At 40.6% G+C, this 120329-nt stretch overlaps 1 protein-coding gene across 8 annotated transcripts; it reads left to right on the top strand.

The window, feature by feature from the left end:
- The first annotated feature begins 315 nt into the window (after window positions 1-315).
- Window positions 316-117976, top strand: dyrk1aa (dual-specificity tyrosine-(Y)-phosphorylation regulated kinase 1A, a). 8 transcript variants are annotated; one of them, XM_048540999.2, is made up of 14 exons: window positions 316-710; window positions 29664-29742; window positions 31861-31883; window positions 49882-49949; window positions 82909-83108; window positions 85155-85274; window positions 90983-91171; window positions 97134-97281; window positions 99217-99503; window positions 105942-106088; window positions 108549-108728; window positions 110955-111261; window positions 113213-113337; window positions 114184-117976. In XM_048540999.2, exons 4-14 carry the CDS (start codon window positions 49940-49942, stop codon window positions 114793-114795), a joined length of 2325 nt encoding a protein of 774 aa, XP_048396956.1. In that variant the 5' UTR covers window positions 316-710; window positions 29664-29742; window positions 31861-31883; window positions 49882-49939; the 3' UTR covers window positions 114796-117976. The 8 variants fall into 8 exon arrangements, with proteins under 8 accessions (XP_048396956.1, XP_059506137.1, XP_048396955.1 ...); XM_059650154.1 differs by lacking the exons at window positions 29664-29742; window positions 31861-31883 and adding an exon at window positions 6972-7045; XM_048540998.2 differs by lacking the exons at window positions 29664-29742; window positions 31861-31883.
- Window positions 117977-120329: the final 2353 nt, after the last annotated feature.

The following is a 120329-nucleotide window of genomic DNA, read 5'->3' on the forward strand; positions in this document are numbered from 1 at the left end:
GTAATACTTGCATATACAGCAAGCGTGTTACAAAGAAAAGTACACACACAGGGAACCCCATCAGGTTCTAGATGGCGACCACTCGCTTGGCAACAAGAGTTTCTGCGGTTCTCGGTTATTTGGGCCTCGGGTTTAGATGAAGGGAGGAGATGGGCGTGATTGACGGTTTCCCTTCGCAACAGGCTCGGCCCCATTAATCGGTGCAGCATCCGGGGGATTGCGGCTGGCAACATCCTCAACGGCGCCTGGCCCCGCCTTTCCCCTTGCTGACGTCAAGGGCTCATCCGGGGCACCCGCTGTGATTGACAGTCCCCATAGCAACGCGCTCCGTCCGCCGCCATTTTGTTGTTAAGAGGAGAGAGAAGAGAGAGAAAAAAATTTTTTCAGGGCTTTCCCGCCTCGGAAATTTTTTTTTATCCGCGGGGAGGGGGTATTTTTTTTTGTCTCTCAACTCTACCTTTCTCACCTTAGCCCCTCTTTATCCCTCACTCACCCACTCCCTCCTTACCACCACCTTCCCTAACCTCCTCCTCCTCCGTTCTGATTTTTTTTCCCTCCTCCCTCGAAGGCGAGATCGGGAGATTCGGAGAGCGGGAGGAGAAAGTTGAATGGTCGGTGCGGCCGGAGAAGTCGGTCTGGCGAGCGGCGCAAGGAGGTGTAAAGCGGGTTTGAAAAAAGGCGGCGCCGAGGAGGTGTTTGCTGTTGCGCAGGTTTGTAGTGCGCGCCATTTTGTGAAATAAAAAAAGAGAGGGGGAAAAGACCGAGTGAGAGGAGGAAAGGTGGGGAGGGGGCTGGTCACAGGCACAGTTTGATCCTGAAGAGTCACTCACATCGAGGGGACAGCAGGCAGCTCGGGGGAGGCGGGGGTTGAGGCGATTCTGAATTCTCACACTTGAGATTTATTTATTATTTTCTTTCACACCATCTCCTTCATTCCTCTCCCCTCCCTTCCCCGTAACACCGCCCCTCGCCCAGAAAGGAGGGGACAGTAAACCCAAGCGGCGGCAGCGGCTTCTCAGCAACGAGAGCGGCCTGGGTGACAGAGGGAGGGAGAGAGATAGAAGAGAAATCGGGGAGAGGTTTGTCTTGACTTTCGTTCTAATTCATCAGCCACTTAATTCTATGTTCTCACCCCCCCCCCCCCCAGCGGCCTGACACTTATTTAAGACGTTGTTATAATTTGGTTGGCGGTCTCTTCTTAAAACAGTGTTATTAACATAAGGAGCTGAGAGAGGAAGATGGACTCTTTTTGACAGTGTTACTGCGCTGAACGTGTTAAAGTATATGTTGCATATCCGAGTGTCAGCCACAGGGCACAGCAATTTAGCAGGAATTAGAAACGTTAAGCATGTCATTTTCATCTGTGTATGACAGTTGTGCTATTTCAGTGATCTGGAGAAATTTTGTTAAGGCATGTAGCGTTTGTTTAGCCAGTACATGATGCACAATTCATGTCAGCATTGATACCCAGTCTTTAGTTAGACAGTGTGGTTTCCTTTTATTTTCCTTTGCTTTTGTCACATACAAGTAAAAGAAGATTGTTCTTTTGCAACATTGTGATTCGGATGGTGCCTGCCAACAAAACATGTTGGACTGTAACACATGCAATGCAAAGCCAAACACAGCAAATATTCTGAAAAAACGTTATTTATTTAAAAATGTTCTTTCTATGCAAAGAGTGGATAGACATTAAACTTTCAGATCTGAGTAGTACCATTCTTCTTGAACTGCTTTTCTAGCCGCAAAGCGCGAGATTTTTAATTCTAAAAACTGCAGTTGTTAAATTTTGTGCCGAATAAAACAAAACTTTAACCTGAAATGTGCAGGTGTCCAGTCCAATGCCCAATGTTAAACATATCAAATTGTGGCATTGCACTAATTTGCAGTGTGTTACTAAACTGGTACATCTAACAGCAGTCCAGAACATCGGTGAACAAATTAATGACAATTATGTGAGTGGCTTGATGAATATTTTGAGAACACAATGTAGACTAAGTTGTATGTTATTTTGGTCAAGTAAAAAGAGTTTTATTTAGATTGTATTGCCAGTGTCATCCTCAATAAATGAAATGTCAGTTGCCCCTAATTACGTTTTGGGGTTAAACTTTTTATCATCCAATGCAGATTTAGGCCTGGATCTTCAACGAGTTTCTGTTGATCTCAGTAAAGGGATCCTTCCAAAAATATCTTTGACATCGCTTTGTTTTCAATACTTAGACTTCAGAAAAATATTCTGTACCAAACTGATACTTTGACTTCACCATAAAATATCAGTTGGTCTGATTGGAATTTAGTTGTTTAGTCATGTGGTATTTTAAAGCCTGTAGAGTTGAAATACTGGGGCAAAAGTTCAGTTTTTGTGACAAGATCTATATAGGAAAAAGAAGTGTATTGTTGATTGAATTCTTTGAGCTTTCCAACTAATATCCAAATAAGTCCAGTAAAAATCTGCTCCAGGCTCTGTATGCTGTTCAGGTACTTTGGTATTTTGATTTCTGACTTGTATTTTATACATGTGATTGTGCCAGATTTAGTCATTGCATAACACTCACCTAAATCATAGATGTGTGTGTTCAGCGCCATTCCAAAGACCTAAGCAGGTAATCTTGGTTGTTGGATTAGTGCTTGTGCCCTGCTCTGTTTTGGATGTGACAAGAAGTCAAGACCCTGTTTGTTCTCTCAAATGATTGTTACAGATCCCATGCTACTTCAAGGAAGACTAGGCACTTTGCCAGATCTCCTGACCATCGATTATGCATCAACCAGTATTGTAAACAATGGTATGGTGCATCATTTCATTGCTAATTAAGGGATCTAGCTGTGTAAATTAGCTGCCAAATTTTTCTGCAACACTGCTGTTTTAAAGCAGTGTGACATTGACTTTGTGGAAGTATGACGTAAGAATATGATTGCAGTATAATTTGATTTAGAGAGTTCAAAACATAGGCTGGTAAAAGTTCATTTTTTATAAATTAATCAGTTTATTCTGATTTTAAAAGCCGCAGGAGAGATATATTTACTATACAAATATGGTAGTTTGTGTTCCTGAAAGTGAAGTTCATATATGTTAACTGTGTTCCAGGTTCTGCTTTCCTGTTGGTCTTCTTACCGACCTTCATTGCTCCCTTTTCATCTATATCTGAATTTAAGGAACTTTTTTTTCTGATAAAGTCCCTCCATGAGCTTGATTCTCCTGAGCCCAACAACCAGATTGGGTACTTGTCCCTTATCCTTGCTCTAAACACCCAGTTCTAACACTGTACCCTTTCATCTCAGCACGAAATACCCATTTCTGCCGCTGCATTCTGGAAGGCTGTTGTTACACTGCCTTTCTCCCCTCTTTTTGAAAGCCATTCACAATTAGATTTTTATCACCTCTATTCCTTCAGGTCTGGTATTTGATGGGAAGCAAGTTTTTTCGTGAGTTATGTACTTTCGAGCATAATGTTATTCTGGTTGTACTAATCTGGCTACAGTATGACAGATATTTGATGGAGATGAGTGCATAATCAGTATATGTAGTTGAAAAAGTAGCTTACAGTGGTTTGAGTTCAGGAGAGTTTGTTTTTCTTTTCGAGGTGCTTCAGTGATTTGTTAATATAAAATTTTCAAATATAAAAATGTTGCCAGATTGCAGAAGTACACGTGCTTATTGTTCTTGCGAGAGAAATGTGTGTTTGGCAGATTTCTACTAAGACAACACTTTAAAAGCAAAATTGACTGTAATTCTGTATTCAGAAAAATGTCAATGTATTAATTTGTGTCTTTCATTCAAAGCATTCAGTTTTAAATCATTGCTCAGTGCAAAAAATTGCATTTGTAATAAAAATATGAAGTGTCATTCACTATAATATGCGAAAATGATGTACATGTCATCTTCCTAAAATGCCAAGACTTAAAAAAGCTGAAGCCGGCTGGATTGTCATGACCATCTTGTCATGTTTTCCTTATGTGAGTCAGCAGGAGTGATTGCGTCATGGGGCTATGACGTGAGAGTGGGATGTGAATGAGAGACACTAATTTGAATTTGACCAGATCATGGTGAATTTTGTTCCGTTTTTTTCACCTTTGAATCAGAAATCTGCAGCACAGGACAGAGGGCATTTGGCACATTGTGTCTTTGCTGGCACTTTGAAAGAGAAGTTGTGCTGAGTTCCAAACCACTGTTATTTTTCTGCAGCTGCCGCGTCAAGTACCTGCCCATCTCCCTCTTAAAGATATTTATAAATTCACCTTCCATTACCTTTGCAGGTACAGTGCCAATTCTGAAGATAGTTCTCCCAATTACCCCTCTAAGTATTTTGCTTCCTCCATTATCTTGCCTCTTTGAGGGTGATGCAACATTACCAAAAGGAGTGATAATTGTTAATTTTTATTCCATCATTAACATCATTAAAAATTAGAGGCTTCATTTATTCACTCACCGCATTGAAGATGATTTAGATTAGCTTACTTTTTTCCCGACAGTATTATTTCTTTCTTAGCTTTTCTTTCTTAAGTCTTATTATTTTATACTGTGAAATCTGCAGATGTATTGTGTTGGCCATTTGAACTTTCCCATTTTGGAAGGCGATATGTAAAAGCACAGAACAACATGCTACGCGACAGGAAAGCTTGTATTTGGAGATACCTGGATGACCTTGTGCAAAAATCATGATGTTAATGCACAGGTGTACAGCAAGCGATTAAAGAAGAAAATGGCTTGTTAGCTGCTGATGCAAAGAGATTTGCACAGGACAGTAAAGAATCCTTGTTGTGGCTGCAGGTGCTCTGACAGATCTGGCCTCCTTACTGATGGAAGGATTTAGTTGAAGTAAAACAAATTTGCAGATGTTTGAAATGTGAAACAAAAACCAGAAAGTGCTGGAGAAATTTAGCAGGTCTGGTAGCATCGATAGAGAGAGGAAAAACAGCCTTAATGGATTGAGTTGAAGCAATAACTCAATTTCTGTGCTCACCTATGAGGCCAGACCTGCTGAGTTTACCCAGCAGTCTGCTTGTGTCAAAGAATTTACGTGCTTAGGAGACACTACAAGGAACATTCATTCGGTCGATTCCTTGGATAAGAGGATTGTATAATGTTAAGAAATTTAACCAACACTGCTTATGTTCCATGGAAAGTAAAACATTAATGTAATCTAGTTTAAACGTACAATCTTATGAAGCTTTTCAGGATAGATGCTGAAAATGCTTTTTTCAGTTGGGGAATCTAGAATCCACGGACTCATTAGTCTCATTAACTAAATGTTGGCTGTCGGAATTGAGGTGAGAAATATTTTCAAAATAGTGACTGTTTGGAATTCATTACTGGAAAGATCTATCAAAACCTTATCTACAAGATCCTTAAATTTAGGAGCTATTGCCCATTGAGTTTACTCCATCATTCATTGAGATCATGGCTGCTGATGTGATAATCCTCAACTTCCCTTTCAGGCTTTTTTCCCCCCTATAACCCATGGTTCCATTATGATTAAGAATCTGTCTGACTCAGTCTTCAATGTTCTTAATTACACAGCCTCAACAGTCTTCTGTGGTGAAGAATTCCAGAGACTTTCTAACGTTTGAAGAAATTCTCTTCATCTGTGTTTTAAATATGGAACTTCTTTTTCTGTGATCATGCTGACTGGCCCTGAACTCTTTCATAAGAGAAACGATCATTTCCCATCCATCTTGTCAAGCTCTTGAATCTTGGATGTTTTAGTAAGATTACTTGATTCTTATATATTCCAGTGAGAACAGGGCCAACCTACTCAGCCTCTCCTCCTACACAGTACTTCTATAGCTGTTATCAGTGAGTGAAACTTCTCTTAACTACCTCTAATGTCAGCGTATCCATCTTCTGCGGTCTTTCTGCTGTTAAGTAATATTCAGGTTCTCTATTCCTGCCAAAATGTATAACCTCACATTTTGTGATATTAATTCTAAGTTTTTGCCCAGTTAATCTATCAGTATTTTTCTCCAGATCTTGTGTCATCCTTGTCACTTGCCTTTCTATCTGCTTTTGTCATTGGTATAGTGTATTCACTTTTCTCATCCAAGTAATTTGTATATATTGTTAATATTCACCAAAACACTGATCTCTGTGGCACTGCATGGGGTACAGGTTGCCATCCTATAAGTATGCCCTCATACCAACACTGTCTTTTATTAGTTAGCCAATTCTCTATCCGTGATAATGTGCTGCCCCAACACAGTAGGCTCATATTTTGTTAAATGGCCCTGCATATGGACCTTAAGAAAGCCTCTGAAAATTCACTTATATGCATTCACTGCTTCTTCTTTATCCAGCCTGTTTGTTACGCCTCAAAGAATTCTAGTACATTTGTTCGAAATCACTTCTCTCTCACAAACCTCTGCCAGTTCTGTTTAATCTATTTCTAAATGGTCTGCTGTTACATTCTTCATAGTCGACTAACATTTTCTCAATAACGGATGTTAAGTGACTGATAGCTGTTTGTTTGACTGCTTTCCTTTTTAAATGAAAGTTTTTAAAATCTGTGGGACTTTTCCAGAATCCATGTATAACCAGACCTACTTTCTTTAATATCCTGATACGCATTTTATAAGGTGTAGGTGGCCTTTAACTTGATTAGTTGCATAGCAGTTTTTTTCTAGTGATAGTCTTTATTTTCTTTCCTCCTTCTGCCCCCTAATCATTGAGTAACTTTGGAATGGTTGTGTTTTCTGCTGTGAAGATTGATGCAAAGTACTGATTAACTCTTCTGAGGTTTCCTGGTTCCCCGTTATTATTTCTCCAGAACTGCTCTGTAAGGGGTCTTTGTTCGCTTTGGCTCCCCTCATGCTTTTTACACATATGAAGAAGCTCTTGCTATTCTGTCTTGATATCACTAGCTAGTTTACCCTAAGTGTTTATTTTTCCTTTTTTTTTGATTTCTTGGTGGTAGTTTGTTACCCAATCCTGTAGCTTTCCACAAATCTTTGCCATATTTTAAGTTTTTTTTTTCTTTCAGTTTACTGTTATGACATGAAAAGAGAGCGAAGCAGAAGTAACCCATTCACCTCATCAAGTGTGGTCTACCGTTCGGTAAGGTTATGGCTGATTGTCTGAACTTCTGCTTTCCAGCCTTTACCCAGTAACCTGACAGTCTTACTGATTATAAATTTATCCATCTTAGCCTTGAATGAGCTTTAAATGACCCAGGCTCAACAGCGATTTCATGGTAGAGAAAGCCGTAGGTTCTCCATCATCCAAGAGAAGAAATTCCTCCTCCTCTCCGTCTTACATATGTGGTCCCTTATTCTGAGATTATGCTGTTTTTGTCCCAGATTCCCCTACCGTAGAACCAATCTTTCTGAATGTGCCCTGTCAAGTTCCCTAAGAATTTTGCATGTGTCAATATGTTTGCCCTTTATTTTTCTATATTCTTAAAAAGTACAGGCCCAATATGCAGAAGGCCTCAAGATGGTCCCTCCATGTCTGGTATCAGCGTCACAGATCATCTTTGGGCTGCCTCCAATACCAGTGCATCTTTACTTGGATTAGCTGTGACCTTGCTAAAGCCATGTACAGTTTTAGCAAAATCTCCCTATTATATCCCAGTTCCTTTGAAATAATGGCCAACATTCCATTTGCTTTTCTTACTGCTGCTGAGCTTGAATACTAGTTTTTTTGAGATTCATGGGCAAGGACTCTGAAATCACTCTATTCTGTAGCATTTTGCAATTTTTCTCTGTTTAAGTATTGTTCACGTCTTTTCCTACCAAAATGCCATAACCAGTTGTTTTCCCACAGTATAGTCCATCTGCCAAGTTTTTTCCCACTTTCTGAACTTTCCCATCTCCTTCTGCACTTTGCATCTGATGACCTCACACTAGCTTTCTGACCTGCTTTTGTTATCTGCAAACATGTCTATAAATATGTTCACTTTTCATCACTCCATGTCGCTAATGTGTATTGTAAATAATTGTGGCCCTCACATTGATCCCTGTGACATACCACAAGTTAAGGCTCCCCTTGAAAATGCCCCCTTACCTTAACTGGCTTCTATTATCCTTCACTTTCCTGGTTAACCATAGTTGTCTTAAACCCTCTTTAAAATCTCCTTCCACACTGGAAGTTATATTTGCAGTGAGCCATGGACTATATTTGTAAAATATCTGCTTTTGTCTCTCAGCTACCTTTACTGCTAAATTTGATTTTTAATGAGAGGGGATTTAATAGAGACATACAAGATGATCAGAGGATTAGATAGGGTGGACAGTGAGAGTTTTTTTCTGAGCACGATGACTTTAGCTTGTACAAGGGGGCATAATTACAAATTGAGGGGTGATAGATTTAGGGCAGATGTCAGAGGCAGGTTCTTTACTCAGAGTGTGGTAAGGGCGTGGAATGCCCTGCCTGCCAATGTAGTTAACTCAGCCACATGAGGGGCATTTAAGGAGTCCTTGGATAAGCATATGGATAATGATGGGATTGTGTAGGGGGGAGGGGCTTTGATTAATTCACAGGTCGGCGCAACATCGAGGGCCGAAGGTCCTGTTCTGCGCTGTATTGTTCTATGTTCTAAGTGGCTTAACCAAGCTGTATGTGGAACCAAAAAAAAGTCATTGTTTAAGTGGGGGAGGTCTTAAGAATTTAAACCTAATCTTGAGTGGAGCATCATTTAGAATTTTGTAGACAATTGGATGTAATCCTTAACCCTTGTGTTACATGAATAACTTGTGATTTGTTCCTTCTGTCATTTATGGTGTAATGCTATTCTTTTGAATTTCACTACACCATACTTCAATATCAACATCTCGACAAAAAGTGATATTTTGCATTGTTAACTAAATTGCCTCAATGATAAAACATGCCTATTAATGTGTATATTACATTTATTTTAATTTTGTCGTAAATATTTAATCACATCTCACTATTTGTAAGATGATCATACACATTCAATTAATTTTACATTTTATTGCTGAAGACTTGCTGATCCTATATTTATTTTTGAGAGTGAAATAAAGATTGTGGGATGGAGATGAGGCATTAACAGTTTCGTAAAACAATGAGTCTGATTTGAACTTTTGCAGTTACTGCTTCAAGTAGCTTCTTGAAGCAGTGTAAGTAATTAATGATTATGCTTTGCCTTATGATGTAAGGTTTGTTGAGAGTAGGATGTCATTTGGGTGTAATGATGGCAAAATAATAGGCAACATTTATTTGTGGACAATCTGCAAAATTGTAATTTTGGATAATCTATACATATATTTTATTAGGAGAGAACAATTTGATTTGCATAAAGCTCAGTTTAATGTTGGCTGGAAGAGTTTCAAGGTACAGCAGGAAATGAAATACATTGCATAACTACCACTAGAGGAAAAAGTGCTTTGGAAACTAATGGGGCCCAAGTCCACTAGACCTGATGGGATGCACACTAAGATATTAAAGATGTAGCTACAGAGATTGTGGATGCATGGGCAGTAATCTTAGAGGAATCCTTAAATTCTGGTAAAATTGCATTGATTTTCAAAAACTGACTATATAACATTTTTATTTAAAGAAAAGGGGACAGAAAACAGCTAACAATAGGTCACTTAGTCATTATTGAAAAAATGTTAGTTGTTTGTAAAAGATGTAAAAGCATATCATTTTGAAAAGGATGATTAAGCCGAATTTGCATGGCTTCATGAAAGGGGGCAGTGTTGAGTAACAAATGTGCTCGAATTCTTTTGAGGTAGTTACAAACAGGAGAGATAAAGGAGAAGCAGTGAATGTAATATAATTGGATTTTCAGAAGCTTTGATATGGCCTACACACAAGGCTATTTAATAAGATGTGAGCCCAAAACTTTGAGGATAATATGTTGGCATGGATAGAGAATTGGCTAACTGTTAGAAGACAATGTTGGGATAAGGGGGGTATTTATAGGATGGCAATCTGTGCCTAGCGGAGTGCCACAAAAGTCAGTGCTGTGGTTAGTGTTGACAATATATATAAAGATTCCGAGAGTCATAGAGCCACAGAGTCATAAGCACAGAAACATCCCTTCAGCCCAAATCATCCGTGCTGACCAAGTTTCCTGAACTGAACTAGTCTTATTTGCCTGTGATTAACCCATATCTCTCTCAACATTTCCTGTCCCTGCCGCTGTCCAAATGTCTTTTAAATGTTGTAATTGTACCTGCCTCTGCTTCTTTGTCTGGCAGCTCATTCTACCTTCTGTGTGGAAAAGGTTGCTTTTAATTCATTCCCCTCTGACCTTAAACCTGTGCCTTCTAGTTTTGGATTCCCTATCCTGGGAACAAGACCTTGGTCATTCCCCTTATCTGTGCCCCTCATGATTTTATGAACTCATATAGGATTCATCCCATAGCCCCATATTCTCTAGGGGAATAAAGTCCAAGCCTGTGCAGCCTCTCCATGTAATTTGGATCTTTCATTCTGAGTAGCATCTTTGTCAATCTTTATTGCACCTTTCCAGTTAATGACATGTTTCCTGTAGCAAGGCGACTTGAGTTACATGCAGTACTTCACATGTGACCTTGCCTATATCTTGTATGTTGTAACATGATGTCCCAACCTTTGCGCTGTGTGCTCTGATTGGTGAAAGCAAGCATACCAAATGCCTCCTCCACTACCGTGTCAACCTGTTCTGCCACTTTGAAGGAACTATGTACCGGCACTCTCCAGTGCCTTACCACTAACTGTGCAAGTCCTGCGCTGCAATGTCTTAACCAAAATTTTGATTTGATTTATTCGTTTCAGTACATGACAAAACGTGAAAAGTGTCATTCTAGTTGCTATCCAGACAAATTATACCTTGCTTAACTACATTGGGGTAATAGAACAGAATGCAGAGTATTGTGTTACAGGTACAGGGAAGATGCAAAGAAAAATACGAGAAGGCCATTCATCAGTCTGGTAATGGCGGAGAAGAAACTGTTCTTGAATATGGTGGTGTTTGGTTTCGAACTTTTGCATCTTCTGCCTCGTGGAAGAGAGTATAACTGGAGTGGGAGGGATATTTGATTATGTTGGCTGCTTTTCTAAGGCAGCGGGAGTTGTAAATGAGTCACTGGAAGGAATAGCGGTTTACATGGGCAGGGCTGGGTTCACAACTCTGTAATTTCTTAAAGCCTTGGGCAGAGCAGTTGCCATACCAAATTGTCATGCATCCAGATAGGGCACTTTCTACGGTGAATTTCTAAAAATCGCCAAGAGTCATTGTGGATGTACCAAATTCCTTTTAGCCTTCTGAAAAAGTAGAGGCATTAATGTGCTTTGCCGAGTTTAGTGTCAATGTGGTTAGACCAGAACAGAATGTTTGTGCCATTCACTTCTAGGAGTTTGAACCTCTTGACCACCTCCATCTCAAGCTCCCATCTGCCATTCTTTGGTCCACTTATCCAGATTCTGTTGTGCTCTTGGATAACCTTCACTGTCAGCTATGCCACCGATTTTTTTGCTTCCTATATTTTCGTCCAAATCCTTCGTAGAAATGACAAACAAAAGTGGACTCAGCACTGATCCATGCAGCACATCGCTGGCCACAAACCTGTAGACGGAACAAATACCTTCTGCCTCCTGCCGTCAAGCCAGTTTTGTATGCAGTTGTCATGCTTTCCCTGATCCCATGTGATGTAACCTTACTAATCAGTTTACCACGCAAAACTTTGTCAAAGGCTTTCCTGAGGTCTGTGTGGACAATGTCTACCGCTGTGCCTTCGTCTGTCTTCTTGGTCACTTCTTCAAAAAAAAACTCAATCAAATTTGAGACATAATTTCCCACAGACAAAACCATGATGACTATCCCTAATCAATCTTGCCTTTCACAGTAAATGTAGAACCTGTTTCTCAGAATCCCTTCCAACAACCTACCCGCCACTGATGTTAGGCTGACCAATCTTTTCCTTGCAGTCTTCCTAAAGTAAAGGCACAACATTCGCCACCCTCCAATCTTCCAGCACCTCACTCATGGTTGTCGATGATACAAACATCTCTGCTAGGGGAGCCGCAATTTCTTCCCTAGCTTCCTACAATGCCCTGGGACACTTATGATCAGGTCCCAGGGATTGATCTGCCTTTTTGCAACTGTGTAATTTAGGTTGAGATGCAAAGCTTTTATGTTGTGTAAAATTGAATCAAATGGTGGAGGGTTTGGGATGGGGTAGGAAGAAAGAACAAAAATGGTCATTAAATGACAAATGGCATGACATAGGACAAAGACAGGAAGATGATGAGACAAGCATTGAAATAAAATGTGTGTATCCAGTAACAGCATTTAGCAGCAAAACCTCTTCCCTCCTTTGTCCACACACCACATGACTTTGAACACATTTTCAAATCTCCTGTTAACGTTCTTTTTGAGGAGAGCAACTTCCACTTTTCCATTCTCTGCATAAATGATGCTCCTCATCCCTGGAACCATTCTCTCCAAAGCTACCACATTTTGCCTAAAATGTAATATGCAGAATTAAACACCTTACTCCAGCAGACACAAAACCTTTGTTTAACAAAATCAGTCATAATTCCCAGGCTGTTCTGTCTCTGTCTCTCTTTATGGTAGGTAAGAGAGAATGTCATGAAAGAATTGAAATTTGCAAAATAAGAATTTTAAGCTTGAATTGGAGAACTGAGTTGGTTGGCTTTGACAATGGCACCACAAACCCAAGGAGGGTAGAGGACCTTGAAGCCTCCTTGAAAAAGTACCCAACAATACCTGGGAAATCCTGGCTGAAGACCACCCCTAAGTAGAGGGAAAGCAACTGGGAAAGATCTGTATAGTTCGAATCTCATCACTAACAGCATCCTCTGATAAAGCATTGGAGAACCTGGGCATGGTACCCTCATTTGCTCAACCACTGTCTGTCTGATCTGTGACAGAGACTGCAGGTCATGCATGATCTTCAATTACCCAATAACTCAAATTTAGGGTTTAAACAAGTGATCCTTGATCACCAGGGACTGCCCAAGAGTGCAAGGACTATCCTGATTAACAAACAAGAACTATTGTGGATAAAGCATAGGTTCACTGAGCAGAACTTCTCAGAACATGGGCATGGGAGGGTACCTAGAACATCAATGGAACAGTTGCTTTGTAACATTAATGCAAGCTTCAGCAGCAATATGCATTGCCTACCTCTTGCCCTAGTTGAGTGTTAGAGATGAAAGGCTTTTGCATCAAGGAAGAGAAATAATTGGAAGCTCAGGATTAATAAAAAAAAAATCAGCATTTGGAATTGTGTGGTCCAGCCCAAGATGGTGAATAGGAAGAATCCGTATCGCATTCAACTTTTAATTGGGGAGACTGTGGCTGGTCCTAGACTTGATGAGCAGTCTAGCAACAGAGGTAGTGGACGTTTCAATGGAATTGGTACAGATGTAGTGACAGCTATAATTAATCGATGGATGTTATGGCATTTGACCCAGATATTTGGATGCTGTTCCCAAGGCGCAATATGTAGATGAGGAAGAGCAGCGGATCAAGGATACATCTTGAAGACTGTGAGGCAGGGATGCTCAGAAATGAACAGTTCTGGAAGAGAAGAGTAGCCTTTACTGGAAACCCCTCAGTGACATCTGGAAAATAACTGAAATTGTTTTAAGGACGATCCTGTTGAGTTGGATAAAGGGAAATAAGCTGGTGGAGGATCTCACATTGTGTGTCAAAGGTTGCATAAACTTGAGAGAGGATGTTACAAAGGCATTTTATATTTAACATAGCTTGGCAGACAAAGGTTTTGAAGGATTGTAGAAAAGAATTTAATTTAGGTTTTGTGGACAAACATGGACTGTTTTCTTAAACTGAGATTATTGCAAGCTCACTGTGGACAGTGGCAGTCTATTTTTTTGGGAGCAAAAGAAAAGCAAGATCCCTGAGAAAGAAATGATTGGTGATTGTTTCCTTTTTCATAGATCTAGCTGTTTGTGAACAGTGACTAATTTGGAGATGTACTTTTTTTTAAATCTGGCTAAGTTGGGGAAAGCCAACTAATAATCAGCTGAGTTGGAAGGAACCTAAATAAGAACAAGCCATCCAGCTGATCGGTCTTATTTTTGAACTGAGAACTTGTATCAGTTTAGGTTAAAACCTATTTGTTCTTTTAGAAGATTGACTGAAAGAACATCAGGATAGCTTATACTGGCTTTAAATCCACAGAAATGTCGTTGACTTTTAACTGCAGGATTTCAGAGACAGTCACAAGAAGAATGATTTTATCGTACATCCCAGAGTGGCTAAGGAACATCCAACACTTTATCCCTTTGCCTTCAAGCATAATCCATGGCCTTAAAGGCTTTTTTTTTCAGAAAGCTAATCCCTGCAAAGAAATCTTCTCCATTGCCCTGAAAAACAGATGTGCATGTTTTGTTTGCATGTATGTTTTGGAAATATTTAAAAGGGATAAGCCTTTGTACTTTGATATTACTGATTCTGCATGTGAACCAATTATTGCACCTTTATTCAGTGAATTTCTGGATGAGGAAAGTGAATATGATATACCAGCTTTGTGAATGACAAAAACAAGTTGAAAGGCAAGAATGAAACAAAGATCTGCAGTGAGATATTGATGGGTTAATCAAGTGAGCAAAAAAATTAACAGAAGTAATAGAAAATGTGAGGTTATGAATTTCGGTCAGAAAAATACAGGGGCTGAATATTATTTAAATAGATTGCAGAAAGAGAGGGATTAGGGAGTATTTGTCCACGAATGACCAAAAAAAACTTGCAAAGTTCAAAAGAAATAGGAAAGGCAAATGGGATTTTGGCCTTCCATTCAGAGTGAATGGAGTGTACAGGTAGGGATAAAAATGTCCAAGACGGTTGCCCCGATTATGGCTGGAGTATCGTAAATATTTTTGGCCCATTATTTAAGCCAAAACTGGAGGTAGCTCAGAGACATTTCGCTAGGTTGTCACCACCTGTAGAGGGACTGCCTTTTGAGGAGAAACTGAGATAGTTTGCTCTGTTCTCATTAGGAATCAGAAGAATCTGCTTTGACCTTATTGAAACATGCAAGATTCTTTTGAGGACTTGACAGGTGGAATGTGGAAAGCTTAGCCTCTCAACGATCACACTTAATGAAGAGATGGAAGGGAATGTTTTTCTGAGTGGTCAATTCTGTGCTGTTGAGGTTGGGTTATTGCATTCAGTACTGAGACAGATTTTCAGTCAGTAAGGGAATCAAGGCTTCTAGAGAAAATGCAGGAATGTGAATTGGAGGATTTTCAAGCGTCATGACCGCATTGAGCATAGTTGATGGGCTGAATGCCCACTTCTGCTATATCTTAAAATATCAACTATGTTGTACAAGTACAATGCCTTACGATTCTATTTGTTTACTTGCTATGACTGCTCCTCAACCAGATCATTCACTTAATTACTTTTTAAGAGGCATTTTTTGTCTTCAGGATTTCCCAGATCATTATGTAATTGATGAATTTTGCGTAGTTATACAAACAGACATAGCAACAAATTTTGATACAAGGTCATGCAAGCAGAAAACATGAGGGAAGACTGGATGTTTGTTCAGCATCATGCCTAAAAGTGCAGTGCAGCAAAATCGGTGATGCTTGAATGGTGAATCCACAACTCTGATTTGAAAAAGTCCTAACAACTGAGACATTATGGTCGTTGGTAGTATTTTTAACTTCTCGTCATAAATGAGGAAAGATATCTTTTTTTAAATCAGTTTACAGAACTGTGCCACCATCATGATAAACTTCCTGTGTATCCATTCTTGTACAAGACAGAAGATTTGTTGTCATGATCTGTCATTTGAGTGTGTAGAATTAGCTAAATGTATAAAATCTTCTGTTTATCTTTGGAAACATACAGAATTTTTGCACCTTTATAAAGAAACTTGCACCTCGAAGAGATGGGCATATTTTTATTTGAGGGTACCATGTCATTTGGCATTGGGATACAACTTTTTGTATGAACTGGAGGCAACTGGTAGAAGTGTAGAAAGCCACACTTTTGTGATCTGCCCTGCATTGTTCTATAATGCCGCTATGAAGTGACTTGGAACTTTGAGCCTACGTAATGGTAAAAATGGAACAAGTGGTGGCAAAGTGGTAATGTTGTCCAGGTTAACAGAAACTGGGCTAAGCATGAAATATAAGGTCGTTTCAGGAAGGGTAACCATGAAATTATATCGTCGTTTGTCATTGAAACCACATGGTTGGTTGATGTCTTTTTCATTAAGGATTTAAATCTGCAGTCCTTAGCTTTGGTATACGTGTGGCTCTAAATCCACAGAAATGATATTGACTTTGAATTTGAACTGCAAAGAAATGGTACTAATACATAATATTTAAGTATGAGCTTGGCATCATAATCTATTCAGGGGTTGTGAAGCTCAGTTGGCTGGATGGCTGGTTTGTGGTGCAGAATGACGCCAACAGCCTGGGTTTAGTTCCTGCACAGGCTGAGGTTACTGTGAAAATCCCAAAATCCCACCTTCTTAACCTCAACTGTCGTCTGACCCTCAGATTAAACACTCAAGTCGTGTCTCTCCAATGAGAATTCCAAACTACATCTACTTTAATACACATTACTTTGAAGTAACTTGGCAGGGGTAGAAGCAAAGATGTGCCATTAGCGGGGAGAAACATGCTGCACAATGGTATTGGGGGAGAGAAATTGCACCAAAGTAAATAATAAGTCACCATGCAGGGTCAATGTAACAGGGAATAGACTAAAGTCTAAAATAGGCTTTTAGTGCTTGTATTTGATCCACATGGAGTCGATTAAGTAAGCTTGGTGCACAGATCAAGACAATGTTATGTTCTTGCAGGAATGGAGATTTGGCTGAAAGAAAAACAATCAGTTCTGGAATCATGGGCGTTGAAGGAAAGGAAAGGGGCGGTGTGATAGTTTTGACAAAGGGAAATGTGGTGCTGAGTTGAAGGACTCTGTGTTTGGTTAGATTAAGCAATAGCAGAATATCATTTAATGACTGGGTATCCTCTGTTGTCTCCCACCTAGAGAAAATATTATGGATACGTGTCTTTGCAAGAACATTTTCAGACAGGTGCATCAACTATAAGATAGTTGTCAAGTGAGTGTTGACTACGTCGGTTTGGCTTTGATATAGAGGCCAGATGACGAGGAATTTATGAAGGCATTCAAGCTAAGTTTCTACATTTCCAGCTCCACAAGGAAGGCTGCATTGTTTGATTTGAGAAAATTAAATATGTTATGGTTGTAGTAAATAAGGACTATTGAATTCAAACTTCCACTGCCCTAATGTAATCCCTGAGATCTTCCATGAATTAAAATGGTTGTAAGAAAAATAAATATTGACGGCTAATTATCTCATCACAGGTTGGACAAGATCAAGATTATTTTGGAATAAATGAAACTATCTGCACAAAATTACTATCTTAGCTAAATACATTTAAACCAGGCAAATGAGTCAGTATCATGAAATCTGCGTTTCCTGTTTTGATCATACCTCTTTGATGTGTGCATGAATTGGACATCAAAAGGTTACCCATGTTGGTTTGGCTTTGAAAGACAATGGAGCCAGACTTGGGAATATAGAAGTGGACCATACTTCAATCACTTCTTTTTTTAAGCAGCAGAGCAGCGTAAGAATGATAAACTTGACAACTTGAAAGGCTGACTGCCTTCCCCCTCTCTTTAATTTCGAAGTTAGGTAGAAAACTGAAGTTGGGAAACCAACCCTTTGGTGAGAATTCAAACTTGTAATGTTTGCAACTGCTGATGATGCAAGTCAACAATCAAACGTCACTCTTCCTCACTTTGTCATCCGTCCCAACAGCTATGATATTAGGGCAACCTTTTTTTTTTGGGAGAAAATCATCCTAAAGTCTTTGTCAGCAATAGAAAAGAAAAGAGAAATCCAAAGTATAAATAACAAATTAGGTAGAGGACCAATTTCAGTGGGAAAATAAATGGCCCAGATAGATTGGAATCAAAAGTGGCAGACTGCTATTTGAACCAAACAGTAGCATGTCCTTAAAGAGGAGATGGTTTTTGTCCAGTTTAGAGGAAATGGGTGACCATATTGTGCTCACTGCAGTGCTAGTGTATTCTGGATGATGGAAAAAAGCTAGAGAATAAGAGGAGGCAGAAAAACAAGTGCCTGACCTATGTTGGCTTCATAATGCTAGGTAGAACCAGGCTGCCAGCGGAAATTCAGAGAAGGGTTTTTTTTAAAATAATGAAGCGTACAAAAATGGCAGCTCATGTAAAAAGTAAACAAAGTCTTTTGCTTGCGTTTATTACAGATGATGTCTTTTTATTTTTAAGCTTTTTCAAACCAGACTGAAATTAGAGTACTGTTTTGAAAACCAGAGATTTGAGGATGGATGCAGGCTTTGAATGTGAGGAATTTGATACCTACTGTGAACCACACTTGTCCCAACAACATGCAGATGAACTGGAGTCAGGGGAATAGTTTTCATGTTAGACTGGTTTGTGGAGTAGGGCTCAGTCATTAATGACAAGACCTCTGCTCGCCAACAACTGTGTGATTGTTCGTTGGGTAGTTGAACAGCCTGAGCTGTGAATAAGATAAAGCTTTGTCAGACCGGAAGAGAGACCAGCAGCTGTGCAGCAACCAACAACTCTTGCTGTCTTGTCCCTGCAGTAAGCCACTTTAAACTTGAGACAAACAGCTTAACTGTCCTTGAGATGCTATAAGTTGTAACTTCTAATTAGACAAGTCAGAGACCTTTTATAACTGAACCAGCTATCATGTGCCTCTTGCAAATTAGTGGTAGCATTTGAAAAAAGGAAGGTTGGGGGGAAAAAAGCCTTTGGATTGGCAAGAACTAACTGATCAGATCTTGTGAATGAAGATGGTGGAACTGTGTTTCCAGTTTCTCTCTGTGTTGTTTTTTCCACTGTTCATGTTTTGTATGTCAGAAATTTATAGGGAATTTAGAGTTTTTGTTGTCAAAGTAATTTAATTTTAATTGATCACCAGTCATTTCATTTAGGTGCTTTGTGTATTTCTTTTATTTTGAGCATGCTACCCCAATCAATTGTGACAGTATACATAGCAAAATGTGAATGATTAACCTAAAAAACTCCTTTTAGGATGCACAAAAAAGATTTCTGCATGTCAGCAGGGGGTCAGGCTGAGGTCCTAAATGAAATTTCTGAGGAAGAATATACTGTCCCAGGCCATAGTGGAAGGAGAAGATATTGAGAGTGAATCAAGGACAAATTAATAGAAGGAGGTGATAGAAGTGTGAGGTGTACTTGATCAGTCATTAACACCAGATGAAATGCATTATAGGGTACTCACGAAAGAAATTGCATGCTGGCAAGCATCTTGTAGTTTTCCTCCAAATCAGAGGTGATGCCTGAGGACTATAAATGTTTTGTTACTCAAAAAAAGTGTCAGTTAGTCCAGTAGCAACAGGCAAGCCAGTTGACAGAGCCAACTTTAGTTTATCAAATGCAAATCATGCTTATTAGATCAAGTGGAATTTTTTTTCAATCGATAAGGGAGAACCAGCGCATGTGTTGTATTTGTGATTTTGGTAAGATCCCTCACAAGAGGTTGAGTCAGCAAGGTTTAAAGCAGAAGGGGTAGGGGTGATATATTGAAATGGATTTAGAATTGGTTGACCCTAGCGGGGAAGACAGTGGACCAACAATGGCAGGAGTTTCTGGGTGTAATTGAGGACACAGTACAGAGGTTCATCCCAAAGAAAAGATTAGATTATCCGGGGTGGGATTACGCAGCCATGGCTGACGAAGGAAGTCAGGAAATATACCAGAGAGAAAGAGACAGCCTATAAAGTGGCCAAGAGCACTGGGAAATCAGAAGATTGAGAAGGCTACAAAAACAGGATAACAAAGAGAGCAATAAGGAAGGAGAAGATCAAATATGAAGGTAGGCTAGCTAGTAATATTAGAAATGATAGTAAAAGCTTCTTTCAATACATAAGAAACAAATGAGAGGCAAAAGTAGATATTGGGCCGCTCCAAATTGATGCTAGAAGGCTAGTGATGGGAGATAAAGAAATAGCTGAAGAACTTAATAAGTACTTTGCGCCAGTCTTCACGGTGGAAGACATGAGTAGTATGCCAACAATTAGGGAGAGCCAGGGGGCAGAGTTGAGTATGGTAGGCATTACAAAAGAGAAAGTGCTAGAAAAGCTAAAGGGTCTAAAAATCGATAAATCTCCTGGCCCTGATGGGCTACATCCTAGACTTCTGAGGGAGGTGGCTGAGGAAATAGTGGAGGCTTTGGTCATGATCTTTCAAAAGTCACTGGAGTCAGGGAAAGTCCCAGATGATTGGAAAATTGCTGTTGTAACTCACTTGTTTAAGAAAGGATCAAGGCAAAAGATGGAAAATTATAGGCTGGTTAGCCTAACCTCGGTAGTTGGTAAAATTCTAGAATCCATTGTCAAGGATGAGATTTCTAAATTCCTGGAAGTGTAGGGTCAGATTAAAACAAGTCAGCATGGCTTTAGTAAGGGGAGGTCATGCCTGACAAACCTGTTAGAATTCTTTGAAGAGGTAACAAGTATGTTAGACCAGGGAAACCCAGTAGATGTTATCTATCGACTTCCAAAAGGCCTTTGATACAGTGCCTCACAGGAGGCTGCTGAGCAAGGTGAGGGCCCATGGTGTTCGAGGTGAGCTACTGGCTTGGATTGAGGATTGGCTGTCTGCCAGAAGGCAGAGAGTTGGAATAAAAGGCTCTTTTTCGGAATGGCAACCGGTGACGAGTGGTGTCCCGCAGGGTTCAGTGTTGGGGCCACAGCTGTTCACCTTATATTATTAATGATCTGGATGAAGGGACTGGGGACATTCTGGCGAAGTTTGCCGATGATACGAAGACAGGTGGACAGGCAGGTAGTACTGAGGAGGTGGGGAAGCTGCAGAAAGATTTAGACAGTTTAGGAGAGTGGTCCAGGAAATGGCTGATGAAATTCAACGTGAGTAAATGTGAGGTTTTGCACTTTGGAAAAAAGAATACAGGCATGGACTATTTTCTAAACGGTGAGAAAATTTGCAAATCAGAAGTGCAAAGGGATATGGGAGTGTTGGTCCAGGATTCCCCTAAAGGTTAACTTGCAGGTAGAGTCCGTAATTAAGAAAGCGAATGTAATGTTGTTGTTTATCTCAAGAGGGTTGGAATATAAAAGCATCGATGTGCTTCTGAGGCTTTATAAGGCTCTAGTTAGGCCCCATTTAGAATACTGTGTCCAATTTTTTGGCCGCACACCTCAGGAAGGACATACTAGCCCTAGAGCGTGTCCAGCGGAGATTCACATGGATGATCCCTGGAATGGTAGGTTTAACGTATGATGAACGGCTAAGGATCCTGGGATTGTACTCATTAGAGTTCAGAAGGTTGAGGGGGCATTTAATAGAAATTTACAAGATAATGTATGGTTTAGAAGGGGTGGATGCTAGGGAGTTGTTTCTGTTCGGCGGGGAGACTAGGACCCGTGGGCACAGCCTTAAAATTAGAGGGAGTAAATTTAAAACTGAAATGAGACGACATTTCTTCAGCCAGAGAGTTGTGGGCCTGTGGAATTCATTGCTGTGGAGGCTGTGACGTTGGATGCCTTCAAGGCAGAGATCGACAAATCTTGATCTCAGAAGGAATCTAGGGCTACGGGGAGAGTGCAGGCAAGTAGTATTGAAATGCCCATCAGCCATGATTTAAATGGCGGAGTGGACTTGATGGGCCGAATGGCCTTACTTCCACTCCCATGTCTTATGGTCTTATGGACTCGGAAAAGATAAACATTGGTTCCTGAATAACAGGCAGTGACTAGTGGATTTTACCAGGATCAGCGCTTAGGTCCCAGCTGTCCACGATGTGCAAGCAAATAGAAGATTTTCAAATGTCCTGGTAGAACAAAAGCTGGCAGGCTGTTAAGTATAAGGTTAATGTTCAGGGGCTTTGGAATGATTTGCTTCACACACATTGCCACATGTTTTTCCAGATGCAATGCACTGCAGTTGGTTAAATGAGAACCTATATACTTCAGTGTGCAAAACAGAAAGGAGAAGCTTTATTTTACTTGTAATGGGAAATATGGATGCACAGAGGGATGTGGGGTGTAATTCATTGCATTTGTCAGTTGTCAATTGCACAAATTCTAGTTTCCTTTTTGTATTGGTCATTTTCAAGTGGTGATTGGGAAGCATTTAATAATAGAAAAGCAAAATATCCTTAAACATCAATGCCTTCTTGGCATTTGGGGTGGAAATAAATGCTGGTCTAGACCTGTCAGTGATGCCCACATCCCACGAATGATTGATTACATAAAAAGAATTAGTGTCACAAATGTAGTTGAATAAATATGAACATGTAGCCATTGTGGAAGCATGGACAAAAGGAGATCAAAGCTGACAGCTAAATATTCTGAGATGTGACTTTTCAAAAGGGCAGGCAAGAAGCAAGGGGTGGTTAGATATGATGAAGAGTCTAGGCCCGAAACGTCAGCTTTTGTGCTCTTGAGATGCTGCTTGGCCTGCTGTGTTCATCCAGCTCCACACTTTGTTACGAGGGTGGTTAGGTAGCTTTGTTTGTATAGATAGTGTGTGTTTGGACAGTTACCTAGAACAATATGCTGTGGATTTGATGTGTAATGGGGTAGCTTTAAGGAATGATATTAACAGTAGAAGATTTTGTAGAAAACCTTCCATAGCATGGTAGAATTTAGCATTTAGTTTGACAAGGGGGAGAGAGGGTTATGAACAACGGTGCTGTGTCTTCACATTACCTTTTTTTAAGGAATAGGGCAGAACTAGCTGAAGTAGAGTGGAAAAGAGTTTCGCAGCAAAGTTAGTTGAGGAACAATGCAGAAAGTATTCAATGGCTCAGAACAAAGTGTTGTAGAGCGGAGGTGCCCCCCCCCGCCCCTTCTGATAACTAAAACCGAAACACCCAGAGAGATGCGCATCACCATATAACCTGTTACAAGAGCCCCCAGTCTGTTATATATGCATGGTTAAATAACATAAACCCCTGACATTCACTGTTATAATCAGCAAGTAACAATTTATTTATCTAACAGTGAACAAATTAACTGAACTATTAAAAAACTGAATGAATCGCTTCTAACTACTAATTATTCCCAAATAAAACAACATTCTAATGGTATGCTGTTCCAATAAATATAAATCCCACTTTTATATAAGTGAAAATGAATTAGAACTTAGTTTCTTGAAATTACAGCCAGGCTACATCTTCCAGAGTATTGTCTTTTCTGCGAATTCTTTTTTCAGGAGTATCTTCTCCATCAAATTCTTTTATCATGGAATGTTAACTAAGAGAGCTGTGATACCTTTATTTAGATTTTGCTTTATCTGAGGCTGAGAGAGTTGATCTCTTCGTAGATGGCAATTTGCTTTCTGCCAATTTTGCATCTATCCCCATCTTTTATATCATTGACATATCAGTTTCTTACAACAGAATAGGTCCTATGTTGTCAATACCATAAGATGTAAATGTAATTTTTTTTAGCATCTGAGTACCTGGTTTAAATTAATTGGCTAAATTCCAACTTTGTTATCTTGATGACAAAATAAAACTGTGGTTTGGACTGCTGCCTATACAGCCTTTAATGCAAATATTAAAATCAGAAATTGTGCTGCGTGCACCTGCAAACCCACAAACCGCCCACAAACATTTTTCTCTCTGCAAGCCTAGAAAAAGCACATCATCCTGTAAAGGGACCATACACTGCTTTCCCCTCCCACCACCTATCATTTTAGAATCAGCAATATTCTAAAATCACCAAATTTTAACATCCTACTTTCCAACGAACAAGTATTCTACCCAACTTGGCAACAAAAGATAGATCCCAATGAGGAAGAAGGATACTAGGAAATGAGCCAAATATCATTAATCAGGGAAGTTAGGGGTAGCATTAAATTGAAAAAAAATTATACTACGTGGCCAACATTGGTGATAAGCCAGAGGATCAGGAAAGTTTAAAAACCAACTAAATAAAAATGAGAAATTAACTAGTCATCAAGAGCTTCTTCAAATCGAGATAGAGGCCAACGTGAATGTGTAACCCTTAAGAAAATTAATCATATTGATTCCTTGAAATCCACAGCATATAAAAAAGACCCTTTGGCTCAACATGATCACATGGTCAAAAACAGCCACTTAATATTCTAATCCCATTTTCAAACACTTACCCTATAGGTCTGTATGCCTTAGTATTTGTACGTGCACATCTCTATACTAAAGTATTACGAGAGTTTCGGTCACTCTTAAGTTGCAAAAATAGTGGTGACCCAGGAAATAGCAAAGGAGTTGAATAAATATGCAGCGCCTGTCTTCGCAGTAGAGGTCAATAATTTCATTCCAAAAATGCTATGTAATCAAGGGGTGAAAAATGGAGAGGAAATGTGTACCATAACTGTCACTAGAGAAAACTACTAGGGAATCTAATGAGGCTCAAGATTGGTAAGTGCTTTGCACCTGATGGGGTACATCTTAGGATATTAAAATTAGTAGCTACAGAGATGGCGAATGTACTTGTATTGGTCTTTGAAAAATTGTTATATTCTGGAAAAATGCTGAATGGTTTCCATGATTGGGAAAAGTGCCAGTGTAACACCCTTATTTTTTGCAAAGAGGAAAGGAGAGAAAAAAATGTATCAGCTAGTTAGCATAACACCTGTTGTTGGAAAAACGTTGTTTGTCTAAAGAGCAGAGCTTTGAGAAAAACATTAGAAAATCAGGTGGAGTTAGCATGAGTTCATGAAGTGGAGATCATGCAAGGCATATTTATTGGAGTACTTTGTGGTAACAAGCAGGATAGATCAAAGGGAAGCTATGCTTGATAAATTAGCACACATTCGGTTATTTACTAGGATAAGAGCATATTGTGTTGGAAATAGCATAGAGAATTGGCTAATTAGTAGTGGACAGCATTGGAATAAGTGGCATTTTCAGGATGACACCTTTGTAACTCGTGGAATGTCACGTGGATCAGTACTAGAACCATGATTGTTTACATTAGTCAGTCTTGTTATAACATGTATTTCGTCAGTGCGAATTAACTCAGTTGGTGAATGGTGGAATGTTATTTCCACAACCCGAATTTGCTAGCTATAACACGATTCCATCCATCTGCAGAGAAGCATGCGTTGACATCACGTGATCGTCTCATGGAGTTTGTTGCGAAAGAGCCTCTGCATCAGCAACACATGATCATTTACAGACTTTGTTGTGAAGTACTTTCTATATGATGCACAGGATAATGTCTTCCCTCATCAAGTCATATTGTCATTTTTTCCAAGATAAATTGTTAAATTTACTTCTATTTCATTATTAGATATGAATCAAATATTTATTCAAATTGTCCTGTCTTTTGTGTTAGGCTTTTGAGTGGATTTTTTTTTGGTGGTCTGCCCCTAAGCACACTTCTCCCATAGGCCCTGTTATTTCTATTGTGCAATTTTTTTTGTAATATGATGTTGCATAGGAGTAAAGCTATCATGTTATAGCAGACCCGACTAGTATGTATTAATACCCTCGGTGAGGAAACTAGGTGGGAGGGTAAGTAGTGAAGATAAGCGTCTGTAAAGAGATATAGACAGGTGAAATGAGTGGGTAAATATTTGGCTGCTGCAATATAATGTGTAAAAATTTGACTTTATGTAATTTGACCAGAATTATAGAGCAGCTGAATGTTTAAATGGAGAAATACTACAGAAGGCTGCAGCTCACAGGGATTCGGGAGTCTTCATGCATAACTAATAAAAAGCTAGCACTGTAGTGTGGAAGCAAATGGAATGTTTGCTGTTATTTCTAAGGGAATAGAGGATGGAAATAAGGTTTTGCTAAAACTGCAAGGCTCTAGGTAATTTGCACTGAGAATACTATGAACTGTTTTGGCTCCTGTGTCTAAGGAAAGATATATTGACACTTTGTGCAACCCAGAGTGGTTTGATTACGTGGAGGGATTTTCTTATGGCAGGTATTTAAATAGGTGGGTCTTGAACGTCTGAAAACGAGAGATGACCTTGTTAAAATATACAAAATTCTTGAGGGACTTCTCAATAGTTGCTGAGAGGCTGTAGGACATTGCCGGCCAGAGTAGATCTGAGTCTTAGGGTTGCCCAGTTTAGATGGATGATGAGGGCTTATCTGATAATAGCGTTCTTTACAGCAAAGGGATGTAGAGGATGGGTTGTTTTAGTGAAGGCTGAGGTGCGTAGGTTTTCTGTCAAGAGTTTGGGGGAGAATGCAGAAAAGTGGAGTTGAGGGTTATTAGATCAGCTGTGCTGTCATTGAACAGCATAGCAGTCTCGATGGGCTGAATAGTCAAGTTTTGCTCTTGTGCCTTATGGTCCTGCAGATATTTGTAGCACTCCAATTATGTAAGGAAGTATAACGCAACAAATTTCCTTTATTGCTATCTGTTGTCCTACTGGAAAAATAAGTTTGGAGGATAAATTATTTTGTTTCAGAAAGATTGGTTTTGTACCTGAGCTCAGTACATTCCAGTTGAAGTTTATTGCAAAATGTTGCTTTGTGATACGAATGGAATCATCTGTTATCAATTGCAGTTGTAACTTTACAATCATGTGACTATAATTTCGTCCATTTCAGCTGAATTTTAAATTTTGGTAACATTTATTTAGATTGCTTTTGGTAGAAAATGTCTGGACACTATTTTGTTCAAAGTTGTTTGTACTTCCCACCTATTCATTTGATCAAGATTGAACTTTAATTTTGATTTGTTTTAATCTTCCTTGGGCATAGGATGGCTGTGTAGAGCTATATTCATGTGCTGCTTCCTTTCTTAATTGGAAGAGCAGACTCCTCCGATTATCTATAAACATAATCATGTCAAAATTAAACTGTGTACCTTATCAGTAACATTTAAAATGAGCACCATCACAGATAAATGTGCTCTTCTCAATAGTCATGTAATTGTTGCTTCTTATATCTGTTTCCTTCAGTGTTTTTTGTATTGCCTTTTGAAGTGTGACTTCAATGTGGAAGTTTTCTTTATTAAGGAATTGGCTAAATTAACTTTGGCCAGAGTTGTGATGCACTTGATCCGACAATTTGGTGGCAAGCTTTCCAATTTATGCTTTTGCTAAGGTCAGGTTTATTTTCATCAGTGGAGTGAATGGTGTGCATTGTTGAAGCTTGTCACTTCACCTATTTTGGATTAAGTAGAGATTTAAGTCAATCAAGTCGCCTTCTTATCATATGATTTTTTTTTCCTCTTTAGATACGGTTCATTAATTTTAAAGAAATAAAATCATACGTATAGCAGGTTTGCAGTTGCGAATGAATGGAATGCAAGAAGCAGTCAAAAGGTTTCAGTGGAGTGGCCTGTATGAATTGGGCAAACATCTGTCTAAACACCAATAACCTATAAAAGCTTGGGGACCTATATAGACTGAAGCAGTTAACATGAACATTGACACTGATCAAGCAAGTATAAACAATGTCAGGTGCATGAAATTAATTGTTTCCCTGTGTCATTTTCATATCAGTTTCCAATTGATGTAATGTTTGTGGTGATCAGATTTTCATGTGGTGAACATGAGAAGTTCATGTGGTGAACATGAGAAGTCCATGCAGATGTTCCATGTACCCAAATACTTGTTAAAATCGCTCTTATTTTCTTCCCTTTGTGATTCTTTACTAAATTGTCTTGCAGAGGTGGACTGTATCATTACGTAGTGACAAAACCAAGTCACTTTCAAGTGTGCCATAATGTGAACCTAGCTGTTAGGGTCGTTGTTGTCGAGCCTGTTCGTGTCTTGTCGGTCACATCCACACATCAGTCCAAGGATAAAACGTGAGACTTCCTTGGTCTGATGCTTAGTGTTAGAAATCATGAGTTTTAACTGGAGATTTTACATGCATTTGATTGTCTTAGCCCTTGTGTGGCATAGCATTAGTTGTAATATGTTGTTCATCTTCTTCAAAGACGATGCCATTCAATTTCTATCCTATCTGAAATCTTGAATTTCATTTTGAAATGCCTGACGTAGTGATTTAACAAATAAATTGTTGACTGGCATGCAGATTTATTGGGGTAAAACATATGAGTCCAGTCGTACTGATATTTCCTGTCAAAGGTATCCTGGTGCTCATCACTTCCTGATTGTAAAATGAAATAATCACTGTCAAGTATGATTCTACTGGATAAGCTACTTAGTAATTTATATATTTGTTTGATTTGAGGAAGTCATTATGGGTTTAGCAGTTTTTCATGGGTTTATCTTGAAGTAATGGCTTTGAAATGAAATGACTTCTTATTCAGTATGGTGTTGTTAGTTGGGTCAGCATTTATACCCCATCCCTAGTTGCCCTTGAGAAGGTGGTATACTGCCGCCTTGATTTGCTGGAGTCCATGTTCTGTAGATAAACCCACAATGCCACTTGTTGGGTAGGTGGAATTCATGATTTTAAATTTGCTTCAACACCCTATTTTCAATCTTGTCAGGGAACACCTGTGAAACCTGAATTAGTGAACGTAATGACTCATATTACCAGACTCATTCTCCTTGATCTATATTTCAGTATTGAACACTAGCAGCAAAGCATTAGTTGCTATTTATTAATCCTAATGGCAAAGTGTTCTGGCTGAATGGTTTGTAGTAATCTGTTTATGATGGTATTAGTTGTTTTACTTTGTGGGTTGACCATCATGCTGTGCATAAGATTTAAACACTGTTAGTTTATTTTCATTGATTTTGATAATAGCTTTGAACTTCAGTAGGAGTGTTCTTGGAAATAGCAAGGACAAATTCATGTGCATTGCCTGTTGAAATGATAGCAAATACACACAAGCAGTAAAAGTCACTAATGACGAGTTTTATTAAGCCTTTCTACACTCTGGTCCCTGCCCTCCACATTCTTGTCACAGTTATCCTGCATATGAGACCTGATAATATGGTTGCCAGTTATTATGTGTATTATGTTAAACTTTAAACATAACTCTGCTTCACAATTAAATGCAAGGATCACCTGGAACATAGAATGTGTGGATTGGTTTAAAGTTTCTGTAGATGACCCCATCCAGAGTATATAATCTGTGTCATGAATACTATGTTTACTTTTGTGACTTGGTAGCTTTCCACTTCAGCTTGAATACCCTACATGAAAAAAGAAGCTCTTCATTTTCATGGAGTTCTTCATGATTTCATATTTGCATGACACCCGCATTGAAGATAAAACAAAACCTTTGACATTTGCACTGTTGTATAATTGCTGAAGAGTCCAGAATTGAAGGATTTAAAATTCGGAATTTTATTTAGTCAGGGCATTGTTTAATGAGGAGCCAATGTAGATAATTGAACACAAGCATGATAGGTGAATGGAACTTGGTTTGAGTTAGAGCACGAGTAGCTGAAATTTGGCGAGCATCATCTGGGAAGTTGTTTCAAATGCCACTATCTATATGTTGAATTCAGAGAGTTAACAAAAATTCTGTAAATCTATGTACATTTGATCTTTGCCCTAGCCAGAAGCTAACACCTTACTGGGGAAGAACCCAGATTGCTATTAAATCAACCTGTTCAGAAGTGTGAGAGGAACAAAGTAGGAGTGGGCCTTTGACCCTTCAGGTCTGCTCTGCCATTCGATATGAATGTGGCTGATCATCCAGCTCAATACTATGTTCATGCTTTCTCCCCGTATACTTATGTCTTTAGCTGTCAGAGCTATACCTAACTCCTCCTTGAAAACATTCACTGTTTTGTTCTACCTTTTTGAGACAGAAAAATCTACTGGGTCACCATACTGCATGACACACCTCCATGGCAAGTGGAACTTGAAATTGGAGCTTGTCACCCAGAGGTATGGATGTTACTATTGTACCACATAAGCCTTTCAGTTTGGTGCTTTTCTTATTTCTTTTTAAAAAAAACACACATTTCTCCAGGTACAATCTTACTAAGGCCGTGTATAACTTCAGTAAGACATCCCTACTTCTGAATTTCAGTCCTCTTATAATGAGCGACAACATGGTTCATAATTGGCAGCAAATGACACCAACCTTTCTAATTACTTGCAAAGAAATGACACGGAATGGAATACACCATGATAGATATTTTAATCATGTTGTTCTGAAATGATATATCTCTGGAACAGGTGGAACGTGACCTCCTAAGCCCAATAAGCATTATGTGCTCTCAATCACTCTGGAACTGTTCTGTTTATGCCTTAAAGCACCCTACATTTCTAATCTGACAAATTGGCCAGGTTTGTGTTTGAGTATAGAAGTCTAGGTATGATAAAGAAATGGTTGGATGTTTCAGGATAATCTAATGAGGCCAACAAAAATAAATTATCTTTGTTAACATGGCTATTGGTGAAAATCCATCTTGTACCCTGATCTGTTGCCCAGGAAGTTAAGTCTTTTGATCAACCTCATGCAGTTGTTGGTGAAAATGATGATTTATAGGCGAGGGCATGAATTTTGTAGTGGAGAAGACAAGGACAGGAGTTTGGGAACAGTGCCCAAAAGATGAGATGTTACAGCCAGCTAGTAGGCCAAGTTTAGTGGTTGACACTTGATAAGAAGATGGCTGAAGGTAAGTTTCATGACAAGCATTAATGCTGAGAGGGAATGAAGTGAGATAGAGACTTTCAAGGAAAATTAGTTTAGAGCTAGGACCAGCGATGAACCTTGTGAAGGAACTTTGACCCAGTGGGCAAAGTGTAAGGAAGGGAAGTAGCAGTGGCAGTTGATCACATTGTCTCAGCTTTAGTGATGAAAATCTAAGGTCCTTCCACCTGTACTAGAGCTACGTGTGGGCTTTTTTTTTGATGGATGATGAGCAGTGAGATCAGGGAGCAGCAAGGCCAACAAACAAGAGTCATCATGACAGCTACCTCCTTTAGGCCACCGTTAATACAGTAAAGATCATAATGGTTTATAAATTTTGTATATAATTTCATAGTTACGGATTTTGAATTTTGAAAACAAAATTTTTAATTGCATTGTGATATGAAGTGACGTTGTTCTAACATTAAGGTCAAAGCGGCAAAATTGAGATTAATTTTCAAAGCATTACAATGAGCTAAACACAGCTGGAGAGAAGGCAGATAACTTGGGAAAGCCACTTATTTCAATATTTGTTTTAGTAGACTGCTCCATAATCTTTTGTTTAACAAGGCATCCAGTCACAAGCTTGGATTCAGAACAATGCTTTGAATTGCAAATAACCGAATCATATTGAAAGTAAATACTGCAAAAGACATAGCTGCAAATGGCACAGTAACATACGACTAAGAAGCCATCATTCTTCAAAATGACTCTGCATGCTTTCTGGTCATTCAGGTTAGAGTATCATGAATACCAGGCTTTAAATCTTGTAAAATAACTGCTTTAGAATTAATTCGAAACTCCTAACACTGTGTAGCATTATTGAATTATAAACTTTTTTTACTGTTCTCTGGTCAATGTAGACTTTGGAGCCGGACTATCCCCACAGAAACTATAAACGTTGCCTGAAAAGCTATATGTTCTAAAATTGTTTTAGCAAAGACTTTTCAACTTAAATTTTTTTAAGGAATATGCTGTAATTGCTTTGAGTTGTTTGGAGATTTTTTAATCGGATGCCAGTTATACATTTGAGTCTTAATTAGAATTCTGTTTTGTGCCATGATATGTGGATATTTGTTGATTTACCTGCCTTGTTTAATGTAACCTGATTGTTTGACCCAAACACAGTCTTAGTTTGAAGTCTGTTGCCCTGCTGGACCCACTAACAGAATTTCAAGTCAAAAATATATCATTGTTTTTCAAATATGAAGCCTTTAGGCACTGAATTGATTACTGTCTCCTTTACCAATATTTTTACAATATCACCTTCAAATGTCTTAAACTTTGAACTATTTAAATGTTTCTTCTTTCTTTATGCATTTGTTTTCTACTTGAAAATTGCTGATGACCTTATTGTGGGGAGGAAGTGGCAGATACCAAGTGCATTTGGGTGAGCAACACTAACTATTCTGTGTCATAAAGCCAGAGGAGTATCTCTGCATTTTAATAGACTAATTTCTGGTCTCCAAGTCATGTCATAAGTATTTTGGCTAAACATAAATAATCAGGATAGTTCCATGAAACTCACTTTGTAAAATTTTTGTAACGAGTAAAAGTTTTGATACGGATACTAAGTTTGTAATGTACAAATCAATATGTTCTTGAACTTTAGATTGATTAGGTGTAAGATGAAGAAATTTATTTTTCTCATTTGTGCCTTTTACCCTAAATTAATGGTTTTGAATTCTTCTAGTGGTGGCTTTAAGTTCACGTTCACCTTCAGGTTGGAATTTTAGGGACATTGCTCCCCAAAAGCATTAACTTGTTTGTGTTTGTTATCTGTTTAAGGACTGGGAGCATTGTAGCTTTCTTTAACAAATCAGTAAGAACAAATTGGCCTTATGAATGGTGTAATTGCTGAAGAATTGTAGGAGTCAACAGGTCGATCTGATTTGTTAGTCAGTCAGTGTAGATCTCTGGGAGTGGCGGTAGCAGCTGTCTGAGAAACATTGAATGTCTTCAACTGAGGTTCCATGCTTCACATTGAATCCCTGAGGACTAAGTTGGAGCCAGAGGCACCTACTGTGGAAGATGTGGCTCTGAAAATAAGTTCCAGCAAACACTTTTTATTCAATGTAAGGATTGAGATCACTGAAGATGAACAAGAGAGAAAGACCAAAATGGAAATCCCATTGCAGAGAAGAGCAGAACTTTTTCCAAGATGGTCATATCTGGAAGAGAAATGGCAGTGAATGAAACTCGACTAAAAGCAAATATTGCAGGTGCTAGAAATCTGAAACAAACAGAATCCTGGAGAAATGCGGCAGGACTGTGGGAAAAAAAAATCTGTGAAAACTCACTGCGCCTATCCTTCTGGTTATGCCTGCCTTGAAGTTTTGCATTTATCTCCATTTTAATCTTTTGTGAGTTCATCTTTTTTCTTTGTCTCCTTCTTGAGTGTTGAATTAAATATTTTCCAAAACTCACTCACGACCACGTCTTCCTCTGTAATTGTCCCCAGCTTTGCCTTTGCTCGCAAGCATTTAAACTGAAGTTCCGTCCTCCTTGCTCCCATTGCAGCCAGGATTACGGAAATCTCTGAGATATACAATGCTGTTCAGACATCTGCTGTTGCATCGTAAGATCTGCACGTCCATACACTAGATTTCTCTGTCCATCGACACAACCTCATGCTGTTTCTGTCTCAGTCCCTAGTTTCATTTTTTTGCCTTGTCTCCTTCATTGCTTTAACAAACAACTCTGCTTATCCCTCCAGAGTCGTTGTTGGACCTGAGTTTCTTCAACATTCTCTATATTTGTTTCAAATAAATGTGTGGTTCATTGAAGAAATTAATGGGGTGAATGGACACATTATAGTTATTGTCTTTGACCTTCAGTTCTCCCATATGCATATAGCAGTTGATTTTCTTGCTGCGATTCAGTACTCTTAGTCTTACTAACGACCATGTAGGTAAGGCACCAAAAAACACCCTGCTGACCAGGTCATCATTCGTAAGCCTTCCTGAAGAGAAAAACTGCGTTCCTCATTTTGACGAGAATATTGAAGGCATGGTTAGTAAGTTTGCAGATGACACCAAAATTGGTGAAATTGCAGACAGTGAAGAAGGTTTTCTAAGATTACAAAGGGATCTTGACCAAACGTGTCAATGGGCTGAAAAATCGCAGATGGAGTTCAGTTTGGATAATTACAAGGTGTTGTATTTTGGTACAGCAAACAAGGGTAGGGCTTGTACAGTTAATGGTAGGGCCTTGAGTAGTCTTGTAGAACAGAGTGACCTAGGGGTGCAGGTACAGAATTCTTTGAAGTTTGCATTACATATAGACATAGTAGTGAAAAAGGCATTTGGCATGCTTGCCATCATTGCTCAGACCTTTTGAGCATGGGAGTTGGGAAGTCATATTGAGGTTGTACAAGACATTGGTGAGGCTTCTTCTGGAAGACTGTGTCCACTTCTGGTTGCCCAGTTTTAGGAAGGATATTGTCAAGCTTAGAGAGGGTTCAAAAGAGATTTACCAGGTTGTTGCTGGGTATGAAGGGTTTGAGTTATAAGGAAAGGCTGGATAGGCTGGGGCTTAGTTCACTGGAGTGCAGGAGGTTGAGAGGTGACCTGATAGAAGTTTATAAAATAATGAGAGCTGAATATAGAATTGATGGTAGTGGCCTTCTCCCTAAGTTGGGGATTTTCTAGACTAGGGGGCACATTTTTAGGGTGAGAGGGGAAAGATTTGTAAAAAGACATGAGGCACATTTTTCACTTGGGTGGTTTGCATGTGGAATGAACTTCCTGAGGAAGTGATGATGTAGGTACAATTACAAAGTTGAAAATACATTTGAATGGACGCATGAATAGAAAAGGTTTGGAGAGATATGGGCCAGGAGCAGGTATGTGGGACTAATTTAGTTTGGGATTATGTTCAGCATGTAAAGATTGGACTGAGGGGTCTGTTCCCATGCTGTATGACTCTTTGACTGTATTAAAAACTGAAGACTGAAAGCTTCTTTGATTTCACTACAGCACCTTGAGAATTGTAGTTCCGGACTGCATTAGGGGACTGAGTATGCCTTTGAGAACATTGTCCATGTGCAGAGGTTAACCAGTAGTTACCATCTTAATGACCCTCGTAGGTTCTTTGATAATGTCTGTGTGTTCCTCCCTTTCATTCTCCCCCACGTAGAGAAATACACATCCAACCAACAAAAAGTGTTGCTGTGGAGCTTATTCTGTGTGGTGCATTCTGAAAGAGATGAGCAAGATTTGCGGCAGCGTAGTGGAAGTGTTCAAGTGATGCACAATTTGTAAGGAAGGAGATTATGGTTAATTAGTGAATCTGTGGTGCTATGAACTGTGATACTGTTGATGAAATTTTGCCCGTTTTTTTTATCCCTTCTGCTTTTCGCTGTCACCTTTTTAAGTTGTTTTCTGTTGGCTAATTCCATCAGCCAGTTCATGCTCGTCATTATCTTTCAGTGTAGTATCCTTTACACTCATTTATTTCAATCATTTTTCTGCCTCTGGTCTTCTTTACATCAACCCTTCCTTCAACATTTCTCCAAGATCTTCAATTTTTTTTCACCTTTTTAAAAACTTGCTATAGAATCCTTTTCTGGCTAACTTTTCAAATCAAAAGACCATTATGATCTTATTTGAAATAATGGTCCAAGCTGCCACTTGACAGATTTTAAGGTTTTTGCTGCACATGGATTCAGCTTTTGAATCATTGCAAGTGATATTGAGTGAACATCTGTACATAATTTGTACGAGATAAGAGCATTGAAATGCAAAACTTTGCTAGATATGTCTGAAATTTTGAGTTCAAAGATGCCAGTTTACTTTCAGTATTTGTAGCATAAGTTTTTGATGCTGCTGAATCTGCACTGATTTTGTATTTGGGCGTGAAAATTTTCCAATTTAGTATTTATACCAGGAGAGGTAAGAGCAGAAGTAGGCTATTGACCAATGAAGTCGTCTCCACCAGTGAATCATTGCTGATCTGATAATCTTCAACTTCACTTTCCTTTCTTATCCCCGTATACTTTGGATTCCCTTGCTGATTTAAAAATCTGTCTCAACCTTAAATATGCTGAATGACCCAGCCTGAACTGCCCTCTGTTAAAGAGGTTCACAGATTCACCTCCTTCTGAGAGTAAACGTTTTTCCTTGTCTCTGTAATAAATGGGCAACCCCTTAGTTGGCGATTATGCCCTCTGCTCCTTAACATACTCTCACAAAGAAAAATGACTGCACATTAGAGCCTCTTTTCATTCTTTAAAATTTCCAATGAACACAAGCCCAACCTATTCAACCCGTCCTCGCAGAAATTTGCTGGGATCAACCCTGTGAACAATCAACAGATTCACGAAAGAAATTAAGTTTCTGATGAAAAGTGGGGGGAAAGGGCTTTAGGGAGGAGGCAGGACAGTAGAGCTGAGCCCAGGATAAATTTAACCATAATTTTGTTAAATGGCAGAGTGGGCTCAAAGGGCTGAATTGCCTATTCCAACTCCTGATTACTATGTATGTATGAACCTTCTCTGGCTTGTCTCTAATGCTAGCGCTCTTTCCTTAGATGAAGGGCCCAAAATTGTCTGTAGTATTCCAGCTGTGGTCTGAACAGTGCCCTGTATACTTTTAACAAAATCACCCTATTTTTATATATGTATTCCCTTTGAAATAAAGTCTGACAGTTTGTTTGTCTTCCTTATTACCCATTGAACTTGGATGCTTTTTTTTTGAGACCTATGCACAAGTCCTCCAAAATTGCTCTGTTTAGTAACTTCCTATTTAAATGGTTTTCAGCTCTTCTCTCTTTCAGCCAAAGTCTATCACCTCTCCTTTTCCACGTTACTTTCTTTCTGTAAGATTTTTGACAACATGATTAACCTTGCTGTATTCCTCTGCAGACTTCTTGTGCCGTTCTGACTACTTGCATTTTTACCTGTTTTTGTGGTATCTGCAATCTTGGCAAAAGTAGATTCACTTTCGTTGTACAAGCCAGTAATATATCCTATTAGCATGACACTTCAAGCCAAAGTATCTTTACAGAAGTAAAAGCAGATTGGACTGGAGAAACTCAGCTGGTCTGGCTATATCTGTGAAAAAAGAAACACAGCTAATGTTTCAAGGCCAATCTGAATCATCTTTGCAACTGCAGAGAGCTGGGAAGAAGCAATTTTTTCAATCTAAGAAAGAGTTATTGTTTGGTTGTAGGTTTTCTTTTTCATTCACACGTGGGCCGTGACTGTCACTGGCTGGCCAGCATTTACCGTCCCTGGTTGGCCTTTGAGTAGGTGCTGAACCACTTCCTTGAACTGCTGTAGTTCACACAGTAGGTTGACCCATGATGCTCTGAGGGAGGGAATCCTAGGATTTTGACCCAGCAACAGTAAAGGAAAGGTGATATATTTCCAAGTGAGGATAGTAAGAGGCTTGGAGGGGAACTTTCAGATACTGGTGTTCTCATGTATCTGCTGCCCTTGTCCTTCGAGATGGATGTGGTCATGGGTTTCGAAGGTGCTGTGTAGTGCACTGCCGAAATTCATAACTATGCACAGCTGCTATTGAGCGTTGGTGTTGGAGGGAGTGTATGCTCTTGAATGTGCCAGTTAAGTGAGCTGCTTTGTCCTGGATAGTGTCAAGCTTTTAGAGTATTGTTGGAGGTGCACCCATCAAGGAAATTGGGGAATATTCCATCACAATCCTGACTTGCATCTTATAGTTGGTGGACAGGCTTTGAGGGATCAGGAGATGAATTACTCACTGCAGCTTTCCTAGTCTTCGACCTGCTCTTGTAGCAACCGTGTTTGAGAAGTCCAGTTGAGATTCCGATCAGTGGTAACCCCCAAAATGTTGGCACTGGGGGAATTGATGATTGTAACACACTAAATGTTAAGGAGTAATGGTTAGATTGTCACAACGGTGATGGTTATTGCCTCGCATTTGTGTGGTGTGAATGTTACTTGCCACTTGTCAGTCCAAGCCTGGATGTTGCCCAGATCTTGTTGCATTTGAACATGTACTCCTTCGTTATCTGAGGAGTTGCAAATAGTGCCAAAAATTGCACAATTATCGATGAACATCCTGACTTCTAACCTTATGATAGAGGGAACGTCATTGCTGAAGCAGCTGAAGATACTTGGGCCTGGGACACTACCCTGAGGAACTCCTGCAGAGATATCCTGGAGCTGAGATGACCGACTTCCAACAACTGCAACCATCTTCCCACATGCCAGGTATGACTCCAACCAGTGAAGAGTTTGTCCGCAATACCTATTGATTCCAGTTTTGGCCAGCTTTTTGATACCGCATTCGTTCAAATGTGGCTTTGACGTCAAGGGCTATCACTCTTGCTTCACTTCTGGAATTCATCTCTTCTGTCTGTGTTTGAACCAAGGCTAAAATAAGGCCAGGAACTGAATGGTTATGGTGGAACCCAAATCATATATAGGTGAGAAAGTTATTGCTGAGGAGATGCTGCTCGCTAGTACTGTTCATGACACCTTCCATCACTTCATTGATCATCAGAAGGAACTGATGGTTAGTAATTGGCTGGGTTGGATTTGTCCTGCTTTTTGTGTACGGGCCATATTTGGGCAGTTTTCCATGTTGCTGGATTGATACCAGTGTTGGTACTGCACTCAAAAGAGCTTGGATAGGGGAGTGACAAGCTCTGGAGCAGAGGCCTTTAGTACTGTTAACGAATCTTGTCACAGCCTGTAGCTTTTGCAGTTTCCAGTGCCTCAGTTGTTTCTTAATATCACGTGGATTGAAGGTGATTGGCTGAGCAATGGTATCTGTAACTTCCAGCACCACTGAAGTAGGCTGAAATGTATCATCAACTCAACACATAAGGCTCGAGATTGGTGCAATTGCTTCAGCCTTATCGTTTGCACTGATGTTTTGGGCTCTGCCGTCGTTTGAGGACAGGGTATTTGTCGAGCCTCCTGCAGTAAGTGGTTGAATTGTCCACAACTATGCATGATTGGATATGGCAGGGCATTGGAGCTTAGGTCTGATCCATTGGTTATAGGATTGCTAAGGTCTGACTGTCTCTTGCTTATGTTGTTTGATACGCAAGTAGTCCTGTTTGGTAGCTTCTGTAGGTTAACACTTCATTTTTATCTATGCCTAGTGTTGCTTCTGCCATGCCTTCCTACAGTTTTGATTGAATCAGGGTTTATCTACTGGCTTGAAGATGATGGTTGAATGGCGGTATGCTGGGCCATGAGGCAGCACATTGTATTGGAGTACAGTCCTGCTGTTCGTGGCCCACAGCATCTCATGGATGCCCAGTCTTGAGTTTCTCCATCTGCTTGGAGTCTGCACCGTATAGCTTGATAATAAAGCCACACAACACAATGGAGTTATTCTCAGCGCGAAAGCAGGACTTCGTCTCCTTGAGCTGCGGCCACTCTTAACCGATACTATCATGGACATGCATCTGTGACCAACAGATTGGTAAGGATAAGGCCCAGTATGTTTTTCATTCATGGTTTCCTGACCACCTGCCACAGCCCTAATCTTGCAGCCATGGCCTTTAGGACGCAACCAGCTTGATCAGAGGTGCTGTTGTCAAGCCATTCATGGTGGCAGGCATGGAAATCCGCCCACCCAGGGCACATTTTGTACTCTTGCTAGGCTCAGTGTTTCCTCCAAGTGTCGCCCAACATTGAGTACTGATTCTTCAAAGGGAGGATGGTATGCGGTAACCAGGAGATTTTGTTGCCCATGTTTAACCTGAAACCATGAAGTGACTCTGGAAGCCATGAAAATGTGAAGGACTCCTAGGGCGACTCCCAGGGCAACTCCCTCCCAACTGTATATCCCTGTACCTCCACCTTTGATACCAGTGGGACAGGACATATCCAAGGAAGATGATAGTGGTATCTGGGACTTAGCCATACTCATGGGATCATACCTTACATACGGTGTCAGGTAACTGACCGGCTTGCTTAGCCATTTCAGAGGTCAACCTGTCAACCAATCAGTCAACCTGATTGCTGTAGCTCTGGAGTTGCAAATGGGCCAGACCAAATGAGTGACAGATTTTCTTTCCTTGATGTCTTTAGTGAGCCAGATGAGTTTTTCCAACAATTAACAATGGTTGCATGGTATTTAGTAGATTCTTAATTCCAGATTTTTTTAAAAAATTCAATTCAAATTCCACTATTTCCTGTGGCAGGAATCAAGCACAGGACCCACCACATTAAACTGAGTTTCTGGATTAATAGTCCAGCGAAAACACCACTAGACTTCTACTTTTTCTTTTCAACATTGTGTTTCTTTGCTCCCTTTTGTTGTTTCACCATAGGTTCAAAACAAGTAGAGGCTTACAAAAGTCTTGAAATTTTTCCTCATCCTCTAAAATCATTTTTATTTTGTATATATTCTTGTCTGGCGTAACTTGTACAGTTAGCTGAGTTGCCAATTTAATTTCTTCTGCAGAAGTGTCTCCCTTCTTACGACGTGAAGCCTTTCTTGGGAACATAATCAGCTTAGTGATATTTCTTAAGATGTTAAACTTTGCAGCGAATAGATTCAGTCAACTTGTTACAGCATCTATGGTCAGTGGCGTGACCAAAAGTATATGCCACTCCATTGGTAATAACTGTTGTCTTTAGCGTCTCCAGCGTATACTTTAGTGAGATATCTGATAGTGGGACATCTAACCAACAGGTCGAAGTGCTCCACACCCAGCTGTTGGACCCCTATGGCATACTTTAGCCTGCTATGCGTTACACCTGCAGACTTTTATGGCTGACTGAACCCTTTTCTGCCAGCCCTTGTATAAATGATGGATTGAAATAATTCCATTTCAGGATGTGAGTTTGCTCGCTGAGCTGGAAGGTTCGTTTTCAGACGTTTCGTCACCATACTAGGTAACATCATCAGTGAGCCTCCGACGAAACGCTGGTGTTATGTCCCGCTTTCTATTTATCTGGTTAGGTTTCCTTGGGTTGGTGATGTCATTTCCTGTTCTTTTTCTCAGGGGATGGTAGATTGGCTCCAAGTCAATGTGTGTGTTGATGGGATTCCGGTTGGAATGCCATGCTTCCAGGAATTCTCGTGCGTGTCTCTGTTTGGCTTGTCCTAGGATGGATGTGTTGTCCCAATCAAAGTGGTGTCCTTCCTCATCTGTATGTAAGGATACGAGTGATAGTGGGTCATGTCGTTTTGTGGCTAGTTGATGTTCATGTATCCTGGTGGCCAGCTTCCTGCCAGTTCGTCCAATGTAGTGTTTGTCACGGTTCTTGCAAGGTATTTTGTAGATGACGTTCATTTTATTTGTTGTCTGTATCGGGTCTTTTAAGTTCATTAGCTAATGTTTTAGTGTGTTGGTGGGTTTATGGGCTACCCTGATGCCAAGAGGTCTGAGTAGTCTGGCAGTCATTTCGGAAATGTCCTTGATGTAGGGGAGAGTGGTTATGGTTTCTGAGCCCATTTTGTCTGTTTGTTTGGGTTTATTGCTGAGGAATCGGCAGACTCTGTTCATAGGGTACCCATTCTTTTTGAATATGCTGTAAAGGTGATTTTCCCTCTGCTCTGCGTAATGACGTCAGGAAATGACATCACCAACCCAAGGAAACCTAACCAGATAAATAGAAAGTGGGACATAACACCAGCGCTTCGTCGGAGGCTCACTGATGATGTTACCTAGTATGGTGACGAAACGTCTGAAAACGAACCTTCCAGCTCAGCGAGCAAACTCACATCCAGAACCTCAACCTGAGCTACAAATCTTCTCAAAACTTGCTAATTCCATTTCAACTTGGGACCGTGGCTTCTTATTGAAGGGCTAAAATCCCTCTGTAGGAAGATGGTCGAAGGAAGAGCTAAGCCTGCTGCACCTTTTTAATACTGTTGAAAGCAGGGGGCTGATGGTAGAATCCTCTATATTGAGATCAGCAACTTAAGACTGTGACGACCTATGCTAAAATACAGCAACAACACCTACTCTTCACTTTTATATCTGGATTTTGCTTGAAATGTTAGCTCGGTTTCTCGCTCTTCTTGTTCTACCAAAACTGCTAGTTTGGCCAGCAACTTACCTTTATTTCAGAATTTTCAGTACTTTGCTTTTATCTAACGTTTTACTTAACCATAGCTTCTGGTATGTGTTATGCAAAAAGTTTGGGTCAGTTGAGCTATCTAACTGAGCTTGTATTGTGCTAATTCTTCTGAAATAATGCTTTCCTTGATCCTTTTTTTCTTTTCTCACAGTCATGTAGTTTAATTGATTTTTGCAGCACTGTTTTCTTTTCCCTCAACAATTCTATTTTAATTTTTCATTTAGTGCTACCCATACCTTAGTGTGATCCTCAATATAACAGTGTCATTTTGTAACGGAATGAGGGGAGTTCACATTGTCCACAAAGCTGCAGATTTCACAATTATTGGACTGATACTTGAGTACTTTGGTTCCTTTTTTTCTATAAAATAATTGAAAGACTTAGCAAGTTCATCACACTGCCAAGAAGGACAAGAAGTTGCCTGCAAGCGATTGAATGAACGCAGTGAGTTTTATGTGATAAAATTGTTGGTTACGTTTAACGAACAACGCGTGATTATTTTTTTTTAAAATAAAGTTAGCAGCATCTGGAATCTTAAGCATGCTAAAAATTTGGAATGGCAGTCTTTATTTGCACTGCCCGTTTTGGATGGCCTTCTGTTTCTAGCCTTGTCAGGTTTTGTGCTTGGGTTGGAAAGTCTGCATTTGCTGACACTGGCACATATGTGTAGTATGTAAAAGACACAATACTGGAGAAACTCAGCAGATCTGGCTGCATCTGTAAAAGGAGAAACCAGTAATATTTTGAGTCTGGTATGATCTTAAGTTGTTCTGAATGAGAGTGATACCAGACTTATTTCTCGCTGAACAGATCCTGCTGGATGAATTTCTCCAGTATTGTCTGTTCCATATATCTAGCATCCATGGTAATTTGCCTGAACATAGTGCGTTAGCTTTTTAAAATATTCTGCAGTTTCTATTACATGCCATAACGATTGCTTTTTTCGCAAAAGCTTTAAATCCAGATACTGCTAACTCTTTTTTTGACTGTTTCCATAACATTGCAAATTGACCTAGATGAGAACTCCGACCTCCCTTAGTTTTCCTATATAAAAATATTTTTCCCTGAATTTTGAGGGAAGTAAAATATGTGGAGATGTTCTCTTGTAAGTTTGGACCAGTAGGTTTGCTTCATCTTTAAGTCCAAACCATAATTTCTATATTTGGTTCTTCCATTTTTACTACCTGAGTGCTTCAGCTCAGCTAGCGTAGTAATGCACAGATTTGTCTTTTTAATGTTGGTAGACTGCACATGCAAAGTCTTAGTCTTTATAATTGCTTTGAAAATCCAGTAAACAGCCTGAATATGCTCTGAATCTGATTTCACACTGTGATGGAATTGTATTCTGCAAACTGCACAGCTCAATTGGTGTGCACTTTAACTAGTGGTGCATGCTGGAACTAGTACAGTTGCAACACTGGCATCTAACTAACAATTATGCAATTACATGCTGTCTACAGAAAGCTGGGTAAGTTCAATCCTACCAGTGACGCCCTATCAGTCTTTTCTTGATCATCAGCACAGTATTCTCGAGCATACTGTCCAGTGGCATTAACTTAGCAACAATCTATTCTTTGCTTGCGATGGTTTCTACCAGGGCCACTTGGTTCAAGATCACCTCTCAGCCTCATCCACATATGGACAGAAGAGCTGAATTCGGCGAGTGAGGCAAGATAAACACTATTTAAGAATTTGGAATATGTTTGTGAGGTAACCCTCTCATTAGTATTGACTAGCAACTGAACTTGTCCAGATCTACAAATATTGTGACAGCAGTAGCTGGTGATAGACTTGCTGTTCTGCAATAGCAGACTCACTTTCCCACTTCTCCTCCAAATGTGTCCACCGTGCAGAGGGCTCAAGATAGAAGTTTGGAATATTATCCACTTGCTTGCAGCATTCCTTCTAACTTTCTTACCAGCTGTGTAGGCCTCAGGCCTATGCATTGCCATGACTACTTGATTTGGAAATTGGGGCTACAGTTGGCATGTTGTCACCAATCCTGAAGCATCAAAATGACTACTGCAGAGTTTAGAGAGAATATTTGCTTGCTTTGAACGTAGCTTTGACAATACGAAAGAAATTAATGCTATCCAGGACAAAGTCTGCTTCGTTGATACCTAATTCATCAACTTAAAAAAAAAACTTGCTTAACCAGAGGCACACAGATGTTAATATCATCTAAAGAATCACTGAAGAAACACTAGAAGTCTCATTTGGCAGTACCTTCCAAACCTGTGCCCCTATTGGTTGGAAGATGAAAGATAACTGTTGCATAGGAACACTACTAATTCGAATTTCTTCAAGCCATATATCATTCTGAATTGGAATTGTCACTGTTCTTTGTCTTCTGAACCCCCACCCGCACTCTGGTTTTACCTACGCCACTTGGACTGCGATGGTTCAAGAAGTTGGCTCATCAGTGTCCTTAAAGTAACATTTAAGGGTGGGCAAAAAAAGTTGGCCGTGCTGGCAATGATAGAGCCCAGTGTAAGAAGAAAAACAAAGTCACATCAGCTGATGATGATTTTTATGTAGATGTTTCCGTTGACATGCATCATTTTGTGCGTGCTATAACTTTGTATTAAAATATCAACTCTGACTTGCAATTTGAAGGTTAATGCTGGACTTGAATATTTATTTTAAACCTCTGGCATGCAGGACAATTTCTATGAATGATGCACACAGAATGCTTAACATGAATATTGAAAGTGTTTTGCTGCACAATTAGATATTATTAAAACTCAACAAAGTCTCAGAGTCTCAGCTGCTACCACCATGAAAGCCAGGAATGCAGTTAAAACTTGCTGCAATGATAGATGTGTTATTTGTTTCGGAATTGCCATCATAATTGCATATCCCCAGTTAGACTTCATCCCCATGAGGTAAAGCGAGTGCAATCTGAAGGGATGTAGTTTGTTTTGGGAATAATGCAAACGATGGCAAAGTAGGAAGGATAGCTTTGTAATTATCAGAAAGTTGAAGTAGTAATCCTGAACAATATAAGAATATTGAAAGCAATAGCTTGTCTCTAATTAACAAGCTTGTGTTTCTGCCATTTTAGGTGCAGTATTCAGCCTTGGAAAGGAAGGTTACAGCATAATCGTAATTTTTTTTAGCTGTGAAAGGCCATTTTCCAAATTAGGAATAAACATACAGGAATATGCACAGATAACCTATTGCAATAATGTGATTTCAATTAATCTAATTAAACTAATGCCCAGTGGAAGTGGGGAAGAATAAATGTTAGTAAATATTGTAAAGAGGTAGGAAGGCACCATGTACCGATATTGATTAGTTGCCTTGAGAATTCACTTGTATGACACTTGAATGTAAGAAGTGCTAGAACCAATGGGGATAGGAACTGACAATGATAGATTTATCTTGATTTTTCTGAAAATTTCTAGCCAAAATAATTCTTCTTATTAGGTAAGAAATTAGATTAATAAAGCAACATTGTACGTGGTATGAAAGGTAGAAGGGGTGAATTATGTGGTGGTATCAGGAAATGGTTAGATCTAGTAGCTCAGTGGGAAGCACTGTTGTCTCGTAGTGGACCTGATTTTTGTCAAATGGACAGCTTCCATGTTGTAGGGAGTCTATAATTCTAATTTTAAATGTGATGGATACAAAAGAGACCTGTGATTATTTTATAGCACTGTCTCAGAATCCACTTTGTTGAAGAATTCTCTTTTGTCCTGTGATATTACTTAAATTTTGATCATTTTGTGAGGATTCTCAGTCAATTGTATCTTTGTAACCAATCTGCCAACTTGCTGAATTGATCTCACTTTACTCTGGATGGTTTTCTTTGTTTGTCTGCTCCAGCTAGTGGTGATTGAAGCACAGTTTTCTTGTCTTTTTGCAACTGCAACTTTTTTTTTCCTCTTCACCGCTTACAAATTCAGAATTATTTCTTTTACATTCAAGTTCTCGATATAAAATATATTTAAATTTCTGAGAATCCATGCCTTTTGTAGCTTTTTAGACAACTCCTTGTTTGTTTTCTCCCTTAAGAATCTTAACATGATGAAAAATGCTTTTTTCTTTTCAGTCTTGAAGTATGTCTGCTGTACATTTGCTTGTTGCTTAAAGTCTGTCATTCATGGTCAGCATTAGAAATTATGACTAAATTCAATTTTCTTTTGTTTGCATGTTAATAGAAGTTTAAAAATAAACTCTTAAGTCTATCTAGAAAGAAAATTATACCAAGGATAAAAGGATTAATGCTTTTGAGAAATTTTGTAGTTTGGGCATTATAAAATTACACCAGCATTCACCCCAACATAAGACAAATGGAGCTGCATCAGGGCATTATTCAAACGATATACAACACACTGCAGCAATCCTGAATTGCACAAAGCAAAACAGGAGCACTTATACAAAGTTTCTGGATGTGAGTTTGCTCGCTGAGCTAGAAGATTAGTTTTCAGACGTTTTGTCACCATTCTAGGTAACATCATCAGTGAGCCTCCGGTGAAGGAGACTCACTGATGATGATACCTAGAATGGTGACAAAACGTCTGAAAACTAACCTTCCAGCTCAGCGAGCAAACTCACATCCAGAAACTCAACCTGAGCTACAAATCTTCTCAAAACTCGCGAACTTATACAAAGTTTTTAAAAGGAATGGATACTCACAAAGTACAATCTGCTGTTCCAACAAACTACAACAAGACGACACCATGCAGCCAGACACACTAGTCACTCTACTGTATGTCAGAGATGACCACAAGACTGTTCAGATCTCTAGGTATAGCGGTAGCCCACAACCCAGCAACCACCCTGCGACAGCTACTGACAAATACCCATAACTGAGAAAACACCAGGGCAATATTTAAAATACCATGCAAAGAATGTAAGAAGGATTACATTGGCTAAATTAGAAGAAAACTGACAATAAGGATACACAAACACCAACTAGCCACCAAGAGACACGACCAATTTTCACAGGTCTCCATACACACGGGCAGTGAACAAAATTCAACGAAGATAACACCTCCATAATAGCACAAGCCAAACAGACATGCCCGGGAATTCCTGGAGGCCTGGCATTCCAACTGGAGCTCCATCAACAAACGCTTTGAACGAGACTCAATATACAGACTACTGAAAAAAACAGAACCAGAAATGATGCCAGCCACCCCAGCAAACCGAGGCACATAAATAACAAGCAGGACAGAAGACCAACACTTCACTGGAGGTGCACTGGCGATGTTACATAGCAGGGTGACAAAATGTCTGCAACCAAACACACCAGCTTTGCAAGCAAGTCTGCAGACTCAAAAGGATTAAACTTTTGGAAAGGATTGCAGTTTAGAAGATGATGAGTGTTCGAATTGAATTGTTAAATTTAATCAAGTATCCAAAACTGGAAGACTGAAATGGCTGTTCAGGGCTGAAATGAAAATATATATTGCCACAAAAAGTTAGTAGGTACTTTAGAATTCTTTTATACCAAAAGCAGATGATGCTGGTTTATTTGATACTTTTAAGATTGGATTTGGTAGATTTTTGATACTGAATTACAAGACGAGATATTAGGTCAGATGACTAAAGCTGATCATGTAGTTGTCATAAAGCACTGCCTTGAAGGAGGCAAATTGAGCAGGAAGAGGCTCCAGACCCTTCGAAATAGCTGAAAATATTGATGACCCTGATGGAGCAATTAAGAGGTGGAAATAAAGGAGTGTAGCTGTCTCTGGGATTATGATATTAGGGGAGCTGAGATGAGGAGCTGGGAAGGATGATAAGGTATTTAAAAACATGGATGAAGTTTTCAAGTGGAGATGTTGCTTGGTGGGAGTCAGCGAAAGAAAAGAAATAGATTAGTGAAACAAAATATAAATAAGACATTGGCAGCAGAGTTTTGGATAACCTCAGGTTTCTGGAATGTAAGATTGGGAGACTATCGAGGAGTTAGAATAGTTGAGTCTAGAGGTAAAAAAGCAGCAGGTGAACTAAGATTTGGAAAGCCAGGTGAAGTTACGGAGGTCAAAACTGATTATCTTAGACACGCTTTGAATCTGTGCGGCCAGAAACTTTTATGATCAGGTATGACAGACAGATTGGTTTTGTTTCCGATTGTTGATTTGGGAAGAATCAGTCGTTTGGAAATTTAGTTTGGTTTTGGCAACTTTTATCAAGTCTCCAAGTTGTTAAGGGTGAGGATGAGTTCAGCTAAGTGGATGAGGGTGTCAGTGGAGGGGGACTGGTCAGGCCTGGGAGAGAGGAAGAAGCGGAGGGTGTTTGGGCGATCTGGATGGAGAATGGAAGTGTACAGGGACTGGATGTCCATGGTAAGGATGAGGTGTTAGGGACCAGGGAATCGCAAGTTTTGGAGGAGGTGGAGGGCATGGGTGGTGTCACGGACATAGATGGGGAGTTCCTGGACTAAGGCGGACAAAATAGAGTCACCTATTTTGCCGGCTCTTCCACAGATGTCGCAATCCGTCAGCCTCCCTGAAGGTATTGCTTTCTGGGTGAGAGAAACAGTTGTCATCCTCTGTCTCAAAATCAAGTGTATACATTTATATGGAAACATATGTGCGGTGGCCTTTAACTTGTCACTTTACATAATTTTCATTGCTAAATGTGCAGATGGTTCATATATATTGATTCACGTAACCATGCAGAGTAGGTGATGGCCTGGTAGTAAATCGCTGGACTGTTAATCTGGAGACCCAGATCTGGAGTCCTCTGTTCAAACCCTGCCACAGCCGATAGTCAAATTTGAATTTAATAATTATCTAGAATTAAGAATCAAGTGATGATCATGAATCCATTGTTGATTGGAAAAACCCATCTGGTTCACTAATATCCTTTTAGTGAAGGAAACTGCCATCCTCACCTGGTCTGGCCTACATGTGACTCCAGACCCACAGTGAAGTGGTTGACTCTGAACTGCCCTCTGGGCAAATAAGGATGGGCAGTAAATGCTCGCCTAGCCAGTGACGCCCTCATCTTCTGAATGAATAAAGGAAAAATAAGTCAGAAAAGGTATCCTTATTAGCCTTAGTTTTAAATGTTGATCATCAATAGTACTGGGAGGCCAACGCTCTGCTGTTTGGAATCGTACTTGCCACGTAAGACAGTTGTTGTTAGATTATGCTATTGGAGATCAGGCATATCAGCTCCAGGCGGTATCTTTTGCAGGAGTTCCTCATGGTAGAATCCTAGGCCCAGCCACCTTTAGCTGCCTTGTCAGTGATATTCCCTCCATCAGAAGGCCTGAAGTCATACTCATACAGCATGAAGACAGACCCTTGAGTCAAACCAGTTCATGCCAAACATAATCTTGAACTATATTAGTCCCATCTGCCTGTTCCATTTCCACATCTCTCCAAACCTTTCCTATTTATTCCTTGACCTTTCGTATTGTGATGGTGTGCATTGTTTAGCACCAATCGTGACCTCTCACATCCTGAAGCAGTCCATGATCAAATGTACCAAGCATCCTGGACAGCATCCAGGCTTGTGCTGACAAGTGACAATGCTACTCAAATGCCAGGGAATGAATACCTCCAATAACAGATAATCTGACCACTGACCCTTGACAATCAGTGATGTCACCATCACTTTGACTCCCCAAAGCTTGTTCACCGTCTACGAAGCACAAGTCAGAAATCTGATGGAATGCTCCCCACTTTACCTGTATAGGTGCAGCTCCAAAACCTTTTGACAACATCCAGGGCAAAGCTGCCTACTAGATTGGCACCGCATCTGCTCCTTCCGTGACTGACACGCAGGAGCAGCAGTGTGTAAAATCAACAAGTTGCACTATAGAAATTCACCAAAGAACCTTAACACAGTTAAAACATATGACCACTTCCATCTAGAAGGACAAGAGCCATAGATACATGAGAACATCAACACGTGCAAGTTGCCCTTCAAGCCACTCACCATCCTGATTTAGAACCATATTGCTATTTCATCACTGTTACTGGGTCAAAAGGTCCTGAAATCTTCCTTTTAACGGCATTTATGAGTATGTGGACTGCAGTGGTTCAACAGGCAGCTCGCCACCCCTTTCTCAAGGACAGCTAGGGATGGGTCATAAATGCTGCCCAGTCATGCCACCCACTTCCCATGAGTGAATTGAACAAAAATTAAAACAGGCAGTCCTGCACAGATGGGTAGATCTTTTAAAATTGTGGAAATCCTGTTTAATCCCGTCAAACCTAAGAGCTTGATGGGAAACTTTTATCAAATTGTGCCTCATGATGACCTTGCTCCTTTTAAAACCAGCTTAATATGATAACTAATTAATATCTAGTCAACATCTACATCAGATTCTGACATCTTAATATATATAATTCTCCCTCCTCTCATGTTTTTGATTTTCATTTTGGTTTTGTAGATTGGTGTGTTGCTGGATACTCCACAGAGAATGATATGAGACTCGACAGAAGAAGACAATGCACACAGGTATTTTCATCTTTACATTATTTTGGGATTTGCTGAAGCATGTACCAGCCAGCAATTCTAATGTGCAAAATCATCTTTGTTTCTTTTCTGTATTTTTTTCTTTGCTCTGTCAAATGAACTTTGCTCGGTCTAATCCGAATTCATAGATAACTGTCTTAATTTTGTGCTGTTGGCTTTATGTAAATTCATCTTCCATTACAAATGGAAGCACTGGAGAGGTTGCAGATCAGATTAAGTGAAATGACCTTCTGCATTTCAGTTATATGGAGAGATAAAACATGTTATTATTCCCAGAGCAGAAAAAGTTAAAAGGAAATGTTGGAGCTGGTCAAATTGTGGTATGTATTGCTGTAATGAAGAGAGGCAAAATTATTTCCAGTGATAGGTGGTAAGTAACTAGTGGTTACAGATTTAGGTTGGTGAACTGATCAAAGCCAATGATGAAAAGATTCCTATTTGCTGAATAATGATTTGAAATAGACTGGCTGAGTGAGTGATGGGAGTAGATCCAGCGGTAATTTTTAAATGAGGAAAGAGCAGGTGAGTGTCAAGAATGGAATAGCTCATTTTCAAACAACAGGCACAGGCACAATATGCTGATTGGGTGCTTCTAATGCTGTATGATTCCATGGTTCATTCTTAGCTCAAGATGCTACTAGTTGATTTCTCGTCTTATTTATTGAAAGATATTGTCCTGTACCAGTGCCATTGTGGAACAAACTAAAGCTTAATCTGTTGTTTGTTTTTTGTTATGTTTACTCACACCTTAATACAGTTTCATGGACTGAATTTGGCTGAAAGTATTAATGGATTACAATATTTATTGTATGGATTTAAAGCTGCCACTGAGCCTAACAACGTAAGTAAAAGGAAGTAGTTCTGCAAATTTGGATCAGGATTTGATGTATTGCTAGTGCTACTTGAACATTAAAATGCATAGGCAGCACAGCGGAGCTTGCTGATGGCATAGTGCAATTGCAGAATAAGTTTCTTTGGGGAACTGGAGCATGAAACAAACAGGTAAATTTTGAGGAGTCTGGTCTAACATGAGTTGCTCATCCTGTCAGAAATCTGACTGTCAAGGGATTAGACTATTGGAAGGATACTGCAATGCTGAGGGCACAAAACTGTGACTGTTGAGAAGGACTCAGACCATGGAAGATATTGGAGAAAATGATTGTAGAAAATACACTGGTTTTTGATTTATAGAAATTAATTTCTAGATCTTTGATGTTCTGTACATTAAACATGTTCTGGTTGGACATACATTTGGGCCATTTTGTATCAATTTTCTATCCTCAAAATAATGGTCTAGCATGAAAGGTTGATGAAAGTATGATTTGTGGTGTGCTATATGTTACTAATTATTTTCGATACTGGACAACAGAATGCCTTACAAATTATCCTAAAACAGATCTTAATAAGATTACTGGTATTGCTAGCGTGAGCCAGTTAGTAGCTTTCATTAAATATATTGGGCTTATTTTATCTGCTGCAAAGGAATCTAAGACTGCTATTTTTAATTTAAATTTTTCCTGAGCACTCTTCCTGATCAAAATTTTCTCAACTGCAGTGAAACATTTTACTGATTTTTGAATTGAGACTAGAGTATAATGTGCAGATGGAACAACAGAGCCCTCCTTCAAGTTGATTTATTTTATGTTCACGTTAAAGTACATGGAACTGTGCTTGTGTTTTCAAAATTACCTCCCTGCATTCATTCTGACTAGTAGGAGTGCAATGTATTAGTAACTTGTAAAGAATAAAAACCCATTATTTGTGCCATCTGCTTTACCCCACTATTAATTACAATGGATCTGTAGAAAATCGTTTGCTGTTTGTTTTGGTTCCAACAAACCTATTATGTTTCAATATTAATGAATTGAACAGTGATCTTGTTCATTGCAGTCATTGGCACACTGTTTTATCACAACAGTTTTGTCTGTAGATTCCAGAGAGTGGTGAGTTTTCAAACATTATACACGCAGTATTCATTTGCTTTAGATTGGTGTCTATTTAAATTTCTCAAGTGTTTCTGAATTTTTGAAGCTCATTCATTCTTAAATTCCAAGTACAGTGAAAATACGATGAGTCAAATTCGTGCACCCTGAAACTCCGGTTGTGGCAATGATGTCAGCCATTCCTGTGAGCAAAACAGAAAGCTCAGTAGCAGGATGCTTTGTGATGATGCAAAGTTCCAAATTACCAACTCTGGAGTAGCCGAGCTTATGCACACTGATTTACATGGTTGGTCAACAAAATGAAACTGAGTTAGACTTAGAGTGCTGAATCCTGGGAAAAACATCCTTCAACACTGTTTCTCTGAAAGATTTTGATACTTTGAAAATATGGCTAAACCTGTGAGAAAGTTGAAAAATGAGACAAATTTTAGAATCTGCAGACAAAACTGTTGTGATAAAACAGGGTGCCAATAACTGCAATGAACAAGATCACTTCAGTTCGTTAATATTCAAACATAATATGTTTGTTGGGACCAAAACAAACAGGATACAGCTCTGCACAATTTTATACAGATCCATTGTAATTAATACAGTGGGGTAAAGTAGATGGCACAATTAATGGGTTTTTAATCTTTAAAAGTTACTAATACGTTGCACTCCTAACAGGCAGAATTAATACAGGGAAGTCATTTTGAAAACACAAGCGCAGTTCCATGTACTTTAATGTGAACATAGAATAAATCAACTTAAAGGAGGACTCTGTTGTTCCTATACTCGATTCTCAATTCAAAAATCCATAAAATGTTTCATTACAGTTGAGAAAATTTTGATTTTGGAGACAATGTTGGTGGGCAGTTGGAAAGGTGTGTGAGGTGCAAATCGCTCATTGGTCGGAAATTCCTCCATCATTCCTGTCACCCATTCTGAATCCCAAGGCAAATGTCTTGGAACAGTCTCTCTGCTAAGGAGGACACTGAGAATGGCAAGCTAATCTAATTTGAGAGGTTCTGCGAAGGTGTTTTGAGGCTGTTTGAGCCAAGAATATTCCTATCTCTGGTCCAATCCTACAGGAAAGGGAAGCCGTCCAGGCCAAAAGTCTGGACCACAAGAAGGTACTGCCCTACAGTTGTGGATGGTTGGAACAATTGAAGACCAAGCATCATGTCATCCTCACCACTTGAGCGATGACTGGTCATAAAGTGGTTTTGTCTATGTCCTGAATGATATGTCCCAAGAGGCAACCAGGTGGATGAAACAAGACTGTTTTTAGCACCTTTTACCTACTTGATCTATATGTTTTATCTCAAAATATGAATGACAGTGGAAGGCAGTGCGGTGGATATGTCACAACTGTGGTCTGTGCCGCCATGTTTGGCAGCAAAAAAAAGTCACTGCTTGTGAGAGCAAAGTTCCTCAAAACTTTGTGAAATTCAAGACACTGCCTGTAATGAGGCTAACAAAACTGCATGGAATACGTCCAGCATTTTTGAGGCAGAGTTCTGGAAAGTGGACACAGTGGAAGAAAAGGTAAATTATCATCTTAAATATCATCTATCATATTAGCTCCCATCAGTAGTTTTATTTCATGGAATGCGGATACCACTTGGTAGGTCACAATTTATTGCCCATTCCTAATTGCCAGAGGGCTGTTAAGAGTCATTACTGTGGACTTGAGGTCACATGTCAGCCAAACGAGGTAGGCATGACAGATTCCCCTCCCTATTGGGCATGAGGGAACCACATAGGTTTTTTGATTGGTGGTTATATATGGCTAATAGGCGAGTTTTTATTCTGGATTTATTATTGAATTTGGATTTTACCCTCTGCCATTGTGGGATTCACTGAGAGAACGACAAACATGTTAACAAGCGCATGAATAAGCAACTGTTGTAGGGGCTATTTTCATAAAGAAGATTTGAGCAATAGTGACAGATATCAGGTGAGGTTCATGCAGGCTAGGTGGGTCAGGTGAGATCAATGAACCTGATTGCTGTTTTTACTGTGTTGTGGAGGTCAGCATGGAAATTCCAGTAGTCATCCAAGGAAACTTAGGCTGAGGTGGATGACACAGTTTGCTGTGCAAAGGACCTGACAGATGAGGCAGTCATAGAGACACTGTATCTTCACCTGAGGAAGTGAATGACCCTGTTGAGTCAGCTGAATGCCCCCCTGCTTTTATGCTTCTTACCCAAGCCTCAAAGGCCGTGGAATTGCTTGGGTATTTCATACTGCAGCACGCACATACAGAAAATTGTTTGTCTCTATTGATGACATGGATTGTATCACATTTGTCTGAAAGCAGTATAGTACAGACAGAAAAATTTCAGAATCTGCTTGGACCTAATGCCCAATGTTTCTCTATTCTTTTTAATGTGTATGGTCAGAACATGTAGGGTGTGGGAAAAATTTGACAGATAAAGACAGTTTTTTTTTCCCATAATTATCACTTTCATTTGGGCCTTTTTGAAGGAAGCACTTTACCTGGAGACCAGCCATCTTGAAACTTGGCTTAATATATTTGTAGATGGCTCCCTACAATTCTACTGTCTGACCTGTAACTTTCAAGAGTATAAAATAACTTGCATCGAATAGTTACAGCACAGAAGGTTTGTGTTTAACTTGTTGAATTTGTTTTCGATCTCTACAGGACCTACTTGGCTTGTTCCAATTTCCTGACTTTTCTGTTCAGCTCACGGTTTTTCTTTTCATGCACTTATCTAATTATCTCTTTCAAACAATGAGTTAAATCTGCATACACTAGGCTCTGCCAATTTATTCCGGATCCTGATGACTTGAGGTATAAAATGAGGTTTTTCCTCATTTCTGGTTCTTTTGACATTCACTTTAAACTAGTCTTGTTTGGTTCTTGCCACTTGTTTATTTTGATATTTAATTCATAATTTAATTATGTAGCACAAATTAATGTTGCACTTTGTTGAAAATTTCCTTATCTGTAAAGAATTGTCTTTCTGTTCAAAGTTAGAATCCACTTTGTGTGCAAGCTGTCTTTATTGTTGATACGTGTCTTAAGTCCGGATTTTAATTTAGAAAGATTGTGTTGATCTTGTTATTTGGATGTACAAAATGCTTATTTGGCCCCATTTATTTTTCTCTTTGTCACTGTGAAAGGTGAGGGTAAAGGAGTTGAGAATGATATTCTGTATTCAAATGAAATACCCTGTTGATGAAACATTGGTGATGCTTCTCCATGGAAGATAATTTGTGATTTAGAGGGAAAAGTAGAGACTATCGTACTACGCTACATTGCTACTTTGGTCGAAGTGGCGGTGAAAACATAGCTGTTGGAGGAGATGCATTATGCGTCCAGCAGATCTTACAAACTATCACCTTTTGTAAACAGGTTGTGAATGGGAGAGAGATAACGGGAACTGCAGATGCTAGAGAATTCCAAGATAATAAAATGTGAGGCTGGATGAACACAGCAGGCCAAGCAGCATCTCAGGAGCACAAAAGCTGACTTTTCGGGCCATGACCCTTCATCAGAGAGGGGGATGGGGAGAGGGAACTGGAATAAATAGGGAGAGAGGGGGAAGCGGACCGAAGATGGAGAGTAAAGAAGATAGGTGGAGAGAGTGTAGGTGGGGAGGTAGGGAGGGGATAGGTCAGTCCAGGGAAGACGGACAGGTCAAGGAGGTGGGATGAGGTTAGTAGGTAGCTGGGGGTGCGGCTTGGTGTGGGAGGAAGGGATGGGTGAGAGGAAGAACCGGTTAGGGAGGCAGAGACAGGTTGGACTGGTTTTGGGATGCAGTGGGTGGCGGGGGAAGAGCTGGCCTGGTTGTGTGGTGCAGTGGGGGGAGGGGACGAACTGGGCTGGTTTAGGGATGCAGTAGGAGAAGGGGAGATTTTGAAACTGGTGAAGTCCACATTGATACCATATGGCTGCAGGGTTCCCAGGCGGAATATGAGTTGCTGTTCCTGCAACCTTCGGGTGGCATCATTGTGGCAGTGCAGGAGGCCCATGATGGACATGTCATCGAGAGAATGGGAGGGGGAGTGGAAATGGTTTGCGACTGGGAGGTGCAGTTGTTTGTTGCGAACTGAATCTCCCCTTCCCCTACTGCATCCCTAAACCAGCCCAGTTCGTCCCCTCCCCCCACTGCACCACTCAACCAGCCCAGTTCTTCCCCACCCACTGCATCCCAAAACCCGTCCAACCTGTCTCTGCCTCCCTAACCGGTTCTTCCTCTCACCCATCCCTTCCTCCCACCCCAAGCCGCACCCCCAGCTACCTACTAACCTCATCCCACCTCCTTGACCTGTCCGTCTTCCCTGGACTGACCTATCCCCTCCCTACCTCCCCACCTATCTTCTTTTCTCTCCATCTTCGGTCGGCCTCCCCCTCTCTCCCTATTTATTCCAGCTCCCTCTCCCCATCCCCCTCTCTGATGAAGGGTCTAGGCCCGAAACGTCAGCTTTTGTGCTCCTGAGATGCTGCTTGGCCTGCTGTGTTCATGCAGCCTCATATTTTATTATATTAGGTTGTGAATGGGAATGGTTTAGAGCCTGTTCATGAGTGCTAATCAAGTGAACAGCTGTGTCCAGGACAAGTCAGAGTTCTTGAGTCAGGACATGAACCACGCATCCAGCCTCTCCTCTTCCCTAGCCTCGCAGATGAAGTTTGCTTGGCTGATCTAGAGAAGTGTGCTCTTTGGTGAAGCCGAGGCTGTGGAAGGTTACTAATATGGCTAGGCTGCTTTCGATTTAAAGTTGTCATTATTGGGTAAATATATTGCACAAACAGTACCTGCCATTTGATAATCTTAGAACCAGGGTAACATGCAGGCTGTTGTAGGTTCACTCTGGTTGCTTCATTTTTGGAGAAGCAGAGTTGAAAAGGAATTTCTGGTTCTATTGGGAATTTATTCATGACACAAAATTATTTGTTAGAAGTTGCAAAATTTCAGTAAAGCTAGAAAGTTGTGTAACCATTTGTAGAAAGCAATGTGAATGGTCTGTTTTCACTGTTGTCAAACTTTGGAGAAGGCCATTCGAACAGTGAGCTTTTCATTTCACGCCAAGATGATTAAACAAATAGAATAAAAACAATTCTGTTGTCCGTCCTCGCCTGCCGATGACTTTCTCAAAATATTGCTTAACCAAGCCCTAAAAATGATTGTAGTTTTCTCCTTCTATTATTAACTGATATTTCATGTGTACAGGTCTTATTCTCTGTATCACTTAGCCCAATAAGAGTTGAACTTAGAGGTCAGTTGGGTACAAGCCACATAAGTGTATGTTTCACCATGCAGATGGGTTAATGCATGAACGTTGGGAAGGAGGCTCAGTTTCATTAGGCCTATAGTGGTATACACTTTCTTTTTATTCACTGATGTCAAGTGGGTGTCACTGCCAGGTAATAAGAACATAAGAACTAGCAGCAGGAGTAGGTTATTTGGTCCCTCGAACCTGCCCCGCCATTGAATAAGATCATGGCTGATCTTTTTGAGACTCGGCTCCACTTACCCGCCTGCACACCATAACCCGTAATTCCTTTTACTGTTCGAAAATTTATCTAGCCTTGCCTTAAACACATTCAGCAAGGTAGCTTCAACTGCTTTGCTGGGCAGAGAATTCCACAGCTTCACAAACTTTTGGGTGAAGAAGTTCCTCCTGACCGCAGTCCTACATGTGCTACGCTTTATTTTGAGGCTATGCTCCCTAGTCCTAGTTTCACCTGCCAGTGAAAACAATCTCCCTGCTTCCACCTAATCTATTCCCTTCATAATCTTCTATGTTTCTATCAAATCTCCCCTCATTCCTCTGAGTTCCACTGAGTATAATTCCATCCCCTATTCCCAATTCCTCCGCCTCCGCCGCATCTGCTCCCACGACAAGACGTTCCACTCCCACACATCCCAGATGTCCAAGTTCTTCAAGGACCGCAACTTTGCCCCCACAGTGATCGAGAACGCCCTCGACCGTGTCTCCCGCATTTCCCGCAACACGTCCCTCACACCCCGCCCCCGCCACAACCGCCCAAAGAGGACCCCCCTCGTTCTCACACACCACCCCACCAACCTCCGGATACAACGCATCATCCTCCGACACTTCCGCCATCTACAATCCGATCCCACCACCCAAGACATTTTTCCATCCCCACCCTTGTCTGCCTTCCGGAGAGACCAGTCTCTCTCCGTGACTCCCTTGTTCGTTCCACACTGCCCTCCAACCCCACCACACCCGGCACCTTCCCCTGCAACCGCAGGAAATGCTACACTTGCCCCCACACCTCCCCCCTCACCCCTATCCCAGGCCCCAAGATGACATTCCACATTAAGCAGAGGTTCACCTGCACATCTGCCAATATGGTATACTGCATCCACTGTACCCGGTGTGGCCTCCTCTACATTGGGGAAACCAAGCGGAGGCTTGGAGACCGCTTTGCAGAACACCTCCGCTCAGTTCGCAACAAACTACTGCACCTCCCAGTCGCAAACCATTTCCACTCCCCCTCCCATTCTTTAGATGACATGTCCATCATGGGCCTCCTGCAGTGCCACAATGATGCCACCCGAAGGTTGCAGGAACAGCAACTCATATTCCGCCTGGGAACCCTGCAGCCTAATGGTATCCATGTGGACTTCACCAGTTTCAAAATCTCCCCTTCCCCTACTGCATCCCTAAACCAGCCCAGTTCGTCCCCTCCCCCCACTGCACCACACAACCAGCCCAGCCCTTCCCCTCCACCCACTGCATCCCAAAACCAGTCCAACCTGTCTCTGCCTCCCTAACCGGTTCTTCCTCTCACCCATCCCTTCCTCCCACCTCAAGCCGCACCCCCATCTACCTACTAACCTCATCCCACCTCCTTGACCTGTCCGTCTTCCCTGGACTGACCTATCGCCTCCCTACCTCCACACCTATACTCTCCTCTCCACCTATCTTCTTTTCTCCCCATCTTCGGTCTGCCTCCCCCTCTCTCCCTATTTATTCCAGAACCCTCACTCCATCCCCCTCCCTGATGAAGGGTCTAGGCCCGAAACGTCAGCTTTTGTGCTCCTGAGATGCTGCTTGGCCTGCTGTGTTCATCCAGCTTCACATTTTGTTGTCTTGGATTCTCCAGCATCTGCAGTTACCATTATCTCTCATCTCTATCTATAATCCCAGTTTACTCAGTTTGTCCTCATAATCCAACCCTCTTGACACTGGAATCAACCGAGTGAATCACCTCTGCACCCCCTCCAGTGCTAGTCTATCCCTTATCAAGTAAGGAGACCAAAACTGCACACAGTACTCCTGGTGTGGCCTCACCAAGACCCTGAACAGCTGCAGTATAGCCTCCTTGTTTTTAAACTCCATCCCTCTAGTGATGACAGACAAAATTCCATTTGCCTTTTTAATTACCTGCTGCACCTGCAATCCATTTTTAGCGATTCATGCACAAGGACACCCAAGTCCGTCTGCACAGCAGTGTGCTGCAATGTTTTACCACTTAAAATATAGTCCATTTTGCTGTTATTCCTACCAAAATGGATGACCTCACACTTATTAACGTTGTACTCCATCTGTCAGTCCTTTGCCCATTCACTTAGATTATCTATATCCCTCTGTAGTCTTTCAGTGTCTTCTGCATACTTTGCTCTACCACTCACCTTAGTGTCATCTGCAAATTTTGACACACATACTTAGTCCCCAATTCCAAATCGTCTATGTAAATTGTAAACAATTGCGGTCCCAACACTGATCCCTGAGGCACACCATTAGCCACTGACTGCCAATCAGAAAAACACCCATTTACCCCTACTCTTTGCTTTCTACTGGTCAACCAATCGTCTCTCCATGCCAATGCGTTACCTGTAATACCGTGAAACTTTATCTTATTTAGCAGCCTTTGGTGTGGCACCTTGTCAAATACCTTCTGGAAATCCAGTTACACCGCATCCACAGGTTCCCCATTGTCCACCATGCAAGTCATGTCCTCAAAAATGCCACCAAGTTAGTTACACATGACCTACCTTTTATGAACCCATGTTGTGCATTTCCAGTGGGACATTTATTTCCAGATGTTTTGTTACTTCTTCTTTAATGATAGATTCAGGTATTTTCCCCACTACTGAAGTTAAGCTAACTGGCCTATGGTTACCTGCTTTTTTGTCGACTTCCTTCTTTAAACAGTGGCGGCACATTGGCTGTTATCCAATCTGTGGGAACCACCCCAGAGTCCAGTGACTTTTTGGTACATAATTATTAGGGCATTTGCTAGTTCCCCCATTACCTCTTTTAGTACCCTGGGGTGCATTTCATCAGGGCCAGGGGACTTGTCTGCCTTTAGCCCCATTAGCTTGCCCAGCACTGCCTCCTTAGTGATAATGATCGTTTTGAGATCCACACCTGCTATAACCTCCTTCCCAAGAGCTTTCGGAATGTTATTTGTATTTTCCACTGTGAAGACCAACACAGAATAACTGTTTAATGCCTCATTTATTTTATCACTCCCAGTTATTCCCAGGCTCAAAGGGCTGAATGGCCTACTCCAGCACCTATTGTCTATTGTTATTAAATTGGCCGGCTTATCATCTAAAGGACCAGTGTTTACCTTCGCCATACTTTGACGATTTACATACTTATAAACACTTTTGCTACCTGTTTTTATATTGTGAGCTAGTTTACCCTTATTAATCTATTTTACTTTTCTTTATAACATTTTTTGTGGCTTTCTGTTGACCTTTAACGATTTCTCCGTCTACTAGTTTCCCACTACTGTACGCTATTTTGTATGTGTTTTTTTTTCAATCTGCTAGTTTCCTTTATTTCCTTAGACATCCATGGCTGGCTCTGTCTTTTCCTACACTTTTTCCTTATCTCTGAAAAATTGTTTTGAAAGCCCTCCATTGTTCCTCAATTGACCCACCATAAAGTTTTTGCTCCCGTTTTACTTTACCTAACTCCTTGCTCATCACATCATAGTATCCATCATAGATCGGCATTTATTGCCTTCCCCATTTGCCCTTTAGAAGATAATGGTGAGCTGTTGTTTTCAACTGCTGCAGTTCACATGCTGTAAATTGACCAGCATGCCCTTAGGGAGGGAATTCTAGCCACAGTGAAGGAATGGGAATATATTTCCATGTCAGGATGGTAAGTGGCTTGGAGGGAAACTTGCAGATGGTGGTTGTGTTCCTCTGTATCTGCTGCCCTTGCCCTTTTAGATGGCAGTGGTCATGGTTTTGGAAGGCGCTACCTTTGGTGAATTTCTGCAGTGCAACTTGTAGGTAGCACACCACTGTTGCTACTGAGTGTTAGTGGTGAATGCTTGTGGATGTGGTGCTAATCAAGCAGGTTGCTTTGTCCTGGATGGTGTTGAGCTGCATCCATTCACGCAACTGGGGAGTATTGATCAAATCTTGACTTGTGCAGAGTAGATGGTAGATTAGATAGTAGACAGGCTTTGACAAGTCAGGAGGGAACCTAACACTACATACTATGGTATTCCTAGCCCTTGATCTGTTCTTGTAGCCATTGTGTTTGTATTTTGTCGAGGTGAGTTTTTGGTCAGTGGTTAAACCCAAGGGTGGTGTTGTTAGAGGATTCAGCAATGGTAAATTCATTGAATGTAAAGCGGCAGTTTTAGATCATCTCTTATTGGAGATGGGCAATCCCAGGCATCTGTGTGGCACGAATACTACTTGCCACTTGCTAGCACAAGCCTTTAAACCCTCCTTATTTATGTACCCATCCACATGCCTTTTAAATGTTATAATTATTACCAGTTGCCTCCACTTCCTCTGGCTGCTCGTTCCATGCACAGAGCACCCTCTGTATAAAAACAATTGTCCCTTTGGATCTTTATCCTCTTGCCTTAAACCCATGTCCTCTAGTTTTGGACTCTGTCACGCCAGGAAAAAGACCATGGCTATTTATTCTATCCGTGCCCTTCATAATTTTATAAAACTGTACAGGGTCAGCCCTTAGCCTTTGCTTCAGGGAAAATAGCCCCAATCTATTTGCCCTCTCCCTTGCTCAAACCCTCTAGCAGTGGCAACATCCTTGTAAATATTTTCTGGACCTTTTCAAAACCTTCCTATAGCAGGGTGACCAGAATTGAATGCAGTATTTCCGATGTGTTCTTACCAATGACCTGTATACCTCCAGCATGACCTCCCAACTCAATGCACTGACCAATGAAAGGAAGTATACCAAACATAAAATTGAAGATCTAGTTGAGTAGAAAGGGCATGATGCACTGTTGGAGATTCCAGCTTTCAGATCACATCATAGAATCCTACAGTGCAGAAGCAACCTTTTGTTTGATCAACTCTGAACTGACGTGAGAAACATATGACGTTCAACCTAGTCGCATTTACCAGTCCTTGGCCTATAGCCTTGAATATTATGATATGCGTTGCTCTCATCCAGGTATTTAGTGAAGTATGTGAGGCAACTTGCCTCTACCACCTTCCAAGTTAGTGCATTCTGGACATCGCCACCCTCAGGGTAAAAATGTTACGTCTCACATCTCTGCTAGGCCTTCTGCCCTTCACGTTAAACCTGTGTCCCTCTCATGACTGTCCTTTCAACCAAAGGGAGCAGCTAGTCCTTATCCACTCGTTCCATGCCTCTCGTAATCTTGTATATCTAAATTGTGACATCCCTTTGTCTTCTCTGCTGCAATGAACACAACCCAAGCCTATCCATCCTTTCCTTGAACTTAAATGTTCTGTCCCAGGCAGCATCCTGGTACATCTCTGCACCCTGTCTACTGAAGTCATACCCTTCCTGCAATGTGGTAACCAGAACTGTACACAATACTCAAGCAAAATTCTATACAACTCCAACATTAATGCTTTTGTAAACTATGCCTCAGTTGGTAAAAGCAAGTAACCTTTTTTTCCCAGATGCCAAGCTGAAATATCATCTTGGGTATGACTGAAAGGTCCTATGGTAATATGTTGAAGATCAGGGAAGTCTCCAAATCCTGACTGAAATGTAACATTGAGCAAACTGCATCACAGATTTGTTACGGTGTACGTGGAAGGCCATTAGACTCATCATACCTGTGTCGGTTTTACTACCTAGTGTTAATTTCCTGTCTTTCTCTGCAACTCCTGCACACCATTTCTCTCCAAATAACCATCCAGTGCCCTGTTGAATACCTCAAATTGAGTGTAGATGAGAAATAATGTCACCACCAAATGCGGTAGCAATTTGCACACTACTTTGCCATTACTTTTTAGTTTTTGAGTGACTAAACAGTTTCCTTTCCCCCAGATATTGTTTAGAAAAATCTGTTTAAAAGGCTAACTTTTTTTTTTCCTCCTCTTGAAACAATGGATGGATATAGAGGGATTGAGTTCAAGAGCCGTGAAGTTGTGCTCCAGCTATATAAAAGCCTGGTTCGGCCACATCTGGAGTATTGTGTCCAGTTCTGGTCGTCTCGTTACAGGAAGGATGTGGAGGCGTTGAAAAAGGTGCAGAGGACATCTACCAGGATGTTGCCTGGAATGGTGGGAAGATCCTAGGAGGAAAGGTTGAGAGCGCTAGGGTTTTTCTCTTTTTAGAACGATGAAGGATCAGAGGTAACTTGATAGAGGTGTGAAAAATGATCAGAGGTATGGATAGTGGACAGCCAGAGACTTTCCTCGGGTGGAGGTAGCTATTACAAGGGGACATAGTTTTAAAACAAGTGGAGGTAGATATTGGGGAGACATCAGAGGTAGGCTCTTTAATCAGAGTGGTAGGGGCGTAGAATGCGTTGCCGGAGAGGGTAGTGGAGTTGGCCTCATAACGGGTATTTAAACGGCTATTAGATAGGCATGTGGATGATAGCATAAAGTAACAGTGGAGATTAGATAGACCTTAGGTTTAGGGTAAAAGTTCGGCACAACATTGTGGGCCGAAGGGCCTGTGCTGTACTGTTTTATGTTCTATATTCTGTGTCATGCTATTGAAAATAATTTGTGATCCTTCTGACTTGAGATGAGGGGGTCTTGATCCCCTATTGCTCAATACGTTATTGGTGGCTAATGTTAAGTAGCATCTATTGACCTTGATGTAAATTGAAGGGAAAGAAAAACGTTGACTGTGTGTGATACTGTTGATGCTGTCTTGATTTTTAGTTCCTATTTAGCGAGTTAAACCCCAAATTCAGCTTACCTGGAAGTAGGCATAATCAGCTTGTGATTTGCTACAGGATACTGAGTAGATTTGATTGTTGTAAGTTCTTTGCCGTAGCAGCGTTGACATTTGTCCTCTCGTGGGAATATGTTGCTGCAGCCTGTGCGCTAATAAGACCTTATCAAACTGTGCTTAAAATCTAAAGATGATGTGCTTATTTCTAGATTATGTAATGAATAACATTGCAAAATAAATGTGTACTGCTACTTCCAGGTTTATAATTATTTTAAAAGGTGCTGCAGCATTTCAAGCCAGGTATAAATTCACATGCTTACTCTGATTTAGAATTTGATATTACCATTGTAAGCATGTAGCGGTATTTCACCTCTTCCCAAGGCAGTTGAATCTCTGCTTGTTAGTATCAAAATACTGTGTGTTCTGCTGTCATGCAGGTGATCAGCTGCAGTATGAGATTTTTGGTAAGACGCTTCCCCAATAAGTAATCTTTGGATGCCTCTTGTTTCAGGAGATGAAGGGTCTAGGCCCGAAACGTCAGCTTTTGTGCTCCTGAGATGCTGCTTGGCCTGCTGTGTTCATCCAGCCTCACATTTTATTATCTACAAATGCTGATCATGCTTGTTTTAAAGTTTGCTGCAAAAGTTGAGAATCATGAAGCCAAGCATATATTTGAATTTGTACATCCGTGTTTTGGCTGCACCATATCAGTGAATTAAACATTATGCTACTAGTAGGCAGTCTAATGTATGGAATTCCATTTATGTACTATACATATGGTTTATTTTGGCTTTTTTAAAAAAAGTTTTCTCCTTTTGTTCTCTTGCTAACTCCATCCCGGTTGTTTCGGGGTTAAAAGCTGCCTGGAATTATGACACAGCATAATTTTCACTTGTTTACTACTTGTTTTCCTATTGGATACAAGTAGGCAGCTGTACCCTAGCAACTCAAGTATGTTATTAACATACCTTACTGTGATTTGATCAGTAAGTTTGAAAGGCAACCAATCATCTGATACGTCTTCTGTGGTAGGCTATGCTAATGAGGTGCTGTTGCTGGGATCAGGGTGGTTACTTTGTGTGGTTATACTGCATTGTGTTGCCTGGCAAAGACGTTGATAAATGAGTTGTTAATAATCTGCAACGTTTCTGCTGGCAGGCAGAGATTTAAAAGTAGGATTGAGCAGAAATAACTGCAGGGAAAATGTTTTCAGAAGCTCTTTGTTTGTCCCCTGTGGCCAGGCTTCTGAATATCAATATTACAAGTTTAAACAAACATTTTTTTATGAAAAAGTGAAAACACATTGAAGTTTATTTTTAAATCTAAATTTAACTAGTAAATTTGTGTTCACTTTAGCCAACCTTGCACCTCATGTTAAGAAAAATTTTGTTGGATTGTAAAATGCTCTTGTGAAAATGTTGCACACTCTCTTGGGATTTCATTTTGAATGATTATCTGCATATTTCTCAATTTACGCCTGAGCTTTGGTCACCCATAGTCTTATTAGCTTAATTTTTGTTACCTTGTGAGCTAGAATATTAAATGCCTGATGCTTGATCTGTATGTTTGGAATTAAAAAGAAAGCAGGCTTACATTTCTGTCTCACCTGCAAGTTCAACATGCCCGAAGCACTCTGCATCCGTTGAAGTTGTTGGAATTGTCGCCACCAGTGTTCCCTCCAAGCCGTGAGGTACTGTTCTCGGCTGGATGCAAGTAATGATATAATTTAATTTGCACACAAACAGCTGCCTCTTAACCTTAAATGGACTGTTTAGTGCAGCAAGCAGGTCAAGCAAACACTAGAGGAAACTCCCATATGACTGAGACGGTAAACCTTCCCTCTTCCAACCTCATTGACCTTTTGATATAGTTAGCCACACCATCCTGTTCCCAGTGTTGCTTTGCTGTGAGGTAACTCTAATCAGAGTCTGTTCTTAGTTATTTTGTTATAGCCAGAAAATCACTTGCATTGTTTCTTTTGCACCATTGTCTGGTGTCTCCCAGTGATCTTTGTATGGTCTCCTTTCTCATCATCTTGCTGACTTTGTTTTAACAGATGTTCACTGCCACTGTTGCAAAATTATCAGACTGCCTATCTATTATGCAATACTGGTTTGAGTAGAAATCTTTTCCAAATAATTACTGGGAAGATTGCAGCGAAGCTTTACAAAATCCATTCCAAACTCCATTCACGAGGCGCCGATGCTATCTCTCTCCATGATAGCACTTTAACTTCAGAATGTCTGTTTTCAAATAAAAGTAAAATGCTACTGATTGTGGAGAAACTGAGTAGGTTTGGTGGCATGTGTTGGAGAGAAACGGCAATGTTGTTTTGACTCCAATATGACTTTTCTTCAGAAGTCTGTTTTCAAACTTGGTGTTACATTTGACCCCAGGGTAACTTGATTTTGCACCATCACTAGTGTGTCCCTCACTGCGAAGCCTCTTCCAGGGATGCCTAACCTGAAGAAGTTACCCTCCTCCCTCCGGACCAACCTCAGGGAATCTCTCTCCCATTGCAACTCTCTTGTAATCTCTTCGGCCTTGAAACTGCTCGACTCTCCATCTTCGGTCCACCTCCCCCTCTCTCCCTATTTATTCCAGTTCCCTCTCCCCATCCCCCTCTCTGTTGAAGGGTCTAGGCCCGAAACGTCAGCTTTTGTGCTCCTGAGATGCTGCTTGGCCTGCTGTGTTCATCCAGCCTCACATTTTGTTATCTAAGACTTATGGTGATTGGGTGGTTAAGTGGAGCTGAATCCACAGAGCTGTGATCTTACTGATTGGTGGAGCAAGCTCCACAGGCCAGATGGCCTCTTACTGCTCCTATTTCTTATGTTGCAGGCAAAGCAGTGTCGTATATTAAAATTTCCATGTTCACATCTATCTCTGGACTAATTCAACATAGAATTATCATAGAATCTTGACAGTGCGGAAGCAGGCACTTCAGCCCAACCAGTCCACATCGAACCTCAAAGCATTCCACCCAGACCCACCCTGCTATAACCCACCTAATCTACACATCTGTGAAGACTAGGGCAGTTTAGCGTGGCCAATCCACATAGCATGCTCATCTTTGGACTGAAAGGAAACCGGGGCCCCCGGAGGAAACCCACGCAGACACGGGGAGAATGTGCAAACTCCACACAGTCGCCTGAGGGTCCCTGGCACTGTGAGGCAGCAGTGCTAACCACTGAGCCACTGTCCTGCCTGTAAATTCCTTTGACGACTTGCTAGTTTTATCTGCATTGTCCAACAGCCCAGCACCCTTCTGAGACACCTGGCATCGTGGCAGTCAAAATTGGAATTGCTTCACTGTTGATGGCCTTTCATTCATTTGCATGGGCTCTCCTCTATCTGGTGCATTCCCTCAAATCTTTGCCCTTGCTTTAATCATTTAAAACCCAGCTTAACTTCTCCCTTTTTGACGAAGTTTCTGGTCATCTGATCTACTGTCTCCTTGTGTGGCTCAGTATATTTTATAGATTAATTTTTCTGTGAAGTGCCTTGAGGCTTTCATTATGTGAAAAGTGCAATACAAGTTATTGTTGAAACATTGGTCCCAGTTGTAATGTCGCAAATGTAAGTTTGAGAAGCCTATTAGAACCTTTTAAATCATGATTTTGGAATGAAGATGCTACAGTCTCTTATGAGAATTCCAGGTCTAAATCTAAAAAAGCATAAGAAATTGGTACAAAGCATAGAGTTTGAGTTTAGGCTTTTGAGTTCTGGTTTATGATGATGGAAAGTGTAGTTGCCAATCAGACAAGATTGTAACAGATGCCTTAATGACAAGTGAATATGACAGAATCCAGGATATTCCATTTGGGTAGAAAATAAAATCGATTGTACGCTCCATTTAATAAGCTTTGGTTAAAAAGTTTAGCAATGTAGTAGACCTGTGGATTATCAGTTGATAGAGTGCTTGACCCTGCTGTTAAATGAGTATATCATGAAAGATAAACCTAATTGGTTCCCTGCTTCAGCATCCAATTAAGAGACAACTGTATCCTGTATCAGAACTTCCATCAGTAAGTCACACATTCTAAGCCAAACAATTTGAAATGCTCTACTTTGACTGATGGAGAGCCTGGATATTAGTGCGTGATGGGTTAAAGGTATATGAGACTCGTTCATTTGTAAGGCAGTTGCTTCTCACTCTGAACCTCCTGCATCAGTCACATTTGAGTGTCTTCCAACCTTTTGCTGTTAGTCAACCAGCTGCACCTAGTTAAGTTTGTGAGCTGTCCACATGACTGTGGTTGTAATTCTAACTAACTGTTTCAACTGTAAACACTTCCATGGTGTCTTATTCTAATCTACACCATATAGAGAATTGTAGGCAGCCGGTTTCTTCCCCAAAATATTCAAACATGATATCCTAAGATTACATCATACGTTCCCATTGGCGAAAGGGTCATGAACCAGAAGGGAGAGATGGCAAAAGAAGCAGTGCTGATGTACTTTTCATGTAGCAAGTCAACGGGATTTGGAATGCATAGCCTGAGTGTGTAGCAGCAGCAAACTTAATTTAGGTGTTCAAAAAGCCAAATTATTATTTGAAAAGGAAGAATATGCAGGAATGAAGGGAGATGGTGGGATGTGGCACTTGGTAAATTGCACTGCCAGAGAGTCAGTATGGACATGATGAACTGAATTCAGTCATTCTTTAAAATTTGAAATTTTTCAGTGCCCTTTGAAATCGGTGTTCTGTCATTCTTTTTCATAAATACATGGGACGCATTCATACTGTGGAGGCATTGCTGAGAAATGCAGGACTTAATTTCGAACTTGAGCAAATTAGCTTTTGAGGCAGTGAGAAATGTTGATATCAGACCCTTGGAAAGACTTGAGTGGAAGTCAGAAAGATAAATGAGCAGACAATGTAAAGATAAACCAGTATGGCTCAAAAGTTGACAGAAGTAAAATGGAAAATGAGGATTGATGGCAGGAAGTTATTCCACGCAGCTGCAGACAAATAGTTGGAACAGGTTTTAGTATTGTCTATTGGAGAAAAAAACTTAAAGTTAATTTGAGACAATTAGTAAGATGCTTGTTTTGGCAGTAGGGATCAATAATTCGTTCTAGATGAATGAAATCAGATGATTTTGTTTGTCAATATTTGTTTGTTGCAAGATGAAAATGGGATTATGTGATGCAAATTAAAATTGAAATTAGTTTGCTTTTGTGTTTTTTTTTGTTTCCACTGAGCTTTGATTTTGATTCACTCACTAAAAAGCAACTTTTATACGCAATGTCAACATTTGATGTGTGTAACTGCATGTTTTAGTGATGAGCTATTAATTGGAAGTGTTTGGTGTTTGTTTTGTTTGGACCATTTTTTGACTCCTGAATGTGCAGTAGTAAATCTGTCCAAAATGTTGGTAAAACTGTTGCTCTCTGAATATATGGAGAGTGTTGATGCTTTATCCAAACAAGCTTATGGTCAATTGATGCACATTTTTGAGTTGCGCTGTTAGCATCAGGTGACTATTTTGCCATAAAGTGCCATTAGCTTATCTTCTTGCCCCAAAACAGATGAGACTTTGAGTGCAGGAATCATGCTAAAGTGCACATTTAAATTGTTTCTAAAAATGTTTTTCAGTATTTTGATCTAAAAGTTATTGTGTTCCTAATTTACTCTGAAATGCTATTAATCAGGCTTGACCAGAGAATGAATCTACGGTTGAATGTAATGAATCCAGATTTCATCCTGAACTGAACTGCTCTGTCATCAGCCAAAAGCTGGGAGGAATTGTCAGTAGAGATAACCAAGTGTGGAGCTGGATGAACACAGCAGGCCAAGCAGCATCTTAGGAGCACAAAAGCTTGGCCTGCTGTGTTCATCCATCTCCACAGTTTGTTAACTTGGATTCTCCAGCATCTGCAGTTCCCATTATCTCTGATCAGGAATTGTCAGTAAGCTGATTTCACCCCTTTTGATAGAAACAATCAAACATAGCTCTGGAAAGAGCTTATTGTTAGAACATAGAACATAGAAAAGTACAGCACATTACAGGCCCTTCGGCCCACGATGTTGTGCTGTGGAGTATTCCTAATCCAAAAATAAAATGACCTAACCTACGTTCCCGCCAATTCACTGCTGTTCATGTGCATGTCAGCAGTCGCTTAAATGTCAATAATGTCTTTGCTTCCACGACTACCACTGGTAAACTATTCCACGCGCTCTCAACTCTGGGTGAAGAACCTCCCTCTGACGTCTCCTCTATACCTTCCTCCTAACACCTTAAAACTATGACCCCTCGTGGCAATCCTGCCCTGGGGAAAAGTCTCTAGCTTTCGACTCTATCCATGCCTCTCATTACCTTGTACACCTCGATCAGGTCACCTCCCTTCCTCATCCTCTCCAGAGAGAAAAGTCCGAGCTCAGTCAACCTTTCCTCGTAAGACAAGCCCTCCAGTCCAGGCAGCATCCTGGTAAACCTCCTTTGCACCCTCTCCAAAGCCTCACGTCTTTCCTATAATAGGGCGACCAGAACTGGACACAATATTCCAAGTGTGGCCTCACCAGGGTTTTGTAGAGCTGCAGCATAACCTCGCGGCTCTTAAACTCGATCCTCCTGTTAATGAAAGCCAAAACACCATATGCTTTCTTAACAACCTTATCCACCCGGGTGGCAACTTTGAGTGAGCTATGCACTTAAACACCAAGATCCCGCTGTTCCTCCACACTGCTGAGAATCCTGCCTTTAATCCTATATTCAGCATTTAAGTTCGACCTTCCAAAATGCATCACTTCGCATTTATCCAGGTTGAACTCCATCTGCCATTTCTCAGCCCAGCTCTGCATTCTGTCAATGTCTCACTGAAGCCTGTAATAGCCCTCGATACTATCAACGGCACCTCCAACCTTTGTCATCAGCAAACATACTAACCCAGCCCTCAACCTTCTCATCCAAGTCATTTATAAAAACTACAAAGAGCAGAGGCCCAAGAACAGAGCCTTGCGGGACACCACTCAGCACTGACCTCCAGGCAGAATACTTACCATCTACAACCACTCTCCGCCTCTTGTCAGCCAACCAGTTCTGAATCCAGACAGCCAAATCACCCTGTATCCCATACTTCCTGACTTTATGAATGACCCTGACGTGGGGATCCTTATCAAATGCCTTGAAGTCCGTGTACACCACATCCACTGCTCGACCCTCGTCAACCTGTCTCGTGACTTCCTCAAAGAACTCAATAAGATTTGTGAGGCATGACCTGCCCCTCTCAAAGCCATGCTGACTCCCTTTAATCATGCTATGCTTTTCCAAATAGTCATAAATCCTATCCCTCAGAATTCTTTCCAAAACCTTGCTGACCACAGACGTAAGACTGACTGGTCTGTAATTTCCAGGGATTTCCCTGTTCCCTTTCTTGAAAAGAGGAACAACATTTGCCTCCCTCCAATCTTCTGGTACGACTCCCGTGGAGAGTGAGGAAGCAAAGATCTTCGCCAGCGGCTTAGCAACCTCCTTTCTCGCTTCCCGGAGCAACCTAGGTTAAATCTGGTCTGGCCCTGGGGACTTATCAATCTTAATGTTTGCCAAAATTTCCAGCACATCAACTTCCTCAATCTTGATCTGTTCAAGCCTGTTTTCCTGCTCCTCGAAGTTCTCATTCACAACAAGGTCCCTTTCCTTAGTGAAAACCGAAGCAAAAAACTCATTTAGGGCTTCCCTTATCTGCTCAGACTCCACGAACAAGTTCCCTACGCTATCCCTGATCGGCCCTACCTTCTCCCTGATCGGCCCTACCTTCTCCCTGATCACTCTCTTATTCCTCACGTATGAGTAAAATGCCTTCGGGTTCTCCCTAACCCTTCTTGCCAAGCCTTTCTCGTGCCCCCCTCCTGGACCCCTCAGTCCACTTTTGAGCTCCTTCCGAGCAAGCCTGTAATCCTCTAAAGCCGTGCTAGACCCTTGCTTCCTCCACCTTACGTATGCTGCCTTTTTTTTTGACAAAAAACACCTCTGTACCCGTCATCCAAGGCTCCTTAATCTTACCCCTTCTTACCTGTCTCAGAGGAACAAATTTATACATCACTTGCAACAACTGCTCCTTAAACAGCCTCCACATGTCTGCTGTGCTCTTTCTGTGGAACAATTGCTCCCAATCTGTACTTCCCAACTCCTGCCTGATAGCGTCATAGTTTCCTTTACCCCAGTTAAATATCTTCCCCTGGTAACTGAGTTCACTTTTTGTGCTGTTTTAGAATCAAGGGCGGCACGGTGGGTCAGTGATTAGCACTGCAGCCCCAGCGCCAGGGACCCGGGTTCGATCCCAGCCTCAGGCGACTGTCTGTGTGGAGTTTGCACATTCTCCCCATGTCTGTGTGGGTTTCCTCCGGGTGCTCCGGTTTCCTCCCACAGTCCAAAGATGTGCTGGCTGGTGGATCGGCCATGTTAAATTGCCTGTAGTGTTCAGGGGTGTGTCGGTTATAGGGGGATGGGCCTGGGTGGGATGCTTCAAGAGGCGATGTGGACTTGTTGGACCAAAGGGCCTGTTTCCACACTGTAGGGAATCTAATCTAATCTGAAAAAATTCAGTAATAATACCATAACTTTAGTACAAGAAAAATTAATGACATAATGACCACCAGTGCAAAGAATCGAGTCTTGGAGTATGTGGGGAAAAGTTGGCCAAGTGTTTGTCCTATCGTTGTTGAAAAAATTTTACACTGACATCAAAGTGATGCCAAAAATCTTTGAAATAAGTTGTTGCCTGAGAAGATTTAAATCTGGAAATTTTGAAGATCTTGAATTTTTTTGATTTTAAAAGCGCAATATAATTACTCATTTTGAAATTATTGGGTAGTGTCACACTATACAAATGCTATTTGTGTTCTTCAAAAGCTAAAATAGAGAAATCGTTACAGTAGCCTGCGATGTTATTCAGTTGCTCATCAATTGAAAGATGTGTAAATCTCCTAATTGCATCAACAAATCAAGTCAACGGTATTGCTTGTAGTAACAGTATACGTTGGGAAATAAGTGTTCTACCTTCAGTGACTAATGTGAGCACGTGGCAGAAAGATATCACTATTAATCTAGAATGGAACCGCTGAAATAGGGCAGACTGATTTAATGGCTGAGAATCTAACAATAAGTATATTCAGATGGACTTTTAAATAACGCATGTTTACTTTCCTGCCTAAATAAGAGGGCCAGCAAGATTTATTAAAGATAGCTGGCTACTTCATTTCTCTTTTTGACATTTGCCTCACCTAACTTTTGTAAAGATGCAGTGAAAAAATTCTGGAAGATAATGATGTATGGATCAAGGGTATGAGAAGCCAAATCATTATTTTTACCAAGATTAGCCCAAGAGAGCCTAACACGGAAAGCAACAAAGACAAAAATGGGAGGCTCCGCCGGAAGATTTTATGTGTACACTTACTACGTTTTCATACTTAGAGACTTCAATATCTAGTTAAATTTAACATGCGGTGTTCATCAGAATAACATACAATGTACCTTTCCTAGTTTGAAACTTGTAAATATTTACGGTCTTCAGACAGCGATTTTAGTTCTTGTAAGAAATGCATTGCATCAATGACTTCAGGTTGCTTCCTGGCTCTGAGTTAGCTGAGTATTTCCTTTCGTTTACATGGGTTTCTGTTTGCTCTATTGTTTGCAGCCTTCCTTTGACTTCTTACATTCGTTTAAATGATTTGGATGAAGGGATCATGGGTATGGCTGCTAAATTTACCGATGATAAGAATCTAGGAAAATTGTTGAGGATATGAGGAGCCTACAAAAATATACAGATTTTAAAAAATGGAATATCATGTGGGAAAATGTGAAACTTCGTTTCAGTCCAAAAAATGGGGATCTGGGAGTTTTGGTACACAGCTCAAAAGATTAATTTTGCAGTAGTGCAGGAATCTAGCAAAGCTAATTATTTGAGGTAGGTGTGTTAAGATAGCTGCTGAGAAATTTTTAGTCAGTATGAGGAAGAGGTGGGAAAGTGGAGTTGAGAATTATCAGATGAGCTTAAGATCTTATTGAATGACAGAGCAGACTCGATGGACTGATTGCCTGTTTCTGCTCCTATGTCATATGGTCTCTTAAAATGTAATTTGAGTGGAGGGAGACAGAAGGCGGGAGGTTACAAGTCAGTTAGCCTGACTTCAGTGGTTGGTAGACTTTGGAGTCTGTTATTAACCATGAATTTGCAGAATGTTTGCAAGTGGACAGTGAAATGGGGGTGAATCAGTATAAAGGAGTGGTGGGCATGATCTGTTGGATTTCCAGAGACTGCTTAAGAAGAGCCCATGGTGTTAGGTGCAAGGTACTGGCATGAATAGAGGATTAACTGACTGGCAGACAGTGAGAATAAAGGACTAATTTTCAGGGTGGCAGCCAGCGTTGGGACCATAATGATTCATGTTGCTAAGTTTGCAGATGACAAAAATAGTTGGAGGCACAGGTAGTATTGAGGCAGGGAGGCTGCAGAAGGACTTGGTCCCACTAGGAGAGTGGGCAAAGAAGACGGTGTAGGCAAGTGTGAGGTTGTGAACTTCGGTATGAAGAATACAGGTGTAGATCACTTTGTAAATGGGGAAAGACTTCAGAAGGGATTTAGCAATCTTAGTTCAGAATTCTGTTGGAGTTGTCATGTAGGTTCATATAGCAGTTAAGAAGCCAAATGCAGCATTAATATCCATTTTTGTTAGGGCTAGAATACAGGAGCTAGAATGTACTGTTGAGAATGTATAAAACTGGAATATTGTGAGCTGTTTTGGGTCCTGTATTTAAGGATGTATGTGCTGGTCTTGGAGGAGTGCAGAGGAGATTTACAAAAATGAGACCAGAATTGAAGGGCTTGTAATATGACAAGTGTTTCAGGATTCTGGGTCTGCAGTTGAAGGAGTATCTTCCTGAAACTTTCAGGATACTGAGAAACTTGAATAGACTGGGTATGGAGATAATGTTTCCATGAGTTGGAGAGGCCAGGACCTGAGGCTACATCCTTAGACAGAAGGGACAGCTCTTTAGAACTGAGTTGAGGAGGAATTTCCTCAGCCAGAGGGTATTGAATACATGGAGCTCATTGCCACAGAAGGTGTGGTGGCCGAGTTATTGAGTGTACTTAATACAGGGATAGGTTGTTGGTCAAGGAATCGAGATGGGACAATGTGTTTTGAGAAACAAATGTGTAGACCCGATGGGCCAAGTGGTTTAATTATGCTCCTATATGTTAAAGATCTTTGGTTTATTGTGAAGCGAGTTGAATAGATAAGTAGGGAGGTTATGCTTCAGTTACACAGTCATTGGTAAGACCACATCTGAAATTCTGTACAGAGTATTGGTCTTATTTGGGAAAGAATGTGAATGCATGTGAAACAGTTCAGAGAAGAATGGGTCAGTTATCTTGAGGAAATGTTGGATAGATTAAGCTGCTATCTGCTGGAATTCACAAGAATAAGTAGCAACTTGAGTAAAATATCGAACATGTTTGGGGTGGCACGGTGGTTCACTGGTTAACAGTGCAGATTTATACCACCAGGGTTCCAGGCTTAGTTCATCTCTGGGTCAACAGTGCAGACTCAAGGCTTCTTCAATGTGCTCTGGTTTCCTCCCATGGTCCGAAGATGGGCGGCTGAGGTGGATTGGCCATGCTAAATTCCCCACTGTCCAGGCTTGTGTTGGCCACGTGGATTTGCCAGGGGAAGTGAAGAGTTACAGGGATAGGTTAGAGGTTAGGGTCTGGGTGGGACGGTTTTCAGAGGGTCAACATGGACTTGATGGACCAGATTCCTCCTTCCACATGTTAGGGATTCTACGGTTCTGTGTTGATCTGACCTGACTCCGTTGAATTGGGGCTTATTTCATCTTGAGTGAGAAGCTAGGATTAAGTGTCACAGTTCCCAAATAAGGTGTTGCCCATTTCAGTCACAGATGAGCTATTTATCTGAGATTTGAAAACCTTTGGAATTTTTTTATGGCAAAGCTAGATTGATCTTTGATCAGCAAAGGGACAAAAGGTAATTGAGCAAGGTGGAAATGTCAAGTATTCCGATCAGTCATGAACTAAAATGCAAAACCTAATTGACTAGAAGAATTTGTTCCAATCATAATTTTTGACAGATTTTTGGGACAAGGTGGTAGTTTATGGTATTATGGATTGTTAAAACTCTGAAAGGACTTGATGGGTGCCAGGGTCATTTTGGTTTCGGCAGTTTGGAACACATGGACGATGTCTCAGATAAAGGGTTGATTATATCAGATTGTGACATGGAGAAATGTCATTGAGAGGATTGTGCAATCCTTGCATCCTCTACTCTGGAGGGATGTGGAAGCTGTATTGTTAAATACATTTAATGCTGACTTAGGCAGATTTTCAAACAGCCATGAAATTAATGGATATGGGAGTGGGAAAGAAAGTAGTGCATTTCAAGGTTGTCATATGGTTTTCTCCTGCTTGTGACTGAAACTTGTTGACTGCTTAAAAATGGAAAGAAAGATTTACTGGCAATGACTGATATGATTGCCTTTTGTAATAGAACCATTTTCTAAATGATACATTTGAGTTTAATGAATACCTTTGCTTATGAAATAAGTTTTGTTAGGCAGTTGGAGGATTGCACTAAGAATGATTTTCATATATTTGAACTTAGTTATCCTTTCAATGGTATTTCTATAATCTGTGTCTCTACCTCATCTTTCCTCTTCAAAGCCTTTCTTTTTGACTAAGCTTTTGATCACACAACGTAGTATTTCCTGATAAAATGTGAGGCTGGATGAACACAGCAGGCCAAGCAGCATCTCAGGAGCACAAAAGCTGACGTTTCGGGCCTAGGGTCTAGGCCCGAAACGTCAGCTTTTGTGCTCCTGAGATGCTGCTTGGCCTGCTGTGTTCATCCAGCCTCACATTTTATCATCTTGGAATCTCCAGCATCTGCAGTTCCCATTATCTCTGGTAGTATTTCCTGAAGTGGGTTGGCATCATGCTTTGATTCCTAATTCTCCTGTAAAGTACCTTGAGACATTAAAAGGCACTGACTGTAATCATAAGGACTCAAGCAGGAATGGGCTTTTTGGTTGTTTTAAGTTTGATCTGCCATGGCTGATCTTTTGTAGTCTCAATTCCACCTTCCTTTCTGCCCCCATAATCCTTGATTCCTTTGCACCAGAAACAGGGCTTAGTCAGACTTTGGTGTATTAAATGACCAAGGCCTCACTGCTTTTCGGGAAAGAGTTTTCCATAGACTACCAAGTCTCTCGAGAGACCTTTTCTTCCTTTCCTCTGTTTAAAAAGGGAGACTTCTTTTTAAGGTCATGCCCTAATTCTGACTTTGCCACAAGGGGGAACTTCTTCTGGCATCTACCCTATTAGGACCCCTCAGGATCCATTCCTTTAGTAAGATAGTACCATCTCTGAGCAGGTTGATTAAAACAGTAGTGAAAGTAATTTCTAAACTCCAATGGATATGAGCCAACTTGTTTCACTAGATAAGCCTTTCATCCCAGAAATGGGTCAACTGTGAACCTTCCTTGAAGTGAAATAGTTTTTATCTCCTTACATGAAATAAAGTAGTGCCCCAGATTTAGTTGCTTAGTCCTGATCCAACTGTCAGTAAAACGATCATAATCAGAAGAGGAGGCTCTAAAGAGATTCCTATTCTTGATGATGGGAGATTCCAGCACCTAAGTGCAGAAGTGCATTTGTACCAGTCTTCAGACAGCAGTGCTAAGTGAATGATCCATCTAAGTTTCTTCTAAAGGTCCTCACCATCATGGATGCCAGTCTTAAGCTAATTGCCAAGTTGTGTTTAGAAACAGCTGACTGCATTGAATACTGTTAAGGCCAATGGCCTTAACAGTATTCAGGCAATGTCGCAGACTTGTGCTGTAGGACTAGCTAGGCTCATAGCCAAGCTGTTTCAACGCAGCTACAACCCTCGCATCTGTCTGATTAAATGCTCATGTATGTTGTGTACAATGACAAATACCACTCTCTTACTCTACTCAAGCATCAGCATAGTGACTGAAGGGATTATCAACTGTGTTTAAATTGACGCTTAGTCAGCAATAAGCCCCTCAGTTATACTCCGTTTAGGTTCTGCTGGGGCCATTTGGCTCCTAACCTTATGAAAAAATATGTCTGCCTTTGACCTCAAGATAGCTTCTGATAATATGATATCCAGGAGAACTAGCTGAACAAGTCGATGAGAATCAGTGGAGGAAGCAGTCTACTGATTGGAGTCATATCTAACACAAAGGAAGATAGTATTGTTGTTGAAGGTAAATTATCTCAAGACACTGTGGCATGAGTTCCTCAGGGTAGTGTCCTAGACTCAAAGTACTTTAGTTGCTTCATCCATAAATTCCCTTACATCATAAAGTCAAAGATAGGGATATTCTGTAATTGTCACGTAACGGTTGGTACCATTGGCAACTCCTCGCACTGAAGTAGGTTGTATTCAAGCCTGAGCAGGATTTGTAACACTTAATGCTGCCAGTAGAATCAAGTATAGTAAATTACTGTACCTGTAGATTAACAATAATCGCACTACTTGAATGAGATTTCAGGTGTCAGTTACTTCCTGTCATTAAAGTGAAACAGTACTCAATACTAACAAGGATTTTGAGATCAGCTTTCTTAACTGAAGAGAATACAACTCTAAATAAGTCCTAAATAAAAACCAAAAGAACCGCGGATGTTGTAAATCAGGAACAAAATCAAAGTTGCTGGAAAAGCTCAGCAGGTCTGGCAGCATATGTGGAGGAGAAAGCAGAGTTAATGTTTCGGGTCCAGTGACTCTTCCTCAGAAGTGAGGACGAGTCACCAGAATCGAAAAATTAACGGTTTTCTCCTCCACAGATGCTGCCAGACCTGAGCTTTCCAGCAACTTTGTTTTTGTCTAACAAAGTTCTGTTGATCGTCAGTCTGTTGCCACAGTTTCTACTTTGGCTGTTTGGTTCAGATATTTACCTTGGTTCCAGGAGGTCAGTAAAATGCAAATCACTTGCTAAAAGTTTATAGCAAATCACTTCATCAAGTATACTGTACTGCTATTGGCCACATATAAATTTGTTCAAACAAAAGGGCATTTGCTGAAACTTAGTACTGTGGAATAATAGGATGTATGTGTACACAAGATACTTTTGGCTAGATATTTGTAAAGTCATGGCTAATATCAGGAATTTACATTGAATACAATTTACATTGATACCACCTTTTTAAAAAAAAGGACTTATTGGGAACTAGTTAATTTACATGCTGAAATATCCAAAAATGGAGTACGCCGTTTGGCTTTTAGTGCCTGCTGTGCCATGATCAAGCTGATCTTCGAACTCTGTGTGCTTGTCCTTGGTCTGCTACCCCTGGTTTTGCATTCTCCAGTTATTGAGAACAAACTTTCTGAATCTACCTGTCCAATCATGTTAGAATTTTAGTTTTCTATGTGATGAACCCTTCACCCTGCCCCACACGTGCCCCCCCCCAAAAAAAAATTTGTTCTAAGCTCAATGAATATAGTCCTTGCCAGTCCAGTCTCTCCAGTACATCCATCCTGTCTTCCAAGGAATTGGTCTGGTAAACCTCCTTTGCATTCCTTCAAAAGCTGTGGCACTCTTCCTCAGGTAACGAGCCCAAAACTGCACACAATTCTCCAAGTGTATTCTTATCAATGCCTTCTAAGTTGCAGCAAGACACCCCACTCCAGTATTTAAATCCCCTCATTTATGAAGGACGGTAGACCATTTTCCACCTATGCTGCCTTACGTGCTTATTTGCAATAACTAGTGTATGAGAGCACCTAGATTTCGTTGCATCTCCCCCTTTTCCAATCTACCCCTCCTTGATCTGTCCGTCTTCCTTGGACTGACCTATCCCCTCCCTACCTCCCCACCTATACTCTCCTCTCCACCTATCTTCTTTTTCTCTCCATCTTCGGTCTGCCTCCCCCTCTCTCCCTATTTATTCCAGAACCCTCTCCCCATCCCCCTCTCTGATGAAGGGTCTAGGCCCGAAACGTCAGCTTTTGTGCTCCTGAGATGCTACTTGGCCTACTGTGTTCATCCAGCTTCACACTTTTATTATCTTGGATTCTCCAGCGTCTTGAGTTCCCATTATCACTGATGATTTTGTGGTATTTTCAGGACAATTTCTGAGAATATTGCATTATGGAACTAACCAGAGAGAAGGCTATGCTATACCTGGTATTGTTTGATGAGATAGGAGTAATGCATGATCTCATTGGAAAGTTGCTCCTCTGTAGCAGTGACACTGGTTTCGAATTCAGGTGAGGGAGAAAACAGTGGGTCTGAGATTTTTTTTAAAACTTTAAATGGGGGAGTTATGAGGGTATGAAAACAGGGTTAGCCAAATTAAATTGGCAAGCTAGGTTAAATGGGGTCAATATCAATATAGTGGCTACTATCAGATGCATGGACTAGATGCAATCCACTCAGGTGGAAATTCCAAGGGTTGGACTCACTATTTTTAAGTAAATGAGAAATGTTAAAGTTCATACCAAACTTAAAGAAAAGGTCATTATGCAAAACCAAGTGGCAGGTTAGATGATTGGACAGAATATAAGAAAAACAGCAAAATATAACAGCAAAAATGACTGAATGTTGTTAATAGGAGATAAGTTGAAGTTTTCCATGAGCTCATCAGTATCAGGACAAAACATACTTGAGTTAAGGGATTTCAGTTCAGACAGCATGAGAAGTTGCTGGTTACTTGAGTCATCACTGGTAAGGAGATGCAACAGGAATGGTCACTGTTAATTTTAGTTCTCACACAGGTCTCTGAGGGTGTTGCTGTGGGAATGTAGTCGAGATCGGCAGGCCTGTGTCACCAGCACATCCATTTTTCTACGGGGGCAAGAAAGGTCAATGTATATCCAAATTCCTTTTGCCTAATAAAGAGGAATCTGTATTTTTGCAAATATCTTGTAGTGTGCATAAATACATCACTGAAAGCTTTGAGATCGCTGGAACTGCAGATGCTGGAGTCAGAGACTTTGGTTTCAGATATAATTCTTAGACACTTTATCACATTACACACTTATGTGATTGGTAAGGAGTTTCAGTTTTATTGTGCGATGCCAGATATGTACCTGATGCATTCCAATGATTGTGTATCAAGCTCCCATTGACCACCAGGACAGTAACACTGAGCCAACCTGTGCCTGCAAGCCTCAGAACAGTATTTCCGCTATTGGGTGTGATTCTGCTATTGGAAATTATTTACCGAATAATCCAGAGATGCTAAAAATTACACAGGTAACCAATTTAAGAACATTAGTCAGGCTCACAGTATGATGTACTAGAAACTACATTTTTGCCTTCTTCCAGTTTGCTTTTGTGTTTTAGTTTTAGCATTTACAAGAGTGTTCTAAATGCTTGCAGTTATATCAAGCTTTCAGTCTAAAAACTGTTGCAGCGTTTGAGAAAAGATGAATGAATGACAAACTTGGAGAGAATTTTACAGAAAGATGACTAAAAGCTTAGATGTAAAAAAAGAATTGGTTTGGAGGATCTGGAAGATATGGTGAAGCATTGTGAAGGGAGTCCAATAAGTACAGATGAAATTGTGAAAAATTCACCAGTGCTGGAGTGAAGGTAGAACAGAATACACAAGAGGCCAGAGCTGAACAACTGAAGAATGTGGATGATACATCTTGAACAAAAAAAAACTTGGCAATTGACTTTTGTAGGCATAGTTTCTGGTGTTTAACTTGTAAGAAGTGATTTTTAAAAACCTGTGACCAAATTGCTTCAGGTTTCTCTCTGTAATTTGCAAAACAAAATTGGTAGTGTGTGACTGTGTGAAATACTACAAATCATTTTAGATTAACTGATTTTTTGGAGTAGAATAGAACCCTAGAATCATAGAATCCCTACAGTATGGAAACTGGCCATTCAGCCCAGCAAGTCTTCAACACCCCTCTGAAGAGCACCCCACCCAGACCCATTCCTCTACCCCTGATTTCCCCGTGTCTAAGCACCTAACCTAAACATCCACGGACACTATGGACAATTTACCCCGGCCGTTCCACCTATCCTGCACATCTTTGGACTGTGGTTGGAAACCAGAACACCCGGAGGAAACCCACATAGATATGGGGAGAATACAAACTCCACACAATCGCCCGAGGCTGGAATTGAACCTGGGTCCCTGAAGCTATGATGCAGCAGTGCTAATCACTGAGCCACCATACCGCCCTTATGTGACTAGAATTCTGGTGAAGTATAATGATGACCTTGCACAATTTTTCAACAAAGATCGTCCAACAACACGGTACAGATTTTATTCCTGCGATTACTTTGCCAGTGCATTTTGAGCTGTATGCGACAGGATGACGTATACATGGTTAAGGTCTGTCTGTCATGTTGATAGTAGTAACTTGATTGTGGGGCCCAATTTTCAGATGGCTTGTGATGTGTATAATAAACTAGATCTTCCAAGGATGGAGAATCTCGTGCAGATTGCTACTTTTCTGTTCCAAGTCCTTCGGAAATATGGAGCCATACTTTCACTTCGGTGTTTTTTATTTAATTGCAGGAATTTCTTTAAAAATCCAGTCACTGTTTGCCCTCAGTTAACTTAGTAGAGCGTTTCAGATTTAGATGTACGAGTCAGGAGGTCCTGCCCTCGTACGAGCTAGATAATGTCATATTCAGCAGCATTTGGTGAAGGGAGGAGGGGAAGAGAGAGCGAGAGAGTGAAAGAGAGTACGAGCTGTGCAGATGTGAACTTTTAAAAACACTGCTCCGAATGAGGTACCAGAGAGATTCTGCACAGCGATAAGTTGAGAATGTAAGTTCTCAAGATGAGTCAACATTGTCCTTCAGGAAAAGTAATTTATCTAAAATTAAGAGTAATAACAAAGAAAAAAATTTTCTGATCGAGTAATTTCATGCCTTTTCAATTCTTTTCTTCCTTAGGCGGAGAGACCTCAGCATGCAAACCTTCAACTGTTCGGCTTGCACCATCATTTTCATTTCATGCTGCTGGCCTTCAAATGGCTACGCAGGTGCCTCATTCTCACCAGCAATACAGTGACCGTCACCAACAGACTATAAACGACCAGCAGGTACCAGCATTATCCTACACTGACCAGCTTCAGCCACCTGTAACTAATCAGGTATGAATCTCAGTTTAGAACCATATATGCCCGATCTGCTCTTGCATCTACTCTTTTCTGAATCCATCAGGTTTACTGATAAAGAAATACTTCAGAAATCTTCGAAAATTAGGCAGAATGCAACAGCGTGTAAAAAGGCATTTCTGAGCTGTTTTCTGGTTAGTGAAGATATAGGTAAACTCTTTCCAGTCTGTATCAGATATTACAGACACTGTAGCTCAGGGCTTGCCAAAGTGTGAGTACGGACCACAAATTGCACTGCAAACTCCAAGACATCAAGGGTACTGTGGAGTCTTGACTGAGTTATGACAGCTGCAATCGTGGTCTGACAAGCAACCAAATTTACAATTTCCCCTTTTTGCCTACACTTTTGAGTCGATTCTTTCTATCCTCATTTCTTCTCTCTATTTCCACTCGTGCTCTCTCCTCTCTGTCTCTCATGCTCCGTGCTCCCTCCCCCACTGCTCAAGCAGACAGCACTGAGGATGATTCTTGGTTTATGATTCATGCTTTATATGAGGGCAGTAATGCTTTTGAAGATCCATGTGTTTTAAAGTGATACTTTAGTTACTTCAGTCCAAAATGAAAGGTATGCTGAAATTAAGAAGAACTGAAGTTTTTGTAATTGTTGCAAATATTTTCAAGTATCAAGCAAGCCTCTGCAAATAAGTTTATTGTTTTGAATTAATTTTCTGAAATTTATAACCTGAGTGTACTTTAAAGCTGTATCCTTAGGTTTAAAATTTAACAGAATCTCTCTTAATATAATGCATTTCTATCAGCTAATGTAACGTCATTTTCTTGACATTGATGGCTTTTCTGATATTTCAATGAGACATATCAGTAATTTGCAAATATTTGCTGTCAAACTACTCTTCTAAGAATTTGACAGTTGCTCTCTACTAAACTTTAGTAGTTTGTTTCATTTCCAATAATTTCTTTAAGTTTTTACATAAATCAAACAATTCTTTGGCTTTTTGAATAGTTCATACCTTAATGGGAATTAGGATGCGTTCTTCATTATTATATTTTGGGTACAGTTTCTAACTTGAGTGCATAATCCTGGACCAGAGTAACCTCCAGCAAGAATGCAATGCCCCAGCTTTTTGGTGTGTTGTGGCTCTTGAGAATGGAAAAAAAGCAGTGAAAGAGCCCACTCATTGTGATGCCTGGTATTCACCATTCCTTTTTTCAGGTCTTGAAAATTTTATTTGCTGGCTATTTTCCAATGGAAATTGACTGGATGCTCATCTTACCTCACTACGTTTCTTAATCTAATGTGTCCTGAAGCTGCACCACAGCTACCACCATGATCTGACCTACAAAAGTCAGTTTTAGTCCTGCAGTGTGTTCAGCTAAAAGAATGAGGAAGACTGCTTGAGCGTTCATACGACTTCATGCTCTCTGCCTTTTCATCCAGGAATGCCAGCACGTTCTTCTAGGTGTAACAAGTATTCAGACCTACCAACATGGACAAGCTTCATTGTTATCAGTACACTTCTTTTTTGAAAAAAAGACATCTGAGCTTTCAAATGGAATTTCTGATTCACAAAAGTTTTTTTTCTGATATGTAGAAACCACATGATCACAAAATTTAGCCTTGAAACACAATTAAGGAAATCTTCACTGGCATAGTTCAAGATTTCTGTAGCAATTTGATAGAATACTATATGAGTATATTATCCTACTGTAAGATGTGGGTAATTCTAATGAAATTTAGTGCCCATTTTCAGTTTAATTTTTTGACTGTGAAGAAGCTGGTCTTGGATGCCTGAAAGCTGATTCAGTATAACTTTCAAAAGGGGATTGGACATATTTTCTTTTCAAGAATATTACATGTCAATGGAAAGAGAAATGGTGGGACTAATTGGATAGATCTTTCAGTAACGTAAAAAAGAACAGGCTGACCCATGATGTGAGATGCTTTAATTGCGCACAAGCTGGTTATTTTCAGGTTATCAGGTATGATCAGTTTTTCATCATTGCTATGTAGATTTTCTACAGTGTCCGGTTTTTTTTGAATTAAAATTGCCATATTTATTTCAGGTAATGCCTGATGTAGTCATGTTGCAACGGCGAATGCCTCAAACGTTCCGCGACCCTATTATTGCTCCGCTGAGGAAACTCTCTGTTGATTTGATCAAAACATACAAACACATTAATGAGGTAAAATTCACAATTTTAACAAGTTCTACATTTGATTAGTATTAACAAAATCTCTGCAAAAAATTGAAAGAAAACATTAAAATGTTCAGTTGTTTGAAATAATTTCACTTGTGAACCAACTGTATGTAGCTTTGAACTGCTTATTTAACAAAATAAATGTTAAACGAAAGGCAAAAAATATCTTAGCAGTAGGAGTTACATAAATTACAAATAATGATAAAACACATAACAAGGGCACAGTGCATGAGCAGAAACTTGCACGTGATTAGAGTGAGCATACAAATATCTACAATCTTATTGGGGGAAAAGATGATTCAGGATACTAGAAGTGGCTGGTGGCATAAATGAAAGTTAACCACATTACCAGCTGATTAAGTAGTTAGTTGGTGTCAGTACTTAGAGGAAGAGAACAGCATCCTTGTTTGAAGGAAACTATCAAATTAAGGACAGTGACTCAATGAAATTAACATTTTTCTGGGGAAAAAAGGTGTGTTGAAGCTTTCCATTTGGCATTCATCAGGACAGAATCAGAAAAGTGCTAAATTTCAAAGGGAACAGCAGTTTATACTGCATGAGAAGACTCTGTTGACTGGTTGAAAAGTGAACATTGCCATAGAGAATGCACAGCGCAACAGTTAACTGGCTAGCTGTGTGTAAATTCAAACCAGGGAAATGGATTGGTCAAGGCATTGCCATGGGAAATGCACCGTGGATTGGCTGACCTTTAAACTTCAGTTGAGTTGAAAGAGGTGAAATGTTTACACTTGTCATTGATTGCAAAGGATGACCCAAATAACGCACCTCCTTGGCTGAACACTGTCCAAAGCCATTCAGTCTATCGTTGCAAACATTAGAACATATTGTTCAACATGAAATGGTTAGTAAACGATCCTGGTTGTGCTAGGAGTTACCAGAAGATAAGATTTCAGATTTCAGATTATCAGTCAGCCTGCCAGTGTAGCTTATTTGTATGTGTTTTGTAAACAAACAAAAGATTTGCGAACAGCTATTTTTCTGGTGGATTTGCCATGGTAATGTCATAAACAACCAGCGTTAACTTGCCTTGTTTTCAGAGTAGCAGATGAGCATATTAACGTGCCCTGACTATAACCTTGCTAAGAATAGTGAGAAGGGAACATCACAGGATAATAAACTGGAGCTGGAGGGACCCTCATATGCAGTGTTAGTGTCTGTACCTCTGGACCTAGAGTTAAGTCCCATCTGCTCCAGTGGTGTGTAATAACATCACTGAACAGATTGATTAGAAAATAGGTTAAATACAAAGAAAAATAAACTAGTTGACTAATTGCTATTTATCAAGTCTTAGTGATGTCTGTAGGTAAAGATGGCTTAGGGACTTGTGATGTTTTCAGCCATTTAGAGGGAGCCAGTGCTAAATTGAGAACTGTATCATAGAATGCCCAGTGTGAAAGCAGGCTATTTGGTGCGTTGAGTCTACACTGACACTCTGAGAAGCATCGTCTAGGACCCACCCTCCTTCCCTTTTCCTCAAATCCTGCATTTCTCGTGGTTAATTCACCTGGCCTACATACCTTGGAAACTAAGCAGTTCAACTTGGCCAATCTTTGGACTGTGGGAGGAAACTGGAGCACCCAGAGGAAACCTACGCAGACATGAGGAGAATGTGCAAATTCTACGAAGTTGCCTGAGGGTGGAATCGAACTCTGGTCCCTGGCGTTGTGAGGCAGCAGCACTAACCACTGAACCATCGTGCTGCCCCAACTATGTCAATTTTAAATTTCTGTAGAGGTGATGAATCAGTGGATGGGGTTTGCCTCTGCTTGCCATTTACCTCGATCTACATGGAATTTGAAACTCATGATTTGGAATTGAGACCGTATTATTGACCTTGTCATGAAATTGATTGGCATCAGATAAAGTAGATTTTATTAAGCTGGATGCAACAGCTTTCCCACTTGCCAAGTTTAAAGTCATAAAATCTTCAGAATGGACACTCCTTTGTAATTTGTCTTTTCAAGCACACACACACAATTTGTATTGATTCCGTAGAGTTTACTGCACGGGCAACACTGCCTATCCTGAACCTCCAGCCAGGACCACACTCATCATCGTCGTTCAAAGCCTACCTTTTGATTGAAGGGATTTGTGAAAGGACTTGTGGTGACTTTTCATTTTATGCTCCAAAGGTAGATGTAGCTCAAGAAGGCTACTCTACGTGGGGTGCTGAGGTTGAATCTGAGCAGTGGGTAAATTGAACCAATCTTCGTGGAATAGTAAGTGAAATGTAACTTGGATGATTTTGGTTTGCGATTTTTGTCACTTAGCCGAAGTGGTGCTTGCCAGGTCAGGCCTGTGGATAATGAACTGGTATGACTAATACCATCCCGGAGGAATTTCTCTTGTAACCACTTCCTATTTAGTATTTATTAATCACTTATCCCTAGGAGTTTTCGATGGGCTTCTCCATGCTCAACTTGAGACTTATGAAAAAGGTGAGATTTAAAATTTACACTGCTTCAACTAATTGGTCTGAACAAATTAATGGCTCCTGCCATGACACAGACTTCTGTTGCTACTCTCCCCACCGTCTGGGATGACAGCAGCAGCTACCACGTAGCCTAGGCTTCCACTCTGTCAGAAAGCAGAGAAATGGCGATTGCTGCAATCAGATCCCCCAGCTCAAACTCACCATCTACTGCCCTTCTGGTGCCAGGCTCAAGTTCTTGCCTGTGTCTCGTTCTATTCTACAATTTAAGTATCTCATTTGCTGCAGTCCACTATTGGTGTTTTGGATATATATATATCCACTTCCTCTTTCAGTTCTTGCCAGCTTAATTTGTTTGCCTAGTTGGGATTGTCAAGCAAGTTGGTTAGTGAGAGCTACAGGAGATCAAGTCATTGCTGGAGTCAGATTGTGCATTGCTGTCTTCTTGGAGGACGAAGAGCAAAATATTTCGAGATTAAACTACTGTATAAGAATTGATGCTAAGTACTGGAGAAAAAAAACTGAAACAATTTGCAGACTTTGTTAAATATTCAAGCCTGCCTAATTTACCCGCAACCCACCCCATTTTCCCTCATATTTTCTTCAAAGAATTGGGAAACGCTGTTATTGACGAGTGTCAACTGAACAGTGATGTATCGCCGAGGCTCATCAGCAAAAGATGAATCAATCAGTTCGTTGTTAGCAGTTATGCTGCATGTCACAGGGAGACTTAATAGTTCATAAACAGTAGGGTCCTCCAACTCTCAGTTCAATCTCATAACACTAAGCAGAATTGAATATTTTCTTGAGATGATTCTCATCATTAGCTGTTTTGCCGGTGACATAACACAAATTATATTCCTTCTGGCTGCTAAATGAAAGAAACACCAGTGTATATCAATGATATAGACACGAGTTAGGAAGCATGGACTGGGAGCAGTTGTTCCATGGTAAGGGAACTATAGACATGTGGAGATGGTTTAAGGAACAGTTGTTGGGAGTGATGAGTAAATATGTCCCTCTGAGACAGGCAAGACGGGGTAAGATAAAGGAACCTTGGATGACGAGAGCGGTGGAGCTTCTAGTGAAAAGGAAGAAGGTAGCTTACATAAGGTGGAGGAAGCTAGGGTCAAGTTCAGCTAGAGAGGATTACATGCAGGCAAGGAAGGAGCTCAAAAATGGTCTGAGGAGAGCCAGGAGGGGGCACGAGAAAGGCTTGGCAGAAGGAATCCGGGAAAACACAAAGGCATTTTACACTTACGTGAGGAATAAGAGAATGGTCAAAGAAAGAGTAGGGCCGATCAGGGATAGCATAGGGAACTTGTGTGTGGAGCCTGAGGAGGTAGGGGAAGCCCTAAATGAGTTTTTTGCTTCTGTCTTTACGAAAGAAACGACCTGTGTAGTGAATGAAACCTTTGAAGAGCAGGTGTGCATGCTGGAATGGATAGAGATAGAGGAAGCTGATGTACTGAAAATTTTGTCAAACATTAAGATTGACAAGTCGCCAGGCCCGGATCAGATTTGTCCTCGGCTGCTTTGGGAAGCGAGAAATGCAATTGCTTCGCCACTTGCGAAGATCTTTGCATCCTCGCTCTCCACTGGAGTCGTACCTGAGGACTGGAGAGAGGCAAATGTAATTCCTCTCTTCAAGAAAGGAAATAGGGAAATCCCCGGCAATTATAGACCGGTAAGTCTCACGTCTGTCGTCTGCAAGGTGTTAGAAAGGATTCTGAGGGATAAGATTTATGACCATCTGGAAGAGCATGGCTTGATCAAATACAGTCAACACGGCTTTGTGAGGGGTAGGTCATGCCTTACAAACCTTATCGAGTTTTTTGAGGATGTGACTAGTAAGGTTGATGAGGGTCAAGCTGTGGATGTGGTGTATATGGACTTCAGTAAGGCATTTGATAAGGTTCCCCATGGAAGGCTCATTCAGAAGGTCAGGAGGAATGGGATACAGGGGAACTTAGCTGCTTGGATACAGAATTGGCTGGCCAACAGAAGACAGCGAGTGGTAGTAGAAGGAAAATATTCTGCCTGGAAGTCAGTGGTGAGTGGGGTTCCACAGGGCTCTGTCCTTGGGCCTCTACTGTTTGTAATTTTTATTAATGACTTGGACGAGGGAATTGAAGGATGGGTCAGCAAGTTTGCAGACGACACAAAGGTCGGAGGTGTCGTTGACAGTGTAGAGGGCTGTTGTAGGCTGCAGCGGGACATTGACAGGATGCAGAGATGGGCTGAGAGGTGGCAGATGGAGTTCAACCTGGATAAATGCGAGGTGATGCATTTTGGAAGGTCGAATTTGAAAACTGAGTACAGGATTAAGGATAGGATTCTTGGCAGCGTGGAGGAACAGAGGGATCTTGGTGTGCAGATACATAGATCCCTTAAAATGGCCACCCAAGTGGACAGGGTTGTTAAGAAAGCATATGGTGTTTTGGCTTTCATTAACAGGGGGATTGAGTTTAAGAGTCGTGAGATCTTGTTGCAGCTCTATAAAACTTTGGTTAGACCGCACTTGGAATACTGCGTCCAGTTCTGGGCGCCCTATTATAGGAAAGATGTGGATGCTTTGGAGAGGGTTCAGAGGAGGTTTACCAGGATGCTGCCTGGACTGGAGGGCTTATCTTATGAAGAGAGGTTGACTGAGCTCGGTCTCTTTTCATTGGAGAAAAGGAGGAGGAGAGGGGACCTAATTGAGGTATACAAGATAATGAGAGGCATAGATAGAGTCGATAGCCAGAGACTATTTCCCAGGGCAGAAAATGGCTAGCACGAGGGGTCATAGTTTTAAGCTGGTTGGTGGAAAGTATAGAGGGGATGTCAGAGGCAGGTTCTTTACGCAGAGAGTTGTGAGAGCATGGAATGCGTTGCCAGCAGCAGTTGTGGAAGCAAGGTCATTGGGGTCATTTAAGAGACTGCTGGACATGCATATGGTCACAGAAATTTGAGGGTGCATCCATGAGGATCAATGGTCGGCACAACATTGTGGGCTGAAGGGCCTGTTCTGTGCTGTACTGTTCTATGTTCTAATGTGTATGCATATTTTTAGAAGGGTGTGGGCTGGAGAACTGTCAGTTATGAAAATAGATTTGAGGAGTTGGGATTTCTGCTTTTGGAGGGATGGTGGCTAAGAAACATTTCTGGCTTAAAAAAAATTAAGAGGTTAATAAAGTTTTAGTTGGCAGTAGCATAAAGGGTTATCGTGTTCCTATCATTCTGTCATTGTGTGTTTCAGGTATACTATGCAAAAAAGAAAAGGCGGCATCAGCAGGGCCAAGGCGATGATTCAAGTCATAAGAAAGAACGAAAAGTATATAATGATGGTTATGATGATGATAACTATGACTACATCGTGAAAAATGGGGAGAAGTGGATGGACCGTTACGAAATTGATTCCTTAATTGGAAAAGGGTCCTTTGGACAGGTGAACTTTGATTTTTGAGGTGAACTAATTGCCATTCAAATTGATTGCACTGGAAACTTCATATATTAATAGAGAGGGCCCTGTTCTTTTGAAGGCAGAACCTGTAAACACACATTGTGCTGGTTTAATTCAAGTAAATAGGTGACAGCCATTCTCTGGTTTGTTTCTCAGGACAATACCTGACCATTGAGTCAACTTGTCTGGTTTAAAATATAAACAAAGACTGGCAGTTAAATGCCAATCACATTAATGGACACACGCCAACCAAATCACCACATTTTATCGTTGCACTCATGCAGTAAAAATGTTGATATTCCCCTTTGTAAATCGTCATGTGTGCAAAATGAAGAATTTGCCAAGTCTTAACTGACGGTTAAACTCCAGAGAAAAAGGATTATTTTTGAGTTATCCCAAATGTTGATCTGTGGCTGAAGTCACTTTGCAGACACAAGATAGTTGAAAGTGTGGTGTCTTCCTGGATCATTTATAATTTGCTGAATTGTCTTTTCTGCTGACTGTAAGGTAAATTCCAGAATGTAGAAACCCTTTGTACTGTGAAGTATGGTTTTCTACCCATTCTGTGACAATGAAAGGTATTTTGGAGAAAGAAATGGGGCAAAGTCATCTCAGACTCTTTGTAATTTGAACATATGAATTAGGAACAGAAGTGGATGATTTGGCCCTGACCCCATTCTGTCCTCCTGTAGATCATGACTGATACATTTCTGTTTTGAATTCTACACTTCCATTCACCCCAATAACCTTTGATTCCCTTGCCAAACAAGAATCCATGTTAAAAGTATTTAACAACCCTGTCTCTGCAGCTTTTTGAGGCAGAGTTCCAAAGTCATCAACCCATCTTCTGCTGTAAAAGATCATCCCCTGGCTCTGTACTGTGTGCTTAATTTTGAACTCATCCACATTTGGAAATATCTACCCTGTCAAATCAGTCAGTTTATGCTTCGTTCGAGTCAACCCTCACTCTTTTAAACTTGGAAATAAACTAGTCTGCTCAACCTGTCCTCATAGGGCAACTCTTTCAGTCCTAATGACAATCTCGTAAACCTCTTCTGAATTACCTTGAATATACTTGCATCCTTTGTAAAACATGTAGACCATAGCTGCATGTAGTAATTAAGATGTGGTCTTACCAAGGTGCAGTGTAATATTGTTGCATATTTTATTTCAAGATGTATTGAACATAAACAATATCGTGCCGTTACTTGCCATTAATTACTTGTGGAGCTGCATGCTAACTTTTGTGCATACTGGTGTTCGTCACCTCTGAGTTCTGCAGCGCTCTATTTAAGCTGTCACTTGCATTTTTATTTCTCTTGCAAAAGTGCACAACTTCATATTTCCCCATATTATATTTGATGAGCCAGGGTTTTGCCCACTGGCTGAACCTGCCTGCATCCTCCTTGCTTCCACTTTGCAGCAAACTTTGCTACTTAGCCTTACGTCATCAGCTAATATGGCATTATTCATTTGCCTCCCTTGGAAATAGACCCTTCGCTTCAAATTGTCCATGCTGACCAAGTTTCCCCAACCAAAGTAGTCCCATTTGCCTATACTTGACCCATATCCTTATAAACATTTTATATTCATGTATTTATCCAGATATATTTTAAATGTTATACCTGCACCTGCATCTACCACTTTCTCTGGCAGTTTATTCCACATCCAAACCACCCTCTCTGGAAAACGTTCTCCCTCAGACAAAACCCAATAGGCTAAGACATACACAAAAAAAACACAAAAGCTGAGGAAATAGAAGGCTGAAACACAGAAATAAAACATACCTTTTGAAAAAAATAGTAGGGTAGCAGGGTAGAAATTGTCCAAGTCTGGTTTATTTAGAGAAACTGGTTAGGTTTTCAGATTTATTGTAACTTAAGTGTGAGTGCCATATTCACATCAAACACTGAAATTCACATTCTAATCACTTCTTTCTCAGGGAAAAAACAAGGTTGCTGGAAAAGCTCTTTAGGTTTTTTTTTCTCAGGGAAGTTGGACAGAGGCAGTTAATCCAATGCACATACTTTTTTAAAAAAAGAAGTCTTTGCTGCACCTATCTACTAAGTTTGTGTGCACACCCATCAACAGTTACAAATGCCACACTTCTCAAAAACCAAGTTCTGCTGTTCTTGTGAATAAGTTCAGACTCCATTAAATTACACTCCATCTGCCATGTTCTTGCCCCTTCAACCTGTAGTTGTCCAGCCTCTCTCTCATCCTCACCACTGCTTACCTTTCCACCTTGCTTTCTACCATCCTTAAACTTAGACACTTTAATTTCCGTCTCTTCAAAGGCATTAGTCTAACTTTCTAGCACTTCATTATGGACTGTCTTATCAGCTAGAAATGCCCCATTTATGGTCACTCTCTGGTTCCTAATCACTAATGAATCTTTTATCCGTGTTATCAACCCCAACTCATTGAGCGCTTATCTCACCTATTAATATTTTGTGTGGCACCTTACTGATGCCATATGGAAAGCCAGCTTTATTATATCTACAGGGGCTTCTCTAACTCTGTTGTGTTCCTGCACAAAATCGTGTTATAGAAAATTGTGATATATAAGTAACTAAGTCGATAAGAATAGTAGTGTTGGGGCATATCACCAAAAAAGTGCAACACAAAGGATAACACAACTGTCAGCAACTGTTCAAATAGGTTTGTCCAGCTGTGACAGCAGCTTCGCGGCCCCTTCTCAGATTGACACAGCTGTCACCGTTATTTCCAAAAAGTGCAAGACAATTACCCAGGTGCCTTCGTTCATACTTATCCCTTAGTCAGCAACAAATGACAAATTGTCTGGTCATTCCCACGTTGTTTGTGGGAGAGTATTGTGGTAAAATTAGCTGCTGTATTTTCTACAATAACTGCGCTTCACAAATACTTCATTGGCTGTCAAGCTCTTTGTAACACCCTGAGGTTGTGAAAGGTGTAAGCCTTTGCAAGCAAGAAGATCTAGGTTCAAGTCCTGCCTCCGAACTCCACAGTTGGGGAAGGTATGTTTACAATTGACTAAAAAGATTGAATATCAATCGGCAAATGTTTTCAACACTGTGTCAATAGCAGGCTGTAAGATTGGGAGAGATTCTTGGTCAACCATGTGACTAAAAAACCATTGGAGACTCTGCCATCACAATCCATAGTTTCAGACTGCGACATATACATATGTGTATGTTGCCATAACGTTGCTGAAGGAGTCTTGAGTTGCTATCACCACACCACACTGACTCTGGAATCGGATGTCACTGCCATCATCGGCTTGCTGGTATGTCACAACGGCTGCCGTACAGCCTGGAGGGAAATTTGCTTGTCAGCTTGCAGTTGCCTGAATTTGCTTGGTAGAGTTTTCCTGATGAAAGACTGTTCAAAACCCAGTAGCTTTACTCCACACACAAACTGAGCTGTGAGACTCAAATGTATTCTTGACTGGATGTTGCTACCCAAACATTCTGTTCCTTGCGAATGCAACATTGTTGTCATTGTAGTCAACTCAAGCATAAAAATTATTTTTTCTTTTCGTGTAATTTTCCAAAAAACCTTGGAATTCTGGAGAAGTGATGGAGAATTAGAAAACTGCTTTTTGAGACCCCTATTCAAAATGGAAGGGAGGCAAAAAGCTGGTAATTATAGACTATTTCAGATTGCAACAATTTTCGAACAATCAATTATTAAAACCAGTGACAGCAGCACATTTGGAAAACTATAATCAGCTTGGCTTCATGATAGGGAAATCGTGTCTGATTAATTTATTGAGACCAATTTGAGGAAACCTCAACCACAGTGGACAGAAGGGAACCAGTAGATTTGTTAGTTTGAACTTCCAGAAGGCATTTGACAAGGTACCTCACAAAAAGTTGTTGTAAGAGCCTGTTGTTTTGGAGATAGTATGTTGATATGGATACAGAATTGACTAGTGAGCGGGGAACAGCAAGTGGGACTGAGGGATTTATTTTCAAGTTGAAAAGATCAGCCATGATCTTAATGAATCGCGGAGCAGGATTGAAGGGCGAGATGGCCTATTCCTGCTCCTGGTTCTTAGGTTTTTATGAATGATTTGAATTCCCTAACGTGGATATAGAGGAGGTTTACTGAGTTGGTGCAGAACTGTGGCAAAATTGGACAAACTAGGAATCTCCTTCAAACAGAAGGTTAAGGACAGTTAATAGACGTGTTTAAAATTCTGCAAAGTTTTGGTCATAATGGGAAGGAGCCATTTCTCCTGGCAATTGGATCAGCAACCAAAATTATAGATTTGAAATAGTCAGCCAAAACAGGAAGTTTGAGGGAGTAATTCTTTAGTTAGTTGTTGACAGATGAGATATGCAGTTTTTGCATGCTGTCTATCATCAGCTTTAAACTCTAGTTCACTTCAGAGTAAGAGACTTAGCAAACGCAACAAAACGTCAGCTTGACTAGTTGTCATTTTCTGATTTGTTATCATAGTGTCACAGAGACGTACAACACAGATACAAACCCTTCGCTCCAAATTGTCCATACCAGCCAGATATCCTAGATAAATCTATCCCGTTTACCAGTATTTTGGCCCATATCCCTCTGAACCCTTCCAAACCCTTCCTATTCATATACCCATCCAGATGCCTTTTAAATGTTGTAATGGTACCAAGCCTCCACCACTACTTCTGGCAGCTCATTCTATATATGCACCACCCTTTGCACGAAATTGTTGCCCCTTACGTTCCTATTAAATCTTTTTCCCCTCAACTTCAACCTATGCCCTGTAGTTTTCGACTCGCTACGCAGGAAAAAGACCTTGTCTTTTTACCCTATCATGCTCCTCATGATTTCATAAACTTTTATAAGGTCACCACTCATTCTCTGCTCCAGAGAAAATAATCCCAGCCTCTCCCTAAAGCTGAAGCCCTCCAGCCATGGCAACATCCCTGTAAATCTTTTTTGAACCCCAAGTTTCACAACCTCGTTCCTAAAGCAGGGAGACCAGAACTGCATAGTTTTCCAAAAATGACTTAACCAATGTCTTGTGCACCCTCAACATGACCTCCCAAGTCCTATACTCAGTTCATTGACCAGTGAAGGCAAGCATACCAAACACTGCCTTCACTATCCTATCTATCTGTGACTTCACTTTCAAGGAACTATGAATCTGCACTCCAAGGTCTCTTCATTCAACAACACTTCTCAGGGCATGACCATTAACTGTATACACCCTGCCCTGAATTGCCTTTCCAAAATGCAGCTTCTAACATTTATTTAATTCAAAGTCCATCTGCCACTGCTTGGTCCAATGACCCATCTGATCAAGATCCCATTGTATTCTGAGGTAAGAGTACCAAAGTTTTAAACCTGTGGAACAGAAATGATTGTTTAGTGCTTAACAAAAGATTTTGACAGTATATTTTGTCAAAATAAGAGGTGCTTCTTTTGTCATTAATTTGAATGAATGATTTTATCGCATGTATTTTATAGTGAGAAAAACAAAATACAGTGAACACTTATAATTTAGTGTTACAATCACTTAAACTACAGGCTGTTCTTTGAATAAGTATGTTTGAGGAAAGTTACTGACATTCATTTCGAGATTCTCCAGAATGACTTACTTGGTTGGTATCTGTAAATTTCCAAAGTGGATGCTTAGTTACTTGGACTTGGTAAATGAAGCATTAGTTATTTTCCTGCTCAGTATTTCATATTTCATTTAAAAATCAAGTAATATTCTTTACAGTCAATAAAGCATCTCTGGTTGAACGTTTCAGAAATAATCCATTGAAAGCCATTGTTGTTTTGTCTGAGTGCAATGTAAAGTCAGATGATATGTACAAGACCAGGTCTTGTCAATGAATCTGTTGTTGTGTGGAGTTCTGTTTTATCTGGAAATTTCTTGTCCAACTCTTAATGTTGAATGTAACATTTTCTGCCAACAGCTCTGCCTAGAAAATTTGTTAACTTTTTTTTCTTTTGGTCCTAGGTTGTCAAAGCATATGATCGAGTGGAACAGGAATGGGTAGCAATAAAGATCATCAAAAACAAGAAGGCCTTTCTAAACCAGGCGCAGATTGAGGTTCGGCTGCTTGAGCTGATGAACAAACATGACACTGAGATGAAGTACTACATAGGTATTGACTAACTGTTTTGCTGCAAATTTACTGTCAATGAAACTGTACTGTATCTTGCATGAATAACTGTAGTGCACTGCTCAACTCCCTTTGTTTTACTATATCATTTCTAACTGAGCTTAATCAGAATGCCAAAGTAATTGAAAATGTGAGTGAATGAAATTTCATAATGACTTCTAGATTTAGTTGCCTTGGTACATAATGTATGTTTTTACTCTGTTTTTCATTTAATATTCATTTAAAATTAGTTCCCGTTGACTTGGCACTTAACTAACTTTCCAGTTGAAGTCAAGAAATCTCGCACATTTGGAAATGAGAATAGTAAACATGAACTTAAATTGTCGAACTTAGATTGAAATAGCTCAGGTTATGGTTTCCGTTAAGTTCCTAGTTTAATCCTTTTTGAATTTAAGATCGGAACTTCCAAAAGAAAGCAATCATTTGGCTTTATGAATGTTTGTTTGTCTAGCCATTTGCTCTTATTTTGAACTTTGCAGACACTCCAAGATCAAATCCAACTCTGATGACAAATTTGTTTCATTAGTAAGTCATGTCATTATGTTCCCACTTGGGTTGTCCTTTTTAAAAGGAAATTTTTTTTTGATTTACATTCTATCAATTGTCTACGCAGTCATGCAAATTATTTTAGTTCCCAACTGACTGGAAACATTTCAAAGAGATCGACCAGTTGGAAACAACTACTTAAATATTGCTTCCACCCCTACATGTATGGCAGAAGTCGAGCAGAAAGAAGGATATATGCCCATTTGTCCAAAGTTTGGTAGATTTAGTTACATGGAATAAGATGAAAAATGAACTTAAAATAATCAAGCTAAAATGGGAGACAAAGGAATGATCCGGCGAATAGAAGTTTTTCTTTTAAAAGTTTGTGGCAATATGTTCAACTATTTAATAGTTTAGTACAATATTATTTACTTCACTGTTATGCTCAGGGGAGAAGACTTTTTTTTAAAAAAGGGTATGACTAACTGAATTTATACCTGATACCTTCCCAACATGCATCTTTGGTAGCCTATCTGCTGAAGTAGTTTCTCAAATCCAAGTTTTCAGAAATAAATGTGATAAAATTTCACTTTTCTACCAGACTTAATTGAGACTGAGAATATGGTACTGAAAAATGACAACTTGGAAATCTTTGAAATTCGAATCATATCTTAATGCTGGTGTGAAAATTAAGTTCCGTGTTCCCCAGTAAATTGCACACCATTTTTTAGCTGCATGTATGGAGTAACTGTTCTTTGTGGGCTATAGGAATCAACTTTTGAGCCACCATTTCAGGCTTGATCTGTCATTTTGAGTACTGGCAGATGACAGGTTTCATTGAATTTTCAACCAGTTGTTCTTTGAACCTGAATATTTTGATAAGACTTCTTGCTTTTAAAGAAATGTAACATTCAATTCACATTGCATTTGCCTTTGTTTATTGTTTTCTCTGGTTGTATGTGTTGACGTATGTTTGGAGGAGATATTTTGGCATTATTTTGGTGAGTATAACTTGACAATTATCACTGTCTGGGTTAGCTCCAAATATAGGAGCAAAATGGAAAATAAAATTTCCAACCCTGTTATCAAACATGATTTGTTTGATTGTCACAATACCTCACTACCTTTAGTGTGAGTGGGGAATTGCTAGTATTGGAAACATGGAGAGCTAGTGAAGTAGGAACACAGCATGTTGGAAATGCTCATCATCCAGAGGGAGACAAGTCACAAATGTTTCAGATTAATGACCTTAGGGGAAATAAAATTTCTTAAACCAACTATCTGGTATACATTCTCCCACATCCAACAGTTAATGAAACATGCAGGTAGAAGCTACTGATGATCAGTAATTTGATAATAGATAATTATTGTGCTTTAGAATATTTGTAGGAGCAGTAAACTTAAATATATGCTTTATTCTTTCCTTGACAGTTCATCTGAAACGACACTTTATGTTTCGAAATCACCTATGCCTTGTCTTCGAGATGCTGTCCTACAACCTATATGACCTGTTGCGCAATACCAATTTTCGAGGTGTTTCTTTGAACCTTACACGGAAATTTGCACAGCAGATGTGCACTGCTCTGCTCTTCCTTGCTACACCAGAGCTCAGCATTATCCATTGTGACCTAAAACCTGAAAACATATTGCTGTGTAATCCCAAACGGAGTGCTATCAAAATAGTTGACTTTGGCAGCTCCTGCCAACTTGGACAGAGGGTATGTTGTTATTTTTGTTTCTATGGCTGTGCATTTTGCTCCTTAGATTATTTTTTAATTTTGGGAAACCTGTATTTATTTGCTCTTGAAAAATAAAGGTAAATGCAGTAAAGTTAAGAGAGACAAGTAGTGCTTTAATCTGAGGATTGTCATGTGTCAGGCAAGATGGTGGTGGGGATTACATTTGAGAAGAAGAATCCTTCATGATAATCTCAGCTTGTGTGGAAATTGAACCCACGCTATTGGTGTTACTATAGACACTACAGTACTTTGAAGAAAGTAATGTCAATCGAATTGAGGTTTGATACCTTTTCATGTGAAACTAATTTGGTTTTTTTTCCAAGAAAGAGTTTGGGAATGCAGAAGGGAGAAAGATGAAAGCTTTTATATATCTGAGAGTTGTTGCTCCTATTTATCCTCTTAAATTGTATAACATAGTTCATTCTGTATCACATCTGAAGAACATGATTTCAGTTTCTCGGGCATGCCGTTTGTTTGCATACTTGATGGTTTTTGTAAACAGGCAATATGAAAGGAGGTGCAAAATGGTTTGTAAAATACTATAAGTTGTTGTAGAGTTGTTTAGAGATTAAAAATGACATGATGTCAAAAGCTTCAATTTTAAGGGTTCTTCTCAAGCATGCAGTCTTGTGCCATTTGCAAAAAAGTAGCAGGAAGGGAATCTAGTCATAAAACTATAGGAGAGAGACATTGTCAGTGGAAACCAAGTTCGCAGTCCAACTGCAGAATTCTGAGGCGTCTCTTATGGGAATCCAATGCCAGAGAGTGTATTTCATGGGGAAGAAGCATAGTGGCTACCATTTATGGAACAGGAAAAGTGCTGCAAGTCTCACGCTAGAAGACTGAAAAACTCAAATGTATTAGGACAAGGGAATTCACCAAGAAAGGGAAAAGTGCCAGATGGTTTGGAACAGGTGAGAATTGTGAAATTAATATTTTGGAAGCAAGTCAGCATTTGCTTGGGAAAGATGGATATGATCAAGTGGCAGTTATTCTGAGTATGTCAGCTCCAGTCCGCATGTAGAGGTAGAAGAGTATATTGCAGCTCAAGTCCATCCTTGATTTGACTGTTTAAAAGGATAGAATCAGAGAGATGGAACAGTGACAGGCATTATTGACTTTGACAACATGCATGTAGGGGAGGAAGCACAGCTTTTGAGCAGGCCATTATGGTACTGCGCTTCCTAATTGCTTGAGATGTCTGCTAACTTAGTTAACAGGTCACATCGGTATTTCAGCATCTCTGGACTCTAGAACATGGTTTCACATTTCCTATCATTCACCTGGAGGGGATTTCTGGTTCGTGCAGGTTCTTATCAGAGACATGACTTGGACCAGTGGAGGAAGGGGAAAATCTAGAACTGGTCTCCTCACAAAATGGGAACTGACTTGACTTTCACGTAAGAGATAATGGGAACTGCAGATGCTGGAGAATCCAAGATAACAAAGTGTGGAGGTGGATGAACACAGCACGCTAAGCCGCATCTTAGGAGCACAAAAGCTGATGTTTCGGGCCGAGACCCTTCATCAGAAAAGGGGGAAGGGGAGAGGGTTCTGAAAGAAATAGTGGGAGGCAGGCCGAAGATAGATAGAGGAGAGTAAAATTGGGGAGGTCGGGAGGGGATAGGTCAGCCCGGGGAGGACGGACAGGTCAAGGGGGCAGGATGAAGTTAGGTAGGAAATGGAGGTGTGGCTTGAGGTGGGAGGAGGGGATAGGTGAGAAAAAAAACAGGTAAGGGAGGCAGGGGCAAGCTGGGCTGGTTTTGGGATGTGGTGGGGGGAGTGGACATTTTGAAGCTGGTGAAATCCACCTTGATACCATCGGGCTGCAGGGTTCCCAAGTGGAATATGAGTTGCTGTTCCTGCAACCTTCAGGTGGCATCATTGTGGTACTGCAGGAGGCCCAGGATGGACATGTCGTCTAAGGAATGGGAGGGGGAGTTAAAATGGTTCACGACTGGGAGGTGCAGTTGTTTATTGCGAACCGAGCGTTGGTGTTCTATGGAGAACCGAGTGGAGGTCCCCAAGCCTGGTTTCCCCAATGTAGAGGAAGCCACACCGGATACGGCGGATGCAGTATACCACATTGGCAGATGTGTACGTGAACATCTGCTTGATGTGGAAAGTCATCTTGGGGCCTGGCATGGAGGTGAGGGATGTGGTGTGGCGGCAGGTGTAGCACTTGCTGCGGTTGCAGGGGAAAGTGCCAGGTGTGGTGGGGTTGGAGGTGAGTGTGGAGCAGGCAAAGGAGTCACGGAGAGAGTGGTCTCACTGGAAGGCAGAGAAGGGTAGGGATAGAAAAATGCCTTTGGTGGTGGGGACGAATTGTAGATGGCGGAAGTGTCGGAGGATGATGCGTTGTATCCGGAGGTTGGTGGGGTGGTATGTTAGGACGAAGGGGATTGTCTTTTGGCGGTTATTGCGGGGGAGGGGTGTGAGGTGTGAGGGATGAGTTGCGAGAAATGCGGGAGACTTGGTGGAGGATGTTCTCGACCACTGCCGGGGGGGATGTTGCGGCCCTTGAAGAACGAGGACATCTGAGATGTATGGGAGTGTAATGCCTCATCCTGGGAACATATGCAGTGGAGGCAAAGGAGTTGGGAACAGGGGATGAAATTTTTGCAGGAAGGTGAATGGGAGGAGGTGTATTCTAGGTAGTTGTGGGAGTCGTTGGGCTTGAAATGGATGTTGGTTTCTTGAGGGTGGGGTTGGAAATGTTGAAGTGGATGAACTGTTCGAGCTCCTCTTGGGAGCACGAGGCGGTGCCGATACAGTCATCGTTGTAACAAAATCCACAAACCCACCTGCCCTGGTCGACCCATTGTGTCCGCCTGCTCTTGCCCCACCCAACTCATCTCCACCTATCTAGACTCCATTTTCACCCCTTTCGCCCAGGAACTCCCTACCTACGTCCATGATACCACCCACGCCCTCCACCTCCTCCAGAACTTGCAATTCCCCGGTCCCCAACACCTCATTTTCACCATGGACGTCCATGCAGATGGCCTAAAGGCCCTCAGCTTCTTCCTGTCCCACAGACCCGATCAGTCCTCCTCCACTGACACCCTCCTCTGCCTAGCTGAACTTGTCCTCACCCTCAACAACTTCTCTTTCGATTCCTCCCACTTCCTACAGACAAACGTGGTGGCCATGGGTACCCGCATGGGGCCAAACTGTGCCTGCCTTTTTGTAGGTTACGTGGAACAGTCCCTCTTCGGTACCTACACTGGCCCCATACCCCACCTCTTCCTCCATTACATCGATGACTGTATCGGCACCGCCTCGTGCTCCCAAGAGGAGCTCGAACAGTTCATCCACTTCGTCAACGCATTCCACCCCAACCTCAGGTTCACCTGGACCATCTTCAACACATCCCTCACCTTCCTGGACCTCTCAGTCTCCATCTTAGGCACCACCAAGAAACCGACATCCATTTCAAGCCCACTGACACCCACAGTTAGCTAGAATACACCTCCCACCCATCTTCCTGCAAAAATTCCATCCCCTATTCCCAATTCCTTCACCTCTGCCGCATCTGCTCCCAGGATGAGGCATTCCACTCCCGTACATCCCAGATGTCCTCGTTTTTCAAGGACTGTAACTACCCCACTACCACCACCACCACCACCCCACCCCCACGCAGTGGTCAAGAATGCCCTCAACTGTGTCTCCCGCATTTCCCACACCTCATCCCTCACACCCTGTCCCCGCGATAACCGCCAAAAGACATCCCCCTAGTCCTAACGTACCACCCCACCAACCTCCGGATACAACGCATCATCCTCCGACACTTGCGCCATCTACAATCCATCCCCACCACCGAAGACATTTTTCCAGCCCCACCCTTGTCTACCTTCCAGACAGACCACTGCCTCTGGGACTCCCTTGCCGCCTCCAACCCCACCACACCTGGCGCTTACCCCTGCAACCGCAGGAAGTGCTACACCTGCCCCCACACCACCTCCCTCACCCCCCCATCCCAGACCCCAAGAAGACTTACCACATCAAGCAGATGTTCACCACATCTGCCAATGTGGTATACTGCATCTGCTGTCCCAGTTGTGGCTCCTTCTACATTAGGGAAACCAAGCGGAGTCTTCGGGACCGCTTTTCAGAACACCTACGCTCGGTTCGCAATGAACAACTGCACCTCCCAGTCGTGAACCATTTTAACTCCCCCTCCCATTCCTTGCACGATATGTCCATCATGGGCCTCCTGTGGTACCATAATGATGCCACCCGAAGGTTGCAGGAACAGCAACTCATATTCCACTTGGGAACCCTGCAGCCTAATGGTATCAATGTGGATTTCACCAGCTTCAAAATCTCCCTCCCCCGGCACCGCATCCCAAAACCAGCCCAGCCTTTCTCTGCCTCCCTAACCGGTTCTTCCTGTCTCCTATCCCCTCCTCCCACCTCAAGCCTCACCTCTATTTCATACCTCGTCACCTCATCCCGCCCCCTTGACCTGCCCGTCCTCCCTGGACTGACCTATCCCCTCCCTACCTCTCCACCTATACCCTCCTCTCCACCTATCTTAACCTCTATCCATCTTTGGTCCGCCTCCCCCCGTCCCTATTTATTTCAAGACCCTCTTCCCATTCCCCTTTCCTGATGGAGGGTCTAGGCCCGAAACGTCAGCTTTTGTGCTCCTAAGATGTTGCTTGGCCTGCTGTCTTCATCCAGTTCCACACTTTGTTATCTCTATTACTTTCACATAATATTGCTGTAAGAATATCATGTCAACAATGTCAGTTTGAGGATGTGTCAGTCACGTAACGTCAAATAACTGATATAGTCAGAAGAGAAGTGATTGACTTCAAAGTAATGCCTGTATTGAATGAATTGTGAATAGAACCAAGAGAACAGTGAACTGAACCTAGACTATATTGGAATGGTCAAAGTTGACATGAAGAAATAGCAGCAGTAGTTCACCTTAGGGCCCATCACATGTGATCTGCCTTTGAATTTGATCGTGTCCGATTTTGATCTTGTTTGCACATCCCTCTCTCTCCTTTCCATATCCTTCAATTGCCTGAGAGATCAAATTTCTGTTTATTCAAGCCCTAAACATACTCTCTGGAGTATCCATAACCCCCTCAAATAGAGAATGCATAGATTTATAATCCTTTGAGTGAAGTAGTTTCTCATTGCAGTATACATTATTGACCCTTCCTCTAAAACTGTTTTTCCCCTTTAAGTCCCACAACTATAGAGGCAATCTCTCCGCATTGTCATCTCACGATTGTGCAAGTCTTAGTGAAATTGGTTCTTTTTTCTTCAGCCTGACCAGAATTCAAGCTACATCCAAAATAGAATGGAGATGTAGTTCCAGTTGCCTCAGGTGGTGTTTGCACTATTAACCAGAGCACTTAAAATACTGTGGGTGGGAAGGGAAAGGCGTGGGGGCAGAGGAAGAGCTGAGGGTAAAATTACAAGTCATAACTTAAGTGTTTGGGAAGAAGACAATGTTTGATGTCGACTGGTGAACAGAAGAGTTTGAGATTGGCTACCATAAAACCTTTCAGAGGAATTTAGAAACTGTCCCAGGTGAAAGAATGAGAGAGAGCATGTGTGTGTAATTTAAATCGGTATGAAATGAAATTGGGTGGTCAGAACCTGCCATGAGATGTGGATTGAGTGGCTGAACCAACTGAACTCGGTGTAGGAGTACCCTGTAGTGTAGTGGGTTTAGCATGCTTTTTTCAGTGTAGTTGGGGGCATTGCTGCAATTGGATATCAGTAGCTTTGTGTAGATGATCTTGATTCTGTTCTGTAAATGTCTTTTGCTAGAAATGTTAGCTTCAAGTTTGTTCGGCTGAATTTTTTATCATCTGATCAGAACAGTTGGAAAGGTGTTTACAACACATTCATACATTCATATTGTGGTCAATATAACAAATTTGTATTACAAAAATCTGCAATTCGGTGACCATAGTTATTTCCCAGCCATCTTGTTGCTGTAACATTGTAGTCTTAAATGATCAGAAATTTTGCAGAAAACATTGCTGACATGCCCAAGATGTCGTTTGTATATGTCAAAAAGCTTAGGACCATTTTGTCTATAGAGAGATGTTTGAAATGCTGCTGGTTCAAATGTTTTGAAGAGGTGTGTATTAATTGAAGTTTATAGCAGAAGTTAACCTGTTTATTTCTTAGGGTCAAATCTGAGCATTCATTGTCATAACAATTGACCAGAGTTTGCACAACCATAAGAAATTTTCTGCCCTGTGTTTAACTTAGCCAAATTAAGCTCTTCTTTGCCATTTTTGGTCTAATTTACCTCTTGAGTAGGTGTGAAGAAGCACTCGTCTAAGTAGTGAAAGGGGATGAATTGACCTTAAACAGTGTTCAACTTTGAACAAGAATCTGTAAGCAATTGTAATGCCACTTTTAACCAGTATTTCTCTATTATAGATATACCAGTATATTCAGAGTCGATTTTACCGTTCACCGGAGGTGCTGCTGGGAATGCCCTATGACCTAGCTATTGACATGTGGTCACTAGGTTGTATTCTGGTTGAGATGCATACCGGGGAGCCTCTGTTCAGTGGAGCTAATGAGGTAGGAAAATGTTTTATAAGAAAATTGGACTGTGTAACCAGAGCATCTGAATTTGCAAGGAGGCAGAACTTGCCCAGCTCACTCCTGAGCCTACTTCACCATTTAATATAATCATGGCTGATCTGACTGGAACCTTAGATCCACAATCTTGCCAACCGCCGTCGCACTCCTCTTTGCTGACCGTGAATCTATCCATCTCTACCGTAAAAATATTCAAAGTCTCTGCTTCTGCCACGTTTTATGGGAGAGCTGTCAAAGGCTGAGGACACACTGAAAGGAAAGAATCCACCCCAACTTTTTTTAAATGGGCTACTGCTGATTGCCACACCATGTCGTAGATTGTCCCGAGAGGAGACATCCTTATTACATCTACCTTGTCAGGATATTAAAAGATCCTTAAATGAAAGCAAAATACTGCATGCTGGATATCTGGATTTAAAAAAAAATGCTGGGGAATTCAGAAAACTTAGCTGTATCTTTGAAGAGGGAAGCCAGGTTAGCGTTTTGGGTCAGTTATGACTTCTTCAGAACTAAGAGGCTGGAAAATCGTGGGTGTTTTTTTTAAAATAGTTGACGGTGGGGAAGCGAATGGGTTGGTGAGTGAGTGGAACAGATAGTGAGGGTATCCAAAACAAAAGATAAAGGTAGGATTAATGGTGGAGAGATTGAGACATAACTTAAATTCAGATGATAGGTACACAAAGAAGAAAATCTTGTATACTTCATTCAAATTGACTTGTACTGTTTTAAACTCCTGCAGTAGAGGTCTAGGTTATCGAGCACGTCCTTATAAGAACAGTTCATCCCTTGAAAACACATTGATTGCGTTCTCTCGTTCAGAATTTTCATCTTTGCTGTTTACTTTTAAACCTGTATATTCTTTGTAATACTGTTAATTTTATTTGAAAGTATTATCTTTTAGCCGCTTCTTTACTGCTCATCACCTGCGCAGCACCCTTGTATTGTATTGTATTGTATTGTATTGTATTGTATTGTATTGTATTGTATTGTATTGTGAAGCTGCAGGATTTTGATGTAATGATCAGAAGTGATAAGTCCTGTACAGTCATAATGGCACAGGAGAAGGACATTTAGTCCATTGAATCCATGGCAACTTACTGTAAAGCAATGCAATCAGTTCCATTCCACTGTACTGTCTGTGTTACCTTGTAGGTTTATTTTCCTCAAGTGTCTGTCCGGTTTCTTTTTGAACTCATTTACATCTGCTTCCACCAGAGTTGTGAAGAGATCTTCTTAGAGTACTTTTCACCTCAGCATGTTTAAAATATGTCATCTGGTTTACTAGTGTCCTTCAGGGAAGGAGACTGCTATCCTTAACTGGCCTAGCCTACGTGTGACTGCAGACCCACAGCAATGTGGTTGACTCTTGACTGCTGTCTGGCAACTGGAAATGGGCAATAAATGCTGGCCTAGCTAGCAACGCCATTATCCCGTGAATAACTTAAAACATTTTTTAAAAACTTGATGTCCCAAACCCTTGACTTATAATGCTGAAATGTTAAGCATTTAATGTTTCACCATTGATGTGTTTTGGAGAGGTGGCCTTCCATTATGAATAAATTCTGTACTAATTGAGCCTGGAACGGCCAAGGAAACTCTCAAAATATATGCTAATATTTTCAGTTATATTTGCAAAACGTTTATTGTGAACTATCCAAAAGTGGACCTTTTTGTAATGGGGCTGTTTGTTAACTTGTGCAACACTGAAGAATTGGACTTTTTGAGGTTGAAATCAGACTTTGTTTTCGTTCGCCTAGGTACTTTGCCAAGATACAAAGCAGACCTATTCCAATTAAGAAGCTGTAACTTGAGAGGATTGTTTCAGAGATAGTAGGAACTGCAGATACTGGAGAATCCGAGATAACAAGGTGTGGAGCTGGATGAACACAGCAGGCCAAGCTGCATCATAGGAGCAGGAAAGCTGGCGTTTCGGGCGTAGACCCTCCTTAGAAGGGTCTAGGCCCAAAATGTCAGCTTTCCTGCTCCTCTGATGCTGCTTGGCCTGCTGTGTTCATCCAGCTCTACAATTTGTTATCTCTTTACTTGAGAGGATTGCACAGGCGTAGAAGTACAGTTTAAAATTTTCAAGAATAGTAGTATTTTGGTGAGAAGCTTGTGAATGTGTTCACTGTTGGAAACACTTATTCCAAGTTTATTGTGGTTGGTCAAAATATTGACTGTATAAAGCTTTATGCTAAGTGTTAATTCTGAAGTTCCATTTCAGTTTAATATTTTTGAAGAAAGACGATGTTCTAGAACTGAATTTAGCATCTGCTCTTGTGCATGCACAACGTTTTATACACTCTCCAATGAGAATTGAATCTTATTTATAAAATAATGTTATGACTTTACCACACAAACTCTCTTTGGCTTGTTCATATGTGACTTGGTTTATGTCTCTTGACTTTATCAACCCTGTTCTCTATGATCCCTCCTTAGGTGGACCAGATGAATAAAATTGTAGAGGTTCTGGGTATCCCCCCATCTCATATTTTAGATCAGGCTCCTAAAGCAAGAAAATTCTTTGAGAAGTTGCCTGATGCTTCATGGACAGTGAAGAAGACCAAAGATGGCAAGAGGGTGAATATCAAGAGTAACATAAAAAAAATTGGAAACACAGTAAGGACTTGAACTTATTTGAAATATAATTTATAGTTATGTGTTGGGCATAGGGATATGAATTTTAATTGTTTGCGTGTGTCGCCTGCATCCTTTTGAGAGGAGAGTTTAATGAACAGAGTTGTTAACTTCATAACCACCAATGAAGACACCTTCCAGAACTGGTTTAGGTTTATAGTGCAAGTTCTATAAACATTTGTGTTTCTCTTCATTATACTTACTTTCTGAATGTATTAAACCAAAATACACATTGGTACTTCCTGTGTGGTTTGCTTATTGGCTGCAGACTGCAGTGAAATTGAGTAGCTGTTAGTGACAGAGATTATTTTGTATAATACATTGACAACTCTCAACTGACCCCGAAGATTACAAGCCAGAAGATATTTTTATGCATTTTAAGCTACTGCTACACTTCTGAGGAGGAGATTTAGAGACCAATTAAAAATTATAAGTTGGATTTTCGTTGCTCTTGCACATACTTACATTTACATATTTCCTAAATGGAAATATGTGGGAAAGCAAAGAAAATCCAATTTATAATTTTCAATGGGTCTCAGTTTAGCAGTGGAAGTATGATAGAAGCTTTTATCAATAGGATTTTGCTTACATTATGGCCCACTGTGATGCCAATATAAATATGCCTATCTAAGTTATGAAAGTAATAGTGTTTTTTTGTCACTGTTGCCTCAGCAATGCTCATGTTTGTAATATTGATGTACCTGCGGACGAAAGCATTCAGAAAACTTTAATTTGTGGATTTATAGTTCTGTTGTACTTATAGTGAATAGATAAACAATTCGTGAATGAAATCTTACACTGTTGTTTGGAAAAATTGATACTGTTGCTTGTGGTAACTCAAGTGTATTTGCGAAGGGTGGCTTTGTGCTGTCTGCCCTCCTCTGGTGAACTCTTGAATGCTGATGAGTACATTATAAACAACCTGCCAAAACTGTCTAAATGAGGTAAATCTTGGGAAAGCCCACAGCAGACCAATTTAATGTACTGCCAATGATCCTGCATAATGTGTAAAATCACTGTAGCTGAGGCAGGATCTCCATACTAACTCTAATTCAGTTATAATTTACTTTTCATTGATGTTAATGAAAAGAGCGGTATTTGAAAATATTCAGAGAATATTCCTGGAATTAATTTTTGTCCTGCAACATCATGGTTTTATTTACATGAAAAAGGGAGAAGTCAAGATCCAAGGTCTCGTTTCCTGATCGAGAGAAATCCGGATACCATATGGTATTCTACTGGAGATTTCTCCTAATTGACTGGAAGCTATATACTGAATAAAGAAATAGTAACCTATATTTAACCGCCCACAACAAGTTTTTTAGTTTGTTTTAACCTATTAAGTTTGTTTTCAAAATTATCTTGTTTACACAAGATTCTGAAGAGGCTTGACAGAAATTTTAAGATGTTTCCAATTTGGGGGAAGCAGTTACAGAATAAGTAGACATTCTTAAAACTGTGTGATGTGAAATGATTACTTCTCCCAGAGGCTAGTGGATGTCTGGAATTTATCTGCCCCAGAGACTACACACATGGATAGAATTTGATATTTGTGCAAATTCAGAGAAATGAGTGGTGGCAATTCATCATTATCTTGAATACAGCATATAAGAATGTAAGATATAGGCATTGGAGATGGTTTGGCCTCTCATGCCCACCTCAGCATTTCAGAAGATCCTGGCTGATGGGCCCCAAGCCTCAACTATTCTCGCCAACTCATAACTCTGACCTCGTCTATATTCAAAAATCTATCTACCACTACTTTTGAATATTTCTAATGACCTGCCCTCTTCAACTGTTTGGTCTTCTGCCAGTACGGCTGTATTATCAACGGTTGAAAGCCTGAATGCGATCAAGTGACAAGCAGATTCCAAGCTGTTTTTCTGAAGTCTTTCTTCCTTTGCCTTGGCAAATGTAAAACTTTAGCTTGTTGCTTTTCTGCGAACACTGGCTCAAATCTGGAAGTGGCCACTGCGTAATTACAATTATTACTGCATGCTTCTTTTGATGCATTTTGTTGAGGTATTAAGTATTGCTATGTTGCCCATAATTTAAATTGAATTCTGTTTGAGTGCTGATGACTTAACTGATGCCCTCCTGAATTTAGGGCCTGTTGATTTTATGTATTTGTGCATGATAAGTTTTCGAGGCCAGTGCAATGTTCCTTTTATAGTATAAGTAGTCACAGTCAGAACCTTTTTATTCCAGGAATATAAGCCACCGGGAAGCCGAAAACTTCACAATATCCTTGGTGTAGAAACTGGGGGTCCAGGTGGACGGCGAGCTGGAGAGTCTGGTCATACTGTAGCTGACTACCTGAAGTTTAAGGATCTGATTCTGAGGATGCTGGACTATGATCCTAAGACACGGATAGCTCCCTATTATGCACTGCAACACAGCTTTTTCAAAAAGACAGCAGATGAGGGGACAAACACAAGTAACAGTGTATCAACAAGTCCTGCTATGGAGCAGTCACAGTCTACAGGCACCTCTTCTAGCACATCTTCTAGCTCAGGTATGCTTCTGCAAAATATTAGAGACTATAAATTAATTTGTTACTACCTTGAGTGTATTTAAATACTAGAAAAATCGTTTTAATTTCTATTTCCTTTCATGGGATGTACATATCGCTGGCTATACCAGTACTAATAGCCCTTTCCTAATTGTACTTGAACTGAGTGGTTTGTTTGGGCACTTAAGAGTAATCACATTGTCCTTGTGTAAGTGATTATTATTGGGTTACTTTTTAAGGTGAGAGCTACTGATACCAGAAAGATTAGGTGAAATATTCAGCCTTGAATATCTGAAAGGTTGGATGCAAACTGTCATTTGGTCAGCACAGAAGAGTGACAGTGTGACAGTTAGATATAATATCTGGACAATGCATTTTTTTTAGATTGAATTTTGGATCTAATTCCCGGCTGCCTTCTGAGTAGGGATGTTGATAAGACAGTGAAGTTGTATGCAGGTTGCACAAACTCCTTTATGCTTTTACTTGTTAATCCTGAAAACTGAGAGAATCCTGAATCCTGGCATAATTTATATTTGAATTGAATAAATATCTTGTATCAAAGAGTCTAATGATGACCATGAACCCATTGTGAATTGTCGGGGGTGGGGTGGGAGGGTGCAGAGGAAGATAAAACCCATCTGGTTCACTAGGGAAGGAAACTGCCATCTTTACCTGGTCTGTCACTCCAGATCCAAAGCAATGTGGTTGATTCTTAACTGCCTTCTGGGAAATTAGAGTTTTGCAATAAATGCTGTTTGGCCAGCAGTGCTCTCATTCTGTTATCAGTTATCGAAGGAACCATAATTCTGTTTAGAAATTGCTTGCATGTTTAATGAGAAATGACTGGGACTGTAGCTCTGTAACAGGAATTGTTTGTAAGCAAATGTGGGCATATTTCTGTTCGAAGTTACGTATTTCTAATCTCCATGCAACAACTTCAAATTTAATATTACTACCAGAATCACTGTCTGTTTCTGAACAGTACCAAACCCAGACAGAAGGAGGCAAAAAAATTGAAAATACAAAGGCACACAGATAAAATTTAAGTTCTAATTTTTGTCCTCAAAGTGATAATTTTATGAATTCTGCGATCTATCTACAAGATTGTAGACCTGGTCTCCAATGCTGTTAGGACACACTATGTACACTCCATTAAATTTTGGAGCAGTTTATCTTCCATATGGGCTTGTATTCTTCTTTAATCTTATTTATCTATTCATGTGTTTAATATACGCTTACTCATCTATTGCAAATCAGTGACATATTTTTCTGTAGAAATGAAAATGTGCTAACTTCTTTTGGTTAATAACATCAAGTTGTTCTCTTTGCAGTACTGCTTTGTAATTAATTTCAAAGTGAGCCTTTTCCATTGTTTCATCATGTACATGTTAAAACAGTCAATACTTCTGTCTGAGATAATAAAATGAGGCTGGATGAACACAGCAGGCCAAGCAGCATCTCAGGAGCACAAAAGCTGACGTTTCGGGCCTAGACCCTTCATCAGAGCTCTCTGATGAAGGGTCTAGGCCTGAAACGTCAGCTTTTGTGCTCCTGAGATGCTGCTTGGCCTGCTGTGTTCATCCAGCCTCACATTTTATTATCTTGGAATTCTCCAGCATCTGCAGTTCCCATTATCTCTAATACTTCTGTCTGAATGTTTTTTTCTGCAATGTGGAACAAGACATTGATGCATATTCAGAACTAATATGCTAACAGCATTTAAATTGAAAACTTGCAGTGTTTTGCTAATGTTGTGGTATATTTAAAGGATAAGTACACATTATTCATGTCTGTTATACTGAGAGAGTTTCCTGATTTCCTTTGTCTCCTCTTCCCTCACCAATTAACAGCCTACCCCCTCCACTACAAACCTTCAGTCTCATCCCACATGGCACCTGTGATGCTTTGTGTGTTGACTTTTTGTGAAACTCCTATTAATGCTCATCTTCTATAGGTGGCTCTTCTGGGACAAGTAATAGCGGAAGGGCACGGTCTGACCCAACGCATCAGCATCGGCATAGTGGTGGCCATTATAGTGGAGCTGTCCAGGCCATGGACTGTGAGACACACAGCCCACAGGTGAGTTCTATGTTTGAAGAAAATCTCCACTCCTCCCTTCACGTCCCTATGATTGCAAGTTTGAATTCCAGTGATTCTGTCACCTCAGTCAATGCTTAGATTTGACAGTTCTTGAAGATCAATTAGATGGGAATTTACCAGATGCGCATCAAGTTGTATTTTGAGCTATAACTAAAAATGACATCTGACTTAGTAAATGCCCCCCATCAACTAGCAGAATGACATTAGCATAGTTAGCTATGGAAATATAAACAGTCAGAAATGCTGAATTGAAGGAGGAGTGTAGTGGCCTGCAGTGTTAAAGGTGAGGTCGGCAGGGAGTTCATGGCTAGGATCATAGCTGAAATTGTTTGCTATTTCTCATTTTCGTATATTCTTTTACCTGCTAAACGTAATGATTCTGACCTGTTAATTTTGTCCTTTCTGTTTAAAGACATTTCTGTTCAGTTAACTTTGTGTTTTGGCCATTCACGTGTGTTTCTTATACTCAGTTCTCCTAAACTACTCTGAGCCACTAATGCATAATGGCATTTGGTTTTCCTCTAAGCAGCAATCTGTTTTTGTGTCTGTGTGTGTAATTCTTTGGCACATAAACACTTAATGTGGATTTAACAAGATCGGTTTTTTGACCTATAGTTTTGCAGGAATGCCATATATCTCACATCAGCATTAACAGGATCATTACTTTTTGGATGAAATGGTAACTTATTTAAAATATGTTCATGCTTGAGATATCTACTGATCATTATAGTGGCACTGAGTTATCTTAACTGTAGTCAGTGTGCTTCTTGTCTTGAAGTAAAATGTGAAATATTGGGCTTCTTACTGTGCATTTTTAAAACGTAGGTTCGACAGCAGTATCCTGTGGCTTTGGGATGGACACCTGGTGATACCACGACACAAATCACCGTTGAAACTCATCCAGTTCAAGAGACAACTTTCCACATTGTTCCCCAACAACCGAGTGCATTACATCACCACCACTCTAATAGCTCCCATCATCACCTCCACCATCATCACCACCATCATCATGGACAGGCCATGAGCACCCGGAACAGACCACGAGCTTATAACTCCCCAACAAATGGCTCAGTTGCCCAGGACTCTATGGAAGTGGGACATAGCCACCACTCCATGACGTCCTTGTCTTCCTCAAACTCCTCTTCATCAACCTCCTCCTCTTCTGTTTCTGGGTCTCAAGCTTATCACAACCGGCCTGTTGTTGCCAATACTTTGGACTTTGCTCAGAATGGCACTGTGGACATTAACTTGGGTACATACTCCAATCCCCGCCAAGAGACAGGAGTGTCTGGCCCACAAGTGTACCAGTTTTCAGCAACAGCTGGTTCTGCCCATTATATGACAGAAGGCCATTTGTCAACGCGGCAAGGAATGGATAGGGAGGAGTCTCCGATGGTAGGTGTTTGCGTTCAGCAGAGTCCCGTCGCAAGCTCATGACTACGTTGAGATGGGGTTTGTTTTTGTTTGTGTGTCTTCAAGGTGGGGGTTTTAACAAAAAAAAGTGCATTGAGAACAGTGCTGCTTTGGAACAAAGGAAATGGAATGGACAGGTCAAGAGCACAGAGCTGATTATATTTTTAAATTGAAAAGGAATTTGCTAATGGACTGTGGAGTGCAAGTGCTTAAGACTGGATTCACGCCAGAAACCACCTTACACTTCATGTTATGGGTCATCCTGAGGTGTAGTCTCACCTTATGCTACAATTCTCTTACACAGCATCCTGCCACCTGTGTTAGCACAACCTGGCATGGGTGAAGTAGCAGCATTAGTTTAAAAGCCACCTGGAAAAAATAGAAATGGAACTGCAGATTGCTTTTATGAACGGTCAACGCTTCTGTCTTTTCTGACCTATTTTGTCAACTTTCTTTTAAAAAAAAATTCCCCAAGTACCGGAACATCCTAATACGGTCCTGTGATGTGCTGCAGAACAGGAGGGCTTGATAAAGTGGAGCTAGCTGCCGTCAGAGCTGAGTCTGAACTGAGAGGACACTGAAACTGAAATTTCAAAAGCACATCTGGCATGCTGAGTGGTGGTTAGTAAAACAACCTTGTTTGAATCGCACAGGAACTTTGGAAATTTTTTTGGCCCTCTGGTTGAATCAATTAATGGTTAAGTAGCGATTGAATGTTCATTTTGGTCCAGTCATTGGGATACAGTGAGTGGCAATCATAGTCATTCTTGACCTACTGCTTACATTTTTGAGTGGCAGTTGAACATCCTTGGCCTTTCAATTTTGGACATTGACTGAAAAAACTGTTGTAAGAGGCTTATCATTTAACATGCCATAGTGCAGAGGTCATTGAACTTTCAGATAGTCCTTAATTTTTTTAAGAAAAGCAAGCATGGGTAATTAATGAGGCTTTTGTTGGAGGACAAATAAACTGACCCTTTCCCACTTTCTCCGCCCCCCCCCCCCCCCCCCCCCCCGGCTCCTACCCCCATTACCACTACTATCACCACCACCACCAGTTGCAGGGATTGAAGAGGTCATGAGAGGTCACGTGTGTCATATTGAAATAGCTACTTCCTCTGTTATAGGTTACAGAAGTAGTGATCTCCAATTTGCTGAGATAAATATAACTGTCCTTTCTTGGACTTATTTCCTTCCCTCTCCTACCCCATCCTAGATTGCTTTTCCTTCAGCACGACAAAGACAATTTTTGCGCAAAGACAACTCCTGTTCGAACATTTTTAAAATGCAGAATTTTATGTGACTGCTCTCGCCTCACGATTATGCTGTGAATTTTACAAGAATTTATTTTCCTTTTTGATAATTTATTGTACCAAAGCTGTTTTTATAGCACATAGATGTCTGTAACCAATAATGTAGCAGTTCTGCACTTTTGACAAGGTATATTTAGATCATTTTTCTTTTAAATGTTAATTATAATTATGGCTATACCTAATGCTTAACAAAACTGGAACTGATAGCTTTATGCAGTACTTTCACAACCTGAATATGTTGTAGTCTCATTTTACTGTCTTTTCACCCAAAAAGGGATTCTTTTAAACCCTGAGGAATAGTTTCTGATTTTAAGTCCAGTTATTAGATGCTTGTTTGGCTGGCCATAAGACCTCACATAACCGTTGATACAGACCAGGTCATTAGATGAGGTCTTTTTCATGTAAGTAGGTGGAAGGACCAACCATTTACAATGCAGTTGGTGCAGGACGCTCATTTTAGTTTTGTGCTAATACCTATATATTCTAATGGACCATTCTGTGTATTGCGCATGCTAAAAAGGGAGACTCATCTGTAAAAAGGTATAGATGATACAAAGTCACCTGAGCCAAAATAAGCCATTTTGTTTTTATTTAAAAGGGCACACAAATCTGTGGACAGAAATTGCAGTGTGACGACTGCAACTTTATCAAATGCAAACTTTTACTAAAACATGAAGACAAGAAGTTATTAAAAAGTTTAGTCTAACTTAGCCTAGCTTACTGATCCAACTGGATCAGTACCAGGAAAAGCAATCTGCTTTCAGTCTGCTGTCGTGTCGGTAGCCTATGAAATTTGAATCCTTTTTCGCTGGTTGCCAAGCAGTAATAGCTGGCCTGTGCCCAGTGATCATTTTTCGGAAGAGCCCAGTCAGTTTTGACTTGAATGCCAGTTGATTGTTAACTATAATTGCCTTTCTACAACCAGGACAACTGTCAATGTATAATTTCACTCAAGTCAACTTTAATGGTACGGCATTATATTTCAAATGTCAAAAAACACTGAGGGATAGACAAGACCCTTCAAGTGAGGTGACACAACTCTTCACCAACTTCTAGAGGTGTAGATCTGATCTTGAATGTTGGTAAGTGAAGTCCAGAGTGGTGGACATTAAATCAAACCCTGTTGAGGGCTGAATTCAATTTTTTTTGAAGGAATGTTGATGGCTACGAATTGCTGCTGGCCTTCTTTAAAATGCTTGGATCTCCATTGATGCAAATTCCAGAGATCAAAATCTCTCTAATTTTGAGCAGCAAAGCCAGAGAAACACAAACATACAGTCATGGGTGCAATGTTGGATCTTAGTTAGGATTTTGGATATTAAATAGCAGTGATCAATACAGACACGCTCAATACCCAAGTTAGGCAGAGTGTTTAAAACAGTATCATTTGCTATTAATCTAATAAATGCCAAATACAAATAGCTATTATGTGAGATCAGTTTCTAAATCCAAATTAGTCAGATCTGTATCTGATTTTTAACAGTTAACATCTGTGTTACAACCAGTCACTTAATATGCACACTTTCTTTCTTCATGTGTGTGCGCCTCTTGCCTTGTGTCTGTGTGTGTTTCATTAGTGTCTTGGCACTGCCTTGCTCTAGGCACTGTCATCAGCATGCGCTCTTGCTTGCACCTCCTTTTCTCTCCTGTTTCGCCTCAATTTACAGTCCAGTTTTGTTTGCTTGACTACACAGTTTGGTTACAGGACTTCTGACTGTGCATTGTAAACCATAAACAGCATGGAAAAAGGTTAAGTACCTGTGTCCAGAGATTGTAAGACCTAGTCAAGACTTGCTGTGTATATTGTAATATGTTAAATGACAAAAGACAAGCCCTTTGTATTATAGTCATGCAGTCTTATGTATGATAAATAATTGAACAATTGGTCCTCATACTGTCCTTTTGTGTGTGTTTTATTTCTAAGTCTCAAAGTCTGGACAGCTAACACAATGTTTTTAACACAATCTCAGTTTCTTTAATAATACAAGACTACATAATATAACAACATGGTAAAGATACATTAAAATTGTTATTGGGACAATCTGTGCTTCTATTTGCAAAAACAGAACAACTTACTCTCAAGTGATTCAACCTTCACATGCACTCCAGACCATTTTGTTGCCAACTACTTTATACATAGCTGTAAAAAATGGTTTGAATTGAATTCCCTGGTTTTCTTTCTTTCTCTCTTTCTTTCCTCCATGTGGTGAACTGCGTTGCTGTGTGATTGTTATCTACCAGATAGCTCAAAACTTTAACTTCCTTAATGAATTCATCTTCCTTTTATGGATGCCATGTATAGTAAAGCATTTGGCTATACTTATGGGGCTCGACCAGGAAAGAAGAGGAGAGCGTGTGGGACATCTTCAAAAATGTCGCCTCAGACTGAAGATATCACACTGCTGAACAAATGCTTTGTATATTTTGCAAAAACAAAGTGTAGTGATTTTTGCAACCTCTTATCCTGAAGGTGGAAGCAATGCCAAAACTACACTCATTTTCCCAACTATAAACCAAAGAAAATCTTTATTTCACATTAGAGACAAAAGGTTTGTAATTCTTCATGTTTTGCAGGTTATTCACAAAATGTTTGTTACTTTTGTTAGAAGTGGTGCACCTCTTAAGTGTCATAGTTCCACCAAAGAAATGGGTTATTCGAAACTCCCCCTCCCATTCTTTAGATGACATGTCCGTCATGGGCCTCCTGCAGTGCCACAATGATGCCACCCGAAGGTTGCAGGAACAGCAACTCATATTCTGCTTGGGAACCCTGCAGCCCAATGGTATCAATGTGGACTTCACCAGCTTCAAAATCTCCCCTTGCCCCCACCGCATCCCAAAACCAACCCAGTTCGTCTCCTCCTGCCACTGCATCACACAACCAGCCCAGCCTGTCTCTGCGTCCCTAACCTGTTCTTCCTCTCACCCATCCCTTCCTCCCACCTCAAGCCGCACCTCCATTTCCTACCTATTAACCTCATCCCACCTCCTTTGACCTGTCTATCTTCCCTGGAATGACCTATCCCGTCCCTACCTCCCCACCTATACTCTTCTCTCCACCTATCATCTTTTCTCTCCATCTTCAGTCTGCCTCCCCCTCTCTCCCTATTTATTCCAGAACCCTCACCCCATCCCCCTCTCTGATGAAGGGTCCAGGCTGGAAATGTCAGCTTTTGTGCTCCTGAGATGCTGCTTGGCCTGCTGTGTTCATGCAGCTTCACGCTTTATTATTCATAGTCATGTATTGCTTTGGAACTATGACAGAGGTTTTGTCAAGGATGAATTCATTTTAGAGTGTCTTTATTTGGATTCTGAAGTAGATAGTAAGATTAGGGCCAATCAAGGATAGTAGTGGTAAGTTGTGTGTGGAGTCAGATGAGATAGGGGAAGCGCTAAATCAATATTTTTCGACAGTATTCACTCTAGAAAACGACAATGTTGTTGGGGAGAATACTGAGATACAGGCTACTAGACTAGGTGGGATTGAGGTACACAAGGAAGAGGTATTAGAAATTCTACAGAGTGTGAAGATAGAGAAGTCCCTTGGGCCGGATGGGATTTATCCTAGGATCCTCTAAGAAGCCAGGGAGGAGATTGCCGAGCCTTTGGCATTGATCTTTAACTCGTCATTGTCTACAGGAATAGTGCCAGATGACTGGAGGATAGCAAATGTGGTTCCCCTGTTCAAGAAGGGGAGTAGAGACAACCCTGGTAATTATAGACCAGTGAGCCTTACCTCAGTTGTTGGTAAAGTGTTGGAAAAGGTTATAAGGGATAGGAATTACAATCATCTAGAAAAGAATAATTTGATTAGGGATAGTCAGCACGGTTTTGTGAAGGGAAGGCCGTGCCTCACAAACCTTATTGAGTTCTTTGAGAAGGTGACCAAACAGGTAGACGAGAGTAAACCGGTTGATGTGGTGTATATGGATTTCAGCAAAGTGTTCGATAAGGATCCCCACAGTAGGCAATTGTACAAAATGTGGAGGAATGGAGTTGTGGAGATATAGCAGTTTGGATCGGAAATTGGCTTGCTGAAAGAAAACAGAGGATGGTAGTTGATGGGAAATGTTCATCCTAGAGACCAGTTACTGGCGGTGTTCCGCAAGGGTCGGTGTTGGGTCCACTGTTGTTTGTCATTTTTTCAATGACCTGGATGAAGGCGTAGAAGGATGGATTAGTAAATTTGCAGACGACACCAAGGCCAGTGGAGTTGTGGATAGTGACGAAGGATGACGTAGGTTG

Source organism: Stegostoma tigrinum, chromosome 12, assembly GCF_030684315.1.
Source record: "Stegostoma tigrinum isolate sSteTig4 chromosome 12, sSteTig4.hap1, whole genome shotgun sequence".
Lineage (NCBI taxonomy): Eukaryota > Metazoa > Chordata > Chondrichthyes > Orectolobiformes > Stegostomatidae > Stegostoma > Stegostoma tigrinum.

Excerpts from the sequence above, each read along its gene's own strand:
- dyrk1aa (XM_059650154.1), top strand. Across the intron at positions 83,109-85,154 it reads AGCCACCTGTAACTAATCAG|GTAATGCCTGATGTAGTCAT; the intron begins GTATGAATCTCA and ends TATTTATTTCAG. Across the intron at positions 106,089-108,548 it reads TGTTCAGTGGAGCTAATGAG|GTGGACCAGATGAATAAAAT; the intron begins GTAGGAAAATGT and ends ATCCCTCCTTAG.